The 107144-nt window shown below is 45.1% G+C and overlaps 2 protein-coding genes and 4 pseudogenes across 3 annotated transcripts; 1 reads left to right on the top strand and 5 right to left on the bottom strand.

Moving 5' to 3' along the window:
- Positions 1-12963: 12963 nt before the first annotated feature.
- Positions 12964-35117, top strand: AP4E1 (adaptor related protein complex 4 subunit epsilon 1). Its single transcript, XM_066636126.1, has 21 exons — positions 12964-13125; positions 13848-13919; positions 15215-15338; positions 16182-16255; positions 17243-17364; positions 17501-17660; positions 18035-18201; positions 20165-20238; positions 20650-20772; positions 20863-20972; positions 21626-21765; positions 22910-23022; positions 23141-23259; positions 24562-24861; positions 26112-26226; positions 27624-27759; positions 28213-28465; positions 29192-29767; positions 29876-30060; positions 30963-31120; positions 31211-35117. Exons 1-21 carry the CDS (start codon positions 12964-12966, stop codon positions 31369-31371), a joined length of 3444 nt encoding a protein of 1147 aa, XP_066492223.1. The 3' UTR covers positions 31372-35117.
- Positions 35118-36576: 1459 nt separating this feature from the next.
- On the bottom strand, positions 36577-97882 carry TNFAIP8L3 (TNF alpha induced protein 8 like 3). Of its 2 annotated transcripts, none has more exons than XM_066635673.1 (2): positions 97773-97882; positions 36577-39083 (listed from the first exon to the last, which is right to left on the bottom strand). In XM_066635673.1, exons 1-2 carry the CDS (start codon positions 97822-97824, stop codon positions 38521-38523), a joined length of 615 nt encoding a protein of 204 aa, XP_066491770.1. In that variant the 5' UTR covers positions 97825-97882; the 3' UTR covers positions 36577-38520. The 2 variants fall into 2 exon arrangements, with proteins under 2 accessions (XP_066491770.1, XP_066491771.1); XM_066635674.1 differs by lacking the exon at positions 97773-97882 and adding an exon at positions 94933-94969.
- LOC136659704 (5S ribosomal RNA) lies at positions 58311-58433 on the bottom strand (annotated as a pseudogene).
- On the bottom strand, positions 58463-58585 carry LOC136659763 (5S ribosomal RNA; annotated as a pseudogene).
- Positions 87305-87424, bottom strand: LOC136659613 (5S ribosomal RNA; annotated as a pseudogene).
- Positions 97883-106706: 8824 nt separating the features above from the next.
- LOC136659804 (5S ribosomal RNA) lies at positions 106707-106826 on the bottom strand (annotated as a pseudogene).
- Between the last annotated feature and the right edge of the window lie 318 nt (positions 106827-107144).

Here is a 107144-nt window from a genome sequence, read left to right as displayed (position 1 = left end):
TCCTACACACAGCTCTCCAGCCTAGGCTAGCCTAGCCTAGCCTGTTGGATGAAGCTGCTCATACTGGATTTATGCCTCTGGATCTGCAAGCATTCCAAATCTCCATCTACTCTGCACCCCTTCACCTCCATCCTGGCAGAAAAAAGGTCATTAAACATCTGCTTTTTAAAAAAGTGACATTCACTTAAGGGATTCAGGAAGCATGTTTAAAAAATGATGTGTGGATCTGCTCCTTCTCAAGCACATAGGGCTGAGGTGGGCAGGAATTTCATGGTTTCAATATCGGGAAACTCCTAAAGCAAAACCTTAGGATGAATCGGGGAAAGGTGAGGTTTATGGTGAACGCGTAAATATGCAGGCTATTGTAAGAAGCTTGCCTTCAAAGATCTTCAGGTCCATTACAGTAGGGCTAACACAAAACCTATCTCACCACACACATTCTGCTCATGCCCTCTACAGATGGGGTGGTTTCATCTTTCTAATAGTTGCAAGAAATGATAAATCAATTTGGCCATAGTTCACATTCTGTCTTGCAAAGGTGAGTGAAAAAAAAAAATCAGGGAGGAGAACAAGATTCTCAAGGCATCTCCATGAGGTTCCAGAGAGCGGAATCATAGCTGCATGTTAAGCAGTAGCACAAAAAAAGCATAGATCACAAGATGTGAGGGGTCTGTCTTTTTCATGAGTGTTACAGCTAAAGGGCATGAAAGACATAGTAGCAGCTAGCTTCTATTGGCAAGCAGAGCAATTAACAGTAATTTTCCATTAAGCATTCCAGGATTTAATGTTTAAAATGTTATAAGTAAAAACTGGTATCATTTCACCATTTGTAGATGAGTTTTACTTGGTCTACACACATATGTGGTAGGTGGAAGAGGTTCAAGTTGCTAAAATGGACTGTACCACATCAGGCTGTAGGTAGGAAATAGTATTTTTACAAAACATTACCTTGCATTGAAAAAAATTCCTTGCAAATAGGAACTAGCACTGCAGGAAGAGCACTGTGCTAGAACATGTTTCCCTTATAGGTCATTGTTAAAAAATGATTTTTCTGACCTTCTGCCTGAAGTGGTACAGTCTTTTCTGTTAACTTGGCATTCTAGTCTACCACTTTATTCTCCTGCAGCTGCATACCTGGCCTTTATATCAATAGGTATGGGGGTAGCTGGCAGAAAATTCCTACAGGATGTGTTGAAAAGGGATCACTGGATGCCCCCCTTCCACTAGGAGCTTAGGAGCTTACTAACATATTATCTTACATCAAAAAAGTTGCAAGGCAGCCAAACAGATCCTGGGGGGAAACCATCAAAAACTGGGCAGTATCTGATTCAACCCAAGACATCCCTAAGGAATGAAGATGTAAATGTTCTAGAACATCCAAAAGAAGATGTAGAATTTGGAAATTTGCATGCAGGAGGCCAGGATAGTGGCCACTGGGAGGTGTGGCAGGGCAAGTAGGGGCAGTTACTGGCTCTATCTATATGCCATACCCTCTTGGGTCTGCTTGCATTTGTGCTAGCCAAAGAGCTGCCACAGGTCCAAGAAGACTCATAAGGCAACAGGAGGCTTACCCTAAGGAGGTCTCCTGATCACCTCCCCCCCCCCCACCATGGCACGGCTCCATGCCTCCAAGGCTCAGCTGCATCAGACCTGGTGGTGAGGGATAGGGTTGGGCTACTAAAGTACTTTGCCTTGGTGATGTCTTACCCAAATTTATTTAGCACTTGGGCAGCCCAATCCAATGCTTCACCGGCAATTTTGCCGAAATGGACTTAAAAAGCTCTGTGTCAGGGGATAGTCCCACCCCACTACTGGGAGCCAGAAGAACACTGGTCACTCCTCCCGTCCCATCCTCTCCCCACCCTGGAACACCTCCCTCCCACTCGGAAAAGCCACACCACTGCTCAGTGGTGTAACTTACCCTTGGGGTGTTCTCCCACTGTTTTCTTCGGGCTCCAAGGCTCAGTGCCAACTAGTACTGGTGCTCCTGCCTTTGCCATTGCCACTAACATGTTTTATGGCATGTTTGCGACACCCAGTGCCAGTAGTATGCTTGTACTACCAGCGCTGGAGTCCATAGGATAGGGCTGTAAAGCTGCAATCCTATGTGCACATACTTGGGAGTGAGTCCTACTGAACTCAATAAAGGCATAACACAGAAATTAAAACAACCTGAGACCTGGCTTGATGCTGCAGACAGAATATTGGCTTTGGTTCAGGGAAACATGGATTCCTATCCCAGCTCAGCCATGGAGCTCATTGAGTGACCTTGGGCCAGGCACTTCCTTTCAGCTTAACCTACCTCACAGGACTGCTTTGTAAAGTGGGAGGTGGTGAGAATAACATATGCTATCTTGACCAGGGCCTCTGAGAGGAATTTTATTGGGAGGTAAAAAGTTTATTTTGGGCCTCTTTTGGGAGTACAAAGTTTCTTTTGGGCCCTTTCCCTTCTCCATTGGATCATAATTTCTACAAATTACGATATGCAAAACTTTGTAGGCTTACACAAATGTGAATACTAGTCTTTACACAATGTATGCAAGCATTTTCTGAGATCCCAGTATATTTTTGGCTCCCCAACTTTGGATCTTGGGCCCCTTTTTTGACCCCAGGTCCAGGTACAATGTACCTCCTGACCCTCCTCTCACAGGCCTGATCTTGACATCCTGGAAGGAAGGATAGGATCAAAATGTAATGAATATTAAGTATCTAAGAACAAAGTATAACATAAACTAAACAAAATACTAGACATATTAATATTTTATTGTTAGAGAACCTATTGAACATGCCAAATGTTTCACAGGATTCATCGTCCAACAACACTGGAAGAAAGGCCAACGTTCTTATCCTCCTAAGTGGGGATGAGTGGGGAGCTCATACTGAGAAAGAGTGGCTTGCCTTAGGACACCTAACAGTGCAATGTGAGGTAGATCTACTCAAAAGTAAACCCTATTGAGTTCAACAGGATTTACTTCCAGGTATGTGTGTATGGGATCACAGCTTTCATTCATGACAGAGGGTGAGATGTGCACCAGGGACTTCCCAGAGCACACTCCTAGCCACTCCATGATGCCAGCTTGCAGGCCATGTGGTTCAGGAACACCTGGGAGCAATTAAGCAGTATAATTAGATACAGACTGCAGGCAATTCTGCTGCTGCTCGTCCCACAGCGCATGACTTAGCCACCTCGCTGAAGCTAAGCAGGTCTAGCAGCCCAATCATGTCTACGTGCATGTCTACTCAGAAGAAAGTCCCACTGAGTCCAGGACTAGTGAGAAAGGTCTGTTTTCTAGGATTCTAGTCTTATTCCATTTGAAACAGGAATTAAGTTCCCCAGTGAACCTTCACAGTCATGGGGCTTTGCTCATAGGCAGTTGTTCCAATCTATTTATCACCTATGGGAGTAGGTTTGCTCCAACTACTCCAGCATGTTATATGCAGGGCTGCTTCTATAGACTGTTCTGAACCAGCATTTAGCCCAAAATACGGCTGCTGCTGAGGGAATATATCTTACCAAGCTTAAAGAATTCCACTGGCTCCCAGTCCATTTGCAGGCACAATTCAAAGCGCTGGTGTTGACTTTGACAGCTCTGGGTGGCTTAGGACCTGTACACTTGAAGGTATCCTTCACCTCCACTTTCTCCAGCATGAGTGTGCCTAGACATGACAGTCATGCTTGCAGGCCCAGAGGAGCATCCGGAGGAGGCGTTTGAGATGAGATGGGTAGCCACTGAGAAGAGAACCTGCCTGGGCATAATGTTCCAGTTATGGAATTCTCTCCCCCAGGGATGCTTCCCTGGCACCTCCTTTGATGTTCTTTCAGTGTCAGGTGAAGGCCTTTCCATCCTCCCTGAGTTTTCAATTTGTGACGGAAAGTGTTTTCATTGCTTCTGCTTTTTATCCTGTTGTCTTATCTTTATTATTTGTCTATTTGTTGTTCTTGATGTACATTTTACATCATACATATGCATACAGAGAAACTAACATAAATATGCATATATACAAATATGCATATAGGGCAACTAACAGTCCGGTTCTGTGCTTTCCAGTGCCCAGGGCTGCAAAAAGGCAACCGCTGCATCCCATGGGGCTGGGAAGCAGCACCAGGTCTACTCAGGATCAGGGAGCTTTTGCTCCTTGACCTCGTGAAATACCCCAGTGGCCCTGATGGGTCTCTTCAGATCTGCGCCCGCTATTGAGTGGAAGCAGATTTGAGGAGACCTGTGTCGATTCTCCTGGGCTGGGAGGTGGGTTCGGATATGGCAGCAGGGTCTGCCGCCATTGCTGCCCCCTTCCTACCCCATTCCTTTCCCCTGCCCCGCTCTGCCCCACCCCAGAATGCCTCCCCTTGCTCTGCACTCTGCTGCCCGCTACTTGCCTGGAGCTCCAGGAAGTGTTTGTCCATCTTCCGCCTGGTGCTGGCTTAGCGTGGGCTCACATTGAGCCAATGCCAGCGCTGGCCCAACGGTGTTGCAGGCATGCCTTATGGCATGTTTGCGACACTGCACACTGGTGCTGGGCTGGTGCAGCCCCTAATGCTGCAGTCTTATCCACACCTACCTGGGAATAAGCCCCATTGACTTCAATGATACTTATATATGAGTAGACATGCATAGGCTTGGGCTCCCAGCCTACACAGGCTTCACTATTCACCAGTAGAGGAGACACCTATATCCGTGCAAATGAAAGTACACATAGAGCTTCTCCTTCTGCTGAAGTCAATTAGGCAACTTGTTTGTGCAAGGACACTTGCACCAGAGTTCTGGATCTGGAACAGTACAAAAAAAACATTCCTTGTTTTACTGAATATGCTGCTCTATACCCAACGTGGCTATCTATGTACTTTCCTCTTAGGGTCTCCTTTCACACTCCTGAGAGATTTCTCCATCCATCCACCCTAACACCCCTCACTCATTTATGCTTCCTCTTCTGAAGATGCATTATCCATTACCTAAATTTTCAAATAATGGAAAAAGAACCCTCAAATGATAGGATGGGATTGGAATAAATCATGCAGATGATAGGAAAAATAGATTTGCATGAATATTATTTAAGTGACTGATTTATTTTGAATGTACCTTTGGGATTTCCTGCTCACAGAGCAGGAAGAGCTGAGCCTCGAGACTGATTGATTTCTAGAAGAAATATTCCCCTGCTCCTTCCTTCACAAGGAAGCCGAAGGTTGCTCACAGAAACATACATGTCTATAAAACAATTTAATGCGAAAATCCATAAAACAGAAACACACACCATAGAAAAGCAATACACAACAAATCTAAACCAGTCCCTTGAGGCGATACAACAACGGGATGTAAAGCAGCATTTGACAGGTGAATGGAGCGGAATCTGGAGCAGGGTTTTGATGGGATTAGAATTTGTATGGGCAAACACTCTCTTAAGATCCCTGTGAGTGACAGGCTGGAGACAGAAAAAGATGCTTTGCAGAGCTGAAGGTGGTTTGAAACAGGGATTCTTGGCTATTTATAATAAGTGTACTCATCCTACTCTCACCTCTGATGAACATGTTTTTCAGGGTTCTATGAAATCTGTTTGGCCAGAAGTGATGTTGGGACAAACAATATTATTTGAATCACAGGAAGCAAAACCACTCTGAGAACCACTTTTTACTACCCTGTATTTGCAAGGAAGCCCCCTTTGCCTGAAATTATTTAGCCAGTGGGTATCTTTCACAGGAGGTGCTTTCCAGTTTGTGCCATGAATCCTTCCTGCAAGCTTGGCAATTGGGATAGCTGCAGGCAGAAGTTACAGGAAAAAACTCTCCCAACTTTGAACCATGCTAAGGCCTTATCTGCACCAACCTTTTACCATCGATCATTTACTGGTAAAGTGGAGTCATGCTATTGGCACTGAGAGAGCCCAAAGCATCAAGGAGGGCCTTGAACTTGGGCTCTCAGCTGTCAGGTTCCAGCATCTTAACTCCTGCAATGCCAGTGCTCTGATACTATGGCAAACTTGGCAGACTGACCTTTCTGCTGAAGGTGCCGTCTAGTCTGAAGCACCAGCTAACCAGAGTATTTGATCAGTTGACACCCAGGGCCAATCCTTGTTTACTAGGCCCTATAAAGACCTGGCTTTGCAGTTTATCCCTCAACCTGAACAATTTGTCTCTGGTGTCACAATACCATTCAAGTCTCAACTTCCTGTCCCTGATTGCTGCCTGGTTTTTTTTGACTATAGATCTACTTTTGGCCCTCTTGATCACATATTACTGTGGTGAATCTTGGGCTCTGCCTCTATCCCTCTTGATCCCCAATTGCTGCTCTGGAACTCAGCCCCTGATTTTAGACCATGCACCTACTTGGAGTGATAGCCAGCTCCCCCCCCCCCCCCCGGGGCTCAGTACCCAATACTCTTGAGTCTGACCCTTGCTGAGACCTTACAGTAGTGGTTCCCAAACTTTTTCAACTTGCAGATCCTTTGCCCTACTGGGCCATTCACTGGCTCCCCATTAGGGCTACAATCTTATACAATGTAAAGGACATCGAGTTTTTGTGAGGATTCTGGATCCCCTGGATGGTTTCCAGCGAGCCACAGCTCATGGTTTGGGAACCACTGCCTTACAGGAAAGGTGTTGTGATATTTCACTATCACAGGCACAACAAACATGGTTGTGGGCAGAAGTTCCATGAAGCAGTTCTTGACATCTTCAGATGGGGCAAGGAAAGACTTCAGTCTGAAATTCTGAAGCGCTGGCACTTTAAAGACATTCCACTACTAGTCAGCACTGATTATACTAAACTAGGTGGACCAACAGTCTGACTCAGTATCAGGGCAGCGTCTTATGCTCCTTGATTACTGTCTTTGAAGTTCTGAAACCTCACATACTGACAAGCCACAATAGCTGATGTGCTGGGAAATGCCTCATGGTTTGGGAACCACTGCCTTACAGGAAAGGTGTTGTGAAATTTCACTATCACGGGCACAACAAACATGGTTGTGGGCAGAAGTTCCATGAAGCAGTTCTTGACATCTTCAAATGGGGCAAAGAAAGACTTCAGTCTGAAATTTTGAAGCGCTGGCACTTTAAAGACATTCCACTACTAGTCAGCACTGATTATACTAAACTAGGTGGACCAACCATCTGACTAGAACCATCTAAGGAGCTTCTTATGCTCCTTGATTACTGTCTTTGAAGTTCTGAAACCTCACATACTGACAAGCCACAATAGCTGAAGTGCTGGGAAATGCCATGGAAAATGCAAAAGGAGATCACATTTCACATCACTCTGAAAATTTTTTAAAGGGAGAGGAAACAAATCAGACCTTCTTTGGAACAGCAGGGCTCTCAAGAAACACAGTTAGAATCACACCCACATATCCCCAAGGATCGACCAGGACACCTGGTGCATTTCTCACTTTGGAGCACTGAAAGGAAGAGACAACCAGATGCAGCTGAAATAGCAGCAATGGGAAAGAGTGCTGCGTCACAAGGGAAGCTGTAGCAAGATAGTTTCATGTTTCTACTGCAGTGGCTGGCAACCACATTTCCCAGAGGGGCCAATTTAAATCAGAGCACAGAACTGAGAGGGCAGGTTATTTCCCATCCCTTTATTCACAGGCTCCATCAGGTTTATGCAGAGCTAACAGGCAAACTTCTGTCCTGGAATGTGATGAGAGGCTCATATGGTGCAGTCCATGTGCTTCTGGAACAGATTCCCCCTCTTCCTGGTCCCAGAGGAAGTATCTAGGCAAAACAATTTCTTACAGTGGGTCAACTATGGTCACCTGAAGATTGGTTCAGCAGCAATCAGTTCTACTTACACTGTTCCACTTAATTGTTACATTCTGCTTTCTTCACTGGCATCTCTTTCTTGCTTCTCCGCATCTGGTTTCCATAGATGGGGTGGGAGTAGCATTTACACAAAACATGACTAATATAAATTAATTTAGAAATGACTGGTGTTCTGCTGGTCTGTTAGTCACTCAATTTAGCTGAAACGCATCACTGTAAATGTACTAATCGTCAACAACACTGGCCAAAGCAATCTTTAACATCAGTAAATGATTTTGCGTAAAGACTTTCTTTTCTAACAGACATCAGGAAAATCAGTTAATATGATCAGATCAGAGGGAAATGATTTATCCATGACACTACTGGAATCATTTTAAAATAAAGAATGGGAAGTATTAATCAATGCAGAAATACAGTGTACGATCCTTTGAAATGTAGCTTATAGTATCGTGGATACAGTATTTAAGCATCACAGAGCAAATCAATATTTTTCCCCTTCCAGAATAAAGAGGTTTATGAAACCTCACTTTGTTCTCCCTTTACCAACTATTTAAATGCCCGGTGTAGGTTCCTGCTGCATGTTTCTTACATTTTATTATGCATATTTATACACTTAAAAAAAATCCCTGAGAAAACTACCTATAATACTTACAGAGGTGCCATCAATTTCAGTTTACAGCATGTTATTTTAAGGCTACGGTTTTCAGCCTTTAAAGAGCGGAATCACAATCTGAAATGAGACCCATTTAATACTGTTTTCCCCATATGTTTGCCCTCATTTTCATTTCTTTCACTCTTTTCTCACACCCTCCCTCTAAATATAACTGTCAGCACAATCCTATGTGGGTCTACTCAGAAGTGTAGTGAGTACACAGGAAGTACTCAGGAAAGTACTGTGAGCATGCAGGAAAGTGGGTATCAGATTGTGGCCAAAAGGCGATCATAATATAGATGAGAACCGCTTTAGGTTAGGACCCAATTTATTTGTGGGTCACAACTAGCTGGTTGAAAACCAATGCCCAAGAAAACACTCAAAAAAACTGAGGCAAGTTGTATTTTGGGAGTCTGCTATTTACAGATCTTACTGAACAATGTTTGGCGGAATAGCAGGGTTCCCACAATTACCTTATCCTACTGGGTTTTATTTAGAAAGCTATGTTTTGGCACCACCTGCCGGCAACTTGAGAACTCTCATGATTATGAATATTAACACAATGTTAGTTACCATGATGCTTTGGATGCACGACAGTACAGTATTTTCTGCCCCAAATATTCACCCAGTGGGATTATAAAAGAATGACTTAAAAAATAATGCATGTATAATTGAAGAGGCTTCCCAGCAGGTTGCAAATTCCTTTCTGCGGAAAAAGACCCACCTGGCCACTCAACCAAGTGGCTGGGTCATTTAAATGTTCTCCCAGTTTGTGTGATAGATAGATAGATAGATAGATAGATAGATAGATAGATAGATAGATAGATAGATAGATAGATAAGACCTTTATTGGCATACATAACAAACACGAACACAACCACACAACAAAGAGAACAGTAGTGAGTATAAGCCTATGATATATAAGGACACATAGCATCTAAATAAATCAGGTATATTTGTCCCATGTAGAATATACTGGCCTAACATAGAATATACTGGATAGCTTCTCATGGGTCTACTTGCCACCATCAGCTACAGATAGACTACCACCCTCTCGGTTATATGACTGAAGACATCATTCAGTCATTATGGCTTATCACTGCCATCAAGAATTTTGAAACTGTTTTCATATCTGAGGGTGAGCAATCATTTAATAATAGTAATTTTTACCACATCTGGAAGACCCACCCTATTAACCAGAATGGGCATTAGATAGGTGGAGTGGGCACTATTATGCCAAGGACAGTAGAAAAATATATGTGGAAGAGATTTAACCAACCCCATGTTACAAGGGCAAAGATGTTCTTGATAGGGAATCTTACTATATCTCCCAGCTGTCACTCTTGAGGGAATAATGTTGAACTTTGCCAGGGTTATGGCACAACGTTCGCTGGGGTCTGTCAGTGAAAAAAAGATAAATTGCCATTTTCCCAAACTGATATGGGATGGAATGATATAAGGGCGAGCAAACCTTGTGTGAGTGGCTCATGAACGCAGCTCCATGCAGCTAAATCAGGCAGCAGCCTCTAGGCCTCTAAAACGTTGAGAACCACTGAGCTATAGTAATGTTGAAGGGATGCCCTGGATAACCATTTCATACTTATCAATATTTCACAGATGAAACACTCATTAACACCCAACAACGCAAAAATTCTTACTAGAACCTTTAATTTTGAAATGGCTCTGATTGTGATTATAGAATAACTGCAACTCTGAGCACACTGATTGGTTATGGGAACTAGGTGGTTATGTGGAAAAGCATGCTGGCATTTGGAACATGTGCACATGTTTGGCATGTGTGTTTTAAAAGGTTTATAATCTACCTTTCTCCTATCAGTTTCAAGGGCCCAATCCTATCCAACTTTCCAGCGCCAGTGCAGCCGCAATGCAGCCCCGAGGAAAGGGAATAAATGTTCCCCTATCTTGAGCAGACCTCTGTGACTGCCCCCCCCCCACAGGATGCAGTGCACACCCCACTGGCATGGCTGCATGGCACTTGAACATTGGATAGGATTGGGCCCCAAGGCAGCTCACAACAAAAGTTAAAACATGTAGCAGTTCTTTGGTTAAGAAACCAAACTGCAGCAAAACAACCCTAAGGCACCAATAACATCTAAAAACAACAAGGGACTGGAGAATGTCTATTGAAGCAGGGGACAGCCCAATCCTATCCAATGTTTCCTGGGAGTAAGCCCCATGGACTCAAATGGGACTTACTTCTGAGTAGACATGCATAGGATTGGGCTGAGAGTCTTCAGCATCCTCCACAAGACTGGTAGAGAGGAGGTCAGCCACACCTCATGTGGAAAGGAATTCCATAGGAAGGGGGCCACCACTGAGGAAGCCCTAGAGATGTCTCCATCTCCCACTCAATATTCAACATCTAGAGACCCAGGACACGGGGAGAACCTGAAGATAATACGTTCCAGTGCACATGTGTACACATTAATGTTTATTAAAGTGTCTCTAACAGGCCCAACAGGGGTCAATGTTTTATCAAGAACAGATACCACAAACAGCAACTCTGGTATATTGGGACAGTTAGTGAATATCCCGTTTGTACCACCAGTGGCCAGACACTTTAATCAAGCATCTGTCCCTAATGTGTGGTACAATGCTCCTTATTGGTTTGTAGGCCAAGACAACAACTTATCAAATATTCTCCCACAAATAATCTACCACACATCTGCCAATGAGATGTGGTAACATTCCCCTTGCTACTTGGCAGGGTAAAATAGCTGCCTAACCACATATATTTTTTTTACTACACAACTGCCACTGATATGCGGCAAAACCTTGGCAAAGTGTTGAGGGGGCATTTTACCACACCTCTGCCTTCAGTGTGTGGCAAAATCTACCTCACTACTTGGCAAGATGAGACAGTCGTTTCACCACATTCTCCATGGAAGTGGGGAAACATTCCCTGGCCTAACCCACCGGGATAGGGTGAAATGGCCACTAGACCACACTTTCCGCCAAAACCTTTGCCACTGGCACATGGCAAAACTCTCCTTATGGCTTGGCAAGATGAGTGGCCATTTCACCACAGATTTTTATCATGTTATCACCACCAGCGTTGGGCAATACCCTCCCTCAGTACTTGGCAAGAGGTGGCAGTTGCTTGTGCCACTTCTTCAAACACACATCTGTCACGGACATTTTCCCTTAGGACCTGAGCAGGCTGAGGCTACAATCCTATGCACACTTTCCTGGGAGCAAGCTCTATTGAACATAATGGGGCTTACTTTTGAGTAGACCCACTTAGGATTGGGCTGCAAGGGGCCCATTTCACTGCATATTCTACCACAGTGTTCTTCAGCCTTGGAGTTGGGACCCCAATGGGGTTGCAAAGCCTCAGTTGGGGGGTTGCAGCAACTTATGGGAATGAAAAAGGTTGGAGACCACTGGACTAGAGCACCACCAGGTAAAAGGGAAGGCAGCTAGTATACCCCTTCAGGTACCAGCAGACTGTGTCCCAGTTGTGCCAAAACAGCTTTCACTAGTGCCAGGCTTCCTGGTAACTTTTTCTGGTCTCTCTAACAAGAACATTTGGTTACAGTGAACAGTGCTGGGAGGGTGTTGACTTGGTGGGCAGATAGGGTCCTGGGAAGGGGGTGGATTGATGGTGGGTCCCCAGTCTCATACTACTGTATGTATGTATTGGGGTCATGGCACATAAAAGGTTGAAGACCACATATTCCACTACACACTTGTCACTGGTGTGAGGTAAATAGGATTCCCCTACCCACTGGGCAGGCAGACTGACAGCCCAATCAGGCAGACCGAGTATATCCACTCAGAAGTTCCATTATCATCAATAGGGCTTACTCCCAGGAAAGTGTGGATAGGATTGTGGCCCTAGAGCCTAATCCTATGCATGACTACTCAGAAGCAGATCCCATTATAGTCAGTGAGGCTTACCCCCAGGTAAGTGTGGAGAGGATTGCAATCCTCAGAGCAACCCTAGGTGTGCCTAATCAGAAGTAAGTTCTATTAGTCAGTGGGGCTTACTCCCAGGTAAGTGTGGATGGGATTGTAGCCCAAGAGCTGAATCCTAGGCATGCCTAATCAGAAGTAAGTTCTATTAGTCAGTGGGGCTTACTCCCAGGTAAGTGTGGATAGGATTGTAGCAGGAGAGCTGAATCCTAGGCATGCCTACTCAGAAGTAAGTCCCACTACAGTCAATGGGGCTTACTCCCAGGTAAGTGTGGAAAGGATTGCAGCCTCAGAGCCCCATCCTATGCATGACTCCTCAGAAGTAAGTCCCATTCTAGTCAATGGGGCTTACTCCCAGGTAAGTGTGGATGGGCTTGTAGCCCTAGAGCTCAATCCTAGGCATGCCTACTCAGAAGTAAGTCCTGGTGTAGTCAATGGGCCTCCTCCCGGGCAAGTGTGGGGAGGATTGGGTCCCGGCCTGGCCACGGGCTCTGCTCTCTTGCTGGCCAGAGGCGCTGCAGGAGGCCCGGAAGTGAGCGCGGAGGCGGCGGCGGAGGCCCGGAGCCCGGGCGGGCGGACGGGCCTTCCCTTCCGGGGAGCGCCGGGCGGCGGCGGCGGCGGCATGAGCGACGTGGTGGAGCGGACGCTGAGCGCCCTGCCGGGCCTGCTGGGCCAGCCGGAGGCGGGGGCCGGGCTCGGGCTCGGCGGGGGCGCGGGCAGGAGCTCGGCCACCTCGCGGCTCGGAGGCCTCATCCGCAGCATCACCGCGCTCGCCTCCAAGCACGTACGGGCGGGGAGGGGGCCACTCGCGGCGGAAGGGCCAGCCCCCTCGCCCACAGGGGGGAAAGAGCAAGAGTGCCCCTGGCCACGCGCAGAGCGCCCTGCTTGCTTCCCCCCTCTCCCTCCCGCCCAGGATAGGAGTGAAGCCCTTCACTATGGGAAGGGAAGAGTGCTCCTGGCCATGTGCAGAGCGCCCTGTTGACTGCCCTCCTCCTGCCCAGGGAGGAATGAAGCCCTTCAGAATGGGAAGGGAAGAGTACCCCTGGCCATGTGCAGAGGACCCTGTTGACTGCCCTCCTCCTGCCCAGGGAGGAGTGAAGCCCTTCAGAATGGGAAGGGAAGAGTGCCCCTGGCCATGTGCAGAGGACCCTGTTGACTGCCCTCCTCCTGCCCAGGGAGGAGTGAAGCCCTTCAGAATGGGAAGGGAAGAGTGCCCCTGGCCATGTGCAGAGCGCCCTGTTGACTTCCCCCCTCCCTCCACCCATCCAGGGTAGGAGTGAAGACCTTCACAAAGGGAAGTGAAAAGAATAAGAGTGCCCCTGGCCATTTGTGGAGGGCCCTGTTTACTTCCCCCCTCTCCTTCCTCCACCCATCAAAGGTAGGAGTGAAGAACTGAGCCAGTGGAACAGTTTTGGGCTGACCGATATGGCAGGGTGCCAGCTATATTTTTCTTTTATATCTTACTGGTAGCAATAACCATGTGCTTTATTTATTTTTCTGCATTAGGAGGAAGAAAAATTAATCCAACAGGAATTAAAGAATTTAAAAGCAATGGTTTCTGCACCCACCACAACACTGGTATGTTCTAAAACTGTTATTTATACAAGTAGAAGTTCAACTTTGTCTTTATCAGGCCCCATTTGCCAGTCTGCCATAAACAGTTTTTTTTCACAAACTTTTTGCCCAAAGCAGATTTGTAAATTGCCTCTTACCTAGTTGCCTGTGGTAGATAACTGCCTCCAGTCAACAAGGCACAAGATGATGGCTAAAGGAGAAACTTGATAGAGGTTTTTAAAATTATGCATAGTATAGAGCAGGTCTCTCTGGATCTGTGGGTCAGATCCAGGTTTTAGGATAATCCTCCACCCTGTTCTGTTTCACTGTAGGTCTTCTGGGTACCAGATCTGGATGACACGATGCTCTGGGCAATCTTGGCTACCCAGAAATCCAGGCACAATGCCTGCTGGAGCATTGGACCATAGGTATGACTGCCCAGAGCATTGCGTCATCCTGATCTGGTGCACAGAAAATATCTGTGGCGTGGTGGAATGGTAAGCGCCGTTTGCGCTGGGGAAGGCTTTTCCAGTGCGCAGCAGTCTCCAATTACCACTGGTATAGAGTAAGTGGGGAGAGAACATATATCTTCTATCATGCTGTAACTGAGTTACACTCAATGAAACTGAGGGACAGTAGATTTAGAGCAGAGAACAGAAAATACCTATTTGTGCAGTGCATAATTAATTTATGGAATTTAGGGTGCAATCCTAACCCCTTATGTCAGTGCTTTCCACACTGTTTCCAGCACTGCTTTCCAGCACTGACATAAGGATAGTGCAGCTCTGAGTTAAGGGAACAAACATTCCCTTACTTTGAGGAGGCCTCCGTGAGTGACACCCAACTGCAGGATACAGCACATGTCCCATTGGCACTGCTATACCAGTGCTGGAAAGCACTGACATAAGGGGTTAGGATTGCGCCCTTACTGTCTCAAGTCATGGTCACGAGCATTGGCTTAGAGGGCCATATGTATTTTTGGAGGCATTCTCACATCATGATTCTGACCTAAGTGTGCATAGAATTACAGCCTTCATCAGAACAGAATTTGGCTAGTTCAAGAGCTCCCATGATTTAAAAATGTGGCACAGAAATGACCCTTCAGCTCTCCTGTCTTTCAGTAATAGTTACTGTGTCACTGTAAGATTTTAGCAAAGAATTGCTTGGTTGGTTTGTTGCTGTGGAGGCAACAATAATAACATCCTTGAATTGCTATTCAAGGAATTCCCTAACCTGAAAATATTGATGCTGTACATCTTTGCAAAGCAAAGAGAACCCTATTTTTTTTTAATGTGTCAATTTCATTTCTTCTGTTTCAGAGATTGATGAAGGAATGTATGGTGAGACTTATCTATTGTGAGATGCTGGGCTATGAGGCCTCTTTTGGATACATTCATGCTATCAAGCTAGCACAACAAGGAAACCTTTTTGAGAAAAGAGTAGGTATGTATTTGAAACCATCAAATGTGTATATTCCACTTGAGAAAGACAACCAAATCAACAAGTGGGCTTTGTGGGGGGTTAGTCATAGATGTTGCCGCTAGGTAAGGGAATGTTTGTTTCCTTAGGGCTGCATTGCAGCTGCACTGGCGCAAGAAAGTTGGTTAAGTTTGGGCCCTCAGAGAGCAGGCTGGATCACATTGGTTGGTGCTGTGAGTTCAGTAAGATTTACTTCTGCATTAGTGTGTACAAGAGTCCAGTCCTATCCAGCTTTCCAGCACTGATGTAGCCGTACCAGTGGGGCATGCGCTGCATCCTGTGGTGGTGGGGAATACTGGAGGCCTCCTCAAGGTAGGGGAACATTTATTCCCTTATGTTGGGGCTGAATTGAGGGTGCTGGAATGTTGGGTAGGATTGGGCCATAAAAGAGCAGACTGGATCACTTTTAATTTCTAAGTCTGTAAAATGTTGTATTTTATATTTTTGATCTTTTTAAGCTTCCAGCTCTTTAATTGCTTACATCGATACTTGTGTCTCATTGCTGATATCCCTTCTGTGTTTTTCTTTAGATGTGGGACAGGGACCCAGGTTTTTTTTCCAGTTTTTTTGCTACATAAATTGTGTGTGTGTGTGTGTGTGTGTGTGTGTGTGTGAAGGAGCAATTCATGAATATTTTTGTGGATAATTATGATTCCTTTGGAAAGATGTGTTTTGCATTTGGGGAAGCTCTGCAAACCCCCCTGAGCTCATGCGATAGACCAGACTATACATCTAGAAAATAAGATAAATGAATGCAGATAGTTTGGAGTAGTTTGTAGCAATGGACAATTTGTTTTTTTCTTGTAGGTTATTTGGCAGTTTCTTTATTCCTTCATGAAAATCATGAGCTGCTGCTTTTGCTCGTGAACACAGTTGTGAAGGTACAGTTTTGTGGGAGGTTTGGAGGTAAAGATCACACTGAACGCAGGCCTGACTTTATTAATAAATAAACTGTTTGCCAGTTAGAACCTCAACAAGGCCCAAAGGCTTAGATCCAGAAGGGCACAGGGTTGTTTTCCTCTCACACATGGGTTTTTTTAATCCTCCCTTTTGTCAGTGCTGCCTTATTCCTACCTGGAACCCCCATTTTGAAAGATATAACACAGCATCCTATGTTGTATGAGGAGCTGTTGCTAGATGTCAACATTGATTCTCCTACCCCTCATTGTGAAGAAAAACGATCCCCCTCCCAAAGAATCAAGGAACCTCACAGTGTGCTTAGACACTTTCAGGGGTCTCTAAACTTTTTGGCCAAAGGGCCACATCAGAGATCTGGTACAGTGTTGAGGGCTGGGAAAAAAATTAAATAAAATTTAAATAAATAAATTAGAGATGGAGCTTAGCTGAATGAATAAATGAATGGGCTCAAATGCCCAGGATTTCTCCAAGCACCAACACAGCCCAAGAAATAAAGCACACGCTTAAATGGACCCCCATTCTCCCACCCCACAAGCACAACTCTGGCCCTCGGGCTGGGGTTTGGAGACTCTATAGTTGATTAAGGAAAAGAACATTTATTTTAAAGTTTATTGTAATAGTTCCTTTAATAGTGGGGGAAATGGTTTTTAATGAGTGGGAACAATAGAAGAAAATAACCTAGAAAAGTGAAATTGAGAAACTGAGAAGGGAGGGAGGAAGAATGAAATTAAGGTGCTCAATGTGTGTTTTTTTCCATTAGCTGCTTAAAATCTAAATGCATTTAACATACTGGCTTCTAGTGAAGTTTGGCAAGATTGCTTATCAGTGACTTAATTTTGACTTGTGAAAGCAATTCTGAAGGAGCTTTAGCGATGTTGTTAAGTGTAATCAGCCTTCTCTCTTTTTCTGCAGGGGGGAAAATAACAGCTTTGTTTTTCTGCCTGTGACAGGATTTGCAGAGCTCTAACCTCATGGAGGTGTGCATGGCTCTTACTGTCGCAAGCCAGATCTTTCCACGAGAAATGATTCCAGCTGTCCTCCCACTAATAGAAGACAAGCTTCAGCATTCAAAGTAAGTATTTATTTACAGAAAGGGAATCCTAGGACATGGAGTTTCAAAAGCTGTTGTGAACATGGAGTTCAAGATACATTTAAATAAGGCATAAATAATAACTGCTCAGTGAGTGACTAAATTGTTTCTCTTTTAGGGAAATTATTAGAAGAAAAGCAGTTCAAGCACTATACAAGTTCTACCTTATCGCTCCCAACCAGGTCCAGCATATCCACGACAAGTTCCGGAAAGCACTTTGTGATAGGGACGTGGGTGTTATGGCTGCTTCGTTACACATTTATCTCCAAATGGTCAAGGTGGGGTTCTCGACAATTAGAATGATTGTGTGAATTGGTGTGAGCCTTAAATAAAGTAACAAAAATAATGGAAATCTGTATATTAGAAATCCATTGCTTTCATACATAGCCCAGGTACTTTGGAAATTTCACTTGCAGTGAAGCGCAGTGTACTTTTTAAAAAAAGTATTCATGTTTGTACTGAGATACATGCATATATTTTGTGTTTTTAATTCTGAATTGCATTTCAGTTTGAAAATTTACAGAGAACAACTTTATTGAAAATTAAAAGACAGAAGAGACAAACTGAGGCACTGGAGAATTGCTTCAGTTGTATATGGGTTTTTTATGGTATTGTATAAGTTATATTATGTGTGCATTTTTGTTTTGTCTAGGAAGACTCTTCTGGATATAAAGACCTCACAGGCAGCTTTGTAGCTATTCTGAAACAGGTGGTGGGTGGCAAACTCCCTGTAGACTTCAACTATCATAGTGTGCCAGCCCCTTGGTTACAAATCCAGCTTTTAAGAATATTGGGATTGCTTGGAAAAGATGATCCAAGGTAGGTTTTTTCTTCCTTGTTGAACTTCTTGACTTTTTGCTCACTGAGCCATGTGTTTCATTGCCTGATTAGATTCTTAACTAGAATAACTAATGTGATAAATCAGTGTTTCCCAAAGTGTGGGTCAGGACCCACTAGGTGGGTCGCGAGCCAATATCAATGTTTTATTTTGAATATATTAGACTTGATGCTACCATGGTATGTGACTGCATTTGAGGAAATGTACAGACCTATACTTTTAACAAGCTACTATATATATTCTTTTAACAATGATAGTCAATGGGACTTACTCCTGTTAAAAATTTTCCAGCTTGATGATGTCACTTCTGTTCATGACATCACTTTTTGTGAGTCTTGACAGATTCTCGTTCTGAAAGGGGATCCTGGTGCTGCAATAAATAATTAAGATAACGTAAAGAGTACTGTTAAGATTCTGATAATTGTCTGTTGGACTATGTGAGAGATGGTATAGGGCAATGTTTCCCAAACTGGTTGCAACCCTCAGGGCAGTGGGAAACACTGAATTCTCCTTTAAGGGGAGTGGTGACCAGCAGCAATGGCAATATGGTGGCAGTGGCACCTTTGGGTTCGCACCGCCACCAACTAAGTAAAAATGGGGGGGGGGTTTGCACTTATGAGGGTCAGTGGCGACTGGAGAAGTTGCAAAACCCAGGTTTGCACTGCAGCTGGGTAAGCGCGAAAAAACCCCTTTTTACTGTGATGGTGGCATGGACCCGGAAGTGCTGCTGCTGAGTTGCCACCGCCCGCCCTGTATGGCCCTGCAGGCACTCAGTGATTCTCTTACCTTGGAGTAAAGGTTGAGAACCACTGGTATAGGACTACAGTCTTAACCATTTTTGCTCAACCCATAGGTGTACACATTTGGTCCCTGTTGTGTATATGCATAAGAACATAAGAATAGCCCCACTGGATCAGGCCATAGGCCCATCTAGTCCAGCTTCCTGTATCTCACAGCGGCCCACCAAATGCCCCAGGGAGCACACCAGATAACGAGACCTCATCCTGGTGCCCTCTCTTGCATCTGGCCTTCTGACATAGCCCATTTCTAAAATCAGGAGGTTGCGCATACACATCATGGCTTGGATTTTTCCTCCAGAAATTTGTCCAATTCCCTTTTAAAGGTGTCCAGGCCAGACGCCATCACCACATCCTATGGCAAGGAGTTCCACAGACCAACCACACATTGAGTAAAGAAATATTTTCTTTTGTCTGTTCTAACTCTCCCAACACTCAATTTTAGTGGATGTCCCCTGGTTCTGGTGTTATGTGAGAGTGTAAAGAGCATCTCTCTATCCACTCTGTCCTTCCCGTGCATAATTTTGTATGTCTCAATTCATGTCCCCCCTCAGGCGTCTCTTTTCTAGGCTGAAGAGGCCCAAACGCCGTAGCCTTTCCTCATAAGGAAGGTGCCTCAGCCCAGTAATCATCTTATTAGCTCTCTTTTGCACCTTTTCCATTTCCACTGTGTCTTTTTTGAGATGCGGCGACCAGAACTGGACACAATACTCCAGGTGTGGCCTTACCATCAATTTGTACAACGGCATTATAATATTAGCCGTTTTGTTCTCAATACCTTTTCTAATGATCCCAAGCATAGAATTGGCCTTCTTCACTGCCGCCGCACATTGAGTCAACACTCATAGACCTGTCCACCACCACCCCAAGATCTCTCTCCTGATCTGTCACAGACAGCTCAGAACCCATTAGCCTATATGTGAAGTTTTGATTTTTTGCCCCAATGTGCATGACCTTACACTTACTGACATTGAAGCACATCTGCCATTTTGCTGCCCGTTCTGCCAGTCTGGAGAGATCCTTCTGGAGCTCCTCAGACGTTGGGCAGAAATGTGACGTTGGGAAGAAATGCAACGTTGGGCAGAACTGGCTTAAGGTTAATTTTTTTAAAATGCCTCTTCTTGATCACAGTTTCTTTTTCTAACAGGACCAGTGAGTTAATGTATGATGTCTTGGATGAGTCTTTAAGGAGAGCAGAGATAAACCACAACATTACATATGGTAGGTGAAAGTTTATTTTCTGAATCTTAAAAAATGCAAACTGTTGGCTATGAATTGTTTTTTGATTATATTTGGTGGGGGTTAATAAATAATACAGCGAAATAATACATTTAAATAACCTTAAACTGAGGTGTAAAAAAGTAAGCTTTGTCCTGACTCTGTTTATATGTAGGAAATGCATGCCTTGAAGTGTTGTCTAGTGGAGTGAGCATGTGTCTGGAGTAAGTAGAGTACAGAGTACTAGAAATATTGACATACACATGCTCAAAAGCCTTAATAAAAGTACTAACAAATTTGCTTTTTAATATGAAGAAAAGTTGTGATGCTTGTGTGGATATGTTGAGGTTGTTTAATATTCAAACATTGCCTTGTCATCTGCCTGGTCTACCATTTTTTCTTGTCTTCCTGCAGCAATCTTGTTTGAGTGTGTCCAGACAATTTACACAATTTATCCGAAATCAGATTTACTTGAGAAGGCTGCCAAATGTATTGGGAAATTTGTACTGTCACCCAAGATTAATTTGAAGTACTTGGGTAAGTTCTCTTATAACTGTAACCCAGTGCTTTGACACTGACCGCCAGTATTTGCAGCTTGCATGACTTTACAGTAACTTTCCTTTCTAGGATTAAAGGCCCTAACGTATGTTGTTCAGCAGGATCCCATCCTTGCACTTCAGCACCAGATGACTATAATTGAGTGCCTAGAACATCCTGACCCCATTATTAAAAGAGAGGTAACTTGAATTTTAATCAAAACTTGAATCACCCTTTCATTTTCCTTTTTCATTGGGACTTCATCAGTATTGTACGTATTTTGAGGACACTGCTGCCTATATTGATTTTTGATCTTAATTTTTAAAATACATTGTTATCTACGCTTAGCTTTTGGCAGGGCCATATCAGCTGAAATAACATGTTACATTTAAACTACTGTCTTATACACACTTTTCTGGGAGTAAGCTCCAATGAACACATTGAGACTCACTTCTGAGTAGACAGGCATAGGATTGTGCTGTCAGGTTGATCCAGTAGCCACATAAAAAGGTAATCACTTAGATCCTAGTGATTATATATTTGTGCAGACGCTGGCATATCAGGTCACGCATGAGAACAAATAATCCATGTTCCCCTCTTTTTACCCCATTCTTTGCAAACAAGAGGGAGGAAAGTAGAAGCTTTTATTCACGGTTTTCAACAAGCCACAGTTTGTTGTTTCATCCATAAGCAGTAAACTGGTTAGTGCAAAACCATCGCTCACAAATTAACAGCCCAATTCTACTTAATGCTATGATTTATTATGTTAATAGCTTGGCATCCTATTCATTCTTCTGTCTTGCTGTTTTAATTTTTCCAAAATCAAACACATATATTCTTCCTTCTCCATTAGACACTGGAGCTGCTGTATAGAATTACAAATGGACAGAATGTCACTGTCATAGTTCAGAAGATGCTTGACTATCTAATTCAAAGCAAGGATGACTACACAATCATCAACATTGCTGGCAAAATAGCAGAATTAGCTGAAAAATATCCTTTTATTTGTTTTGGATGCCTTGGGAATGGTTACATAAGAGTTTATTTGGGAACCCAGTCTATTTATGAAGCAGTCTTTAAAACAAATTTGCATCTGCAAGCTTTAAAAATGCATTACAGAAAATTGTTATGCAGTAATAGAAGTACATTCTGCTGGGATCTGTTTAAAAAAAAGTTTCAGAAGCAGTGTAATCTTATTTAATTTAAAAGTTGGTACTTTGTATTTATGGAGGGGGGGGGAGAGAGAAATGTGTGCCCAAACTTTCATATTTAATCCTTATCACACTGTGACCTGGAGGATTTGATAAATAAATTTGGGTTTTAGTCCCTATGCTCAATTTTGATACAGTTTTATGTACTTGCAATTCAGTCAGTATAATTTAATTTTTCATAAAATAAAACATAAAATAAAGGCAGAATACATGTATTTTTATTTTATGTTTTATTTTATGAAAAATTAAGTTAAAACACACAAACTTGTAGTTGCACTAGATTTGGTTGAGAAGCTATGCTGGATTTGGCTTAGACCTCGGTCTTAGTTTTGTATCCAGTTTCAGAAGAGCACAAGTCTCAGTTTCTAGCATGCCTCTACCCACGGTCTCTGTGGTCCTGTTCTCCTTTTGGTGGAAATAACACCTGAACCATTGCAGTGCATGATTTGTCTATATTAATGGTCTCCTTGAACACTTTCTTTGGTGCTTCCTTTCATTCTGGGGCAAATGAGGAGTTCACAGAAATCCCATGTACTGATAAACCCAGTCTTGTACTGGCAGGTGCTGCTTTCTCTCAGCAGGGGAGGACAAAGGCATATGTGTTAACTCTGTTATATCAAGTTTTAACAGCTCCCACTACATTAAAACAATAAAGGTGGCAGGGTCCTATGCCACCTCCAGAATGTTTTTGAACATATGAGATTGCCTTCAGGACACAGTTGGAAATCATGGTGAACCACAATGGTAAATGCAAACTATGTGTAGCCACCTAATTTTTACTTCTATTCTATGGAGACAATTTTAATAATACTTTCTCTTGTTAGTCTAGCATCTTTTAATTTGGAATAGATGACTTCAAACCTACCAGAGAAAATTGATTGTAGTGTGTTGCTACTATGGTGTTCTTTTCTTAACGTTTCCAGCACATATGCTCCTGACAATGAATGGTTCATCCAAACTATGAATGCAGTATTTTCTGTAGGAGGAGATAAAATGCACCCGGACATCCCAAATAGCTTTCTACGGCTTCTTGCTGAAGGTGAGCAACACAAAATAACTTATGTGATGAAAAAGGGAGTTTGCGCGTGTGTGTTTTAAACAAACAGAAAGCACTTGCTTAATACATTTTGCAAGAGAAATTGTCATATGCTTTCTAGGATTTGAAGATGAGAAAGAAGATGGTCAGCTGCGGCTTCATGCTGTCCAATCTTATCTCACGTTGCTAGAGGACAAAAATGCTGTTTATCCACAGAAATTTCTTCAAGTGATGAGCTGGGTAAGGAAAAGTCCGTTTAATAAGACATATGGGAATTCTACAGCATAAGCAATTAAACTTTGAACACATTTTTTCTTTCCTTTTCTTAAAAAAGGGAATTAATTAGGACGATGTTATTTGTTCATGCAGGAATAGTGTGAAGCTGCAAACTTTTTCAAGTACAGTTTATGCCAGATAGCTACTGGTTGCCCAAATTGTGAATTGAAGTGAGAGAGTTAGTGTGAGAAATAAGGAGAGAGTATGCCTCAATGGTTTGATGCGGGTTTCAGAATCCCAGTGCTTCAGTGATGGACAAATGACATCATATTGTTGCTGTGGACAGTGGGTATAGTACAGCCAAAGTTAAGCATGTTAAGGGCCCAATCTGATGGTATGCTCATACTGCTGATGTTGGGTGTCATGAAAATGCTGTAAAGCACTTTCCCACCAGCAGTGTACCACTGGCACTGAAGCAGTGCCAATTGGTATTGGGCTTCAGTGTCAGGAGGACACAGAGCTGGAGCAGCCAGTATCACTGCCGGTCGGTGGCAAGGCTTTTTGGGGCAGGGAGGGGGCAGAACTGGGCAGAGGGAGGGGAGGATTGGGCCTAGGAGGGGGGTGGAGATGGCGGCAGAGACTGTCACCGAATCCTATGCTCCCTCCCTAGTTGGGAAGTCCTTCATGGACTTCCTCAGTTCTGCACCCACTCAATAGCAGGCACAGCTCTGAGGAGACCCATTGGAGCTGCAGAGCTGTTACCCAGAGTAAGGTAGCAAATGCTCCCTCCCCCAGAGGAGACTCCGGTGGGTGCCCCGGCTCCATTTCGGTGCTGCTGCTCCTCGGGCAGCATAGGATTGGGCTGCCCATCCCATTTATTTCACTGGGAGAGTTAAGCGTGTGCTGGCAGTTTGCTACTGAAAGCAGGGGGTTGTGTGCTATACTATGTGCAAGAGATGTGGTCTGGAGGTTGAGCTGTTCCCTTGTCTGAGAATGCGAAGCAGGATCAGCTTGCTTGGAAGGGGGACCAAGAAACTGTTAGAGGTGACTGAGTCAGTTGGCAAAAAATGGATAACATATTGAGAACCAGTTTGAAGTTTGGTTTGCAGTTGCTTGCGAGAGGCTGGAGGGCACAAAAGTCAGCAGCCAGGATGAAGGGAAACATCTGGAGAAATGGAATGTTCTGTGAGATTTTTCTCATAGAATAAGGCTCGTAAAAACTTCATGGAATTTATGTTCAGCAAACATGCAGATATTGAGGAGTTTATATTGTCATTGCTCATGGTTCATAAACTGAAGGTTGTGTTTATAATTGTCTCCTGACAGGTGTTGGGGGAGTACTCCTACCTTATGAAAAATGTTGATCCAGAAGTTGTTTTGACAAGTTTGCATAGGGTACTTAGGAGTAGTGCCACTTCTGAAACCAAAGCCTGGATTATGGCTGCCGCCACTAAAGTAGCATCTCGTACCCCATGTTCTAAAACAGTTGATAAACTCATCCAGGAATTCAGTACCTCCTTGGACACTTGCTTGAGGCAATATGCCTTTGAATTAAAGCACCTGGGGGAAGACAGAGAACTGATGAAGAAAGTGTTCCCAGTTGATGCTAGCTGTGAGGACATAGTGGTGAGTCTGTGATATTATACCTGTGTGCATCATTGCTGGGCCTTTGGGTCTTGAGTGTTTTCTTCAAAACATGAAGGGAGTGAACTGTGTTCAAAATGTATATATCTGGGATCAAAAGATGTAAGCATTGCTCAGAGTCAGTGCTTGGTTTTCTCAAAAGTCCTTCATAGACATCTCTCTCGTCCCCCACAGCCTACGGAGAGAATCTCCAGTGATTTATAACCTCTAGACATGGGGAGTAGAATCTAATGGCCAGCCTGGATGCAGTGACTTCTGTATGAGACAGCACAGCCACATCTAGGCTTTACTGAGAGCTTGGCTTAACTCTAGAGACTGTCAAAAGTGCAAATCCTGAATGAGCCTTGTTTTATGGCATGTCGAGCAAGAAATCTGCCGAATTGACAAAGGAAGCTGCCTTATATTGAACCGGGCCATTGGTCCTTCTAGATCAGTACTGTCTATACAGACTGGTAGTGTCTCTCCAGGGTTTCAAATGGGTCTTTCCTAGCCCTACCTATGGATGCCAGGAATTGAACCTGGGATCTTTTGACATGCAAAGCAGGTTTCTCTGCCATTGAACTGCAGCCTTCCTGTTTGTTAGCTGGACTAGGGAGGTCAAGGAGAAAAGGTACTACTTATAACAATTAATTTTTATAGATTATTAAGAACAAATAAGCCATGATACAGAATAAGCAAACCAACATGGCTGAAAAATTGGATCTTTTTGTTCTGTGAGAGGTCTTCTGATGGTTAAATGTTGATATTTTAGAAAAGTAAATGGTGGTTCTGAAAATGTGATGTTTTGAGAAATGATGCAAACAGAGGAATACATTGACAACAAATTCTAGTTTATAGATTGCATAAGACCAGGCTCTGGTGAATAATTCTGCACACCTGTCTTTCTTTTTCTGTGGCTCTCTGTGCCAAAGTAGAAACCCTACTTTAAACTCCTTCACATTTTAAACGCAGATTTGGCTCAGGAATGGCAGAAAAGCCCAGTCTAGCATCATGCAGGTCTGACATGTTGCAGTTCTCTCCTAAAATATACTCGAATGAATATTATGAACCATGAAAATGAATATTACACTAGTTAAGTGTCTTTACAGGTAGCACTCTGAGCATTGGTGTATAACTTTCTAGGGATAAAAACTGATATGACTGTCAGGTTGAATTTATAAGGCAGGATGCCATTCAGCGGAGAGGCTCATAACTTAAATCAGTTTTTGAACTGTCACTCTAATTCAATATAGGTAGATGCTTCCTTATCTTTCTTAGATGGGTTTGTGGCTGAAGGACTTGGCTGTGGTGCAGCACCATATAAACCTCATCACCAAAGGCAAGAGGAGAAGCTGTCTCAGGAAAAAGGTGATTGCTTCTTTACTTGACCTGAGAACAATGGTTGCTTAGAAGGCCGAAGCAAGGATATGTACTTGTATCCAAATGCCTCCAGTGCTTTTTAAATGGAATGCTGTCTCTTAAGACTACTCCATGCTTTATTTTTCCGACTGTGATGATGATCTTGGTAGAAAGTGTTGTGTGTGTTTATCACCATGGGCTCAGGATTGGTTAGTCATTATGAGCATCTGTCAGTAGATCCAATTTCTGTATCTTCAAAGGAAAATGTGACTTTACTACCTTTCATACAAAATGCAAGCACTTTTTCCTGATGTGGACATTTATCTATGTTAAGCCTTTTCTACCCAAATAGAAATATACGTTATAGAAATATACGTATATAGTGACTATATACGTATATAGTGACTGTGACTGTGACTTTATATACGTATAGTGACTGTATACTTTATATACGTATAGTGACTGTGACTGCGACTTTATATATGTATAGTCACTATACGTATACATATAGTGACTGTGACTTTATATACGTATATAGTGAAAATGTGACTTTACTACCTTTCATACAAAATGCAAGCACTTTTTTTCTGATGTGGACATTTATCTGTGTTAAGCCTTTTCTACCCAAATAGAAATATACGTTATAGAAATATATGTATATAGAAATATACATTGCATGTGCACAACAGGGACTAAATGTGTATATCTGTGGGCTGGGCAGAAATGGATTAAAAGCAAGAATGTGTGGAATTCGCAAGCAATAAGCCTGCCTTTCTCCTTATGTATTTCTTGCTCTCTAGGTTTTAGTTCAGTCACTTTAAATGGGGGTGTGGCAAATGGACTCATTATATTCTTTGCTCCATTATACTAAAAAAGTAGCTTTGATATCTCTTCAATTAGAACATGCTCCATAAAGAGATACGAAGAGTCTAGTTATCTCTCTGTGGGATATGTTTTTGTTCAAAGCCAAAATTCTGGAGGGGAATATTGGATTTGGTGTTGCAGGCCTCTTTCTGGATGGATAATGTGAACTCCAAATGTATAATGTTTCTAAAAAAGACACACTATCCACTGCATACCGAGTCCCAAGAATGATAGGTCTGTAAAACTGGTAGGATGCTAAATGTGGAATATTGTAGAAGCATAATCACTGTTGACTAAGGGCCCAAACCTATCCAAATTTCCAGCGCCGATGCAGCCCGAAGGTAGAGGAAAAACTGTTCCCTTACACTGAGGAGGCTGCTGTGACTGCCCCCCCCACTGTAGGATGAAGCGCAGGCCCTGTTGGCACAGTTTCATTGTCATTGGAAAGTTGGATAGGGTTGGGCCCTAAGAGTATCCTAACTTCCCTGTAAGATTCTGAAGTCTGAAGTCCTGTTTGACGAGAAATGGATCTGTCTCTGCAGCTCTGAATTTTGAACCTTATGGGCTATCGCTCTCCCCAAAATTCTTGTCGACTGGTTTCACTGGCAGACAGTCTCCAACTGGGCTTTCTCTGGGTTCTGACATCTCTGGAAATAGTGCTGAAGCAGGACAAAAGGAGTGAGTATGTTTCTGTCTTGAGTGGAGGCTCAATGCATGGTTTAACTCAGATCTATGACTGGATCTCCCAGCCTGCTTATTTTTACTTAAAATTTTTTTAGAATAGCTGTGCTAGGGAAGTTTTAACAGCCCTCCCTGCCCATTTATCCCATCAAAATCATCCCTATAAGCTGTTGTTTGCTGTACTGGAAAAAAAAGTACTGTTTTTTTTCCCCCTGTTGAGAGGCAGCAACATGGTATGGGAGATGAGAGATTGGCATTATATAGTTTCTCTCTGTGGCAATATCCTGACAAGCCACCTTGCATGGAGGCTCCTTTTAAAAGTGGTGCTGTGGGGTCAATATTGCCTCAGGCAGCAAATTTAGATTATTTGCAGGTGTAGAGGGACAAAAGCATATGGGCAGAACTCTTCCTGGACAACGGTCTGACTTTTTCTGATTACGATTTTTTTAGGACCAACAGTCTGAAGCTTGGTGGTGTGAAGAAACTATGGGGAAAAGAAGGCTATCTCCCTAAAAAGGAAAACCAAGTTGAGAAAGATATCAAGCCTGTTCTACAGGGCAGCACATCTGCGGAACATGTAACTGATAACTTTATATCACAGCCTGAGCAAGAAATTGTCGACCTCTTGGAAGGAGAGAAAGAGAAGCAGCAATTGGCTTCAACGCTCTTCGTTGGCCTAGGGTCGCAAAGCAGCCTCAGTCTGGTATGACAACTAATTGCAATTTCACAGGAATGGCTTTATTAGCATTGCAGTGGCTAATGATACACCCCAAACTAAGGTTCCCAAAGTTATGTTCTGTGTCCCCCTTTAATATATACATGCAGAGTCCATGGCCAGAATCTAAAGTTCTCTCACAGTGGAGGAGGGTATCCTTGGGCAGGTTACTTCAATATTCAAATACTTTGATGTGCCCCATGTGCTTTGGATTTGGTTAAACAGCAGTCCCCCACCCTGCATGACATAAAGTTTTGAAACTGAGGGGAGTTGCAAGAACAGTTTGTGATATGTCATGGGAACCAGCTGCTAAATGGGGCAGAAGTAAAAAAAAATAGTCTGCTAGATGTGTACAAGCCTTCAGGTTCACCTATACTAGGTCTATAGATCTTGGCTAGAGTTTGGAAGTCTCTCCTGCTAAAAATGTGGGCACATTTTTCCCTTTTGCACTCTCTCTCTCTCCCCCCCTCCCCTTCCCCATTTCCTGCCTGCAGTTTAGGAACCACTGTCTGCCATGCAAATAATTGCTAGCAAAGCGTGTACCTTCGAATCCCCCCATCTTTATTCTTTATTTCTTAAATGGTATGAGAAAGAGAAGGAGAAAAGACCAGATGCATACCCAGGTTTAAAAGATTAAATACTTTTAAGATTAAAATCATAAGTTGCACTTGCTCACATTAAAAAAAAAATGTTTGCTTTTTCTTTTTTTTAAAGATGGGCAAAGGAGATTCCACAACCCAGAAGTTCAAAAGGAAATCAAAAATAGGTGAAGTCCAAAATAGTAAAGAATCATCCAGTAGCCAAAGCACAGCTAGCTCATTCCTCAGTCCTTTCTCTGATGCATTGCCTAAGAATAAGGAACTCTTCCAAAACAATGGACACTTAAGATTAAGGAAAACTTCGCTGACTTCTCCTGAAACTTTGGAATCAAAGGTGGTGTTTGACAGGTCTCATTCCCTGCCAGAAGCTGGACTGAATGAAAAGCTTTTGGGCCTCAGATTCTCACCACCTGCTTTGTGTGTGGATGGTAACATGGATGTTTTTCAGCCTTCTCCAAGCAGTCAGTCAGTAGTCAACAAGCAACTTTCTTTGATGCCTGCCTTACCCGAAGAATTAGCCAGACATCCCCATTCAGAAATTTTAGAACTTTGTGGTGATGCGTCCCTCGTTTTGTACTCTTGTAAAGTCTGGAAAGATGACTGTGTCCTACTTTGCTTATTTCTTGCCAATAAAACCACCTCTGTGCTTAAAGCTGTGAACTTGGAATTTGAACGCACCGAACATTTTACGGTAATGATGAGTTGTCATAACTTTATCACTGTTTTCTTGTGTTCCTTTTTCAAATGAAATTCTGGTGGCTGAAAATACTTGTGGATCTCTTTGTTCTTTTTCTCTTAGATCTTAGAAAGTCCTGGCTGCAGTTTTTCTGGAATAGAAGCTCACAGCATAGAGAACTTGCAGAAGTGCATAGAGATAGGGGGACTCTGTTCAGAGGGCCTGCTCTCTGGCTCCATCAGCTACCATCTAGATTCGGATACACATCTCAGGTTTTCAGTAACTTTAGCCTTGTTGGATTTTATCAGGTAACTTCATAAGTTTGCTTCATAAATTTGCTTAAGAACTATATTGTTTGCTTGCCATGCATGATATTTGTCAACTTCGTGAATCATAGATAGCCCACAACTGTTTCCAAAGCTTTTTATATTCTGAATGTTTTGGATGGTCCTGAGATAATGTGAGGCATCTAGAAATGTAAGAGCTAGTTCAGACACCATGTTTTGGTATTGTGTTGGCTTTAGAAGAATTGCATTCTAGTAGTACAGGATTTAAGTTGTTGGAATTCTTACACTCCAGTCTCCCTCCTGGTAGCGCCATATGCTTATGTGCTGCCAGGGCAATGGCCCTTGAGGCAGCTGAGAGGGGGAAGGTGCTGGGTGGAGAGGCCAGTGCCTGTCGCCGCTGGGCCTCTGCACTGGTGGGAGAAGCAGGAGTGCTTCCCCGGTAAGGCACCCGCCAAACAGTGGAAAGGTGTTTCGGGGGAAGGGGAGGATGGGGAAGGTGGGAAGGAGCGAAACTGGGGAGAAGGTTGGGCCAGAGGGTAGTTCAGGCCCGGGAGGGTGATGGGGGTGGTGGCAGAGGCTGCTGCCAGATCCTATCTCCCCTTCTGAGCCTTGGAGCCTAGCACAGATCTTCTCTGTTCTGTTCCAGCTAAATAGCTAGCTCAGACCCAAGTAGACACATAGGGGCTGCTAGGGCTCTACATGGGGTAAAGGAACCAATGTTCCTTTACCCCAAGGAGACCTCCTGTTGCTGCTCTGGCCCCACAGGATACAGTGGCTGCTGTTTCTTTATCCATTCTTTAGGAGTTAGGGTGCTGCAGAAATTCAAGTTCATTGTAATGGGTCAGAAGGCTGTTTTTAAAACTGTTTTGGAGTAACAGGAAAACAGTGTGTAGTTACTTCTATATTTACCACATCATTTTCAGACCAATGAAAATCACCACTGATGAATTTGGAAAACTGTGGCTCTCCTTTTCGAATGATGTCAAACAAAACCTAAAAATGACATCATCTCGGGGATCCCTCTCAGCTATTCTAAGCACCTTGCAAAAAAACCTGAAACTACATATTGTTGATGTCATAGGTGAGTAGTTCGATAGTTCTTCAGAACTGTTGTAATTAGGATCCTGTTCTACTGAAGTCCTTTAAAATATTAAACTCTTTTTTTTAAAAGGAAATGAAGGAATAGTGGCATGTCGATTGCTTCCATCAGTCCCCTGTTTACTGCATTGTCGTCTCCATGCTGGGATGTTGGCTCTGTGGTTCAGATCTCCGTGTTCCGCTCTTCTAGACTGTTTACTTTATCAGTGTCAGAAGGTGATGGAAGAATCCTGAGTTTTACAGTGCCTCCTCTTCTGACTCAGTGGCAAAAATGAAGTGGTGTGTGTGTTTGTGACTGTGACTGCGCAAGGGCTTGCCAAAGCAAAGGTACCTCTTTTCCTGCTTGTCAAGGAGGGAGTCAAGTAAGCGTAGACCTGGTGTATTTGATGGATTGAGGATCAAATATACTTCACAGTGCTTGCCAAACTAAATGCTCAGGATTTGTCAGTCTCTGACAAGGAACTAAATGAACTATGAATGATAATTGCTGTTAACACACAGTATGTATATTTTTTATTCTGTACTTATATAGGTCACAACAGTTTATTCACAGGATCAGCTACTACTAAGCTACATCATTAATGTGACTTCTACGACTTAAAACCTTTTCTGCTTTTATTTGTGAGCTTCTCCTGAACTGGCATTTGAAACCACCAGTGTTGCAAAAAGCACAATGTTTACTCTTGGAACAGAGTATTTTGTTTGCTTGAATGTCTACTCTACTCTTAGTTAAGCTGCCTTGATCAACTGTGTATGAAACAGACTTTCAGTGATAAGATAACCTTCACGATTGTCCCATTGTTGTAGGCGCTGGCTGGGGTCTGATATTTTACAAAAGCTGTATCAACTTGCCAACGACCCATCTAGGAAGACCAAGCTGTGGAAGAGCAGTTCCTAGTTCACTGCATTTCAGAAAGGAATCAACAGTGTGTCAGCAGTCTCTCTATGGTGCTGTACTTGATACTGTCTTGCTGTGGGATGACTGGGCATCATCCTCTAACAGCAGTTCCTTGTGAACAGTTTTTCTTGAGACTGTGAGCAAGCCCCTAGCTATTGCTTGCTGCATATAAATGTGCTGCATATCCATGTCAGGCTTCCAAAGTACAGTGTACATTACTTGCGTGACTAATAATCTCAGCTCTCCATGTCAATAGGTCAGCCATCAGAAGGGCTTCTTTCAGTGTGTTTTAAGGACTTGTGCATGAATACAGTAGAACTTCTTTTTTCCTTTGAACAGCAGTCCCCAAGTTCAGTAATAGTAAAGCTCATTGACCTTGGCTATAGATGAACTTAGAATCTTGCATTATAATAGCAGCAGGGGTCCTTTTATAGGACCTTTATTTTGGAGCAGGGGTCCAAAAGGACTTTTTCCCCCAGACATCAGACCCCATGTGTCGTAGCAAGTCTCTGTTGGTGATGAGCAGGTTTTCAAAAGCTGTTTATGATGTATCGTTGTGGCTCTGATGTTCAAAGGTGAAACAGTTTAAAATATTTTCACTAAGTGTGCTGAAGCCCTTGCGTACACCTAATGTAACTCTTTAGATCCTAGCCATAGATCACTGGGTATCCCTGAATACAAGCTAATCACCCACTAGTAATCTCTGATACAGCCACCTTTTGTTTGGTAGTAGGAGCTCCTGCAAAAGAAGCTGCTTCTCTCTTGGTTAGGGGTGTGAACCTTCTTACAGATACAAGATGCTGGCACATCACCCCTTGTTCTTAGCAGCGCCTGTGTACTGTGGGATAAATGCATTAGCTCTGATTTTATTTTGCTGCAGCAGCAGAAACGAAACATCCCAATTGATCTTTTTCTCTGTTCAGCAGTTGCACTACTTTTTTGCTGTTCAGTAAATGAGAGGCCTGAGCTTTAAAAAAAGGTTTGTGATCCCAGGGGTCTGTTGCTTATTGAAAAAGTGACATTGGTTTTATCTGTAGCCTGGGTTTTTAGCCCTTGTGACAGAGTGGAAATAAACAAAAATGAATCCACATTTTGACATGGTGTAAATGAGAAACTGGTATGAGTGCTAAAATTTTGCAGGAAGGGAAGCCTCCATTTAAAGCCTGATGATGTGGTGGTGCTGATTTTGGTGTTAAACTGGGCAATTTAAACCATTGCTGATGCTACCAGCCTTCTGTAAAGTGGAAATGTGCGACTTTCTTTGAAAAACAAGGCTGTCCGATTAGGTGACATCATATTTTTCTCATTGTTTGATGGGCAGGCCCAGTTTGACTTTCTCCATTGTAAAATTACTTTTTAAAAAAAAAAAATCTGCAAAGAGGTTAAGTTCTGCAAGTGCTTTCAAGCCTTCTTCCGACAGAAAGTCATTGTCCGTAGGTTTATTTGTTTGGAATGACTCCTATGGAAGGAAGTAACACATAGGAAAACCTTACTGAGAACTGAATGTGGGGGTTTTAATTTTAGCCAAGAAAAATGTTAACACCCTACCAATTTCTACTGATCTACTTGTTTGCAGTGCCAACATAATGCCTCTGGAATGCCCCCAAAATGCCTGTGTGTATGTGTGACCTGAACTTAAATAAATAATATACAGGTCATATAGGCCACCATATTGGTTTGCCAATGCAGATAGTCTTAACCTTGGGCTCATTAAAAAACTGCAATCCTTGAATGTTATCTGCATTTACAAGCACTACTTTTCCAGAACAAAAGATAAGCTTTTCCACCCAGTGGTATTGGTGTGTGCTTTCCCCCCTCTCATTTTCCCAGCAAAGCTAATTTAGCTCTGGTTGGTCTCTTGATGCATTCAGTGTGCTCTGCAAATGTTTCAGTGCAGGAAATTGTAGCAGTCCTCTTGAACTGGCAAAATGGCAGTATTTTGGGGATTCCGTTTTTATTATTAAATGTTCATGTGAACCTAGAGCCAAATCTTAGCTCTTTTTGTCTTATTGGGAGGAAATGCTCTGTTCACAATAATAGGAGTACATCATCTTGATGGCGATTTTATCAAGTTCAAAAGAAGAAAGACACTTAAGTGTGATCTAGGAATTAGCCTGACAAAAGACACACAATGGGTGTATGTATTGCTGTGGGAAGTGGTACATCTCTATGCACTAGTGTTTTAGAATGCTTCCCCCTCCTCTGGGAAGCCTGTGTTTGTGTGTTTTTCCTGGTCTCCTTTTGTAGGCTGGTGGACACGCTTCCATTCTGTTGTGGATTCGTGACAATTCTTCACTGTTTTGATGTAGTCGTCAGTGTTTGTTTTTATACAGATAAGTGTAAAAAGCCTTGTGAACAGGGTATTTTCTATTAAAAAGCTATGTACATATTGTAAAATGCACAGCACACTCCATGGAATCCCAGTTCTAGGGCTGAGGGCAGGTTTTGCCTCCACCTCCTCAGTGTTGCTGTTGTAACTCCTTCTCCATTCATTTCTGTGGCAGAAAGTAGAGCTGCAGTTGGTGTTTTCTGGAGGACGTGAGGGCATAAATCGGTGTGACCAACCAGCAAGACGACAACAGGGCTGGATTTCTTAATATGTATATTACAGCTGCTTTTCCACTGTCATCCTAATGGGAAGGATTTACTAAAATGCACTGAAATGTCACTGTATTAACCCATCTACAGGTATTAGTGTATAAATGTATATTAATGTTTTCTTTGTGCATCATGGATGTAAATGGAAGCCTGCATTTTGGAGGAATTAATACTCTGGGATCCTTTCCTTATATTTACTGTGGATGGTGTGTATTGAATTTTAAGGCGAGAACCGAGCAAAATCCAATGTATCGCAACAGCTAGCAAAGCTACTGTTTTTGGCCTATGCAGTTTTCTACTATTTGTGCAACATGTTCAGCATTGTATGATACTAAATGATAGTTATGCCTTTTGCACACTTAACAAGTGCTGAGTTTCTTTTTACACTTGCTTTGAATTTTAAAACTCTAACGTTCAACTATTTATCTGTCAGTATGCAGAATTTGAGAGAACGATCATAAACATCATATTTGTGGAACAGAAATGGGTCTGCTTACTTTGTACCTGTGGTACACTCTCTCTTTATTTTTAAATCATCTGTGGAAACTAATTCCTTCTGTTTTCTTGACTCTGTAATTTAATAACCTGTAATTCAATAACCGTAACATGCCTGCTGTTGTAAAACAACTCTTGTGCACCGGCTGTCAGGCCATTCATAATTTTGAGGTGGTGTTATATCACAGTCTAGTGACACTGAATGGGAATTGCCTGTCCAGATCTTCCGTCACGGGGAGTATTTGTACTATAGGTGGGCTGCATTCTTTGCATGCTTGCCTGAGAGTAATTCCCGTTGAGCACTGAGGGGATTTTTTTTTTATATAGCACCATTACTGTACAAAGCATTTTACACAGAGCAGGCCTTTTTCAGGCCTAAGATTGCCAGGTGGAAGGAAGGGCACCAGGATGCAGGTCACTTGTTGTCTTGTGTGCTCCCTGTGGCATATGGTGGGCCACTGAGGTACAGGAAGCCTGACTAGATGGGCTTTTGGCCTGATCAAGTGGGGTGGTTCTTATGTTTTTTTTATCTACCTTTTTGCAGATACCACGGCAACCTGAGACAGCTGCTATGTGCAGAGGTGGGCAGCTTGCCCCATAGCTGTCTTTGCAGCAAGGAAGGTTTCTCTGCTTGTTGCTGCCTCCTGATTGCCCTTCTATTCTGCGCCCTTCCTGCCCAACCCACACCTCTTTTGAAGGGCCAGGGTACCACACAGCCATGGCTTGCTGCTGGTGCTTTGCTATCCTATCCCACTTTTGGCTGGGTCAAGCCCTACAGAGCAGTGTCCTGGCAGATGGTTATTCTAAAAAGTGGGTCGTGGTGCTGAACTGTGTGAATTCTCTAGCTCAGGGGTGCTCACACTTTTTTGGCTCGAGAGCTACTTTGAAACCCAGCAAGGCCCGGAGATCTACCAGAGTTTTTTTTACAATGTTCGCACCATCACAACATATAACATTTATGTGTACAATGTATGTTGGTGTACTTTGAGCCCCACTGAGTATAACAGGACTTACTCCTGAGTAGACATGCCTAGGATTAGGCTGTGAGGCTGCAATCCTAGCCACACTTACCTGGGAGTAAGCCCCATTGAGTACAATGGGCCTTACTCCCGGCGTTTCCTCCCAGAGGCACCTGAAGGGGGGGGTCGGCACTCCGCAATCTACTCATTTTGCCTCGTGATCTACCGGTAGATCGCGATCCACCTATTGAGCACCCCTGCTCTAGCTGAATTCTCAGCTCCCTCATCAAACTACAATTCCCAAGATTCTTTGGAGGAACACATATGAAACTTGATGCATGTTCATAGTGAGGATCGCTCCTTGCAACTTCTTGGTGGCTAAGCTATAGACCCATACAAATGACTTCTATTTTGCTTTAGCACAAACCATTGTGGCAAACAGTAAAAGAGACTTTTTTCATGCAGTCTTTTAATTTATTATAGCGACACTTTTAAAACCAACACAAATCTGGGAATGGAGAGAACAATAACTGCAGCACCTGAAACTTGAGGGACAGAAAGCTGTTTAATCATAATTTATAATAACACACATTTTGTGGCTGACTCAGACACTACCAAATTTTGGAGTCTGAATGTTTGACATGTTAACTCGCCAATATAAAAGTAGACAATGAATATACAGCATATACCAACAAGAGAAAAGCAGAATACTTTCTCTTTTATTTTTTAAAAAGGCTGCTCATGTCTTATAAATAATGACATTTGGCTGTTTCCTAAAAAAACAAAAAAAGAAAAAAAATCAAAATGAATATTGGTGTGAGCAAGCTATAGAGATCTCTCCTTGTGCTTCCTTCCTAGACCACTATTTCTTTTGCTTTCCTTTTTTTTCCCCTTTAGAAAGTAATTATATATGGACTGGATTAGATTCAGTAATTTGTAAGCCTCTTGGAATTATTTCTACATTTTGGCAAAGAGGTGAACACTGAAGCTAAGTGGGACATAACTGATTGGCAAAATGACAGTTCCCAAAAGCAACTGATTAGACTTGCTAACAATCTCACTAATTGGTGCTAGTGTAGGAGACTTTATGGGGAACTTGTTCTTCCAATCAAATGAATGTACACAGAACAAAATTCTAGAGTCACAGCTGGGCATTAGGCAATGGCCCTTCCCTGCTACTTATCCCTCTCTTCCAACAACTGCTGTCCATTGCCTCTGAGCCTGGAGGCCCCATTTGGCTGTCACTGTTTAGAAGCGACATTTTTGTGTTTTCACACCTTTCCAGGAGCAAGCTTGTACACAATTAAGGGCTCCATCCAAAGTGTCTGATGCAACTCTACAGGGATTTGCTGAAAGAACAGGATTGCAAACCATTGCTCTTCAGGCTGCATTGCCACATGCTACAGATTAAATACTGCAGGTGGGCAGGGAGAAGCTGGGTGGGAGAAAGGCCATGGGTTTGTATAAGAGTTTGTAAAAGCCAAGCAGATATCTGCCCACGGTTCCTGGATTTTTGGATGGTAGGAGTGAGCATGAAAGATCTAACAGATTGGAGGTCTGGGGGTGAAGTTTTTTCTGAGAAACACTGGAATAAGGAAATTTTTATCCTGGTGTAGTTACACACGGCTGGCCGATCCGTGAGGTCAACTGAAGCAGTTGCTGCAGACAGCACATTGGTGATGGTGGGGGCACCGTGTCTACCTACTTGCCTCCTCTTGCCCCCATCTCTGTCCACCCCATCACTTGCCACCTCCTGCTCCTTCCAGTCTCTGGATTGGAAAAAGAAGAGATAATTTGGAGGGGAGTGCTGAGTTAGAACAATGGAGAGAGAAAGGAGCAGAAGCTGGCATGGAGAGAGAGAGCAGCAGCAGGGGGCAGCAGCGCTTGGCATTTGGCCTCAAGCACTGGGAGGTCTTGGGTAGGCTCTGTAGTTGCTTTTTCTGTTCTCTCATCTTTTTTTAACAACCATAGAAAACCTCTCACCACCACCCCCATTGCCTCTCATTCTTGGGGAAGGATCACAAACTTATTACAACTTAGTGCACAACGTCAGGCTGCAAACTACCCCAGATACAATTTTCCTATGATGTAAATGTGGGAACTTTTTAATTCACTCTTACCTGGATAGCAGTCTTTTTTTTTTTTTTTTTTGCAAACACCAGAATCCCAAACCACAGCAAACTATAATGAGATCATGATGAGCTGCATCACAGACTACCCTATATCTGAAAATTTGGTTATTTGTGGATTTCAGTCCTCTTGATTCTTGTGATTTGATTCTGCCTGTCTTTTCATTACAGACTGAGTGACAAGTGGTCTGGCATCAGCATGTTCTGTTTTGGGATGACGGGAAGGAATATGCATATGGTTCTGTCCCAACTCTCCAATTGCATCTCTTGGTTAAGTCTTTTCTGTTTTTAAAATTCAAAAGTTTTAAAGGATTTTCTCATCAAGTAGTTTGTTGATCCCGTCACAGATCTTTTTGAGGTGTGGTCGACATTCCCCATCGAGGGTATAGAGGGCAGTGAGGAACTCCACGTCTGCAAAATTATTGAAGACGTGATTGATTCGTGCATGAGACCTGGCTGTCAGGTGCCGTTCTACCAGTTCGTGCACGAGGTCTTTGCACTCGTTCAGCAGTCCCGAAAGCACGTTTTTGTCAAAAGTGTACTCCACCTCATAAAAACTGACGATGGTCATGGCTGCCTGGTTCAGCTTCTTCCGGAACTTTTCGACAATCTCCAGTTCTTCTGGATTGAATTGATTGTTGCGGTAGAGAATTCCAATCTTGATGGCTACTTTGATCAAGTCCTTCATGATTTTGTGGGCTTCTTTCTTGTTTTTCAGGTGCTCTATTGTCACTTTGTATAACTCGTCAAAAATTTCGCTGCTGGTGTCGTCAATCAGCATGTTCGCCACTGTCTTGGTGGCCATTTTGCTCAAGATTTTTTTCTGGGCTTGCAGGGCAAGGCTCTTGGAGCTAAAACTATCAGGACCTAACAGGAACGGGGGAATTGAGAAAGAGAGAGAGAGAGAGATGGGAAAAACAAGTTAGGTCCAAATTATGTTCAATGACTATCATATGAACACCCTTGTGTATAATACTCGTATCATATTGTAATGCACCGCTAAGGTTCGAATTCAGTTAGAGCGTGTGCATATGTGAAACAACAATGGCACTACAGCTGGTCCCATTTCTTGTGGTCACTTGCAAAGGCTCCACCTTAGTGGCCCCCCCCAAAGGGATCAGAGCCTCTGATGTTGACCGTGGTTCATAAGGAAAGCCACCTGAGAGAAGGTGGTCCTTATGAGCTTTCCTGTGACACATCCTTGCAACAGGTGAGTGCGGTTTGCAGTCCCAATACTTGATATTGATTGATTGATTGGATTTGTATTCCGCCTTTCTCCCTGAAGGGCACCCAAGGTGGCTAACAATCAAGTTAAAAAATACAGATCAACATTAAAAATACAAAACATTTAAAAACAATTAAAAATGAGACAAAATACATAGCAGCAGACTGAAAGCACGCAGTACAAGACATAAATTTATAAAAACAGCCCTTATGGTGCCTCGAAGGCTTTCTTGAATAAAGAAGTCTTCAGGCCCTGCCGGAACATTAATAAAGAGGAAGCTGCTCTCAATTCAAAGGGGAGGGAATTCCTTAGTGCAGGTGCCACCACCGAAAAGGCCCTGTTTCTGGCTGCCATTCCCTTCACCACTCTCAATGACGGCACAACCAACAGGGCCCCTTCTGATTACCTTAGAGAGTGGACCAGATTATACGGAAGAAGGCGGTCTCTCAAATACGCTGGTCCCAAGCCGTTTAGGGCTTTAAAGGTTTAGGGCTTTAAAGGTTTAAAGGCTTTAACCAGCACATTGAATTCAGCCCGGAAACAAATGGGCAGCCAGTGCAGCCGCCAGAGTAGCGGCGTGACGGACCCCAGCAACTACCCGAGCCGCCGCATTCTGCACTAGTTGTAGCTTCCGGACCGTCTTCAGGGGCAGCCCCACGTAGAGCGCGTTACAATAATCTAATCTATATTTTGATGGTCAGCCTCAGTGGCCACCCATAAAGTCTACCGAGAGAGCCATTTTTATTTAACGAGGCATGCTGATTAGCAATATTCAATGACAACCATGTGAGAAGAAGATAGTAGAGCGCTAACATCTTTTGGATGGCCTTCTATCGAAGCAGAAGGCAAGCTGTCAAAACGCCAAGAGTTTGTGGATGAGTAGACATGAAACTGGGCCACTCTATGTTAACCTTGTAGTGGGGTGAGAGGGAAGCAAACGTTCTAGCTTTTCATGCCATATGTTTTTCCCTTCCAAAGAGCAGCACAAAAGTTTGTGGAGAATGAAAAGCAAAAAAGCTCCTGTAGGTGGTGAGAACTGATAAAGACGTTGGCTGTCATAGCTATTTTGCAATGTCCAGGGCAGCTGAGAAGTTGGTTTCGGTCACTAGGAGTCACTGTTGCTTCATACTTGATCATGCAATGCCTATAAGAAAATACTCAGCAGTAAGAAGGATAATACATTTATTAAGACCAAAGGTCGCAAAGCAGGGAGCAAGGTTTTGTGGGCCACAGATCTCTTCTTCACACTGGATATTAAATTGGAAAGGGCTGGAGGAAGTACAGGAGAGAAAGAACTGTTGCTGAGTGCTGAAAAGGACCAGCCTGCAATGTGTAAGATGCAGTGGAGGAGGTGTTAGGCAGATTCTGCTAGATGTTCTGCCTAAAATTAATCTTCAGCTTGGCTAACGTGAGAACTATCATGCTTTTCTTTACTTCTGCCATCTTCACAAGGGACTTCAGTGATCTGTGCCAGCTGGAGACAGATCTGAATGATGGCTAATGTTAATATCGTTCAAAGGAAGGAAAGAACTAAAGTAGCCTTTAGTACAATCTGAGATCTCTTCTGCACCTAGCAGAGTCTAATCTAATTAAGACTCCAAATGCAATCCTACACACACTTACCTGGGAGTAAGTCCCATTGACCACTGTGGTCTGGCTTCTGAGTAAACGTAAGCGTGGGCTGCACGCCTCCTATGCCTAGAAAATATTTCTCACTTGTTGTTCCACCCTGCCTTATTTTGGTTTGCTTAACATTCTGCCTAAGGAAGAGTTCTGGAGAATGCAAAATGTGATGTTTTAATTGTACCCAGGCCTGGACTGTCCATTAGGCCAACCGAAGTGGTCACCTCAGAAAGTGAATTGATGGGGGACACCTACGTCCACCATTCCTTTTCCACCCACTCCCTAGATTTGAAAAGGAAAAGTGGAATGGAGCAGTAGAAGACTGTGGAGGAGAGCGGAGTGATGGCCTAGAGTGTCAGAGTAGTAGTCCACCACACTCCTCCAACTTCTTCTTTTGCTCTCCTCTTTTTTTCTTTTAAGCTCAGAGAGCTGGAAGAGGAGGAGTAATGGCAGCAGGTGTGCTGCCAGGTAAATGAGTCAGCAATTGGTGCACTGCCTTGGGTAGTGCCTATAGTCAGTTCTCTTTATATGCAAATTTGCTATCTGTGAATTTGCTTATTTACAAGGGGCAGAACTGCCACTCACCTCTTGTTATCTGTGGCTGTGTTCTTGTTATCCACTAATACTGTGCCAGTGCTGCATCAAACAGGCATTGGTATTGGCCTGTGGAGAATCATCGGACACATTTGTGTTCAATTCTAGACTTGTGCCACCATCTCAGGCGTATTGGTGGGGCAAGTCTTGGGCCCCATCTCGGGGTCTCCAGTTGAACCTTTACTACCCTGGAAATGATCAGAGGCTGATGATGAGAGGTCTCTGGAAGAATACCGTGGGGCTGGGGCAAGCCAAGGAAAGGAGCCAAGAGACAGGTGGAGGAGGAGGACAGGTGAAACAACCTCCTCTCCACTACTGAACTGTGAGGCCTCACTGTTGGGCCAGCAACCTTCAATGAGTTAAGGGATAGCCAGCACGGAGGAGGAAGCATGAGATGTTGGAGATGTTGATGAGCCCTTGCTATCACCCAGCCCCATATACTTCATGTTAAGTTTCAGGTTAATAAAGACCATAGAGTGTATGGTGAAGAGTGTCCCTTGGAACCTAACCCCATTTTCCACATAGGCTCAATGATTTGTTATCTGCTAATTTGGTATTCACTAGGTTTCCCAGGAAACCTAACCCTTGTGGGTAACTAGAACTGACTGTATTGGGCCAATTCTGGCTGGCCCTAATAAACATATATCAACCTACAGTTACTTTTGGATTCTCTCGTATGGTAGTTTTGATACAGGAGCTGATAGCAAATAGACAACTAGGGGACCTTTTCTATTACTGTTGTGATCTGAATTGTCTAGTGCTAGAATCTGTGAGGCACTTTGAAAATAATAAATGGTATAAATTTGCATTCTTTAAAAAAAAAAAAAGAGGATTATTTCTAGACCTTGCCAGGAACACAATATAAGCCTTGGATAACAGTGGGGTTTTCTTGGGGCTCGCTCGTTCATTCATTCACCTCTTCTGTTTACCAAACTGGGTGGCTTTAAAAGGGGATTGGACAAGTTAATGGAGGATAGGTCTATCCACAGCCATGAGCCATGATTGCTATGTACTACCTTCAACTTTAGCAGCAGTATGCCTCAAGTGCAGGGGAGCAATAGTGGAAGAGAAGTAAGCCTTTCTCTCCTGCTTCGGGTTTCCCAGAGATAGCTGGTGAATCACTGTAAGCAATAACATACAGGTCCAGCCTAGTTATACATGGATTTTTTATACACGGATTTGACTCAACATGAATGGCCACTGCAAATGAGAAGGAATGTGCTGATCCCTGGAGAAGGGGAAAAATGCATCCCTTTAAAATCAGTTTAAAAAACAGAACAGTCCTTTAACAATAGCCTCCTTAATGAGAGGGGGGGCAGCTGGCTGACAATCCATCAATCTTCTCTCCAGGCAACCCCTCCCTTCCCCCTGAGCATGTGAAAGAAAGGTGATCACTTTGCATTGGTGAAGGGAGGAACTGAGTGAAGCACCTTTGTAAGTGCTTGGAGGAGGACTGATTTATGGATTGTCTTCTTAATGACTCTTATATCACAAAGGTCAGCAAGGCTGTTTTTCAATCACCGGAGCAAAGAAACTTTGTTTTTTTTAATTGATTTGCTATAGTGCGTTTTTTGCCATCCACATGAGTGCTTGGAATGGAACCCACGCAAATAATGAGGCTCAATCTGTATCTTATGTATACAGCCGTGCCCTCTTATCTGTGGTGGTTCCATTCTGGAACCCTCTGTGGATAGCTGAAACCGCGGTCCCCAGGGGACAGGTCCCAAATGCCTGTCCCCACGGTCCCGGGCGTTGCTCCCCTTGCCACTGGAAGGGCCTCTAAGCTCAGCAACGGTCAAGGACGCCCGTCCCCAACCTCTGCCAAGCTCAGACTGAGCTCTGTAGGTAAAAAAAAAAAAAGCTACTTCTGGTTTTGTAGAGAAACCGGAGGCGACAGTTTTAATGCTTTATAAGGCTTTAGGAGACCTGGGGAAGCCCTCCGGAGGGGGTGCGTGCGCTGGAAGGGCCCCAGACCCAATCTGTGGATAAGTGAATCCACAGATATGGGGGACCCCTGAATTTAAATAACCCCACTGAGAATGACTCCACAAAAGAAAATTGAGCCATTCATTGGGCTCTGCACTGAAAATGTTATGCTCTAGAGCAGGGGTGTCCAAAGTTTTTGGCAGGAGGGGCACATCATTTCTCTCTGACACTGTGTTGGGGGCTGGGGGAAAAAAGAATTAATTTACATTTAAAATTTGAATAAATTTACATAAGTTTACATAAATAAATATATGAAAGGTGAACTTATATGAATGAATGAAGGTCTTGCAATAGCTCAAGGCCTATAAAAGGCCTTGCACTTTGCTGCCGCTGCTGTGTCACAGACGTGAAACAGCAAGCAGTGGAGGGAGCCTTCATCCCACAGCTCACGCAAGAGGTCAAACAGTTGCCCTCACGCTGAGAGCAGTTGCGTCGGGCCAGTGCGGGCTCCAACAAATCTCTGGAGGGCCAGAGGCTCATTGGAGACTGGGGGCTCCCTGAGGGCCGCATTGAGAAGCCTCGAGGGCCGCATGTGGACCCAGGGCTGGGGTTTGGGCACCCCTGCTCCAGAGAAAACCTTTTGTGGAGCAGTTTTGTATCCAGTTGCTATGAATGTCTCCAAAGTGTGGCTTGATTATTGCACGGTGACTGTAGCTTCAAGGGTGGTGGATGAGATGGATCTTTGGATTGACCCAGCAGTGCTGCTTTTAGGAGGGGAGCCAGAATGATGCATCATTTGTTTCACCCTAGCAAGTGGGCGGGGGGAGGGGCGGGGAACAGGAGATGCAACTGTCATCTTGCTGGCTCTAGAGGCTGCTTGAATTAAGTCTTTGCTCACTACAAGCAACTGTGGGTCTTAATGCCTTTTATAAGTCACCAGAATGCTTGAGAGAAAACATGTAATTAAGTAACATTTAAATTGGGCCTTAGATTAAGAATTGGGACAAAAAGCAAAACCATTTCATTAGGGCTGTCACTTAATTAAAGAAATCTTAGAACAGTATGCCTATGATTGCAGCCTAAGAGTAAGCCCCACTGAGTGCAGTGGGGTTTACATCTGAGTAAAGATGCACAGAATTGCATGGTCAGGTGGTTGAGTAAAATGGAGTCAGCATTGAACTTGAACTCAGAGGGACCTGGGTTCAAGCCCTTGCTCAGCCATGAGGCTTACTGGGTGGCCTTGCACCAGTGGCTATCCCTCAGCCTAATCTACCTTGCAGGGTGATTGTGAGGATAAAAGCAGAGGAAGAAGACAAGGCTACCACCCTGAGCTCCATAGAGGAAGTGTGACATGCATCTGAGACAAAAAGTATTATGTATTGGCGCAGGCATCATCTTAGGTGGAAGGGGCTCGCTGGTAGAACATATGGACTGAATGCAAAAATCCCAGGTTTAAACTCCAGCACTGTCAATTAAACCAATCAGATGATGATCAATATCTCCCTGCCCAAGACCCTATGTGTGTTGGCAACCTTCAGTCTTGAAAGACTATGGTATCGAGCTCTGAATTGTGGTTCTGGAACAGCTTCTAGTGTTGCTGAAAAGGCCAATTTGGGAGTGACAATCCCTTCCACACTGGGAGCAAGTGCAGTCTGTAACCGGTAAACCGCTGCTTCCCATGTTGTGCCGATGCCGTATGGTGAAGTTGGAGTGTCCTCTCCAGTGCGCGAAGCCTGAGTAAAGAAGGTATGGAGGATAGGCTGTTACCCATGCAGCAAATCCCCCCTCTCCATGTCGCTGGAATAGTCCAATGGAAAGGCAGAAGCCAATATGGTTGGTTCCAGCGGCATCGCAGGAGTTGCCAGAACATGACTGTGTACAGCCATGAACTGCCTCAGGGACTCCGGCTTCTCATTTTGCCTCGAGGTTGATTCCTGAAGCCTTTTCCACAACTGGATATGGCCACAAGGCAGTGGAGGTTTGAGGTCAGAGTTTCCTTCTCTTAGATGGGTTGCCTTCCCAGGCTGACGAGTCCCATCCACCTATGCAGTGATTTTCAGTGTTTCTTTTCATGGCACACTCACCTCTATGGTCTTCGCCTGGTGTGATGTCACTTCCGATTTCTGGGAGACTCTTTGGGTTCTGTGACTGTTTCTAGGGCAATTGTTAGTAGTAACAAATTGTCTCTTCCTCCTTCAGAGGGAGAGAGCTGCAGAGCTTGGAAGCGTTTTTCAGCGATTTTCAACCTCTGTGCTCCAAACTCTCGTGGCCCTTCGCAGCATACCATTGTGCCACGGCACACCAGTTGAACATTGCTGCTCTAGAAAGCCACAGCTGGCTGGTTGGCAACCTTCAGTCTCGAAAGACTATGGTATAAGCCTACAGCACCCAGTATTCCCAGGCGGTCTCCCATCCAAGTACTAACCAGGCCTGACCCTGCTTAGCTTCCGAGATCAGACGAGGTCAGGCATCAGATCGAATATATGCCAGTGTTTTTCAGCCAGTGGTTTGGGTACCACCACTGGTACTTGAGGTGGGGTCTGGTGGTACTCGCAGGACCCCTGCCGCCCAGCAGCAAGACCAGGAATGCAACGCAATAAATAGCAGTAGGAGGCTAGGCTTGGAGGGCAGAGCTCCAAAGCATGCTTTCCCAAACTCAAAAAAGCCCTCCCGTCCACCCTGAGCCTCTTACTGGTGTTTGTCACATTGCATCTGGCCTCCCAACCCAGAAGTAACTGGTGATGATGTCATGGCCATTTACTTCTGGTGGTACTTCAAATAGGTGGATCATGTGAAGTGGTACGGCCAAGGACAAACCTTGAGAACCACTGATATAGGCTATATCAGTGGTTCTCACACATTTAGCACTGGGACCCATTTTTTAGAATGAGAATCTGTCAGGACCCACTGGAAGTGATGTCATGATCAGAAGTGACATCATCAAGCAGGAAATTTACAACAATCCTAGGCTGCAATCCTACCCACACTTACCCAGGAGTAAGTCCCATTCACTATCATTGTTAAAAGAATATACATAGTAGCTTGTTCAAAGTACAGGTCTGTAACATTCCCCCAAATGCAGTCACATCCCATGGGAGCATCAAGTTTAATATATTAAAAATAAAATTTTGAAATGAATGGGAACCCACCTGAACTTGGCTCACGATCCACCTAGTGGGTCCCAACCCACAGTTTGAGAAACACTGGGTTATACTAACCATATATGATCTACCCAGTACAAAGCAATCTCACGTGGTCTTGGAAAAGCATTCCTTCATGTATGACAGAAGAGACAATGCCACTGAAGGTGGTTCTTGCCCTCTGTGATACTTTGAAATACTTGCATGAAAGATGACATTTAAAAAATCTGCTACCCAATTAATCAGGACACCTTTTTGGTTGATCCAGAAGTTCTTGAATGAATTCCCTCAACCTATGAAAAGCTGTGGCCCTGTTTTTCGCTTGGGTATACACGAGATCAAAATATTTCACATCAACTTATTCTATAACCAGCGTAGTTCAAATACATTTGTGATTTCTTGATGGTTTCTACTTTTTCTTTTTTAATACTTCAGTCCTTTTGTTCCTTAACACAGCTGTAAAGCTGCACTTTGAGAATTCAAATAGGATGGCTCATTTTGAGTTTTTCTCTTTACTGCCTGCCACTTCTAAAATAACCCCGATATAGATTGGGGGAGGGGGGGAGAGAAAAAAGACACAGCTATTGTCCATTTGCTTCATCTTCTGTACATTTTAAATAATCAAACAATTAGGGAAATTATTTTCAAGAGGAAAAAAAATGAGCAGCAACCAAGACTCTTTGGTACATGGTGTGTTTGCAACTTTGCATGAAAATGGCTTCATTAGATATGGGTCAGTTTTCTTTCCAGAATGTCCTAACCTCACAACTCTCCTCCACATTCTTAGCCTGGAAATTACATTTGATTAGTGGTGGGTGGCGCTGCCGGAGAAAAGCATGCTGGGAGGGAAGCAACTGTCCAGCAACTAGCTTGGGTAGTGGATCAATCTCAGGCTATGGAACTATAGTTATGTGCCACCATTCAGTCAATGTTCCTTGCACCACTGCAAACTATGGTGGTTTTTCTCTTACTCCCCCACCCAAGGGGACCCTGTGCCTTTAAGAGATGCACAATGAAGAAATTTTTCCAAGGAAAGCTTTCTCCATCTCTCTTTCTCTCTCTCTGTCATATGTAATGTTTCTTTGGGTCAATTTAGGCTTGACATGAATTTACTGTACTTAAAGGGTGTCTCAAGAAAATGTATACCCACTTTATAGTGTCAAATTTATTATGCTTTAATTCACTCATAACCTGCATACGGTGAACATAGAAGCAGTTGCTTGACCCTGTTAATTAAAAGCAATTAATTAGTTAATATGAAATAGACCAAGTGCTCGAAATTTTCCCCATTGGCATCCATACACCGACATCATTGACTAAGGCAGTGGTTCCCAAACTGTGTGCCATGGCTCCCCAGGGAGCCACAGAAACCAGCCAGGGGAGCTGCAGACTTCTCATGGAAAAACCGACTGCCCTATACAATGTATAGGATTGCAGCCCTAATGGAGAGCCACAGCCAATGGCCCAGTAGGTCAAGGGAGCCGCCAGTTGAAAATGTTTGGGAACCACAGGACTAAGGGATCTGCAAACATCTGGGCAGATGTGACTGCCTGGAGTGTCCCAGAGCCCAGGTCTACCAGGGGAACGAGCCACGTGAGAAGAACCCCAGATTTGGCCCCCAGGTTGAGGTTCGACCAGCCCTGAGTTAGAGTTCATTAAAATGTGTGTATTTATAGACACCCTGTATTAGAAGATTTATACCTTGTCTTTCCATCTTACAATACAGTGGGCCCTGTGATCTGTTGTGGATCAGTTCCAGGACCCCCTGCGGATACCAACAACAACAACAACAACAGTATTTATATACCGCTTTTCAACAAAAAGTTCACAAAGCGGTTTACAGAGAAAAATCAAATAACTAAATGGCTTCCTGTTCCAAAAGGGCTCACAATCTAAAAAGATGCAACACCAGCAGACAGCCACTAGAAAAGACACTGCTGGGGTGAGGTGGGCCAGTTACTCTCCCCCTGCTAAATAAAAGAGGAGCACCCACTTGAAAAAGTGCCTCTTAAACAGTTAGCAGGGGTTAAATCTGTGGATTTAAATTATCCATACCAGAATCTGTGGATAATTAAATTCACCAGGGGGGGGGGCACTGCCACAAGAACTTACTTGATGGTAGAGGTCAGTCTGTGCTTCTCTTCTGGTCTCCAGTCCCAGGGCAATTAACACTTGGAACAAAGCAGAGGGAAGTCTGGTGGGGCTGCAGTCTCTGGACAATGCTAAATGTGTCCCTTCAATGCACAGGTGCTCTACTCCAAATGGCACCCCCTGGACCAGATCTCTGTTCGTTCACAAAGGGGGCTTGAGTAGTTGCTACCTCTGTTGCCATCATCTTACTTCTAGCGAACTTTATGTTTGCAGGATTGAGGACGTTTGCTTACTTATGGGAGAGGTAGGGAGTCAGGACAACTACATCAATAACTGCCTAGCAAGAGTTCAAGGATCCCTTTTCTTTCCTAGATACGAACAGAAGCTAGGCAAGAGCTGGTACCTAGCAACTAATACCCATGCTGTATCACATTCCCCTGGCCTATTTCTTCTCCAATTGTCTTCTTACGATGTAGCATTCTCTTGATTGTGTGAATAACATTGCAGCAGTACCTGAAAAAGCAGCTGTTCACCCTCTTCAGGGGCCTCCAGCTGAGAAGCAGCCTCTAAGAACAGTTGGATTGCAGCCAATGCATTTGATGGCACGGCACACGGCCAATCCTCGCAAAAGGTAAGAACCGAATGGGACTGCACATCAATGAGATGTTCACGGCATCCCATTCCCCTTGGCAACCATAATATGTTCCCTTAGTAACCGATTATGCGAAGATGCATGCACGTATCAAGCAAGCATGTATAACAGACAAGGAAAAGATGTCAGTTTCATATGACGCTGTCTCACTAAGTAAGATCTCTGATCCATCTAGTTCAGGGGTGTCCAAAGTTTTTGGCAGGAGGGCTACATCAGCTCTCTGACACCGAGTCGGGGGCCGGGGAAAAAAAAGAATTGATTTACATTGAAAATTTGAATAAATTTACATAAGTTTTCATAAATGAATATATTAAAGATGAACTTATATGAACGAATGAAGGTCTTGCAATAGCTCAAGGCCTATAAAAGGCCTTGCACAAAGCAAGGCTGGCCTTTCCTTTGCTGCCGCTGCTGCATCACAGATGTGAAAGAGCAAGCAGTGGAGGGAGCTCTCATCCCACAGCTCACACGAGAGGTCAAACAGTTGTCCTCACACTGCGAGTAGTTGCATTGGGCCAGTGCTGGCTTCAACAAATCTCCGGAGGGCCAGAGGCTCATTGGAGACTGGGGGCTCCCTGGGGGCCACATTGAGAGGCCGCGAGGGCCGCATGTGGCCCCTGGGCCGGGGTTTGGGCACCCCTGATCTAGTTTAGTGCTATCTACATTGGCTGGCAGTGGTTCCTCAGGGTTTCAGGCAGGTACCTCGCAGTCCTACCTGTAGATGCCAGGGGCATGACCTTCTGAATGCAACATAATGCAATATATATATGTTTATATAGTATATATGAGTTTTCCAGGTTGTTAACCATCCAGTCACTGACCCCACCTAGGTGTGCTTAGCTTCAGCTAGGTGCCTGAATCACATGTCCTCAGATAATACCTGGATTAGACATGGCTGGGCCTCATAAACTAGCTACAAAAAATGTGTCACCTCTAGCTACATTCAAACTATTTCTCCAGCCACATGTACACATCTTAGAAATCATCTTGGAGCTAGAATGCCATTAAAGCAGTGGTTCCCAAACTGTGAGCCATGGCTCCCTGGGGAGCCACAGAAACCAGCCGAGGGAGCCACGGAATCCTTGAGAAAAACTTGCTGCCCTATACAACGTATAGGATTGTAGCTCTAATGGGGAACCGCTGCCAACGACCCAATAGGTCAGGGGAGCCAGCAATCAGAAAAGTTTGGGAACCACTGCTCTAAAGGAAAATCATCTTATTTTAACCAACTCCTGCAAAAAAAAATCTACCCTCCCCCCCACTTGACATCACAGAGCAACATCCTCACTAGAATACAAAAGGTATCACTATGCTTCTGTCCTTATCACTTGTGTTATCAATGGCACAGAGGATCTGACAGTATGTGATAGTTATGTTCAATACTATTCTGGATTATGTAGGGACTAGAGATTATAGAGATTTTTTCAATTATCCCCTCCACCCCCTGCAACTTGTAAATGTAAACCACACAAGCATCTGTGAAATTCTCAAAATATTTTTCCTCCAGATGGTAGGATAGAAAGTACAAATTGTCACGGGGCGGGGGGGGGGGAAGCTCAGATATTTGCATGTAAATATACTTTTGTCCAATATAGATATTGCATGCTTTCGGAAATACAATGCACAAAATAGATGCAGCGTATCTATTCCTGCACATGATGAAAATAAGACGAACCCTTGGAATGGGAACTCTGTAGATGTATTAACAACTGTTCAGATTAGGTGGGTTTGGGAGCTATTTTTGAAGAGCGGGTTCTTTTGGGAGAAAGCGGTTCTGGACATGGCAGCTGTGAATTACTTGTGGAGGAGACCAGGATGGAAGATAAGGCGTTTCCCTCTTTGACTTCTCATCCAAGAATCAACCACCAAAACTTCCAACCCATAACTGCCAAGATTGTTTAATATTGAAAACTGAATGAGGCCTGATAACTGAAACTTCCAAATTCATATGGAACCAAAGTAACATGGTGGCTATCCTCGCCTCCCTTTTTAAGAGGGCAACTAAGATAATAAGGGGTCCAGAAACCAAGAAATCCCAGCGGTCTTTCCTTGAAAGAGCTTACAATGCAAACGTGGAGAAGACTATGGGGAAATAGGACAGCTCAGTGGTCCTCAAACATTTTACAGGCCCTAGAGGCTGATGCCTGATTAAAAATTTCAAGGGGTGTGGCTACAGTGTGCCCCACACCAGTAGCAGGTTGTTTAACCCTTGATGCACATAACCTAATCCACCCTGTCAGTTTCGCGAACTACAAAATTCAAAATTGGGTCATGACCCACTGGTGGATCTTGGACCCACAGTTTGAGAACCGCTGGGTTAGCTGTCTTTAAGTATCTCAAGGGCCATTATGTGAAAGAATGGGAGGACTTACTTTCTGTGTTCCTGAAGGCAAGACTGGAGCCAATGAGCTGAAACTACAGAGAAGCACCTTTAGGCTAGACATGAGGAAAATTTCCTAAGTGTGAGAGCTTTGGGGCACAGGAACAATATACCTTGTGCAGTCCTGGGCTCTCCCTTGTTCAAAGTTTTAAAGCAGAGGCTGTAAAGGGATGTTGTAGGAGTTGCCTGCACTGATGGGGGGGTTGGAGGATACTAACTTGCTAAAATGGATAGTTTTTAGAAAGCAAAGAGCAGACACTTTTCAGGCACTACTCTGTTTGTGGGTCATATCTGTGGCCACAGGATTCATTTAATCTCCTGTTGATTTCTATATTGGGAGGAACATTTGTCTGCTAAAAATAAAGCTTGGACCACCAACCAATTTTATGGAGGCAGTCATGATGAAAGCCAGCTGCTAAATAGCTTGGAACTGGAAATGGGAAAAATCTTCAGGCTGACGGGAAAAGCCCTTCACTGTTTGGAAAAACCATAAGAAGCTGTCCTCTTGAGGATTCAATGGCACACTTGGATTTTACTGGCATTCGAATTGACTTGTGCCTCAAATTAAATGCACATATTCCAGATCCGCATTATAAATTATCAAGTAAGATCCATGTCTGAAATACAGTAGCTGGTATTCTAAGGCTACAGGATAAGGGGTTGGCATCTTGGACTGTGATAGACAATGTAATCTGAATCAACTGGAGTGACAAATAGTGCCTGAATCTCCATTGACAATCCCACCTGTCATTTTCTTGGCGATCTCTAAAGTTTGTTTTTGCCCTTGAATTATACAGGGAAATCCTAGTATCATAGTATTTCGAGCATCCATTTCATAGTCGGTTTAATGCTAGACTTGTCACATCAAATAAATCAAAGTAGCTTTAATCATGTCATTAAAAGGCTTAGTTCAGCATAACTCTGTGTCTGACAAAGCAATGGTTTTAAAGAGGACGGCATTTCTCTTTTTTTAGATGGGGCAGGTAAAAATGTCAGGAACAGAAACTTGTCTTAGAAGAGGCATTCCCTCTGGTGTGAGAGCCGAGTGGGAATGCCTTATCTAACTGCCACCAGCAGTTAAGGGGTGTCTTTTTAAATTAGAAAACACGTGCACACACACATTTTTGCACCAGGACCCACTTTTTAGAATGAGAATCTGTCATGACTTACTGGAAGTGATGTCATGATTGGAAGTGACATCATTAAGCAAGAAATTTTTTAACAATCCTAGGCTGTAATCCTACCCACACTTACCCAGGAGTAAGTTCCATTTACATCATTGTTAAAAGCATATACAGAGTAGCCTGTTCAAAGTACAGGTCTGTAACAGTTCCCCAATTGCAGTCACATGCCATGGCAGCATCAAGTCTAATATATTAAAAATTAAATTATTGAAATGAATGGGGATCCACCTGAAATTGGCTCACAACCGACTTAGTGGGTCCCGACCCACAGTTTGAGAAACTCTGCCCTATGTAATGATTTTACTGGTCAGCATCCATGAGAATTCTGTTCCAGAAATCCCTTTGGATACCGAAATACATGGGTCCCCATTTAAAGGTCTTTAAACATAAACACACTGCACTGGCAAAACTGCGCTCTTTCTAAGGCTCCCAAGACTAAAAACAGCTCTAAAGACCCACTTCTGGGTCTATACTAGTTCTGGGTATATTCAGCCACTAGGTTTTGCTGTGCCAAGGTAGGAAACCTGATTTTCATGTTTGTTTTTAATTTAAAGACCTGTAAACTGGGGCCTTGGCATCTGGGGTGTGGCAGGTATTTGGGGTTTGGGGTGTGCATTAAATGAAATAAAAGCATGGTTTGGAGACCACTATAGCTACAAGGAATGCACTCAGATTGAGAGTCATCTTTCACCATTGTTTGGTATTTACAGAGAACACATAAGATAAACTCTGATGAAATGAACCACACCCCCATGCCTCTTTGTTGGAAACACATCGTTATTGTCATGGTGACAACTGGCTTTTGCTATCACATGTCTTTGTTGACTGAAATGATCCACCCTTGGCTTAAAAATAACCTTTTTTTTTAATAAGCTGTGTACCTCCTTTGTAAAAATATTTAAATACTTCTAACTTTGCTGAAACTTTTTTGTTGATTTTCAGTATAAACAGATGTCAGGAAGAAATATATTTGCCCCCAAAGCAAAGTACTATAATTTTAACTAGAGTAAATACTTTGATAAAGGCTTTTCAACTCAGAATGAGCAATAGTTTGCGACAGACTAAACACAACACCCTCAAAAATTAGGCTCAAAGAGAGCTCCACACGGTATCGAGGCAGGACTATGCTGGAAGAGAACCGGATTCAAATCTTCAGTCAGCTATGAAGCTCAGGGTGACCTTGAGCCAGTCACCATCTTCAATCAGATCTACCTCACAGGTTTGTTGTGAGAGCAGAAGAGTGGTGCTATATGCAAAGTTCTGAGTTTCTCAGAGGAAGGCCTGGATGATGCTTAATAAATGACATTAGCACAATGTTTCTCAAATGGTGGGTTGGGACCCACTTGGTGGGTTTTGACCTGATTTCTGGTGGGTCCTGCAGATCATATAGTTATGAACCGCCCTGCAAACAGCTGAGCTCCTGCAGTTTGCAAGCTTGAGTAAATATATGGAGAAGAGCGACTGAGTTTCTTTTTTACTGGTGTGTTTTTACCCCAAGTCTGTCAATGTCAGGTAGTGGGGGCAGGTGAAAGCTGGATCAACATAACCAAGCCCTTCAAGCCTTGAGGCTATTCATTAGAGCTGCCTCATTATGAGAAATGGATCATGGTTTTTTTTTGCAAATAAATTAAATATTACTTGTAAGAAAATTTCTTTTTTGCTCACCTTTTAAAAAAGTGATCTAAGTAAAACCTAGGTGAGTCCTAACAGAGTATCATTTTTTAAAGTGGGCCCCAGTGCTAAAAAGTTTGAGAACCACAGCATTAGAACATTTGCCCTGAGCTTTTCCAGCCTTGAGCTAAGTTCTTGGGAGTTAAGGGGCGAACTTTTTAATGTGGTCCTATAAGCTGCAATGCTACACGGAGAGGGCAATATTCCCCCAAAAGGCATCCTAGATGTTGGTCAGAACCTGCTCCTGCATTAACGCCCTAGAGAAGATTCAGGGATGTCAATTTCCCTGTGCCATGTGGTGACACAGGCCTGATTGTTTAAAATGAGGGCTGCACAACTTCTATTGTAGCTTTCATTGCATCTAATCTTGGTGAGAAATCAATTACTCAGCACTACCTGATGCCACCTTGGGTCCGCTTTCTCTGTGGAGTTATGGGGAATAAAGCAGCAGCTTAATGCATTCCTCACATGACCTCTTCAGTTGCAGAAGTGCAGGGCTTCTGGTTTGATTTAAAGGGACTGTGTGAATGAAGGAGCCTTTCATTCACATAGTATAATAATAATATATAATAAACTTTATTTGTATCCCGCCCTTCTCCCTGAAAGGGACCCAGGGCGGCTTACAACATGTAAAAACAATTTTAAAAAGCATGATTTAACACAGATAAAAACATATTAAAAACACTTTAACAGAGGCCATAAAAACAGTAGTCAGAATAAAGTCAGAATAAAAAGAGCATGAAACAGCAAATCATAGAGGAATCCAGCCTGTCAAAAAGAAACTAAAAGATGTATAAAAGTGTTAAAAAGGCCATGGAATCAGAAGGCTTGTTTAAAGAGCAGGGTCTTCAGGCCTCGCCGAAAAAACTCAAGAGAGGGAGCCATTCTCAAGTCAAGGGGAAGGGAGTTCCACAACGTTGGTGCCACTACTGAGAAGGCCCTATTTCTTGCCGCCGCCCCACGAACCTCCTTGGGCGGTGGCACTTGTAAAAAGGCCTTCTCTGATGACCTGAGAGGACGAGCCGGATTGTACGGGAATAGGTGATCTCTAAGTATCAAACCGGAAGGCCTGCACTTCTGTGTTTGAAGAAACTGAGCCTGGAGAAAGATAAGGAGGTGGGTCACTTTCTGCTCACTTTAGCAGGTGGAAAACAGGTCAGTGCATGCTGCATCCATGGGAGGTAGCGGTGCAACAGGCTAGGGGTGAAGGGCACCCTAAATCCGCTACCCTGTCATGTCCCTGCAATCTGCCACAGACATTACCTTGCCTAATGGACGGGCCACCCCTGTCTCTTGCTATTTCAGAAGCTTAAAGTCTCAACAATCACACTGGCAGGAATGAGTGTTGCTTTCGGCCTTCATATAAATTCCTTGAAAAGTCCTCTGCCTTTTAAGGCATGGAAACCACTTTTTTTTCCTCAGTGGCACCAGAAAGGGCATCATCTGTCAGTTTGAATTCCACCCCCAGAAAACAATTTTTTTTTAGATATTTCTGGTAAGCTGGATAGTGATATGCTTTTTTTTTTTTTTTTTGACAGCACGGAAATTAAATGTGGATCTCCAATGGGTTTGTTGTGAGGGGTTTTGCCATATAAGGAAAACACCATTGGAGAGTCTCAATTAGATAAAATCAGACAACTAATAAGTCAGCAGAGAGCAGTCGGTGGAAGCTTCCCAAGCGGTATAGCTGCTACCTTTTATGGACAGTGCTGCTCTAGGAACAGAAGTCCACAGGTGACGCTTTCCTGATCATTTAGTTAGCATGCTTTACCTGGTGACCTGTACCTGTTTGTAACAGGCAGCCATGTCCTAAAAGTGCGATGTTTGTGTATGGTCTATTGCTACACTTTCTCTTCCTCAAAGATGGAACTGGCTCTTCTCTTTCTTTCTTTTGTTCCCTATCATTCAAGTTATAGTAAGCCCTCATTCATGGCTTGGCATCCGTGGATTTGAATACCCACGAATGCCAAGCCCACGGATGGAGAGCTTCAGAAGATCTCCCACAGGTGACCTGAAATGGCTTCCAGTCACATCCAAGAGGTCACCTGAGGCGTGGAGAGGTCACGGTCAGCCTCCTTATGCCTCAGAAGGCTTCCCAGACACTTCTAAAAGGCACTTCTGGTTTGCCAGCACACCTCCCCCCTGTGGATTTCATTATTTGGTGACCGCAAGACGGGGGGGTCCTGGAACAGATCCCCACAAAGGGCCCACTGTATTGCAAAAAGTGGCTATTCCCAACTCTACTGGGTTTCCTGAGGCAGAGCCCAGGTGTATCCACCTGGTAGCCCTGGCCATGCATACAGTGAGAGACCAGGCAAGTAAACACAAGCTCTGACTCAGGAAGCTTGGTAGACCTGGGCTCCAGAGATGGGTAGAGCTGGGCCTGCAAAGAAAAAGACTGACAGGGTGGCCAGAATTTTAGTGTCACGCTCCCCTGATGGTGTCACCTGGTGCAGTATGCACCTTCTGCACCTTTTAGTGATGCCCCTGCTCCAAGGTTCTCAAGCAGAAGTCTTTCCCAACCGAGCTATCTGAGATCCTTTCACTGGAGATGCCAGGGATTACATCAGATGCGTTCTGCTTGCCAAGCACATGTTCTGCCACTGAAACATGCATGGAAACGGCAAAGAAATGCAAGTCAGCTATTGTAATGTAGGGGAGAGGCCGGCGCAAACTACTTGACCTGCTGAAAGTGCTAGGTTCAATCTCCCAGAGAAGGGCCAGAGAAGGATTCTCCCCTGGAAAGCCACTGCCAGTCAGGGCAGGCAATCCCAAGTAGGCGGACGAATGGTCTGACTCAGCATGGCAGCTTCCAAAGCCTCAATATGCTCACAACGTTCTCGAATGTGAGCACATGTGAGACTGAACAGAGGCAGCTTGAAAGGCTCTTGGAGCTTTTTCTTTCAGCAAGCCGATCTGTGTGATTTAGAATGCAGAGAGAGACTTGGAGGGCTAGCAAGCAGTCAGTCGCTTTCAGGCCTGGAGCCTGAACAAAGAAAAGCTGATGGGAAGGAGGTGGCAGCCTGCGGCTTCCAAGACAAACTTTGAAAGGAGCAGGCTGTGAAGCAAGGGAGGGGCCGATGCTGTCAAGTCCTGGCCACGCTGAGCTTCCAGCTTTCCACTCGGGCAGCCAGAGGGCTCCAGCTTTTTCTCTTCAAGTCATCAGGCTCATACAGCATGAGGCCCACCATTAGGACTGGCTTCAAAAGGGACATTATGAATAAGGCTGAGGACCATAAAAGCAAGCTACTCCTTTGGTTTGGCAGGGGCAGAACACAAGGACGGCGGCAGCAACTTGGTTTTAAGTCCCCCCCCCATCACTGTAAGAAGCTGGCCCACTGGTAGAAAATCAGCAACCCAAGATCAGAAATAAAACAAGACCAGACAAGAAAGAGCCACAGAAGGGCCGTTCTTCACTTCAGCTGTGACTGCTCTGCTCACCTTTCCTCTTCAATATTGCAAGTATTGCAATATTGAAGCCCCGCTGCCCTTCTAGTCCAGCTTCCTGTCTCTCACAGTGGCCCACCAGATGCCGCAGGACAACACACAAGACAACAAGATACCTGCATCCTGGTTGGCAACCTTCAGTCTCGAAAGACTATGGTATAAGCCTACAGCACCCGGAATTCCCAGGTGGTCTCCCATCCAAGTACTAACCAGGCCTGACCCTGCTTAGCTTCCGAGATCAGACAAGATCGGGAGATAGTGTTCAGTATAGGGAGATGGTTGGCAACCTTCAGTCTCAAAAGACTATGGTATAAGCCAACAGCACCCGGAATTCCCAGGTGGTCTCCCATCCAAGTACTAACCAGGCCTGACCCTGCTTAGCTTCCGAGATCAGACAAGATCAGGAGATAGTGTTCAGTATAGGGAGATGGTTGGCAACCTTCAGTCTCAAAAGACTATGGTATAAGCCTACAGCACCCGGAATTCCCAGGTGGTCTCCCATCCAAGTACTAACCAGGCCTGACCCTGCTTAGCTTCCACTCTAAGGTTGCATATACCTGCCATGGCTTGTAACCGGTGATGGATTTTTCCTCATAAATCTGTCCAATCCCTTTCTAAAGGCATCTAGGCTATCACCACATCCTGTGGCAAGGAGTTCCCCAGTTTAATTTATTCTCTAGGGCAGTGAACTCCAAACTGGCCTGTGGTGCGTGCCAGGATTAGCCTTCCGGGTGTGGCATGGGTGAAGCCTTACTGTTTCGTGCTGCAGCCTCCAGGTTTTGCACCTGAACTTTGCAAAAACTCAGGCCAAGCAGTCACTTCCACTGCCTGTTGCACCACAAGTCTCTCCACCCTGATTCTGGGGGAGGGGGGAGCAGTTCCCTGCAAGTTTGTGCAAAGATTGCCCGTGAAAGCTGGAGGCTCTGGTGCGGAACAGTAAGACTTTACCTGTACTGCGCCATGCCTGGAAGGTTAATCCTGGTCTGTCGAATCCAGCCCACAGGCAGGGATTTGGTGGCCCCTGCTCTAGGGCATAGGCTGACTGTAAATCTGTAGAATAACCGAATGTTTGGGACATAATAACAGAAGGTAACAAAATGTTGACACTGTAATATTCAGGTAGACAGGATTGGATTGAAGAGGCTCTTCATGCAATGCCCATTAGCTGGGGAAAAAGCAGTGGCTAAAAGACAGAGCTGCAACTCAGGACTTCCCTGGTTCAAACCTCATTTCTGCCACAAGCTCACTAGGTGGTCTCAAGTAAGGCTCTCAGTCTCAGCTGCAATATGGGGATAAAAAGATTTAGGCTGCAATCCTGTACACACTCCTACCTGGGAGTAACTTCCATTGAACACAATGAATAAACAAGTCTGAATAAACAAGTCTAGGATTGCACTGTTATTTAACTTGCAGGATTCTGGTTAGAATTAGATCATGTGAAGTTCATGTGACGTTCTTTACCTGTTCAACTTCATGTGAAGTTCTTTACCTGTTCACAAAAGCACTGTACAAATGAATGACTGAATGATGGTGATGTTACTATGTACATGGTGCTTTACTAAATACATGAGGACAGGTCAGTGCCCAAAGGAGCATACTTTACATTGGGAAAACATCGTCCTGTCCGTCCCCCCGATACACTCTAAAGCAGTGGTTCCCAAACTGTGGGTCGGGACCCATCAGTGGGTCACGAAACTGACAAGGAAAATGTGCCGAGCCCTATGAAAACTGAAATGGAGCAGCACATGCATGTTTACTTATGAGTAAGTGAACATGCCTTGGTCCACTTTGAAGCACAGGCCAAGTCGAATGCAACATCACCAGAATGGTCCTGATCCGAGGAACGCAGGCCCCGACAAACTCTCGAGAAGGAAGTCTCCCCCTCCAAGCTGGCAAGGAAAACCTATTGAGCCAGATGGAAAGGAAAACTGAGACACGTGTGTGTGTTTACTCATGAGTAGGAGGCCATGCCTCAGCTCCTATTGAAGGCTGGGCAAAGGGGAATGTAATACCACCAGAATAGTCCTGGTCTAATGGACGTGGAGCTCAGCAAACGCTCCAGAAGGCAGCCCCTCCCCACCATAAAAACAGAGGCTTGAGTGGCTGGTAAAGCGAAACTTCTTTTTTTTAAATGTTTCATAAAGCTAAGTGGGTCCCAATACAGTGTCATTTTAAAAAGTGCGTCCCGGTGCTAAAAAGTCTGGGAATGACTGCTCTAAAGGAACTGCAGCCAATCACAGACTCCCTATGAAAATACCACATTAGTATTTTTAAACAATTGCTCTCATCCAGCTTGAGTTGTGTGTGATTACCTTGGACGGGCCATCATTCCCACCCCCCCCCCATCAAAAGAAGCCTTCTCCTTGGTCAATGGGACCATAATGCAAAAACCAGATGGACACCCAGAGACGCCCCTGCAGTGGCTGGATAGGTCCAAAGCTACTTCTGCACACAGCTCTCCCTTGAAGAAAAAGAAGAAACCGATAAGAACAGCCTCACTGCATCAGGCCAAAGGCCCATTTAGTCCAGTCCCAGTTACTGTATCTCACAGTGCCCACCAAACGCCCCAGGGAGCACACAAGACAACAAGAGACCTGCATCCTGGTGCCCTCCCCTGCATCTGACATAGCCCATTTCTGAAATCAGGAGGTTGCACATACACATCATGGCTTGTAACCCGTGATGGATTTTTCCTCCAGAAATTTGTCCAATCCCCTTTTAAAGGCATCTAGGCCAGATGCCGTCACCACATCCTGTGGCAAGGGGTTCCACAGATTAACTACACGCTGAGTGAAGAAATCCAAATTGTCTTAGCTCCAATGAACCATTTTCCTAACATCAACCTCCACCTGTGTGGGAAAGCTGTAGCTGGGAGAGATCCCTGCCCACAACTCTGTGCAGCTGCTGTCAGTCAGTGCTGTTACTCACAGAGTTAAGCAGACTAATGGCATGACTTTGCAGGAACGGCTTCCTAAAGTGGTTCTCTTGTTACATCTGGCCTCCCGAACAGCGAGCCGCCCTCTGTCTCGTCACGGCCTTTGAATCATCCTTGCATCCTTGTGTTTCTCCACTTCCTGTGTTTATCAATGTCTTCCATTCTGGCCTAATTTCCCCTCCAGGCTTTTCCTCTCCTTGTGTTCTGGCCCCATGATCTTTAATGTGGAACAGAATTTCCAGGCCAGCCTTTTCCCATCCTGTTTGAGTATCTAAATTACGGCGCGAACAGTGTATCTCATCTGTAGTGCATCCCCGGCATGGAGACAGTGAGAAGGGAAAGCCAGTGAAAGCCCACGGGATAAAAAGATAGGCTCATTTGAGCCAGAGATAGGAAAAAGGAATGCCGCTATATTTTTAGCACATTGTGGTTTGATTCTAGAGGAGAGGATCCGACTACGGCTCTTCAACAATTCTGTGCTTGTTACTTCAGATCCTCCTGGCCATTCACCAGAGATGCAAGATTTGTATTTTTTTATTTATACCGAATCTAGCTGCCATTAATAAATGAACCATCATTTCAATATTATCCTGCGTAATCACAGTGCCGGCATCGGAGGCGTCACAAGGGTTTGTGTCTCCTGGTAAGGGGGGCCAGAATGTCACCTCCTCTCATTCAGTGGCTGGGGCAAATCCCTGAACTGTGTACATGATGATGTACCATCGCTCTACCCACACTGGTTTTTTGGCTATAACTTTTGATAGAATAGAGATATTTCAATTCCACCCCCAATAGTTTTTTGGATATAACTTTCGACAGAAGAGAGATACTTCATTGCAGTTAGTTTCATTGCATTCTGTATGAAATGACACATCGATTCATATAGAACATGATGGTACCGTTAAAAAATACCAAGATTTTAAATATTTTGGCCAGTAGTGGTGTCACCCACCCTGTGCATATCACCCTGTGTGGCCTGCACCCCCAACTCCTCCTAGAGACGCCACTGCCCGGCATTTATGTATTTCATTTGCATCCCATCTCTCTCCCATCGTGGAACTTGAAGTGGCTTAGATGGGGTTTCCCACCCAAGCAGTGACCAAACCCTGACCTGCTTAGCTTCAGCAAGGAAACATTCTGCCCAATTCTTGTGATACCCAATCTGCTGTTGACCCAGCCTCACCACCATTCTTTAGCCTGCTAGAATCAACATGGCATCTGGGAAGCCCTGAGTTTCCAGCAGTAGGTGGCACATTGCCCACTAGAGCAGGTAAGGTGGAGTCAGTTCAGGGGCCAATGTAGGTGGCCAAGATCCTATTCCCTTTTCCCTGCCCTGAGCCAGCCCTTGTTGTCTCTTCGGACTTAAGTCAGCTAAATAGCTGGTGTAGGTCTAAAGAAATCAACTGGAGGCCAGGCTGCCTATGGGGAGGTAAATAAAAAAATGGGGAGATAGGATTAGTTTGCTTATTGTATCTCTTCAGACTATCCTTGACTTTAGGGGCATCACGGCACACTCACAGCAGTACAGCAGGATGTTCCAGGTGGTCCCTCCTACCTGTTTCTCCCAGTCGTCACCACTCTGGATCTTGTGAAATCTTCTGAGATTTGGGTGCCCCAATCTTGAGCTCATTAGATCTTGTAAGAGTTAGGTGTAACCATCTTGGATCTCGTAAGATTTGGTGAGATCCAAGACGGTGTGAACCAGGAAGGAGAGGCTGTGGGAGTACTGTGACCCAAGTAAGTTTGGGAACCACTGCTCTAGTTGAACTGATTAGGTTACCAGAAGTTGCCCCAGTCCTTTGGCCCATCTAGCAGAATCTTGCCTAAATTGCAGCCACTTTAGCAAAGATTCAGACAACACCCTTTCTCAGTCTGACCTTATAGTACCAGAGACTGAACGTGGGGCCTTTAACATGTAACACGTTGTCTGCCATTGAGCTCTGGAATGCTGAGTGGTAGAGATGGCGTACATATTCAGCTATACTGGAAATGCCTCCTGTATACAAATATGTATACGATGCTCTACCCACTGAGCTACTGCCTCTCTCCCATACGGTTCCCAGGATGTTTGGAAAACCATGAAAATAGGGACAAATCAAGTGCCTCGAAATGGAATTTCTCCTTTTTGCTCCGTTTCAGTGCTGGTTCCTATCTCTGTTTAACCTTGTGATCATGGAAACAAGTCATAGATTTAAGTTAGTGAAAGCAGTTGCCATTCTTTAGAAGAGCTTTGCCTATAAATATGCCCTAATAAGGCTTGGCTTTGGAAAAATAAAGCACAACTGTTTAATCCAACATGTCCATTCTTGAGGCCAAACACTGCAAACACTGGAACCAGGTGAATAATGCCTTGAGACTTGCCGTATCAACAAAACGTTATCTGAACAGGAACTGGGAAAAATCATAATCCAAGATTCTCTAAGGATAGTATTTATATACAGCATTGATGTAGTGCTTTCTGATAGTTCAAAAGGTTCAGACAAGACCCTGGAATCAGATCGGGCAGAGAAGTCCTGGTTTGACCCTGCTTTGCCTTGCCTACAGTAATTGTGGTTTGAAGTACCCTAACCATTGTTTGAAGTAAACCAGAATTCCCTGAGTCCAGCTGCAACATGGACCTGTGCTTTAATTAGTAAAAACTTTTCCTCTCCTTCCTTTATTTGTGGTGAAGAGGGAAGAGCAAGTGCATGGTTCTTTGGGACTCATTTTTTTGTCATGGGAAGCCATATTTATTTCATATTATGTCTCAACTTGTCCTTGTAGCATCTTCCCCTAAACAGTTCTCCACAACCACTAGTTAATGGGCAAAAAGGCACTTTAACCCATTTCTGCCCAGCCCACAGGTATACACATTTGATCCCTGTTGCGTATATGCAATGTTGGGCAGAAATGGTTTAAAAGAGAAACAGCACTTAAATTTAGCATGGTAGAATAACAGTCCCTATTTATTGCGGCATAGTATCATTAACAGTGGCTGTTACTGGTGTCTACCTTGTACCTTACTTTTGAAGACTGTGAGCTCTCTGGGACAATCCTGACATTTCCTTAGCTTTGCAAATTGTTCTGCAAACAGTTTGTGATTAGTGGTGAGCTTGTCGTTGTTGAAAATAATATTCTTAACGATAATAATAATTACAGCTTTGATGCTTTTTCCCTTCTGAAACCACACAGCCATTGAGACCACACAAAGGCTGGTATTGCTTTTTCCCTGCTTTGCTTACTAGAGGATTTGAATGCAGTTTAAGACCACCATTCATTTTAATGAGAGTTTAAATCACTGTGTAAATATTACAGTGGGATAGGGCAAGATTTACAGCTGAAATATTTGCCCTTTGGGATGAGAGAGAGTCATTCAGAGATCCAAAAGTATCATCAGTCCTTGCAGAAGGTCGCCAACTCCCTGATAATTTATTGGTAGTACATTTAGAAGCTATTCAATGAAGCCATTTTGGACAAGATGAACTATTATGCTAAGTAAGTTAAAGCACCAGGCTCTAGCTACAGGGCTGAGTATCTCCTATTTGTTGCAACTCCCCCCCCCCTTCTGTACCTTTAATGACTGCAAAATAGGCTGCAAATTCAACTATATAGCTTTCTGTGTCATAGATGCCATCTGATGAAGGACCACCTCTTCCCATATATGCCCCCACCCTATATGCTCTCTGGTTGTCAGTTCAAGCTTTGTTCCAGATTCCCTGTTGGAGCAGGGCCTTCTCAGTGGTGGCAACCTTGTGGCCCCCATCCTTTGCAGACTCATTTTTTTGTCATGGGAAGCCATATTTGCCTTGGTCTTATTTGATGCTCTATCCTATTTTCTTATTTTATTTCCTGGGCTGCCTAAGGGGCAGGAAAGGAAGGACAGAAATGATTTTAAATAGGTAAATAATGTTGTGAGGTTGGGGTTTGATGTTGCAGATGAGCAAGGCACTGAGGCAATGGGTAGTTTGTCTGTAATGGGCAGAAGAGGGTTATGGCATGTAAATAGTTCCTTGAACAGTAGCCTCTATCAGGGTCTTCTCAGGATCTTCAAGTACAGCAAGGATAGTATAGTGGTTTGGGAGTTGGACTTAGACCATGAGATCCAGATTCAAATCCCCTCTCAGTCAGGAAGCTTTCTGGGTGACCTTCAGCCAGTCACTCTCAGCCTCACCTACCTCACAGAGTTGATGTGAGGACAAAAGGAGCAGAAGAAACTCCGTACGCCATCTTGAGCTCCTTGGAAGAAGGGTGGCATAAAAATGTGAAAAATAAATAAAGTACATCCACCTATGAGGAAGGACGAAGGCATAAGATGATTTCTCCTCTCTCTGTGGGTGAATGAGTGAAAACTTATGCTGACAGATGCTGGGAGGGAGAAAGAATTAGGATTTCTGGCAGAATTGTTCTGGCAGAGACTGGAATGGAAGCTAAGAAGAAGAGCTGACAGCTGACATGTTTAGAGCACTCATGTAGCTGATGTAATTGGCAGGAGTGCGCAGCTCACTCTAGCCAATGCTCAAACCTGTATATTTGTCAATGAAGCAAATGATAGAGACACACCATAAGCCACCAGTACTTCCTCTGGAGGAGGAATCATGAAGCCAGGCTGTGTTGCACCTCCTGGAGTTACTCATCACCCTGAGAGACTGGACACAAAGCACATAATAAGGAAAATAAAATGGAACCTGTTGAACTTCTGGCTGCTACACAACTGAGAAGGGGAGATAGTCTCTAGATAAAATGACACTCTTGCCTATGACCATTCTCTGTTCCGGATCAAGTGTGGTGTCATGGACAGCATACTGGATTTAAGACTGGAGAGTCCTTCGTTCAAATCCCTGCCTGCTCACAAAGCTTAATCTTGGACTCAGAGACATAACTAGGGTGGAGCCTGAGGTGTGCCTGCACTGGACGCCATTCCAAGGGCGGGGGGGTGCAAAGCCATCAGCAACTCCTCTGGGGAGAACCCGGAAGTGACTGGCTTATGCCACTTACGGTTCTCCCGGAGGAGATAGTGCTCCCTACGGAGGCTTCTTTTCTCTTTTCTCTCCATTTTTTCTTGACCTATTGTATCTCATGGGGCTATTGTGAAGAGGACCATATATATCATCCTGCAGTCTTTCGAGTGGAGATGGGATTAAAATTTCATGGATCTAGATCACTGGTTCTCAAACTCCCTGGGAGTTCGGGATCCCTAGGATCGTGCTGCTGCAGGGCAAGAGAGGGCTTTTAAAAAACATAACTTACCTGCTGCAGGGGTCTGGAGGGTGCAGGGAGCCTCTGCAGGGCCCCCCATGGCTTGTAGAAAGTAAAAAAAAAAAAAAAGTGATCGTAACCCACTTCTGGGTTGTGATTGTGAAACCAGAAGTGGCTTTCAATCACTTTACTTTCTACATTCCCCTGGGGGCTGGGGACAAGAATAGGCCCTCAGTTTGGCTGTACTTGTCGTAAGAGGTGACTAAACAGCCACTGGGTAGATGGGACTCGCCAGCCTGGGAAGGCAGCTCATCTGAGAGAAGGAAAACTCTGATCCCAAACCTCCACTGCCTTGTGGCTACATCCAGTGATGGAAAAGGCTTCAGGAGTCAACCTCGAGGCAAAATCTGGAGCCAGAGTCCCTGAGGCAGTTCATGGCTGAACACAGTCACGTTCTGGCAACTCCTGCGGTGCCGCTGGAACCAACCGAATTGGCTTCTGCCTTTCCATTGGACCATTTCAGCGACGTGGAGTGGGGGGATTTGCTGCATGGGTAACAGTCTATCCTCCATATCTACTTTACCCAGGCTTCGCGCACTGGAGAGGACACTCTGTTCCATAGTCTTCCGAGACTGAAGGATGCCAACACTTTCTACAAGTTGTGGGGAACCCTGCAAAGGGCTCCATGGGGCTCCCTGCACCTTCAGGCCCTGGCAGCAGGGAAGTTATGTTACAAAAAAGCCCCCTCTTCCCCCACAGCGGCGCGATCCGGAGAATCGATTGCTGCCTTCCCCCAGCCTCCGCCCCTTAACAGGAAAGAGGCAGTGGTTCTCCAGCCGGTGGGTCACAACCCACCAATTTGAGAACCACTGATCTAGACAATGCCCAGGCAAACTGAGGAGCACCAAATAGATTTTTAAAATTTTCCTGTAATACTTGGGAAGGGGGGGAAAAAGGGCAGGTTGGACAGATGGGTGTGGGCTTCACCACAGTAGTTGTTTTTAAATTGCTGTTCTGTGGGCTGGAGTCTACACATTTTCCAGAGGTGAGTAATTTCCCATGCTGGAACAGGACTTGCGATGGAAGCTAATCAGCTTTTTAGCCTTCCTGCTTTTTTCTTCTTTTCCTTTTGCAAATGCTCATCGCTCCAGGAATGGTTTCTGATTAGCTTCTCTCAATTCAGAGGGACGAAACAAACAAATGTTGATGGGGGGAGAAAAACCCAACCCATGGCCAGAACTGGCAGCTAGAAGGGCCTAGAGCTGCCAGCTAGTTTAGTCTGGGAAGTATGGGGAGGGGTAATGGGAGGGGGGTGGAGACCCATTGAAAGTGCTGTTTGGAGAACTGGCATTTGAGAAAAGAAATGGGCATTCATTGGTTCATTCACGTACTTGCCCTGCCATTCAGTAGAATTGGCAGGAATAACTGAGGGCAGAATATGGTCTACGCTGGGTAAGGGCATAAAGAGGACTGAGAAAATCTGGGAGGTTTTCCTTAAGCAAATCTAGCCACTTAATCGTCTCCCTTATAGAATTTGGGACACTTGGATGAGAACAGAAAATCAAAGATTTTGACCCTTGGTTCTCAACTGTGAAGCCGACTGCCCTGCAAAGCCCTGGAAAGTTACTACGGAAATTAAAAAAAAAACCTGCATCTTTGCCCGCCAGCTAGAGAGAGAGAGAGAGAGAGTTAAAATAAGACTTGATTTGTTCTTAGAGGCAACATGCCAACCCTACAGCACCTTTTTGGCTGATAAGAGGCACTGTACATGTAACAGCTGAATGCCAGGCAGAAATCCAACAGAAGCAGTTTTCCCATCACAGTGAGATAGGGTGAAATCTAAACCTGTTGGTCTTCTGCTCAAGGTGTGAAAGGCATAGTACCAGCAGAAAATGAGCACCATCATCAGGAGTTTTGTTATTTTGTTCCCAATAACGGTATTTCTGTAGTATCCTTCCTCCACGGAGCTAAAAGGGGCATCCATGGCTTTCCTCCTCCATTTTATTTTCACAATAACCCTGTGAGGCAGATAAGACTAAGAGGTAGTGCCTGGCCCGAGATCAACAAGAGTGCTTCAGAGCTTAGCGGTGATCTGAGCCTAGGTCTTCCCAGTCCTGGTTTGGAAACTTTAATCACTGTGCTTTATTCATTTGCTCCATTTGGCAAATCTCCTTCTGAAGGAAGAAAGCCCTACATTGAGAACAAGGGTGATCAGATCTAAATTAAGACAAGGCTCTTGTACCTTTTCACTGTTTGCGCTTTTGAGTAGTGTAGACTGTTGCATCTCATTGCCACAGAGATCAGTTTTACCTGCTTCAATTCCTTTCTTCCTGTAAGAAATTCCTTCTTACACATGCAAGGATCTCCTCCTCTTCCTCCCTCCTCTGTATTTGGTGATTTTAAGTCTCCCAACTCATCGTTCATCCATTATGCCATGCCAGGCTGCCAAGGGAATGCATGGCACACTTGCTCTGTTTGTGCCGGCAGACCTTCGCTGGCAGGCAAGTTCGTGCCGGAGAAGGCAGTCCTTGTGAATCACAGAGCGTGGCTACATATTACATAGTTCTAGATGAGAGCAACCCTACTCTCTGTGATGAGAACCGTGCCTGTTGAGAACTGAGGCGCCCCCACCAACAGGCAGAGAACGGTGGAAGTAACAGAGCCAGTGGCATCACCAGAGAGGTGCGGGCCACAGGGTGACACACACACACATGGGGTGGGGGTGCTTGTGACATCGTTATTGGCCAAAATATTTTAAATCTTGGTATTTTCAAATAATGCAATCATGTTATATACCATTCGATGTGTAATTTTATGAAGAATGCAATGAAACAAACTACATTGAAATATCTCTATTCTATCAAAAGTTACAGCCCCAAAACTAGTGGGGTGGGGCAACAGTGCATCAGTACATCCATCCCTTGGGGTGTTGCCCTATCCACTGCATGGGCCTCCATCCATCATTGGGTTGACAGGCTGGCCTCCAGGTATTGCAAACTCTAGTGACACCACTGAACAGAGCCACATGGACTGGGAAGGAGGCTACCTCCTCCTTTGGCTACCTTTCTTCTGCCATTGTTATCGCCTCCCTTTGACTGACTAATCTTCCCTGGAAGTTGGCGGGATGCATAGCTTAACCAGACTCACAGTCTTGTTCCAATTAGCTCAGTGCTATATGCTCTGGTGAGCAGTGAAAAATGCCACCTTATTTTCTCATGCGCTCCTAATGATGCACACCTCTGTGTCACAATGGAACAGCACAGCGATAGCAAAAGTGTGAAAGTTCGGATGTCTCCCTGTACCCATGAGGGGATACAGAAAAAAAGGGGACCCTATCTTACTATGGCGCCAAGCACTCATGCCCCTTCCTTTGCAGGGTAGCAGCCATTTTCAACTACTGTGCCATGGTATACTGGTGTGCCGTGAATGGTCTGCAGGTGTGCCGTGGGAGTTTGGGGGAGGGTCATTTATTAGTAGGGCCAATGGGGATGTGAGCCCCCCACCAGCAGCATGGTGTGCCTTGTCATTTGTCAAAAAACTGATGGTGTGCCTCGACAATTTTAGCACCTTGTCAGTGTGCCATGAAATGGAAAAGGTTGAGAATCCCTGAGTTACAGAATGCTAGAGGAGGAACACGAGAAGCCATCAGCCAGAATGCTTGAGGAGGGAGACTAAGAGAATGCTAACAGGAAGCAGGGAGGGAAAGATAAGAAATGGGCATGGGAGGGGGAAAACCGTGGATATGTGAATCAGCTGATATGGAATCTGAGGATATGGGGGATACCTGTGATAAGGAACATACTGCCAAATTTATGTAACACAACCAGACTCTCTGCAACAAAAATCTGCTTGAGAAGTGCAGATTTTTTGCCCCATCCACCCAGCAACACAGCCAAAGTGCTTTGCACACAACTTTAGAGCTAGACCTCTAAGCCCATTGCTGTCACCACATCCCGTAGCAGTTGATTTCATAAGGTAATGATGTGGTATCTGGAGAAACGTGCTTATTTTTTTCCTGTTCTGAATTTATTACCAATTAACTTCAGTCTCCAAATTTCTGGTATTATGGGAGAGAATTTGGTAATCGTTTCAGTAGGACAGAATAACTTGTTTTGTCATTTGAGGCCAATTTCCTTTCTGAGAGTTTGGAGATACTGAGGTTGCGAAGGCAGAGGGAGAGGACGCCGCTTATCTATTGACAGGCTATTAATAGATTCCCATGTTATAGCTGTGATAACTCTTCAGGTCTGTTTTCCTTCCTCCACTTAATGATGTAAAGGGAGATGAATCTTTCAGAAAATCAATGAATATTTCATTTCTTCCCCAATTGCAACATCAAATGGGTTTTAGATGCTCTGTAAATAAACCTTCTGAGGTAGTCAGAATTGGCTAAAACCCAGAAGGAAAAGCACACAAGAAATTTCAGGAGATCAAGTCTCCTCTTTGATTAGCAAGTCAACAGCAGTTATCCTAAGATCTCAAGGGATATGGCATGGGAACAAGTGGAAAGCCCCAGAGAAATCCAATCACCTGCATTACTGCCCATGATTCTGAAACATACCATGCAGGAAAAGACTGTACTGTTCAGACTGACATGCACCACATTTTGCAAGTGTAGGTCCTCTGCAAGTAAATTATAGAGCTGACATGTGAATGCCCGGCAAGAACATAGGTTCATCCGATGGGCAGGAGAGTTGCAAGGTTCCTAGAAGTCGTACACTTTAGAGCAGGGGTTCCCAAAGTGTGTGTCACAATGCTTTAGGGCAGTTGTGTACCTCCCATAGACTTCCTTGGGGCAAATGCCCCAGGCACCAACTGCTAGGGCCCCGCAGAAGCCTCTCTGAGACTCCCGACGGGGCAGAAACTGTGCTTCTGGTTTGCCGGAAGCACAGTTTATAGCATCGGGGAACCTCAGAGAGATTCCCCCGGTATGGGAGAAGGTCGTGAGAGGCTCCCGTAGCCTCTGGTGAGTGGGGGGCAGGGTGGATTTCTGTGGGGGGGGCGGCGATATCCTGTGGAGGGGGTGCCATCATGGAGCTTTGCCCCGGGCGCAAGGCTGCGAAGGTCTGTGGCTGCTTTAGGGTATCACAGCACAGTAGTACCATGGGGTGACCCAGGTGGCTTCCCCTACCTGTTCCCCAGGTGCTGCCATCTGTCCTATCCTAATTTTCGACTCCTGCCGACTACACCAATTTGTCCCGTCCAAATATCTCAACTCCCTTCTAATGCCCGCTTTTTGGCTAATTAACACCCTCTTTATCTCTAGAACAACCGCTGTGGTGTGCAAAGGAATGAACACAGAACTCCTTATCTATAGCAACTACCCAAATTTATTGCTATGAACACAGACACTCCCTGCAAGTCCTCTTGTCCAGAGGCTTTCCCTCCCCAAAACTCCACTTAACTCAGAGGGTAAAGGTCTGAAGCCTCCAATTCAAGTCCAATCTGGTCTCAAAGCACAGTCCAGTCTTCCCAGTCTTCTGTGTCCTCCAGCAGAGTCCTGGAGGTTCCCTTCTCCTGTAGGTCTGGGTCAGGTAGCCCTCTTGGTCTGGTTCCCTCCAGGTCAGGTAGTGTCTCCCTCTGGGTCAGGGTCCGGGTTTCCCTCTGGGTCAGGGTCCCGCTTCCGGCTTTCCCTCTGGGTCAGCGTCCAGCTCTTGGCTGGGTCAGCATCCCGCTCCCCCAGCTCCTTTGGTCCTTCTGGAGCTGCCTTTTATCCTTTGTGTCCCATTAAGTGCAAATGCAGCTCAGCTGTGAGCTACCTCCTTAGCTCATTCAAAGTCCCATCAAGGTCAAATGAAGCTCAGGTGTCCAACCAGGTCTCCATTGGCCTTGATTGATTACAGCTGTGGAGCCAGCCCTGCCCTTCCCAGAGCTGTCAACCAGCTGTCAAAACATGGAATCGCTGTCAACACCACATCGTCCACCTGATGATCTTCTGATCTTCCATTACACCATCTCACAAAATCTCATGAGATTTGGGCGCCACTATCTTGGATCTCGTTAGAATTTGCAAGATCAAAGGTGGTGATGCCTGGCTGAACAGTAAGAGACAGTGGGGGCGCTGTGACCCAGGTAAATTTTCAAACCACTGCTTTAAAGCCTCATCCAAATCATCCCTCCCCCCCCCCTCAAAAACCAGCCCATTTAAGTTTATTTAACAGCTCACATTTTGGCTCTGCATCACCACGGATCACCAGGGTTTACTAATCTCCGAACAGATTTGACCTCTTTTGTTCTGCTTTCACAAAGAAGATGAGTTGGGAGGTAGCACAAACTTTTCATAAAGTGTAACTGCATGAAGTTTCCAAGTCTTTCTGCCCCTTGAGAAAAGGCTGTATTCCAGACATGAATAGACCCTCTCAAAACCCACTTAACAGAACAGCGTGGCTGCTTCCAATGACCTTTTGGAGAGTTACTGACGAGCATTAACAGCAACGGTCATAAAATGTGAACCGTTACTTGAAGTGGATTTTGCCTTCCCCCCTCCCGACAAACATAATATTAGGTTTTCTTAGACTTGCCTGGCAAGAAAATCAAAACCGCCTGTGTTTTAACTTTCTATCCCCCCACCCACTCTCATGCACATCCCACTGACAGCGATTCCCCAGGGAATCAGTGGGACCATATTTTAGCTTTCAGAAAAGGTTGTGTCGTTTAGCTTTCCCTATTTCCTCAGTGTGGGAGCAGGAACAAAAAACTCCTTAATGCACAAATGTCTCAGTCTGGAAAAAAAAAGATGTACCTTGTGAATTAATTCTAAGAACAGAAGATGAATCATGATCTTTATATGTATGTCTTTTCTACCTTCCTCCTTCTCTTCCTCCCAGAAGCAAAGCCAGAGGGAGGCCTGCACAGTAAGTACAGCAGACGCCACAATGCATCATGTAAGCCCATTGCCGCTGCCCCGAATGGCTCTAGTGGCCAGTGGAAGAAGCCACTAACATGGCAGCCTCTGGCTATGCTACTGCTTCCTCCTCCTCAGTTTCCGATCAGTGTCTTCTCTCTCTGTGCTGTCTACATTCTTCTACCCACTTCTGAAATCCATTATTTCACTTCACCCACACCTAAAGAAGTTGTTTTGACTGGGAAATGATCACGAGTTCAATCCATCTGCTGTGGTACCTATATTTTCAATGAAGCTTAGGCAGAAACAATACGATTTTGGGGGACTGTATGAAATAGTCCCAATCCATAAGTGATTGTTATGGCTAAATTTACATCCCGTTGTCCCTTCAGATAACTGAGAGGAACTCTTGTTGACATCTGAGGAACTCAAGGTGGGACTCTTGGCAGTCTTCCACCTGGGGGCTGCATAAGGTCCATATCTACTTAGCTTCACCAGTGCTATAGGATTTGGAACTCCTGCACAATTAACTGGGCCAGATCTATACAGGAAGTGCTGGGCAATGTGCACAGGCTACATATTTTAGTGTTGTCACTGGTAAATACAATCTAAATTAATAATATGTCCAGAGTTGTTCAGAGATGGTGGAAAGGCTGACCATGTGTGATATAGCCCCTGGGGCCTCAGGCTTAAACATTGGATGAATTGACTAGCGAAGAGGGATCAATATTTGCACAGAATGCCCAAAGGGTGGCCGAAGAGGTCGTTGTAGGGGGGATTGATGAGCACCATGGTTACCATGGGGATATCCTTGTGATAGTGCTGCTGACCCATCTGACAGGGATTGCAGATCTCCCATGAGACTGGATTCCTCTGCACATCACAGGGATGTCAGCCTCTGCAGGACCAGTCAGGGAGCAGTGCCAGGGAGGAGATATGGCTAACAGCTACGCTCCCACAAGAAGAGATACCCAAATAAGCCTATGGAGGAAAGAGGAGAAAGATGAAGTGAAACCACCCTCCCCCTCCAATCAGAGTCATCCAGGGTCAGGAGGACCCCAAAGGTGACATAGTAACTACAACCACATCTTTATTTATTGTGGACATAGTGCTATTCACGTACATGGCACATTCCCCCCCCCCCAAAAAAAAAAAAATGAGAGGCCATGATTCTGTCCTGGGTGGTTCAAGTCTAGATGAGAGACACAAGGGGGAGACGACAGAGGAAGGGGAGGCAGGGTACAACTGGGAAAGAATAGGCAATTATTGCAGTGATACGCACTTGGGCAGAGCCATCCCTTGGGTAGAGCACTGATTTTCAACCAGTGTGCCACAGCACATTGGTGTGCCATGAAAGGTCTGCAAGTCTGCCATGGGAGTTTGGAGGCCCACATTGAAAATGGCTGAAAAACTCTTCTGAGTTCTACGGCTCAAGCGCAACTGTCTGTAGCCACAAATTGTCTGTCCTTCTTCCTCTGATGGCGGTGAGAGAGCTGGTGAAGGAAATGGGACAATTTGTGACTACAGAGAGTTGCCCTAGAAACAGAGTTACAGAACCCAGACAAGTCTCCCGGAAGCTGGAAGTGACATTACAAGGGGAAAAGACCATAGCGGTCATTATATTGGTGCAACTGGGGCAGCCACTCTGGACTCTGATTTCTTCACTAAGATATAGCCATGATAGCAGAGCCCCTCACTGGTTGATTTGCCCTGGGCCCATACCCTTCTAGAGACTGCTTTGCACTTGGGCCTACTTACAGAAGGGCATTGGGACTGGGTGGTTGTGCCAAAGTTTTCATGGAAAAGGCAGGTTTGGAGGAGGGACTGGGAGGAAGAAAAAGAGGTAACGTCACAGAGACATTCTGGGAAGGATTTCAATGCATAACAGGAAGTGAAGGTGAAAGGGTGGAGGCTATTGCAGGAACCACAGACCAGCACATAGCTGAGGGTGGTTGAGCTCCACAAGTGAAAGCCACAGGCAGGCATGTGTTGAGATATAAGTGATGGTAGGACAGAGTCATGGAGGATTCTGAATGTATGAAGAAGAACGTTGAGCAAAGCCAGTGGTTCCCAAACTTTTTCTACTGGTGGCTCCCTTGACCTACTGGACCATTGGTCACAGCTTCTCATTAGAGCTATAATCCTATATGCTGTATAGGGTGGTGGGTTTTTCCATGAGGATTCCACAGCTCCTCTGGTTGGTTTTCATGGCTCTTAGAGGAACCACGACTCACAGTTTGGGAACCACTGAGCTATTCATCAACACTCTGCTTCTCCTGTTCCCGTTGTGCTATGCTTGATTTTTCATTACTTTCTTCTGGGGGAGGGAAGCTTCTTTGGCGTTTTAGTCAAGGGCAGGTTTACCTCATCCCTGTCTTTCTGTGGCGTTAAAGCTATACATATTACCACGGTAACATCCGTGAAGTGTTTCCAAGGCTCTGCACGAGTGACAACATGAAGGCTAATTCACGGTTACGGTTAAATTGCTTAATATCTGATTTGGGAAGAGGCGAAAAATCTCTCTCTACGCCAGACAAATAAGTGGTTAAGAAGGAAAAAAAAATATGGAAATTTGGAATTATGGTTTCTATTTTTATTCCAACGATGCCATTCCTGCCAAAAAAACCAAAATAGCCTGAATCAGAAGCAAATGAAAGGATAGAGCAACATTACTCATTCCAAGGGGAAACAGGAATTCCTTGCCACGGCTTGTAGCAGCCACCCTGCGATGTTGTTCAATTCAGTGTCACAACTCATCAAGAAACTGTCTAATTTCCTCTGTTCCAGTTGACAAAAGATGTCAACTGCAACTAAGATGACTTCATTTTTATATAGCAATCTGCTTAAAGACCTATTTTACTACTACTGCAGGGTATGTATAGATTGGTAGTCAGCCGTTGGCTCCCTGGGCCAAATCTGGTCAGTAGATATAATAAGATGCTTCATCCCTAGACAGATCATTGGTCCATCTGGCCCTCTGTTGACTCTACTCTGACTGGAAGCAGCTCTCCAAGGTTACAGACAAGGTGGTACACATCAGAGCAGCGATTTTCAATCTTTTTCATCTCATGTCACACTGACAAGGTGCTAAAGTTGTCAAGGCACACCATCAGTTTTTTTTCCCATTGACAAGGCACACTATGCTGCTGGTCGGGGGACTCAAATCCCCCAATTGCCCTACTAATAAATGACCTTCCCCAAAGTCTCACAGCACACCTGTGGACCATCCACGGCACCCCAGTGTGCCACAGCACAGAGGTTGAAAATCGCTGCATTAGAGCCTCGTCCCAGAACTAACTGGAGATGCCAGGGATTGGCCAAAAATGGGTACGCTGGTGCAGGGAAACAAGTAAGAGAAGAAGGTGAAAGAACCTCTCGGACTGGTGCCTGGCCTACAACTCAGTTCACAAATGCAAATAACCCCTTGTTGATTTGCAGCTGAATGTGTATATTGCATCCATGAAAAAAGGAAGGTGGCAATGCCAACTTATCTGATCATTCTGTTTGGGGCAGTGGTTCTCAAATTTTTTAGCATCGGGACCCACCTAAAAAAACAGATTCACTTGACCAGTGAAGTGGCCTCTGTGGCTATAATGGTGATTGGGCAGCAGTGCTCCCCCCCCCCACTACAAGTTAACACTTGATGCACATAGCCTAATTTGCCTTGTCAGTTTCGGGACCCATGGACCCATGGAGTTTGAGAACAGCTGGTTTATGCTGTTGGTCTGCCCTTGCTATTTTGCAACCACCGTGATCAACTTATGAACCGCTGATCTCAGCGTAGCAGATTAAGAGCCTGATCCCACTGAAGGGCTCAAGCTGGCCCACTGCTAGCATGCACTGTCACAAATGCCTGCGACACTCAGCGCTGGTCCAGCACTGGAGCTGGCAGAGAGGTGAGTAGAGGCCGGGGGGAGGCCGGTCGGAGGCCACCTGGCACTCTGTGCAAGCGTTGGGCAGTGGAGAGGAGCATAGGCGTGTAGGGGGAGGCATTCCAGGGTGACAGAGGATGGGGAAGGTGTGGCAGGTGGCGGGAGCAGGGCGGAACTGGTGGAGCTCCGCTTTGCCAGATCCAAAGCCCCACGTTGGGCCTCCCAGCCTGACGCAGGGCTGCTTTACTCTGTGCTGGCTAAATCGCGGGTGCAGAGTCAAGTAGCCCTATTGCGGGGCTTTTTCCCTTACCAGGGGGAAGGGGGCAAATGTCCCCTTCCCCCATGGAGATGTCAGGAGCTGCCCAGCATCCATTGGATGCAGTAGCAGCCATTTCAGTGCCAGTGCAGCCCTGGGCACTGGGCAGCTCAGGATTGGGCTGTAGGAGAGCTACCCTCCTATTCTCTTTTGTACACTCCAGGTGGGGCAAGGACATGGAAGCCTTTGAAAGTGAGAACAAGGATCCCTTTGCTGGATCAGAGGGGGGGGGGGGAAGCTGCTGGAGAGCTCAGGTTCTTAACCCCTATATTACATCAGCTCTTGAATTATACAGGACAACAAACACCGCAGGAAAAAAAATGATGCAAAGTAGAACTTGTGCAAATGTGCCCAATTCACATTGTTTATAAAGGCTGCAGAATTCAGCCCAATTTCCTTTGGTGCACAATTTTGGTTTAATTTGAGTGCTGAAGGCACACAATGCAGAGCGCAGGTGACTTCCAGGAATGCATCTATGTCTTAAGAATGGAATGTGAGGCTTCACAATCCTGAGAAAGGGTATTCTCCAGTTATCCAAACAGACCTGTTATATGTTTTGCTACAAGATACCTTGCGAGCACCTGCAGAAGCTTATGCAACTTTTTCCTCTCCCAATACGTTGCTTGCATATTTTACACATTTTTTGGATTCACTGTGCAATGTGAAGTCAGTCTCTTCAAACCAGACTTCATCCCTGCCTTACTGGCTTGCTGACTCATAAGTCTGTAACACAAAGGCCAAGAGAAGGGAATGACCAAAATACTTTTCTGTGCTATTTAAGCTTTGGTTTCCTTTGCTTGAGAGAGAACATTGGAAGCCAGAAGCAAGCATGCTCCTTGCACACAGAGCACTTTCTAATTTGTGGGTTGGTTCTCAGGGGGAGACCCTGTGCCCCATAAGGTACATCAGGTTCATGTTCATGAAGAGGTGGGATGTGTCACCTTAGCAACTAATGTAGCTGCTTGTATGGGTCAGCTATAGCTCCATCTCAACCTCCTCTAGCTCTGGTAGCTCATGCTCATCTCTTCTACCTCATCTCACCCTCTTCTAGCTCGTGCAAGGAAAGCGCCCTACAGGTAGACCACAGCTGCGATACAAGGACATCTGCAAGAGGGATCTGAAGGCCTTAGGAGTGGACCTCAACAGGTGGGAAACCTTGGCCTCTGAACGGTCCGCTTGGAGGCAGGCTGTGCAGCATGGCCTCACCCAGTTTGAAGAGACACTTGGCCAACAGACTGAGGCAAAGAAGGAAGGCCTATAGCCAGGGAGACAGACCAGGGACAGACTGCACTTGCTCTCGGTGTGGAAGGGATTGTCACTCCCGAATCGGCCTTTTCAGCCACACTAGACGCTGTTCCAGAACCACCATTCAGAGCGCGATACCATAGTCTCTCGAGACTGAAGGTTGCCAACACATTCACTTGCATTAAGGAAACATTGGCCTGGTACCTTGGATTATTAATAGGCAATCTCCCTTACAAACGACTCCTTTGATTTCAGTCTTCTGTTTCTGCTTCTGGCTTCTGGGCAAACCTCAGGAACAGAACCAAGACGTCACTTGGGGACTTACGGCCAAATCCTATCCAATTTTCCAATGCTGGTATAGCTGAGCCAATGGGATGTGCGCTGCATTTTGTGGTGGGGAGGCAGTCACACTCCTCAAAGTAAGGGAATATTTGTTTCCTTACAAAAGGGCTGCATTTTGGCTGCACTGGTGCTGGAGGATTGGATAGGATTGGGCCCTCAGTTTATGTACAAGCATAACTGGATAGGTGCTAGTCAGTTTCGGTTCCCTATTCAGAGGAGTTCACATTGAATCCCACACTGTCAAGAGCACATTGCAAAACAATTACAAAGGGCCTGAAGCCAGAGATATGGCTGTCACAGATCCGAGAAGCTCCATAGGGGCTGCTGGGACTTCACCCGAGGAGACCTCTGGCAGCTTCTATTTGTGCACTGGATGCAGCAAAAACTGCACTGACCGCAGTGGATCCAAGTGCGGGACTATCGTTAGAATTTGGCTACCCATTGCTTTCACTGAAACAGACAGACACAGCTAACCCTCTGGAAGCGGTATGGAGTTGTAGAAGGTTGAAATGAAAGTTTAATCACCCCCACCCCACATCTCCATGTCGATTTGTTCCCAATATCCGGGTCAGAGCTTAGTTTAAGCCTGTGGGGAACTGCTGTTCCTGGAAGGGAAATCTTAGGTATGGAGAGAGAAATTTGATAAAGAAAATAAAGCACAGGCCTGTGTTCTGTGTACAAGAAAAGCATAATCTGAAACAGGTTTGCATCACTTGCACCCAAAACAGCAGCAGCACGCATGTAGATTATAAGAGTATGATAAACAGTTTACAGAAAAAAAAGAAAAGGAATGACTTGCTAGGCATTGCAAATTAGATAATAAAAGATACTGAACAAAACCAATAAATTATGTCATTACATTAGAGCCTCAGTTATTAACATAAACAATTTTTAAACTCGATACTGTGTTTACTGGCAACATATTCTTCCTCCACCCTGACGGGGATGAGATGATACATCATTTAATTTAATAACCATCGACCCTTCGTGCCAGAAGTTCTGATGTAAGAATTGCTCTGAAGCCTGGGTACTGGCAGTGGACAGAATCCCGGGACGAGGCATATAATGACTTCTGACAACTCTGTTGCTGTCTGCAGACTCTGTTTGGGGCCCCAGCTGCCAGGTTGTCACTGGCTCAACTCCTATAGACTTCAGCTGAAGTTTTGCTTCCAAAAAGAGGTCCATAGGGTTAGCGCTTCATCATAGACGAAGCCGCTTCGGCTCCTAGCGGTGATGCAGCAAAGAGCTAATTAAATGCAATATATCTCTCCAACTTTAAACAGAAATTTCATACTGTGAGTAATAGATTTCATTAAGGCGAGAGCCAGCGTAACACAAGGCATCTCCTCCTCACACACGCAGAGACACACACACATGATCGTGGAACTAATGTTCTTTTCAAATGCTACACGTCAGTTTTTGGGCACCTCATGAGTGTTCCTATGTTTGCAAATATGGGTCATGTGTCATTGTGACCCATGTCAGGCGGTGAGTCCCTGGATCTGAAGCTGCTGCTTTTGAATGCCAGGTCGGTGAATAATAAGACCTGTATCATCCAGGATTTGATTCTGGATGAGAAAGCCGACCTGGTATGCATTACGGAGACCTGGCTGGACGTGGAGGGAGGCGTTAGTCTCTCTGAACTTTGTCCGCCAGGCTTCCAGGTGTTGCAGCAGCCAAGATTGCAGGGACGGGGAGGGGGAGTTGCAATGGTCTATCGTGAGTCCATCTCCCTCACCAGGTGCCCTGTCCAGCAGTCTGCTGGGTTCGAGTGCCTGCATGTTGTGTTGAGAGGACCAGACAGGATTGGGATTCTGTTGGTGTACCGCCCGCCCTGCTGCCCAACAGTCTCCCTGCCTGAGCTGACTGGAGTGATCTCGGGGGTGGCATTGAAGGCCTCCCGCCTGTTAGTGCTGGGGGACTTCAATGTTCATGCCGAGGCCCCTGCGGTAGGTGCAGCTCAGGATTTCATGGCTGCCATGACAACCATGGGCCTGTCCCAGAAGATCTTGGCCCCGACACATACTGCAGGACACGTGCTGGACCTGGTGTTTACAGCTGGGCATGGGGGCAGTGATCTGGATGTAGAGGAGATCAAGATCACTCCGTTGTCATGGACAGATCACTTCCTGGTAAGGTTTAGACTGGTTGCGACTTCCTACCTCTGCAGAGGCGGGGGACCATTTTCTATGGTCCGCCCCCGGAGGCTAATGGATCCTGAAGGTTTCCTGAGGGCTCTGGGGGATTTCCCCACTGCCAAGACTGGCGTCTCATCTGAGGCCCTGGTTGACCTCTGGAACAGGGAAATGTCCAGGGCAGTGGATGAGATTGCTCCGGAGCGACCTCTGCCACGTCGCAGACTCGGAGCGGCTCCTTGGTTCACTGAGGAGCTGCGACTGATGAAGCGGCAGGGCAGGCGTCTAGAGCGACGGTGGCAGAAAACTCGTGATGAATCCGATCGGACACGGAGTAGAGCTCATTACAGAGCCTACTCCGTGGCGGTGGTAGCAGCGAAGAAATCATTCTTCTCTGCTACCATTGCGTCTGCTGATAACCGTCCGGCAGAGCTGTTCCGTGTGGTGCGGGGCCTCCTCCATCAGGCCCCGCCAGTGGACCAGGAGGAATACACGGTCAGCCGCTGTGACGTGTTTGCACAACATTTTGCAGATAAAATCGATCGTATTCGTCACAACTTGGATGCCACATTGACAGTGTCTGACGATGTCCCCCTGGCAACTGCTTGTCCAGTGTTGTGGGATTCTTTTCAGCTTGTGCAGCCTGAGGATGTGGACAGACTCCTTTGGAGTGTGAGGCCGTCTGCCTGCCTGTTTGACCCTTGCCCAGCTTGGCTGATAAGAGCTGCCCGGGGGGGACTGGCTGAGTGGACGGGGAGGGTGGTCAACTCTTCCTTGGGGGAGGGGACACTGCTGCTTGCTTTGAAGCGGGCGGTGGTTCGCCCCCTCCTGAAGAAGCCCTCCCTGGATTCCAATGTGTTGAACAACTATCGGCCAGTCTCCAACATCCCGTTTCTGGGCAAGGTAATTGAGCGGGTGGTGGCGGCCCAACTCCAGAGGGTCTTGGATGAAGCGGATTATCTGGATCCTTTTCAATCTGGTTTCAGGCCGGGCTTTGGGACGGAAACTGCCTTGGTCGCCTTGGTGGATGACCTACGCCGGGGACTGGACAGGGGGAGTGCGTCCCTGTTGGTCCTGCTGGACCTCTCGGCGGCTTTCGATACCATCGACCATGGTATCCTTCTGGGCCGATTGGCCGAGTTGGGAGTTGGAGGCACTGTTTTGCGGTGGTTCCGCTCCTACTTGGAAGGTCGGTCCCAGATGGTGGTGCTGGGGGATGCCTGTTCGACACCCTGGCCATTGAGGTGCGGGGTGCCGCAGGGCTCAATTCTGTCCCCCATGCTATTTAATATCTACATGAAACCGCTGGGAGAGGTCATCCGGGGGTTTGGAGTGGGGTGTCATCAATATGCTGATGACACCCAGCTTTATCTCTCCTTTCCTCCAGACTCCAGGGTGGCGGTTGAGGGCCTGGAGCGCTGTCTGGAAGCAGTGAGGATCTGGATGGGGGCTAACAAGCTGAAATTAAATCCGGATAAGACAGAGGCTCTCCTGGTTCGGAAATCCTCGATGCAGGTGCTGGATTATCAGCTGGCTCTGAATGGGGTTGCACTCCCTCTGAAGGAGCAGGTCCGCAGCTTGGGGGTCCACCTGGACTCGCAGCTGCTCCTGGATTCCCAGGTGGCGGCGGTGGCTAGGGGGGCCTTTGCTCAGCTTCGGCTGGTGCGCCAGCTGCGTCCGTACTTGGATCGTGCAGACCTGGCCACGGTGATCCATGCTACGGTGACATCGAGGTTAGATTATTGTAACGCGCTTTATGTGGGGCTGCCCCTGAAGACGGTTCGGAAACTGCAATTAGTGCAGAATGCGGCGGCCCGTGTGGTCACTGGAGCTAGGCGGTTTGACTCTGTCAGCCCGCTTCTCCGGGGGCTACATTGGCTGCCCATTCGTTTCCGGGCCCAATTCAAGGTGCTGGTTTTGACCTTTAAAGCCCTATACTGCTCTGGGCCAGGTTATCTTAGAGATCGCCTACTCCCATACAATCCAGCTCGTCCTCTCAGGTCATCAGAGAAGGCCTTTTTACAAGTGCCGCCGCCTAAGGAGGTACGTGGGGCGGCGGCAAGAAATAGGGCCTTCTCAGTAGTGGCACCAACGTTGTGGAACTCCCTTCCCCTTGACTTGAGAATGGCTCCCTCTCTTGAGTCCTTTCGGCGAGGCCTGAAGACCTTGTTGTTTAACCAAGCCTTCTGACGTTCTGGCCTTTTTAACATCTTTTATATATCTTTTAGTTGCTTTTTTACAGGCCCGATTCCTCTAAGAACTGCTGTTTTATGCTCTTTTATTCTGACTCTTCTGACTACTGTTTTTATGGGTTCTGCTAATGTGTTTTTTAATATGTTTTTATCTGTGAAATTATGTTTTAATTTGTTTTATATGTTGTTAGCCGCCCTGGGTCCCTTTTTGGGAGAAGGGCGGGATAAAAATAAAGTTTTATTATTATTATTATTATTATTATTATTATTATTATTATTATTATTGTCCACTGGGGTTCCAGTCTGTTGCATTAAAAAAAAAAAATCAGTGGAAAAATAACTTTAAAGACCCACTTACGGGTTTCTCCACTGTTGCCCCAGAATACATTTGTATAGATGCTATACTGCATTCAGCCACTAGATGGGGTGAATAACGGAATCTAAAGGAATGAAATTATTCTGTTCAATTCCATTATTCACCCCATCTAGTGGGTTGACCAAGCTTTAGCCACGAGAAGCTTGCAACCAGTGCGGTTTAACAGTGCAGAGGTAGGAAACTGAATTTTGGTGCTTTTATTTTTTTCCTTGTTACAAGACATTTTAAGGTGGACCCCGGTATCAGTGGCGAGTCTAATCAATGGATGCCAAATCAGTGGATACCGAGGTCCGACCTGTATATAAAACAGCCTGCCTATGTGAACCACCTTGAATAAACTCAGAGGAGTAATCCGATGGCCAGAAAGGCGGTATATAAATACCAGTATTATTATTATTTATTATTTATCTTTGAGACACATTAAAAAATCATATTTAAAAATCTAAGCATCTCTCAGTCTTGCTTTTGTGTGACTAAAACACAAGGCAATGCAAAACACACAGGGAAGTCTGGTATTTATCCCTGCAGAACTTTGCAGTTGGTTTTTTTTTTTTAGATGGCACTTAAAAGCCCCATATTCAAATTTGAGTTGATGGGGCCTGCTTGTGTGACTAATAATCTGATTCTCTTCTTGCATGTGTCTCTGCTTTTCTGCAATATCAGACATGATCAGTCTCTTCCTACGTCCACTGCCATTTCAGTGACCAATCACGCTCTCACAGCTTTGCTGATGCCACCCCATTACTGCATTTCTGAGCCCTTCTATATGCATTTCAATAGATTCTGTGGTTCAAACTTAATTTTGCTTACAGCTAAATCAGCAGCACTGGAGAGTCAGCAGGGAACTTAATACTGAATGCAGTGTGATTGAAGCATCTCACATTGAATGAGAGAGGAAAAAAGGCTGTGAGTTTATGAAGAAGAAATGAAAAACGCAAGGAAACCCATAATGAACACTGTGTCTGGTTTGACCTAAACACTGCAGATCTCATTGCAACCTTGCAAGATGCTGCACCCCCAGTGATCAGGGCATCCACAGGGTTCCCTTGCACTCCTCAGCATTTGATTTGATTAAACTTGCTTTTTTTGCTTAGGCAGAGTGGGTCTAAGGCAAGCACAGACAGCTGCAAACTTAACCCACATGGCATTCTAAGAGAAGGCAGGCTGGTTGTTCGCAGAGGGAAACTGACAGATTGCAAGTTTCCCCACTTGACTCCACGCATTGCACTCCGGGAAGGCAAATGCCATTCAAAAGATTGGGGGATTCAGCAAGATACTTATGTGCTGAATACTGCCTGCAGCCTGCTAGTTGACCATCTCTGATCTAAAAGAAACCTAGACCATTGGCTTAAGAGGACTAAATTAAGCCAATGAACAACTACCCATAGCATGCAGCTGTGTGTGTGTTTGACTTGCTAGTTTTTATTCCCATTTCCTTACCTTTTTCTTGGTGTAAACTTTACACTGTAAAGGCCTGAAAATCTAAAGCAGTGGTTCTCAAACTCTTGGCACTGGGACCCACTTTTGAGAATGAGATTCTGTCCGGACCCACCAGATGTGATGTCATGACCGGAAGTGACATAATCAAGCAGGAAAATTTTTAACAATCCCAAGCTGCAATGTTACCCACACTTACCCAGGAGTAAGTCCCATTTACTTTCATTGTTAAAAGCATATACATAGTAGCCTGTTTCAAAGTACAGATCTGTAACATTTCCCCAAATGCAGTCACATACCATGGGAGCATCAAGTCTAATATACTAAAAATGAAATACTGAAATGAATGGGGACCCACCTGAAATTGGCTCGCAACCCACTTAGTGGGTCCCGACCCACAGTTTGAGAAACACTGAAAGAAACCCCATTTTTCCTATAATCTCCAGTTGACTTGCACTCTCTGATGTATATGCCTTTAAATGGATAGAAAACTCTGTTCCCACATTATATTGTACACATGAACAGGCATCTGTGCATACGTACATGTTTTAGCATTTTGTTTTTAAAAAAATGCGCATGCAAACAGCAAGTAACACGGTTCTCCTCTGCATGTTTACCCAAAAGTAAATCTCATTATGCTCAGTGTAACTGTGTTACAAGAGTGCAGTCTCAATCCCTCAAAAAGGCAGAATACAGATCATGTCAAGTGCAGGCATTGAATGTAACTGAATAACTGCTTTGTATACTGTATACGTGTTGAAGGTAACATGTCAATAAGATGATGTTCTCCCAACTTTCCATCACACTCTGATAAACTGCCACCCACCACGCCAGGCTGAAGCTAAAGCAAGTGGATTCTAAATCTGAGCAGGAGGTTGGATTAGATTACCTCTAAGATCCCTTCTAATTCCAACATTCAATTATTCTAACTCTCCAAAAAGAGCAGAAATTCAAAAAGTTATTTGCTTATTGGTTGGATTTGCATCCTGGCTTATAACACTTGTACTAAGCCATTAAAATTGCATTTCCATCTCCCTTCGTCATTCCTCATTTCCTTACATTTAGTACTCCCCCTGCCCCCTTTCCAATACCTTAGCCCAGTGCATTTCAACCTTTTTCATCTCACGGCACACTGACAAGGCACTAAAACGGTCAAGGCACACCATCGGGTTTTTGATAATTGCCAAGGCACACCATGCGGCCATTGGGGGCTTCACATCCCTGTTGGCCCTGCTAATAAATGACCTTCCCTCAAATTCCTGTGGCACACCTGTGGACCACTCACGGAACACCAATGTGCCACGGCACAGTGGTTGAAAATGGCTGCCTTAGCCCCTACTATGGGGCATGACTCTACTATAGCTGATTTCTCCCAAGCCTCCCTTCTCTGAGTCAGTTAAAAAAAAGCCCAGAAAACCACATCAAGTTCCTCCCCACTTCAAAGTACAGTTCCAAAGCATAGTTGAATGTCCCCAAAGGGACTGAGTCCTTTGGCATCTACCTAAAGTTTGTTGTTCCCTTGGGCTGCGGAGGTCTTGTAATGTTCCTGCAGCCAAAGCAGAGAAGAGAGAGGTGCTTTTGTGCCCAAGGTGTCTTTTGTGAATAGATATAGGATCAAGTCAGAAATGACTTGGTTATCCCTGACTCCAAGCGATAGCCCTTGTACTTTGGGCTCTGATCTCTGCAGGCCAAGTGCCTCTGGCCAGTATCACTCAATGCCTTTCTGCGTCTCCATCTGGATGGATCTGCTATTATTCCAGAAGTCCCAAGGCTTATTATTACCCCCCCCGCAAGGAATGACTGACAGCGTAACTATCAAACACCCACATGAACCAACACACTGTACTGTGTATACAAGAAGTGGGCGAGGAAAGAACAGGGTAAGAACAGGGCTCTGAGAGCCACGCATTATGCAGTTCCAAACAAATAATGAGTAGTTAGTAAAACAATTATTTTTTGATGAGGAAATTGTAAAACGGTCCGGCAAGAAGCACTGCAGGGTTGCTTTGCTAGCACCAAACAAATGTGTCATAAAGCTGCAGAAGTGGAGATCTACCAAATAACCACAGGCTTGTGCTGGATTTTTCTAGATCTCTAGAAGCAACTGCATATAATGGCCCCATCCTAAGAGCCGTTTAAGTCACTGGGACAAGCATTCCGGCAGCATAAACAATTTTTAAAAATGTGACAACACCGGCAAGCATGGACGGGCCACTGACACAAACAGCTAGTTGCCAGGTCTGCTTGATAGGTTGGCAACCTTCAGTCTCGAAAGACTATGGTATAAGCCTACAGCACCCAGTATTCCCAGGCGGTCTCCCATCCAAGTACTAACCAGGCCTGACCCTGCTTAGCTTCCGAGATCAGACAAGATCGGGCATGTGCAGGGTAACAGTTGCTAATGGACACCGGATACCATTTTGTACCAGTCTTACCAAGAGTAAGACTGTGCAGGGGTCAGGAGGGAGACAGGGAGGTGTAGAACAGGGTAGATGGGAGATGATGGGGTGGGGAGGAAGGCAAGGACTTTGAATTGACCCATGGTGGCTGGAGCTTACCCCCAAGGAAGCCTCCAGAAGCAAAAACTCTCCTGCAGGATACAGCGGATGCCATTCTCATCACTGTATGGTGAGTTAGGTAGGATTGGTACAATTTTACTGGAAGGTACCATTTTAACACTTGACTAACACGTAAAAGATGCAAAAATGTTTAAATTTGGATTTCAGAAAGCGATACAGATAAACACTGTACTGGGCTGATTCAGGCATGCACAATTGTCACTTAAAAGCCGTGATCAGAGGTGTCATTGAGGGGGAATCAGTGGGGAGCAAAGCGCTGGGTTTCTGCTTATAGCAGGAGCGGTGATGTAATTGCAGGAGCGCTCAGGTGCTGCTTTAGACTCAGTTAAACTACCTTAACTGAGAAGAAGCATCAGGCTCATCAGGAGGCAAACGGAGAAATTTGCCTAGGGGCAACTGTGGAAATTTAGGCCGCTGTCTTTCCAGAGGGATGCTTGAGCAACAATATGCAGCTCATGTTACATTTAGGCTGCAACCCTAACCACACTTTCCTGAGAGCAAACCCCATTGAACAAGATAGGAATTACTTCTGAGTAGACCTGGTTAGGAGTGTGCCCTAAGGCTACAAAGGGATCGAGTCCAATTTGTTTTTTGTGGTCCTAGTTTTCCACTTGTTGCAAACATCAGCCTGGTGTATCTTTAAGGGACTCGAACCGGGATTTTGCGATCAAAAGCCAGGCACCAAAAGAGAACCTTGGTATATGTACACCCAGAGACCCTTAATATACATCACAGTTTTCTGAGGTTTGTAAATGGATGCTGCATTAACCAATCTTTGCTAAGAACATAAGAAGAGACCTGCTGGATCAGGTCAAAGGCCCATCTAGTCCAGCTTCCTGTAATTTCACAGTGGCCCACCAGATGCCTCAGGGAGCACAGAAGACAAGATACCCATATGCTGGTGCCACACCTTTGCACACAGCATTCAGTGACAGCCTACTTCTAAAATCAAGAAGAAGTTGCACATAGCCATCTTGGCTTGTAACCTGTGATGGACTTTTCTTCCAGAAATCTGCCCAGTCCCCTTTTACAGGCATCTAGAGCTCCACATCCCATGGCAAGGAGTTCCACAGACTAATTACACACTGGGTAAAGAAATATTTTCTTTAGTCTGTCCTAATTCTCTTGACACTCAATTTTACTGGATGTCCCCTGGTTCTGGTATTGTGTGAGAGGAAAAAGAACAAGATCAGATACTTTATTAACGGTCTTCCAACCAGCTAGTCACAGGAAAAACGAACAACTGGGGAGCATATATACTGTGAACCCTTGATTTAACAGACTTTGGGAACAACGGATGTTTGCTGCTCCTTTAAAAACTAGTCATTTGTGTTTTGTACATCTTTGTGCCCACTGACTTAAGTGCAGCTGGATTTAACAGACTTTCAGCATTAATGGACACTGTCTTCCCCTCTATTAGTCCGTTAAATTGAGAGTTCACTGCAGCAAATAAATGAGCTACCCAGAGCCATCGCACATGGAGCTTCGCCACATATTACAAGTCATGCACAACCAAGAACTCTTTCTGGACCAGACATCTAGTAATAAACCAGTAGATTTCAATAGCCATGTCAGGCCACAAGACAGCAACTCTCTTTAGGAAACAACCCAACACCAAGAACCAACACAAGTATTTAAATGAAGACATCACTCATCACTGAACTGAAGGCCACGGCTGCTTGGAAAAATAGTTGTGATGCAGCATAGAACATTCATCAGAACTAAAAACACACGAGATGGACAAAATACCTCATAGGGATGACTTGAGGACAGTATTGTGACATTGCCTTAATTTATAAAGCTGCTTAATGCATGGTATCGTAAGCAAGAGGGCACTGCATCACCCTCATTGCTAAAACAGTAGCAAAAGAATAGTCATATAATACTCAGATCAGACTTGATAGGACTCATAATAGTTGCCTCTTAGTTTTGCAACTAAAGTTCTGAGCTTGCCTGTAGCTATTTGAGATTATATGGTTGGCAACCTTCAGTCTCAAAAGACTATGGTAGAAGCCTACAGCACCGGTTATTCCCAAGCGGTCTCCCATCTAAGTACTAACCAGGCCTGACCCTGCTTAGCTTCTAAGATCAGACATGTGCAGGGTAACTTTACTCCTTTCCCAAAAGGGTCATACTAAAGATTGCTTACCCCTCAAAGCCCGATTTGCTTTTTGTACATATCAAGGAGCTGACGAAAATTAAGAGAACAGATTTGTTCTACTCTATTCATACACATTGATGTGTAGGATTGTGATCTACTCTCTTCTGCCTAGATCATGTCTGCATGGTAAAAATGCACATATTCTTTGAATGAACTCATTCACTGTAATGGCTAGAACAGTGTTTCTCAGATTGTGGGTCGAGACCCATTAGATGGGTCGCGAGACAATTTCAGGTGGGTCCCCATTCATTTCAATATTTTATTTTCAATATATTAGACTTGATGCTACCATGATATGTGACCACATTTGGGGAAATGTTATAGACCTGTACTTTTAACAAACTAGTATGTATATTCTTTTAACAATGACAGTAAAGGAAACTTACTCCTGGGTAAGTGCGGGTAGGATTGCAGCCTAGGATAGTTAAAAATTTTCCTGCTTGAGGATGTCACTTCCGGTCAAGACATCACTTCCGGTGGGACCTGACAGATTCTCATTCTATCCCGGTGGTCCCGGTGCTAAATGTGTGAGAACCACTGGGCTAGAAGATTAAGATGTGAGTCAGGACTTTCCGGGTTCAAATCACACCTCTGCCAGAAACTGCATAAGTTGCCTTAAGCAAGCCACGTAGCTCACAGCCTTAGTCTTCACCAGCTGCAATGTGGGGATAAAAATCATTACTTTACCGTACGGGATTGTTGTAAGGATTAAAATGAGGCAATATGTGACATGCTTTATACCAGGGGTCTCCAAACATTTTGGCCAGAGGGCTGCATCAAATATCTGGCATGGTGTTGAGGGCCGGACAAAAATTTAAATATAAAATTTATATAAATAAATTAGAGATGGAACTTAGATGAGTGAATAAATGAATGAATGGGCTCTCTCTGGCCCATTAGAACACCCTCCAGACACAACCAGAGCACAGTTCTAGTCATGTTTGGCCAAATGGGCCAGAGGCTTTCAGGAGACAAGAGGCTTGCCGCAGGCCACATCCGGCCCCCGGGCTGGGGTTTGGAGACCCTTGCTTTAGACCAGGGGTGCCCAAACCCCGGCCCTGGGGCCACATGCGGCCCTCAAGGCCTCTCAATGCAGCCCTCAGGAAGCCCCCAGTCTCCAATGAGCCTCTGGCCCTCCAAAGATTTGTTGGAGCCCGCACTGGCCCGACACAACTGCTCGCAGCGTGAGGGCGACTGTTTGACCTCTCACATGAGCTGTGGGATGAGGGCTCCCTCCACTTCCTGCTGTTTCACGTCTGTGATGCAGTAGCGGCATTAAAGGAAAGGCCAGCCATGCTTTGTGCAAGGCCTTTTATAGGCCTTGAGTTATTGCAAGACCTTCATTCATTCACATAAGTTCGTCTTTAATATATTCATTTAAGTAAACTTATGTAAATTTATTCAAATTTTAAATGTAAATTAATTCTTTTTTTCCCCTGGCCCCGGACACAGTGTCAGAGAGCTGATGTGGCCCTCCTGCCAAAAACTTTGGACACCCCTGCTTTAGACAATCAAAAAGCACTACACAGAAGCATATGGTTATCATACTAATTCATGTATTTTATAAGATGGGCTCTAGTTCATGAAAGTTTCTGCCACCATAAATGTGCCTGGCTTCAAGGTAACTCAGGGCTCTTGGTTGGTTTTGTTGCAACAGACTGATATGACTACCCCCCCCACCCTAATTTCTCCTATGCATGCAACTGTCAATACACAATGGAATATTGTGATAAGGCTGGAACCTTTCATCAATTAGATGAAGTGATTAATCCCCTCCACTTTTTAACCAACTCATAAGTCAATTTCAATCACTTGCCAACACATTTTTAAACAAAACTAATTGTTTTGCTAAAAGCGAAGCTGGCAGACACAGTCTTAGAAGTGGCACTGCCCCTTCTTGCTGCTGTACAGAGGTTAGACTCAAAGATTGCCAAAGTCATACCGGGCACAAGCCTAATCAGGTCTACTCAGAAGTAAGTCCCATTTTATTCAATGGGGCTTAGTCTCAGGAAAGTGTGGTTAGGACTGCAGCCACAGTGAGCTTCAGAGCTAGGTGGGATGTCGAACCTGACTCTTCTGGGACCTAGTCCGACACTGTAAGCACTGCACCCGGAGACCCAGGTAATGGCAAACACTTTCCCAAATGCATTTCTGTGCTCCAGGCTGTGATGAAAAGGAGCAGTTAAGATGACAACCATAGCCAGGGATTCCAAGTTGGAGGACAGGATTTTTTAGAAACTGAACTCCGGGTTGGATCCAGAACTTGGGTTGGAACCAAAAGTGTGTTCTGGCCTGCCCGGTGAAATAAATGACTTCTTCCTCTGGAGCAGCGATTTCCAACCAGTATGCTGTTGTCATTGGTGCGCATTGAAAGGTCCGCAGGTGCGCCGTTGGAGTCTGGAGCACAGCAGTTGAAAATGAATGAAAAATGCATCTGGGTTCTGTGGCTCTGTTTTGAGGGCAACTATCTGTAGTAAAGGATTGTCTGAGCCGGCGGAGGAAGAGGGACAGGCAATTTGTGACTACAGACAGTTGCTCTAGAAACAAAGCTAAACCAAGCAAAGTTCTCTTACCATGTGCAGTGTGACTCGGCTGGACTTTCGTCCCACTCTCCTATCTGCCCGTTTTGTTTATTATCACAAGCCCACCTGCAGCAGCGTCTCTGCATCTCCCTTCTGGGTCCTCCCCCATGAGTTACTCCTCCCCTGGATCTTAACCCTTCCTCTTCCCACTAGAGCAGGGGTGGGCAAACATTTTGGCAGGAGGGCCACATCAGCTCTCTGACACTGTGTTGGGGGCCGGGGGGGGGGGGAAAGAATTAATTTACATTTCAAATTTAAACAAATTTACATAAATGAATACATTAGAGGCGGAACTTATATGAATGAATGAATTTTACAGACTTTATAATACACGAGAACTATAATATAAGCACATAGAACCACATGAAAACTATGAACTGTTTGCCACACACCTCTTGCACATTAGAGGCGGAACTTATATGAATGAATGAATTTTACAGACTTTATAATACACGAGAACTATAATATAGGCAAGTAGAACCACATGAAAACTATGAACTGTTTGCCACACACCTCTTGCACAGTGAAAACATATGGGAGGGGGGGTTTAAAATAATGACCAGGAGGAAGTAAAAACACATGGAGACTATAAAAGGCCTTGCTCTAATTTGGTTTGCAGTTTGCGTCTGGTGGTCACGACCAGCGGTCGTGGGGCAATGTGGACTCTAACAGTCTCTGATGGACAGGGGCTCATTGGAGAGAGGGGGGGGGTCCCTGTAGACTGGATTGAGGGTCCCCAAGGACCACAAATGGCTCCCAGGCCAGGGTTTGCCCAGCCCTGCTCTAGAGGAAAAGCAAACTCTGTATTTCTCTATTTTCAGGCTTAGTTAATCAATAGTAGACTCTTTCCTTCTGTTAAGTTCAGGAACTTTCTCTCTTCCCCCCTCTCCCTTCTCCAGAAATAGGCACCTGTTGGTTAAAGGAAAAAAAAATAGTATTCTCACATAATTTCAAACAAACTGGCTAATTTCAAGCAGTTGCTTTTTGTGCTGGGACTACTGTAGTACCTTTGCCTGTATCTCTACGTTTTTCCCCCCCCTCTGCTATTATTGTAATGATCCCTCAATCAATTGTTCTTTTGGTTAATTCTCCTGCCTCCTTCTTGAATGCTGACCTTCCACTGGGATGCACCACCAGCCAATGGTCAAGGGTTCCTAGAACTTGCATGTTTCACTGCACTTTCATGTGCTGCCATGCTGATGGCAACAGAGGACCAATGGCTGCTGAGTAAATTAATATGGTATACAAAAGGTGGAACTGACCCTTCAGTAAAGTATCATCATAAGGAATGCTCAGATGGTGTCCCAGGTGCCCTTTTTTCCACCTGTGAAATGTTGGAGGGTACGGTCACCACTGGGAAAGCCTGTTGAGAAGCACATTCACACGCCTCCCCTCCTGAGTTCCTGGATGTGTCAACAATGACTCATTTGATTGACTCACTTCACAAAGATCTGACCTGGGAGGAACAACCACACTTCTGCATCTGTGGCCTTTGTGAACTTTATCTGTTCTTCAGTGATGGAAAACAGCTGGTTCATGTTGCTTCCAAAGACATGTCAGAAAACAAAAGCCCCTCTCTGTTTCTCATATGTCACAAAATTGGTTTCAAATGAGCTAAACACAAAAGACCACCCATGCTAAAGGAATCAGTGTGAGCAGAACCTGCTCTTCATTGGCCATGAAGTGCAAAAGAGTGAACAGAAGTTAAACTCCCCTGAACACTTAAGGAAAGTGCTGTATACACTTTAAGGCTGCCATTCTAAACAGTGACTAGAAGGAAGTCCCTCTAAACTCCTTGGGGATTACTTATAGAATCATAGAATTGAAAGAGACCCACAAGAACATCTAGTTTAACTCCTTGTCTGTAGTAGGAAGTCCTCCTACAGCATCTCTAGCAGGTGCCTGCTTCAAGCTGTCCAGTGAGAGAGAATTCACCGCCTCCGTTGTTCCACTGCTACACCACTCTTACCACCCAGAATTTCTTCCTGATATCCAATCAGAATCTCTTCTGGTGCAAGTTTGTACCCAATTTGATCTACAAGTTCTACCCTTGGACTCAGTTGAGAACGAATTTGTTCTTTCCTCCATATGGCAGCCCTTCCGATATTTGAAGAGCTACTTCTGAGTAGACATGTACACTGCAGTACTTGCATATCAAACTTTTGTCTTTATTTAAGACATGTTTCTCTCCTTTGCTGCTGTTCAGATAAGTCCATTTGTTGGAGCAAGCATTTAATGAACAACAACACCACACACACACAAAAATACCCATAAGATGCTCTGCCCAGAGTCAGATCACTGGTTTACTGAACTTACAGCCCAATCCTAACTGCCCTGGAACAGATAAGCTGGCAGGCCTGCCCTACATCCAAGGCAGGGTTGGGGCCCAAAGTGGCTCAGCCCGGGGCAAGAGGAATCGCTTCCAATTACTCCAGGTAACGCCACAGCAGCCCCAATAGGGTTACTCCAATCTGAGCCAACTAAAGAGGTGGCACAGATCTGAGCAGCCCAGAGCTGCTCTGGGTTGCCAGGGTCCAGGGTTAGGATTCAGCACTGAGTTGCAAAGCAAGACTTCCCTGGTTTAGATCTTACCTCTGTTAGGTGGCCTTAGGCAAGCACTCACTCTTAGCCTCAGTCTTCCTGTCTGCAATATGGAGATAATACATCTCCAGACTGCAAGGCCCATCCAGCTGGTATCCTAGAGGAAGCCCTGGGAAAACGTTAGAACATAAGAAGAGCCCTGCTGGATCAAACCAAACGTCCATTGATTCCAGCATCCTGTTTCCCGCAGTGGCCCTATCCGATGCCTCCAGGAAGTCCACAACCTGGGCTTGAAGACAATAGCACCTCCTTTTCCTATGAAGGTTGTGAGCCCTGGAATGTCCAATTAGGAGTGTGGTGAGCTGCCAGCTAGATACACCCTAAGGACACACCCTAAAGACACACGCACAAAACAGTGAAGACTAAATCAATCCTTGGATTATCTTTGGCTGAGGGCGAAGAGTTCATAAATTTGGAGCAATCAGGACACTCCTCAGCAAAATCGTATAGTATTACTCAGCAGTAAGTCCCATTAAGTGACACTTACTCCCAGGCACATGTGTATAGAACTGCAGACTGTGTTTGTCAGAATGCAATTACTTTTGGATATTTCAAAAACATGCCACAGGAGGGGCAGATCCAGTGTTTGCATTTGGGAAGAAGTATGAGCACTACCTTAACTCCAGAGGCCAGGTCAACCAGGTGGGTAGACCTCGGCTCCCACCTAGGGTGGGTAGACCTAGAGCGATGGTAGAAAACAGCCATTCGCACCATTTCATGCAATATGGATTGCATATTAGTGCTCTCCCGCTCTCCCCAATTGCACTGTGTGTCACAAACGTCTAATATGAAGCAGCCCACTCCTGACACAGCTCAGAATCATTAGCAAAAAGACAGAAAATAAAAATGCCAGCACCATAATTCCTTCCAATAAATCTCTGGTTCAACTGCCTTTGGAATGCCATGTACAGTTCTAGCTGGCCTGCCTCCAAAGAGAATGTTGTACCGTTGAAAAGATGGAATAAGGTGCAGAGGTGGTTTTGAGCACCACTCTTGTGGGGAGAGGTTCAAGGGTTTGGGGCTTTATAGTCTGGGGGAAAAGACCAGATAATGAAGCAGGATAGAAATATATAGAATTATGAATGATATGAAAAGTATAGACAGGGTTTTTTAGTTCTTTCTAGCCCACCCATTTTCAACCAATGTGCCATGGCACACTGATGTGCCCTAAATGTGTCTACAGGTGTGCCGCAGGAATTTGGGGGAGGGTCATTTATTAGCAGGGCCCTTAGGAGATGTGAGTCCCCCCACTGGTGGCACAGTGTGCCTTGTTAATTGTCAAAAAACTTATGGTGTGCCTTGATAATTTGAGCACCTTGTCTGTGTGCCATGAAATGAAAAAGGTTGAAAAAATTACTGCTCTGCCCCATAATGCTGGAATTTCAGGGTCACCCTATGAATGTGCCCGCCTAAAGTCCTTCACCCAATGCACAAATAACTTACGGAACTCAATGCCACAAGATACAAGAGTGGCCACTGGTTGATGGCTTCAAAATGGGATTAAATCCAGGTATGGCAGGTGCACGAGCCATACATAGCTAAATGGAACCCCCTCTCCCAGGTTAAGAGGTTGCGTGCCAAGGCACATCAGTTGCTTGGGGGTCAAGCAATGAATTTCAGTTTGATGGGATTGACCTCCCATGCCACCAGAACATCTGGTAAACTGTCTAGTTCAGAGTGTGTTAGGTGCTAATTGTTCCTCATTAAATGATCTTCTGATTCCTTCTGACAAAATACTTGTGAATAATTGTGTGCGCTGTGGTGCTTTGCATGTGGTATCAAAGCAGATGACAGGTAGGAAAGGTCCCAAATCTGGAGATTCCTCCCATTTTTTGGCATCACACAGTGACTTTTTATCATGCCCGCCACTTGTGCGCTAGCCGCTGGTGACTTGCAGAGGATGAGGGCCACAATCTGGTTTCACAAAGTTCAGTTCTGCAACAGGTGAACAGAGCACGTGCAAAGTGTCCAAGACGCTACCAAGAAACCATCCTCACACCTGAAGATGAGGTGAGGGTACAAGACAGAAAGCAAGACCTACAGTCTGGACACCGCTAGATTTCCTACAGCAAGCACAGATAACAAACATACCACTTGCACCAACTCTGACCCAGGGATACAATTTCAACCAAGAAGATGGGAGTTCCACCTGGGGAACCTGCAAAGTGGTACTTATTGATTACATTAAATCCCCCCCCCCCAGCTCTGATCATACCCAGTCCTTTATCCTCCCAGCAAGCCTAGGAGGTAGATTTGGCTGTCTGATTGGCTGCAGATTACCCCATAAGCTTTGCAGCTGAGTGAGGATTTGAACTCAGGACTCACTGGACTGGTGCTCCAGCCACTCCGCTACCCCAAGCTTACCCCCAGCTGGGGTGCCACTGGTGGCAACCAAAGCTCGGAAGTCGGTCAGCCAGTCGGAAGTCAGACACTAAGCCAGGGGTCTTTCAAGGCTTGAACCTGCCACCCTCTGCCTGCCAAGCAGGTGCTCTGTCCCGGAGTTTCGACTCGCCCCTCCCAGCAGACGCATTTTAAGTCCACCCTGGCCATAAAGAGAGGGCCTCTGAGCATATGCAGAGTCCATTCCCCTCCCAACCGAGTCACCACTAAGCATCTGCCTGCCATCCCACCCACGTTTGCTTGCCAGTGTCGTCTCCTTGCAACTCAGAAGCGTCTGACTTCCGAGGAAACCCGTTGGCAGGCATGGAGCAAGACGCAGGAACCCCTAATTGGGGGTGGGGGGCGTTAGTCCTCAGGCAGCCCCTCCTGGACGGTGGCTACCAGGAAGAGCCTGTCCCGGATCCTCACCCCTCGTGGCTGCAGTGCCCTACCTGCCGATGGAAGCAGCTCGCCGTCGCTCAGCTCCCCGGAATCCGAATCCATGGTGGTGGAGGAGGAGGAACAGCCTCTTCTGGGCACGGATTCCCGGCTACTGCCTGCTGCTGCCACCGCTCGCAGGAGTGCGAAGCCCAGATTTGTGGGGGGAGGGCCAGGGCTGTCCCCTCCTCCTCCGGGCAGAGAAGCGCACGGGCGGAGCGAAGAGGCAGGCGAGGAGGAGGAGGAGGAACAGTTTCTCTCCCGGGCGTCCAACTTCAGCCACCCAGCGGGAGCGCTTGGCCGCCGCCTCTTGGCCACGCGGGTGTTGCGCCTCGCTGGCATCTCAAAGCCACCGAGAGACTGGGGGCGCCTGGAGGACGAACAGATGGAGGGCGGCAGGAGGAGCTGGGCCGGCAGGCTGGTGCTCAGTGGGCAGAAGAAGAGCCGCTTTCTCGCGGTCAGACGTCTCCCTTCAAAGAAAACCCATTAAACCCACCCAAGCCCCCTCCGGAGCAGGTTTTTGGCACGCGCTCGGGTGGCTTGGCGTGTGGAAGGTCTTGGGTTCAACCCCTGGCAACATGTTCAGAGAGGGAGGGAGGGCTGGCAAATGATCCTGTTGAAATCCTCCCTTTGTGTCACCAAGAGCCCAATCCTCTGCATGTCTACTCTGAAGTAAGTCCCATTATATTCAATGGGGCTTACTCCCAAGTAAGTGTGGATAGGATTGGGCCCAGGGCTGCAATCCTGGGAGTAAGCTCCATTGACTCTAATGGAGCTTCCTTCTGAGTAAATGGGCATAGGCTTGGGCTGTAAAGGGGGCCATTCTTGGAATTTTTTTGACACATGCCCAACCCCCAGGTCTGGCCCAAGAGCTCCTGGTGCCTGAGATAAAGTGCAAAATGCTGCCCCTCTCCCCGCCTGCTGTGCCAGTCTGTGCTTCTCCCTGGATTGGAAAAGGGAATGAGCGGAAGTGGGTCTTGCCCATTTGCTGCCTGAGGCGATGGTCTCAGCTGGCTTCATGGAGAGGCCAGACCAGCATCCCACCCCCCCAGTTTCTTAAGTTAAATATTTGAGGAGGAAATGCATCTTGATTCTAGTGCAGGGGTGTCAAATATCAGGCCTGCAGGCTGAATGCGGCCCCTGGAAGCAATTTATCTGACCCCTGTTATAATTGGGCTCTCCCGGCGTAATAATCGGCTCTCTTATATCTTGAAAATATCAACAAGATTTGCATATTTTCAATTCTGTCATTTGTAGCTAATGAGTTTCTATGTGAGAACATAGTACTCGTTTCTGGTCATCATCTGCTTAATGACATCACTTCTTGCTTAATGATGTCACTTCCGACCCTCCACCAGGAATGCTAACTTTGGCCCTCTCTATGAAACCAGTTTGACCCCTTTGCTCTAGCTCATTATAAAACACTATTTTTTAAAAAATAATTATTTTATCCCGTCTTTTCTGCAAAGAGCTCAGCGCAGCATACACAGACTCTCCTATTTCACGCTCGTAACAACCGCGATAGGTAGGACAAGTGATCATGACGAGCTTCAAGTCATCTATTTAGTTTCCCTGACAGATCTGAATGTCAGGTTTTCCTGGGTGAACACAGCACCCTGTCCATTAACCAACACTGGTTGCAGTGCAACGCATTGTTCATGTGTTGTTCCTTCATGGTCATGTGTTGTTCCATCCTAAATGGTTGTTGTCAAATCAAGTTTGGGATGCTTTTCAGAAAACCTTTTACAATTTCAGGAGTTCTTTCTTGGTCTTGAAATATGCATTTTAAAATGTTAACTTTGCCTCAAAATCCTTGCCCAACTTTTTAAATGATACTTGGGATTTCTGTATCACACATACAATTTTTTCCTAGATCGTAAACAGATGAACAAGGGAAGAAGAAAATAATCTGTGACATGGAAAAGATTTAATTAGGGGATCCCCAAAACCGAATCAGACAATGCAGGTAGCGAGAGACATCTGTTGAAAAACAGTACTAAGCTCCAACATAGTTAGTCACCCCCCCTCTGCGTTTTAGAATCTGCAGGCAGAAATGAGCACTCTACCCACAGGAAAAAATAATATCTCTGACCTTTGGAACTCGATACCCATCCAAGTCACATTAGACTAAGTGGTTCCCAAACTGTGGATCAGGACCCACCTGTGGTTTTTTGATGGGTCGTGGAACTGGCAAGGCAGATTAGGCTATGTGTATCAAGGGGGGGGCATTACTGCAAGGGGGGGACATTACTGCCCAATCACCATTATAGCCACATCCCTTGGCATCCATGAATCAGGCTGCAGCAGCCTAGGGCTGCAGCAGCTTTCAGGTGCATGCCAAAGGCCAGGTGAGGGGGAATGCAAGTCCACCAGAACTGTCAGGACCTGATGAATGTGGAACTCAACGAACACTCCAGAAAGCGCCCCCCCCCATAATAAAAAAGATTCAAACAGAGGCTTGAGTGGCTGGTAAAGTGAAACACTTTTTAAAGGCTTGTGAAGCTAGGTGGGTTCTGACATTGCAGCTCTTTTCAACCCTTATGTTGTGGCAGATTGGTGTGCTGTGGGAATTTGGGAAAGGGTCATTTATTAGTAGGGCCATTTGGGGATTTGAGCTCCTCACCTGCAGTGTGGTGTCCCTTGTCAAAAAACCGATGGTGTGCCTTGACCATTTTAGCGCCTTGTATGTGTTCCATGAGATAAAAAAGGCTGAAAATCACTGTGATAAGAGTGTCATTTAAAAAGTAAGACCCTGTGCTAAAGAGTTTGGGAACCACTGCTCTAAGGGCTTTTAAAAATTCAGTATTGGCCTTGGATCGGGCAGCAAATCCACAAATCAAAGCCTGGGGGGAAAAAAACCCATAATGTAAATGAGAATCTATCCATCTACTTTTTCTTAGTGCAGGGAAATGATTCTTCTAGTGTGGTTTCATCACATCCTCAAACCCGGAATTTTCCCCCCTATGTTCTAACAGTCTTTCCTGCACTGGCTTCTATATCACCATCTGCTACTAAGTGGATAATAACAGTTCCCTTTTTGAAAACCTTAAGAAATCTTAATAGAATCTTTAATCTTGCAATGGATCCACTTGTAGATATATAAAACAACTGCAACTCAGCAGTATTCACTATCTGGACAGACTGGTGTGAGTTCCTGTATGAATATGTGTGTGTGTGCATATGAGTACATGGAAGGCTTATCCATGACCTCCTACCACTTGATGTGGTATGCCAACCTGTGGCCCATGTACCCTGTAGTACACCAACTGCTGCTGCTGCTTCTCTGCCCATTCCCTGGATTTTTTTTTTAAAGAGGGAAATGGCATAGAAGAAGACATAAAGGACAGGAGAATGGTGGGCTAGAATGTTGGTGGGGCAAAAGATAAAGTGGAGAGGAGAGGAGAGTGGTGGGCTAGAGTGTCAGCAAAAAGGCTCTGACAGTAGCTTATCACTATCCTCTCATTCACACTTCCCCCATTCTCATGGGTGGTCTGCCCTGCATTTGTGTAAAGTAAGGAACCTGAAGCCATAGACTGGCATTTTGTCTTGCGCATATTTGTGCACATGAACGCTAGAAGCCTGCCATACTGCCCACCACCACCATACAGATTTTTTCCATCTGAAGACTCACTCACAAGAGAAGTCAGAATCTTGTGAATATATCCAGAATATGAGAGATCACAAGGATGATAGTGACAATAATGAAGAGCAAAACCATTTGTTAGCTGTCTTCCAATGAGAACATAAGAACAGCCCCACTGGATCAGGCCATAGGCCCATCTAGTCCAGCTTCCTGTATCTCATAGTGGCTCACCAAATGCCCCAGGGAGCATTCAAGACACAAGAGACCTGCATCCCTGTGCCATCCCTTGCGTCTGGCCTTCTGAGGTAATCCATTTCTGAAATCAGGAGGTTGCACATACACATCATGGCTTGAAACCTGTGATGGACTTCTCCTCCAGAAATTTGTCCAATCCCCTTTTAAAGGCATCTAAGCTGGATGCCATCACCACATCCTGTGGCAAGGAGTTCCACAGACTAACTACATGCTGAGAATTGCAGACCTCAGGGGGAGCTCATGCCAGCACAGCTCCAGGGCAACTCATGTAAAAACAATGACAGATTTCATTTCACAAGGAACTGGAACCCAAAGCAGGGCCAGAGAAGAGAATGGCCTAGGAGATATCTTCAAGGTATGCCAGACCTAGGCCATGAAGGCTTTGCAAATCAGTACCAGCACTTTTGAATTGAACCTGGAAGCAAATCAGCAGCTAGTGCAGGTGAAATGAAGTTAGCTGAATACAAGTCATCTCATGTCTAGAAAGGGAAGTGCACTCAAGTGTCCATATAACTTTCCCTGAGCTTGCTTGGTCTTGGGCTGCCTGTATTTACTCAGAAGTAAATCCAACTCTGTTCAATGGGACATAAGTCTAAGTAAGTATGGTTGGAGTTGGCTTCAGTCTTAGGCATATTTACTCAAACTATACGCAGCATGGCCTTTCCCAGTTTGAAGAGACACTTGGCCAACAGTCTGAAGCAAAGAGGCAAAGAAGGAAGGTCCATAGCCAGGGAGACAGACCAGGGACAGACTGCACTTGCTCCCAGTGTGGAAGGGATTGTCACTCCCGAATCGGCCTTTTCAGCCACACTAGACACTGTTCCAGAACCACCATTCAGAGCGCGATACCATAGTCTTCCGAGACTGAAGGTTGCCAACATGGACATTGCAGTAAATGTGTCAGTGTGTGGAAGCAGGAGCTTCTCCTTCACATTAGTAAGCAAGCTGTGGAGGCCCCAATTCCATTTGAGACTGTAGTGTTGATGGAGAGGGGGCTAACCCTTCTCTCCTGCCCCCTGAAAGCTGCTGTCACCAAAGCAACACTTTGCAGTAAACAGTCATGGGGGGGGGGATTTTCCATTGAAAAACAGTGCAGGTAGTAAGGGTTTAACCCCCCTACTCACTGCACCATGGTTCTAATTCAAAACGTAGGCCTTCATTTTGCTCACACTGTCCGGAATATCTTCGAAGGGGAGTGGAAGGGAGTGGAAGGTGAGGCTCCCTGCACAACATAGTGCTTTTCACCCCCTCTAGCCACTGCCCATATGCGTGTCCCAAAGCAACTGAAAGGGGCAGGAAATTAACAACAGTATTTAAATGAACATCATGAAGCATTTGCTAATTTAAACATGTTAATACTTCAATTACCATGCTGGAGTTAAGAGAAAAATCATATCATAAAATGAATAGGAGCAATGAATCCTTTCTGGTTTTAAAAAATGCTTTCCATGTGATGTCCTGGTGGTGCAGAGCATTCTTGGTAGTTATGATGTAGTTATTATAGCTGCTAATAACAATTTAACACCACTGATATAACTTAATTCTTACTATGACTAATATTTTTCAAAAAACATACAGAATGAATTCGCATTGCAAGAGGGTTTATATTTGGGGGTTGCCAACTTTTTGTTCAAAAACCAGCCTTTGTTCTTGTGCTTTTCTCAGCACTATGATCTATATCATTAGCAGGTCATGACAGAGATGTTTATCTCCCTACCTTGACTAGTTCCACTTGCTAATTTCTGCAGCCCAGGTTTTCATTGAAGGTACAGAAGCAGACCAGTCTTGAATTTTTCGTCAGTTGGCAACTCTACTAATGGCCAAACATTTCCTCTCACCTTAACAAGAATCTTGGAGTTCGTTCGTTCGTTCGTTCGTTCGTTCGTTCGTTCGTTCGTTCTTTCTTTCTTTCTTTCTTTCTTTCTTTCTTTCTTTCTTTCTTTCTTTCTTTCTTTCTTTCTTTCTTTCTTTCTCTTTTCAAATTGAGCTCTCTCTCCTAGTACAGACCATCAAAAGCTTCATCAGTTCTCTGTATTCCTAGTATCAGATTCCCCTGCCCCCCTCAATTCTCCAAGGCTTGACAACCTTATGACATCACCAGATCCAGTCTTCTGTTATTAGTGGCCCTGCCTTATATATCTCAAGTTTTGGGTGCATCCAACATGACAACCCTGTCAGTGAGTTCTGGTTCAGACCAGGGATGTACCGGATTCACTTCTTTGAATTTTTAGTCAAGTCTTGAGTCTCGTCTCCCCTTGACTCGAGTTGCAAACACATCATAACGGGTGGCCATTGTGACTCATCCAGAGCTATTTTTAGAGTCACTCTGACTTGAGTCCGAGTCTTTTCAAAAAGCAAGTCAAGCCACAAATCAGTCACAGATCTGCAGAAAACACAGAGCAAGCACACAGAGAGACACCTCACACTGGGCTGCTGGGAGGTAGACTCGAATTCCAAAACTTGAGCCAACAGGTCCAGACTTGTTTCGGAGAAAAGATACAAGTCACTAGTCAGTTCTGGGTTCAAGAGACATGTGCAGCGGCCCTGCTAACTGGGTAAGAGGCACTTTTTCAAGTGGTTTAGTTTAGTTTAGCAGGGGTTTAGCAGGGGGAGAGTAACTGGCCCTCCTCACCTGAGCAGTGTCTTTTCAAGTGGCTGTCTGCTGGTGTTTTTTCACAACTTTTCAGACAGAGCCCTTTTGGGACAGGGAGCCATCAGTTATTTGATTTTCTCAGTAAACTGCTTTGTGAACTTTTTGCTGAAAAGCGGTATAATAATAATAATAATAATAATAATAATAATAATAATAATAATAATAATTAATAAATAAATAAATAAATAAATAAATAAATAAATAAATAAATAAAATACCTTGAGTCTGTATGAGTTGCGAAAAACATGAGTTTGTCAACTCTAGTCCAAGTCATTCAAGTTGTGACCCATCCCTGGTTGAGACATTATGTTTGGGCTAAAGCAGATATGATGCAGGAACTGTTTCTCCAAAAGGAATTGCAAGGGAATTTGGATTGGGGCTGCAGCATGAGAGGAGAGCAGTTTGTCCCTGTTGCTCAGCTCCCTGGAATCTGAATTTCAGTGGAGGAGGAGGAGAAGCAGCCTCTTCTCGGCACTAATTCAGACTTTGCAAGGAGCACATAATTCCTGGCTAAGGTTCAATAGATAACATATGTTCAAGAGTATGCATGATATCTGACCATATGAAAAGGGCAATGTCTGATGCGGGGGGAGCTTTTTCTTACTAGAACTGAGAGCAGGCATTTTTTGCTGATGTATCTCATCTTTTCTAAAATAAAAAAAATTGATAATATTTCCAGTGGGGTACTCCTGGAAGATTGCTTACAAAATTTATTGCATTTGCACAGAAACTGAATCCCTCTTTCAGTCTCTCTTATTCCAAACCATCACATTAAAAGGTGGTATATTTAGCTGCAATTATACTGTGTCTGCATTTTTTAAAACTCCCCATCCCTTCCAAAACAGGAGACAGCCTGGTGTGTTTCATTTATTTATGTAGAATCATATACACTTCCTTTTTATTAAGAGATGAGAGCCAAGCTGTTATCACTCCTTGCTGTATGTGATGCAAATGGTGTGTGATCTATCAGATGTTAAACGATTTGTCTTGCTGTGTTAGCAAGAGAGATTGTAGATGCTCATGCAAATCATGTAGCCCACACACACACAGCCTGATTTGTCTGTTAAAACAATCTGAGACTGGATACAATAAGTTGTGGATCTAACTCTACATCTGCCATTTGAAGGTTTGAATCTAGAAATATGCTGAACATTTGCTGCTGATTCTAAAAAAAAACCACAGGGAGCTGTTAAATTGCTCATGTGGGCTCCACCATGGAAAAAAATGTGACTCTCTGTAGAACATCATGTTCATGAAGTGACCCAGGCAATGCAATGGGTGTGAAGGGAGCAGCAAATGATTTTGGTGTTGTGCAGAGTTTTTCACAGACTTGGGATCAGTGACATAGCTAGGGGGTGCAGGGGGTGTGGGCCACACCAGGTGATGCGCACAGAGGGGGTGACACCACTGTGTGCCAACATTTTAAAAATTGTGTTACTTTCAAATAACATCATCATGTTATATATCAATCAATGTGTGATTTCATGCGGAATACAGTGAAACAAACCGCATTGAAATACGTCGATTCTATCAAAAGTTACACCCAAAAAACCAGTGGGGGTGGGGCGATGGTACATCACCACACCTACTGCCTGCGGTGTTGCCCCACCCACTGCATGGGAGGAGGTCCATCATAGAAGTGACATGCTAGCCTCCCGCACCAGGTGACGCAAACCCTGGTGACACCACTGCTTGGGATTTTTCAAATGCTTATCAGAAACTCCTCACTAAGGAGGGGCAATCAAAGGCCATGTGTTTTGTGTGCAGAATCAGAGGTGCCACCAGGTTATGCTGGGCTGTGGGAGGAAGGACCCCTGTACACCCATGTGCACAGCACACATGTACAAAAAGCCCCCCTGTTCTCCCCTCCTGTCTTCAGCTTACCTAGCTGGTTGGCCAGTTAACTAGTGGGCAACCCAATCCTAAGTAGTGCTGATATAGTGGGGTTTCGTGGCCTACACCATTTTCAGTGCTGATTTGGAACAGGTTCGAAGCTGGAAGTTTCCTTAGGTTAAGGGAACATTTGTTTCCTTACCCCATGTAGTGCCGTAGCCTGCCCAATGGGGCTACTCAGATCTGTGCCTGCTAAATCGCTGGTGCAAGTCTGAGAAGCTCCATGTAGGGTCTCAAGGCCTGGGAAGGGATTAGGATATGGCAGAGGCCTCCTCTGTCACCCCTTCCCCTCCCGGGCCCAATCCATCCCCTATTCTGCCTTCACCCACCCTGTTACACCCCCTCCCCACCCTCTCCCTGTCCCTGAATCATAAGGAGTAGCTCTTACCAGGATCTGGATACAGTGCCTGTTTGTGCATGGGTGGTTTGTGCATGTTTGTGTATCAGAGCGGGTCAGGACATTTGTGACAGCTTGCAAAGGTGCAGCAACTGCTGTGCCTGTGCTCTATTTCAATTGGATTGCGCTGTGGTTGGCAACCTTCAGTCTCGAAAGACTATGGTATAAGCCTATAGCACCCGGTATTCCCAGGCGGTCTCCCATCCAAGTACTGACCAGGCCCGACCCTGCTTAGCTTCCAAGATCAGACGAGATCGGGCATGTGCAGGATAATAGTTGCTAATTGTGAATCAGTGGGCCTGCATAAATTTGCAGATTTACAAATATACAGATTTACAGATTTACAAATATACAGATTTACAGATATACAAGCTAGATAGCAGGGCATTCCTTACAAGGAATCACAGGTTACATCAGTTCCTCAGAGAGTGTTCCTCTGCCACCCTCTATTGGGTTTTGGCTGGGTCTGATCCTGTCTTAAATGAACAGAGGCAAACTTTGGAAGATGGGAATACTTTCCCAAATTGAAAGCAGATGCCTTTGGAGCCAACATGGAGCTTCTGAAGATCCTTGCCCCGAACATCTTCACGTCTCCTCAACTCTGA

Source organism: Tiliqua scincoides, chromosome 8, assembly GCF_035046505.1.
Source record: "Tiliqua scincoides isolate rTilSci1 chromosome 8, rTilSci1.hap2, whole genome shotgun sequence".
NCBI lineage: Eukaryota > Metazoa > Chordata > Lepidosauria > Squamata > Scincidae > Tiliqua > Tiliqua scincoides.
This window is presented reverse-complemented; position numbering and strand designations above follow the sequence as displayed.

Excerpts from the sequence above, each read along its gene's own strand:
- AP4E1 (XM_066636126.1), top strand. The coding sequence starts at position 12,964 with ATGAGCGACGTGGTGGAGCGGACGCTGAGCGCCCTGCCGGGCCTGCTG. Across the intron at positions 13,126-13,847 it reads CCGCGCTCGCCTCCAAGCAC|GAGGAAGAAAAATTAATCCA; the intron begins GTACGGGCGGGG and ends TTTCTGCATTAG. Across the intron at positions 30,061-30,962 it reads GCCTTGTTGGATTTTATCAG|ACCAATGAAAATCACCACTG; the intron begins GTAACTTCATAA and ends CATCATTTTCAG.
- TNFAIP8L3 (XM_066635673.1), bottom strand. The coding sequence starts at position 97,824 with ATGGATTCGGATTCCGGGGAGCTGAGCGACGGCGAGCTGCTTCCATCG. Across the intron at positions 39,084-97,772 it reads CGAGCTGCTTCCATCGGCAG|GTCCTGATAGTTTTAGCTCC; the intron begins GTAGGGCACTGC and ends CGTTCCTGTTAG.